Below are 128,408 nucleotides of genomic sequence, written 5' to 3'. Positions count from 1 at the left end.
CTGTTAAGTAAATCAGTATTATCCTGTTAGAACTGCTGCACATCTACGCACTGTTTTTTATTGTCACCCCATTCATATCCACATTTAAAGCAGGGTGTAATTTTGCTGTTGTTATAACACAGCGGTGCAAGAGTGTACGACAAGAACAAGTGCAGCGTGATACAATAAGTATATGAGACAGCATGTGTAATTACAAACATTAACTACAAGCACAGCAGGAGAAGCATCAAGTTAACTAGACAGTATAATTGAGTAGATTGGCTATGCAGATTGCATATTATGTCGCCTTAAGTGTCAGTACAGGACCGTAGTAGGTTATAAATAATATAATATACACTCACCGTCCTCTTTAATAGGGACGCCATTACACTTGGTCTTTCACACAATCATCAAATCATTGGCAGCAGCACAATGCATAAAATCATGCAGATACATGTCAAGAACTTCAGTTAATGTCCACATTAAACATCATAGGTTTGGGGTGGGGGAGGGGGGATCTCGGTGACTTGTGATGTTTGTTGGTGCCGGATTTGCTAGGGTTTGAGTATTTCAGAAATTGCTTAATTCCTGGGATTTACACAACATTTTCTAGAGCAGTGATCACCAACCCTGTTCCTGGAGATCTACCTTCCTGAAGACTTTAGCTCCAACCATAATCGTGTCCACCTGACCATCTAATCAGTGACTTAAGACAGTGGTCACCAACCCTCTTCCTTGAGATAATGAAATAATGAGTCTTTATTGGTCACATATACATTACAGCACAGTGAAATTCTTTTCTTCGCATACCCCAGCATGTTAGGAAGTTGGGGTCAGAGCGCAGGGTCAGCCATGATACAGCGCCCCCTGGAGCGGAGAGGGTTAAGGGCCTTGCTCAAGGGCCCAACAGTGGCAGCTTGGCAGTTCTGGGGCCTCAACCCCCGACCTTCCGATCAGTAACCCAGAGCCTTAACAGATCTACCTTCCTGCATGTTTCATCTTGATCAAGAAGTTCTTAAGGCAATAATTAGATGGTCAGGTGGACACGATTATGGTTGGAGATAAAGTCTTCAGGAAGGTAGATCTCCAGGAACAGGGTTGGTGACCACTACTCTAGAGTTTACACAGGATGGTGACAGGAAGGCTATGGTTATTCAAATAATCACTCTATATATCCATGGGCGAACAGAAAAGCATCTCAGAATGCAAACCCATCAAACTCTCAGGCTTTGTGTTACAACAGCAGAAGACCGCATCTGGTTTCAGTCTTGTCAGTCTCAGAAACAGGAATTTGAGGCTCCAGTGGGCACTTTGACAGTTGAAGGTTGAAAAAAGAATAAGCAATATATATTTTTTTAATCTTCCACATGCTGGCTGATTAGATAATTCCAGCGGTAAAGGTATTCATATTACAGTGTATGTTCATACAATAAGTAGATCATCATAAGTAGCTGTGTTTGTATTTGTGTATCTATACTGTACTATACTGCATGCATGATTTAGATTCTGATTTGGCAAAAGCTATGACGTTTCATGATGTCCAACACGTGTTTAACACATTGCACCTCATCCACGGCGCTCCATCTTTACCACACCTAAGCACAGCTTCCATTTCCCCCAGCTAATTCATCTCCTGTCTGTCTGTACCTCCAGGGTCACACGAAATCATCTTTCAGCAGAGAGATTCCTCTGTGCGGCGTGGCTTCAGGCTCCAATCACAGCTGGGAACAGGTAACCCCCTCCAGGCCCGTCTTTGGCGCGTTCCAGTGCTCACAGCCCACCCAGGTGGAAGAGCCCACTGCGTATCAGGTTAGGGTCCCGCAGCCGTCTCTCGTACTCAGGGTCAGATCTTATCGTTATGGAGCAATGATGGACAGCACACCTGGGCTGCAGGCCTGGGAATGAAACACTGCAGTAACTGGTACACATGCAAAAAAAAAAAGATTTTATATCAGTATTTGTCAATGAATACACACAGTATGTATTGCAGTTATGCATAGTGCAAGTTATGCAATGTTATGTATTTTTATTGTACCACAGCACTGTTTATTTTCTTGTTTCTGACTGCCCTGGCTCTGACTCAAAACTCAGTCATAATGCAAGACTAAGACATAAAATGTCAGAATTTTAGAGACTTTAGAAGCAAGCAATCTGAATTACTTTTTACCAAATTAAGACTTTTTTTATTATGTCGGTCTCATGGCGCCCTTACTACTACTACTACAAAAAAAAAAGGGTTTTGTTTTGAATTTATGTTTTGTAGTTAAGTATCGTAGACGTTTATTGATGGAATTCGACAACTGCCCTTAGACTTGTATTTGCAGTGATTCTTGTGTGATTTGGATGACTTTCATATAAATAAATAAAAATTGTACATGGTAATTGCAACAGTGCTACAGACACTGTGGATAGGGACTAGGCTGAGAGATCATTAACAGTGTATGTGAGGAGCATAAATGTGTTACCATTCAAATAAAATATATTGTGTGTGAACTATTCACATAAAGGCTTGTCTTCGTTTTTTTAAATGTATTTGTCAGTGATAAAATTAAATGAGTATGACTTTATATCAACTCTACTTTCACAAGCGATTATGTAAAAACCTGTGTTTGGCGGTGTAGTCAGACTTTTGCACCCTGCTGTACATTATGTAAGGTTTTATATCAAGATGTGTACTGATTGACCTTCCCCTCTCTCTCTCTCTCTCTCTTTCTCTCTCTCTCTCTCTCTCTCTCTTTCTCTCTCTCTCTCTCTCTCTCTCTCTCTCTGTCTTGGTCTTGTTCTGAGGTTGTTTCTAAGTACACATCAGGAGAGAAATGGCAATTTGTCAGACATGAGGAAACGCCTCAAGGCCAAACAGTGTCATAGTGAGGAGCACGACTGTGGGCCTTCTCTGCTTTCACAAGCTCTTTTCACTAACTCACTGTCACTGTTTGCTTATCTACAGTCCCGTCTGAAACTACCGGAGTGGCAACGCCAATTCATTTGTTTGTGCTATACACCAAAGACATTTGGGTTTGAGAGAGAGAGCAAAAGATGAATATGAGATGAGAGTTTAGGATTTCGGCATTTATTTCCTGGTATTTTTATATAGAAGTGTTAAACAACATATAACATAGAACCTTTTGTATCACACCATGCAATTTTTAGGCGAGCAAAAGTATAGGAATGGATAAGTCGAAGTAAATGAAAGTAAATAACACTTAATATTTGGTTGCATATCTCTGGCTTACAATCACTGCATCAAGCCTGCGACTCATCGACACCACCAAACTGTTGGTTTCTTCTTTTGTGATGCTTTTCCAGGATTTTACAGCAGCCTCTTTCAGTTGATTTTTGTTTTGGCGGGTTTCCCCTTTCAATCTCCTCTTCAGGAGGGGAAATACTGCTCAATGGAGTTAAGCTCTGGTGATTGACTTGGCCGGTCTAAAACCTTCCACTTTTTCCTCCTGATGAAGTCCTTTGTTGAGTTGGAAGTGTCTTTTGGATCACTGTCTTGTTGCATGATGAAGTTCCTCCAGATTAATTTAAATGTATTTCTCTGTCAATTAACAAAATGTTTCTGTAGACTTCTGAATGCATTCTGCTGCTACCATCATGAGTTACACCATCAATAAAGATTAGTGAGCCTGTTCCAGAAGCAGCCATGCAAGCCCAAGCCATGACACTACCTCCACCATGTTTCACAGATGAGCTTGTATGTTTTGGATCATGATCAGATCCTTTCTTTCTTCACATGTTGGCCATTCCATCACTTTGGTAGAGGATAATCTTGGTTCCGGAACTTTTGTAGCTCATCTTGGGGTTCTTCTTCACAGCTCTCACAATGTTTCTGTCATCGGCTATTGTTGTTTTCCTTGGTCTACCCATTCAGTGTCTGTTGCTCAGTATACCTGTCATGGATATGCCGGAATGAACCTGGGACTACAGTTCCCAGCAGCCACTGCATCACTGTCACATGACCACCTGCACCTGATTCACATTCATGTTAACCAGCACCTGTGTCTGTATATATAGTCACAGTTTGCACTGCACTCCTGGTCTTGCTTTGATTGCCTTTCTTTGCCATTGTTTCTGTTGCTATGATTATGGTCTTTGTTTTATGTTTATTCTTAGGCTTAGTGTTTTTGCCACAAGTTCTATAGATCCTGTTTTGTTTGAATTTATATTAAACCTAATCTGCACTTGCATCTGTCTCCGCCTCCAAACCCTGATAACAACAGTGGTTTCTTTCTTTTTCCACACATTCCAAATTCCCAGTTTGTCGTGTTGGCTATGCCCAAGGTTTGTTGAATGCATCTGATTGATTTTCCCACTTTTCTCAGGCTCAGAATGGCTTGCTTGTCTCTCATAGACAGCTCTCTGAATTTCATGTTTTCTTATTCTTTTTAACAATAAATGCAGTCTTCACAGGTGAAACTGAAGGCTCAAACCAAGAGTATCTATTGTTTAAACAATTAGGACACACCTAGACACACTAACCACTAACAGGACAGACCTGGGTAGCACGAAACTGTCAGTCACATGTTCCAGTATTTGGGTGGTCTGATACAAAATGTGCTGTGTTTATGTTGTTTAACACATCTACATATAAATACCAGGAAATAAAAGCTGAAATTCCAAACTTCTCATTCACCTTTTGATCTCAAACCCAAATGTATTCAGTCTACAGCAAAAATAAATAAATTAATAAATAAATGAATGAATTAGCCTTGCCATTCCAATAGTTATGGAGGGGATTGTACTGTATGCCACAACATAGTGCTACTACGGCACACGTTTTTTTGCTCAAACAACTAAAACAAAAATCCAAATTTGGATTTTTCTTGACTTTTTCCAAATACAACCTTTCACAGAGAAGACCGTTCAAAAAGAGAAATCTTTATTTACCATCTTAATGTTCATTTTAAACCGATAGCTAGCTAACTTAAGGAACATCAGCCATCAGAAACTGATCAACAGCTCTGGAGAGAGAGTTTTGTTGGGCTCATAGTGCCATTAGTTAGAAGCATGACAAGAAATGTTGGTTAGTAATTCTGCTTCTTCCCAATTTCAACTTTAGCTCCTCTTGAAGTGAGTGAAGTGCTGGTTATCCACGAATGTAGGGAAGGAGGGTAAATATCTCTAAGTTGGCTACAGAAGCACTTGCTATGCTGTGGTATTTTCCCTGTAAAAACTGCATTTATTCATTGTGTTGATGAACATTTAATAACTAACCATCTTGGGCCATTTTAAGTTTAGGTGTTTTAATGAAAATCCACAACACCCCTCCCCCCCCCCCCCCCCCCCCCCGCCCACCCACAATAAAACTCATCCGTCTGAATTCTGTACTTCCTTTGACGTCTGCAGTCTAATAGGAATGATTAATCTGTCATGACAGCCTGGTGTTATTTACATGCTGTCTTTCAAATTCAGGCTCTTTCACTGCAGACAACTGTGACATTGCCTCAGGTATTTCCTTCTGCGGTCTCTAGCTGTCTCAAAACCCTAGGGTGAATCAGTTCTAAAGCCACTGCATAACATATGCACAGTGACATATATAGAGTAGCACCAATTTTCAGATGTAAACAGTGGCAGACGGAATATAGACATATATATATATATATATCTTTTCCTCAATTCCAAAAGACAAAACTGAATTTATTTTTTGGCAGCTGTTACCATTTATTTCAATCTAGCTTTCTATTATGGCATTACTAGACACGGTTCTGTTGAAAGTCCATTTTGTCCCTTCAAATTAAATTGTCCCTGTAATGTTTCTCCAGAATTGGAGGCATCTCATTGGAGAATCGGTATATTTGATGGACTGAAGCGTTAGTCATTCAAGATGAAAAAAAAAACCCACTGCTGGTCTTTGACACGTTCTCTTTCCTCTTTACATGTGGAGAAACAACAGGCACTGTATAAAAAAGAGAGTAATTTGGTAGCTACATTGTAGACATGAGGGATTTGTGAGCTTCAAAAATTGTCTGCTACCCTCAGGTGATGCTGAGAACACAACAAAGGGCTGAGACCTTGTCGAGGTTTATACACAGTTTGAATAGGGAGGCATGTAATAGTCTGTTATGCAAAGATTCAAAGGAAGGACAGGATAAAGCTGATAAATGTGATTTTATGTCAACATACAAGAGTTCGCTGGACATGGGATAGTTTATTCTGTAAAGAGGCCACCTTAGCTAATGCTAAAACATTATAACTAGTCAACTTTGTTGTTTCAATGACTTCATCGTACAATATATTTGATATTCAAGTGGTTAAAGCTGTGAGAATCATGTTGCTAGGCAACTGGGACATACGGACAGTGAGCAAGGAAACTGAAACTAATGCTTTCACTAGCTAGCATATTATAAGCTAGCATAAGCGTAAACAAAACAAAACTGTCCGATATGTTTACATTCACCTCAGATGTGTTCGTAAATAACTAAGAAAGGACTGTGTGAATAACATCAGACTGCACTTAGCAAACCATGATTGAACAGCCGTGGGTTTCCATGAAAGCCAGACTCTCTATCCTGAAGACTTTCCTGCCTTTGAAAACTTAGAGGGAAAGCTGTAACTTTTACAAAATGCTGGAGGCTCCATCCAGACACTGGAGGCTCCATCCATGAATTGTACTGTATATAAATGTCTCCTTACAGAACGCTTCAGGGACACAACTTTATAAAAATCTGTTTGTGGAGCGTCTGCTATACAAATTCCTGTGCACGTTGTAGAGACCATAACATATTAGAATGAGCACATTAATATAAACCCGTGATTTGCCTCACAGCCAGAACTACTTTCAGAGCTGCTGTTATAAGAAAATTATACCTCAGTGTGGTTGAATTTTCGAATCACAAGGTGCGCATTCATTTTACAGTAACAGCAGTTCTGATAATAATTACAGCTATAACATAAATCACAGGTTTATATTAATGTGCTCATTTCATTGTGTTAATACAGTACGTTTCTATAGTAACAGCTTACAAAAAGGGCTGTATGGCAGACGCTTATCATAATAATAATAAATGGATTTTAAAGAATGCTGTGGTTTAACAGAGAAAAACGTATTATTGTTGACATGCTGATGTTTTCGGTAACGAGATATTTATGTAATGTTTATAGAAGGAGTCTCCAGTGTCAGTGCCTTGTACATAGGATGTGGGACAGTATTCACGTCAGAGGGCTTTCTGGTGTCTCGGTAACATGACAAGCTACTTTTTTTTTGTCTTATTAACCGTGAGAGAGAAGGGAAAAAAAAGAGAGGAACTAGCTAGTCTGGCAGACGTATCATAACATTAAATGTAACTGTAAACAGTTAAAAGAAAAAAAAAAGCCAATATGTCATTCATTAATAAATTTTAAAAAATTAATAGTTGGCAAATCACTGGTTGTATAAGCAGATTAACTCTCACACATACAGTAATAATAATCGGCCTTCTGACCAATCAGAGTATCGCGTTCAAGCTCTGCAGCTGTCAGTTTGATGATACAGGATGTTACACTGGATTAGGTTAACATAAATACTTACATTCCTGAATGACCATGACACATCAGTCTACTCTTGATGATACTGGATGACATGAAGGGAAAATACGCCAGCGACTGTGCTTGGCCGTAGGTTTTGATTGCTGTTGGTTGTTAAACATGGTGAAAATCACATTTTAAATAAAAACGATATCTTTTTTAAAACTCTAAGCCTTAAATTCACAATCAACCATAGTAGTTCTCATGGTTTTGTTTTTGGTTTTGTTTTTTAATTCTTGCATACAGAAGACAAGTGGGAAATAACCTACAACTGGCCACATCTTTAGTGTGTCAGAATGTGCAGCTTCATTTTTCTAGTGGTTGTTCGTGACTGACAAGGCTAAACCACAGTAAGCTGAGTGCATGTGGGAATGTAGGACACGTTTAGTCTGAGAGCTACTGCAAACTCTAGGCTTATTTTTATTTTTTTTTTTCTTTTAAAAAGGAAACATTAATGCTGAAGATTGATAGGCTGTTTAGCTATATCAAGTGTAACTAGCAAAGCTTAGTCTGCAGGATCATAAATGTTTAGCATTGACTAATAGCATTAGCCTGGACTATTTTTTTTATTCATCTACAATTGAAGACTTGTGCAATGATATTTTTTTTTACTTTGTGTCACCAAACTGCAATGCTGGAGGAGGTTTAGAGCATCATTTGGGACATGACACTATCCTATAATGCCTACAACCATATAGTGACAACTATGGAAAAAGTCTACATCATGATACGTCCTTTGTGCCATATGAACCAGGAATTCTCTTCTCACAGATACCTGCATTTATTATTGTTTACAAACTCTGACCAAGGAAAGGAGTCTCCAGTGTCAGCGCTTTTGAATCAGTCCATACAGGAGTTTGGGGTGATTGTTTTTGTTTTGGTGACTGTTGCTGCATTTTTTATTATTATTATTATTATTATTATTATTATTATTATTATTATTTTGCGATGCAATTTCCAGAGTTTTTGTGCTTTTTTTAATGCGGAAAACTACTTGAATTGGCAAAACTGCTATTTCACGGAATAGTTTTTCGCAGTGATGTTTGTCACGTGATGAACGATGATGTCACTTGATGCGTCTCGGCCCAACTTTGCTTGATTTTGCACGAATTTCCGTGATTGCAAAATCTCTAAATCCTGGACGGCCTGTGTAATGGTCAGAGGTAAGGCATTAACTTCAGTCTTCAGGCTAGAGAGCGTTCCAGTTTCTCAGCAACATAACAAGCTGCACTTTATTTTGTCTCATTAACTTAAAGAAAAAAAAAGAGAGGCTTGTGAGTGAATCATTTTTATATATATATATATATATATATATATATATATATATATATATATATATATATATATCATAAGTGTTAAGATGAGCTAACTTGATTTGTGAACATTTCACAAAATGAAGCCTAGCTATAAATGAATAAAGCATTCTTTAATTGTTCTTTTATTGGTAGAAATTTGGAATTGTTAGCAAAGTACGCCAACTCCAAAACAATAGGTGATTTGTATTAAGTTACCGATGATCAAGACCTGGCCTGATTTGAGATTGGTTATATATTTCTCATTGTGGCATGCATTTCACTCAAACACAGCTCTGATTCATGTGTTTTAATTAGCCTTGGGCTGGACATATGTGAATCACACACGTGCCTTTCACAAGCTGGAAGGCCAAACGGACGGCCTGGCCTCGGCAGCACGTGTCTAGAGATCAAACGTGAGTCTGTCATGAGCCAAAATAAACAATTTAACATGGGGAGCCATTTCCAAAACTTCCACTGGAAAACAAGCAGTCTGATTCCTTGCGAGTCGGGCTGTGGTCCCGGCATTGTAATGCAGAACAAATGGAGGCCATTAGCACAGCAGGCGGTGACATTTTTTATTATCCGCCAGAGAAGATGTGGCAAGATGAAGGCATGCTGTGGTGACTGTGGTATTCCGATCAGTGTGTCGTGCAAGAAGGACTTCACATTTGAGACTTTAGATTTAATCCACCGCTACGGGTTTTTGAGTGAGACTGTCAAGACTCGCAATGTGTTTTTGCTTTTCAGGGTTCATTTGTAAATCCTTATGGGGTGATGAACGAGCTGTTGTGAGTGATGTCACGTTCTTAAGAAAACCCGAACGATGTTTGAGATGTTTCACTCGAAGGAACGGATGAAAGTGAGTTATCAGAAGGTTTATACAGCTTCTTTATTTGGTCAACCAGCTATCATTCCCTGTCAGTCATTGATTTGTTTGTTTGCTGGCTTGTTCATTAATTTCTTCATTCATGCCAAAGTAACTAAAGGGGTAATCAGAGCAGATTATCATGACAACTTAATTATTTCTTTAATAAGGGTGTGAATTGATGAAAAGCAAACTGCCAGTGGGTTGTTTGAGCTTCAATGCATGCACTGTTAGTTTTATGTAAGCACAATAATTGGGTTTTCCTTGAGGTGTGAAATTTGTCAAATTCTCATTTCCATTTTTTTTTTTTTTTTCAGGAAAAAACAAAGCTCGGTATTTCAGAAAGGTGATGACATACCACCTCGAAGGATTACTGGCGCTGAAACGATTCCACCCAAAAGTATTGCGATGTCAACACTTTAAAGTTTACGTTAATGGATAATTACCCGTTCTGCTTCATCCTGTGCCAAGATGTTGACACTACATGGTCCATTAAGTCATCCAGCTCCCTACTATGTGTGAACAGCTGAAAGCCACATTGTGATAGATTCCCTGGAGGAACTTCATGTAATCTTCTGTGATGTGCTGTCTTTATCCTTGCTGTCTTTATTTCGAGACGGCTTGCAGAGGATGCCAGTTTCCGAAGGGCGTCTGACGCAGGTGTTGACAGTCTGTCATGATGTTTCAACATGTCCGTCCACCTCGAACCGCGCTGCTTCTGGGATTGTATAAACAAACCTACAGGTGTTTGGGTGGAACATGTCTCTTTCGACTCCTGCAGATGCCAAGACATCATCCACCACACTTCAGCCGCCGTGCCATTATTTTCTGGCGTATTTCAGTGAATTGCACTCGTAGTCAAAATGATCTGTCATCTATTTTTTTTTTTCTTTGGCACTACCAACAACACTAGCACAAATTCGTAATTTTATTTTCATATGTCCTAGACCAGGTTTCACTGATCGTTTCAGCCAGTATTGACCAATCTAAACATAACAAACTTTCTATCAAAAGGCCTTCTGGGTAAGTTCTGTTCCAGACATTTATGCTAATGCTGACCCAATCCTTCTAACAAATGTCAATCAAGATAATAAACTATTGAAATTATTATTTTTTTAATGTTAATGAGCATTCCCGCAAGGTGAAATGACCTGAAGTCAACGAGGGCATGTTAAATATATATATATATATATTAGAACACAGTACCTGTTTACAGTAATTTTACAAGCTAATGCAAGAACAAGTTGATACACTCTATCAAATGACACACATAAAATTGACATTTTGTAGTAATTTTCACAATTTAAATGAACAACAACAACAAAAAAAAAAAAACAGAGCAGTCACGTGGAAAAAGTAAGTACACCCCTACATTTATCACACCTTCAAATCCATACTATTGTGTTCATGATTGGATGCCAGTGAGTAGAACCTGCTTAGGGAGTGCATGTCTTATTTGTACCCCTCTCATGTCTAGTGTCTTGTGTTCCCTTTGCTATTAAAGTGTGTGGTGTCATCATGCCAAGATCTGTAAGGGTTCTGTAAAGAGCTCTGGAAGGTCTTCAGAAAAAAAGCTTGTGTATGCCTATGAGTCTGGCAAGGCATTTAAAAACATCTCCAAAAGATTTGAAATACATTATTCCACTGTAAGGAAAATCATCTACAAGTGACACAGATTTCAAACGACTGCCAATTTGTCCAGGACAGGCCGTCCCGGCAAATTCAGCCCAAGAGCAGACCGTCTGTGGTGCTGTTAATATGATGCATAGCGTTTCTACAGTACATCTGGCTGAGTGGAAACTTCAGGAATTAAAAAGCTCCAATGGTTCGAATAAATTAATATGATGGTACATATTTGCTCTATTTTCCTGAAATGACATTTGGGCTGTAATCATAATGGAGCCTTTGGTGTAAGGTCCCGATTTATACAATAATTTGGGCTAGATTTGGAACAATGCTGCGAGTGGAAAAAGCAAATCTTTGGTTGGTGTTTTTAGGCTAGTTGAAAAATCGTCTGAGCAAGAGCAAACAAGAAAACCAGAAAGACGATCAATTAATCAACGGCTTAGTATTGCCCGGTACAAATAACACAGCATTTATACTTCACACTGAATGCATGAAGTGAGAGTCCTTTTATACTGTGAGTGTGGCTGTGATGGTAATTGAGTCCAGGCATGTGTGATCAGTAATCAGATGAGTGTGAACATGAGAGATTCTTTGGTAACTGGGGCTGAGTCTGAAATCACGCACTAAGCTACTACGCAGTGGGTGAAAAGCAGTACGCCAGAGGGGTACAGTAGTATGTCCAAATTCTCAGTAGGCGAGTAACAGTAGGAGAGAAATACCCGGATGCTTCCCATAATGCAACAGGACTGGTGCGGACGAGCTCAGAAAAAAAAAAATCACGGAAAACAGAGCGTCAGCTCTTTTTAAGTATTAAACCTTGGTTAAACAGGAGTTGTTTAACAATACCTGAATAAATAGTTAACTTGTTGAAGGTTTAAACAAGAAAACAGTTGTCACAGCGTTTGAAAGCTTTTTTGTGATCTCCATCATGTCAGCCAGCCAAGCTAACGATAACGAATTTACCTCAGCCTGTTAACCCCGCCCACATTTCATTACTAATTCCTGATGTGCATTTTGCCGTTAGTGCGGTTGCTTTAATCTGGTGGTTCCTTTAAGATTTTAGTGTTTATAAACATTTTATACTGTTTTTTTAAGATGCAGTTGGTTTGTCCAGACCTGGCAACCCGGATTCTGGAAGGAGTCCCTGGCTGCGAAAGTTTGAGAACCCCTGTTTTAGGCCATAGTTAGCTGAACAGGCTTAATGAACAGGCGCAGCCAAGGCAAACAAAAAATTACTCCATTATTCATGACTGGTCAACTTCTTAATAACTGTGTCTCGCATTTTTTTTTTGTTGTTTTTTTTTGTTTTTATTCCTTAGAGGAATCTTTCCAATGTTTATCTTCTTTAGTGTCAAACTAAAAGGTCATCTCCAGTCTGTTTATGCTTCTTCATGCTGCCATCACCAATACATGATCCATTGGAGTTGTCTGGTTGTCAACAGACTTGTATAAAAAAAAAAAAGCCGTTTCCTTTACCTTAAGGTGGAACCCAAAGTAAAAATAATAGCTAGAATGAAAAATAGAAACCTCACAGTCGCTTTGCATGTCTAACACTGTTGAACCCGGTAGTTCTATGACATGATGGAATAAGCCAGATCAAACTGGCTGACTATCAAACAAAACCGTTGCATGAATTGTGGAACAGTAAACCTCATCGTTAGCATACAGGAAAGAGAAATATAAAACACAATCATTCTGGCATTAATCACAGATGACAGAGGCAGCAGTTGGGCCTGAAAGATGAGGTGCCAAGATAATCTGGTCTCTTGTTCTCATTATCATGTGGATATGTCATACTTGTGAACCGAGTATTGTTTAGCTATCAATATTATGACAAGCGTTCATTTGTCTCGGTGAAAGAACCGCGCCAGAATAATCACTTCGAGCCAAAGGACGCTGAACTCAAATTAGAGGCAATTTCCACCAAATGGCAAATGTCTTTTGCTATTACTTTAATACTTGTCATCTTTTTTTTGTGTGATTATTTAAGTGTGACACAGAATGGAAAGAATCCATTATGATTGACTTTCCTGGTTCATTTGTTTTGGTTAATCATATCTTCTGGTATCATCAGAGGATATGATGAGTATACAGCCAAATGTCATCAGACTCTGCCAATTGCACTGTCATATTTGAGACACTGAAGGTAATTGAGACCAGTTAGTCCTTCAACTGACTTGAACAGCATTAAAAACGATCGGCCATAATGAGAAGAATCCTGGCTTGATTTGTTTTTGTTGGTTTGTTTGTTGGTTGTTAACCAACGACATGCCAGATGCTAATTCATGTCGTGGAAATCGGTCAAGAACGTTACTGGAAGGATAAACTTTCAGTGAAGTTACACTTAAACTTAGATGGAGACATTTGAGGAAGATTTTTTTTTTACACAGAATGGCGTTTATGTGTGTGAGTGAGTGTGTGTGTGTGTTTGTGTGTGTGTGTGGTTTCACACTTGCTCTTATTCACAGCCCATCTGCTAGTGAGTTCTTGATAAAATCATGGGAATGATGGATGGCATGTCAGATGGCTCATCTAGTGTGTGTGTGTGTGTGTATGTGTGTGTGTGTGTGTGTGTGTGAAAGGCTCTCATAGTTTGTCATGCTTTACAACAAATGAGCCAAGATTGTAATTCTGATATCGGATTAGGAGAAATCCTTCCAACATTTCTTTCATAAACACATGTTTACATGCTGTTTGCCTTACACCTGCTCCAGCTCTGTCCTAACCACACCCTGTGATTTTTGTTCACACCTGCTTCATGTTGTAAGCTTTGTGTGTCTCATTTGTTTAGCGTGTCTTATTCTATTAGCATTTTACAAGCACGGACTAGCCATTTGGGAAGGTCAGGAATTTATTAATTCTGATAATAAAAGCAGGCTATTAAGTCAAATTAGGTGTCAGGTGATCATTACATTCATTCAACTTAGAATTTTTGCTTTCGGTACACACAAACATGGGAAGGAAACCCTTTTTTACATATTAATTTAACACAAACAATACAAATGAACAGATTGTGTGTGGGGTTTTTTGTTTGTTTGTTTGTTTGTTTAATTAATGGTTCGTCGATCGAGAAACATGTCGTGTCAGTTTGAATTTGGTGTATCAAATCTGGGCCGCTTGACAGCAAATTCCCAGGGCTGCTTTTTGTTGCCAGTCCTTGACTCGAGCACTCTTCAAAGAATGTTGGACTTAAGCCTATTTATCTTGTGATATCAGCTTGAGTGAAGAGCAGTTTTAAGCCCAGCACCACTGTCACCACAATATGTCTCACTGAAATGTATGTTTTGGGCTGTAAATAAACTCAAAACAACTATAGAATCAAATTCGGTCCCAATATTAAATGCATACATATGACACCAGTAATTAATTGATAGTTTTGTCTCTTTATTGGAATATTAACTTAAGAAATTGATTATCTGAGATATTTTATAAACTTAAAAATTGAACGTAAGTCTATCAGATGAGTGCTTGGTCAGCTTGTCCTTCCAAATATCAGCACATTTCCTTACAGGAGAGCGCATTGAAGGAACAAAAACTTTGGCATAGTTTTATCAATTCGAAAACTTATATGTATATATTGTGAATTAAAAGACCTCAAGTTAGTATTTCATGGCTACATAAGTTATCCACGGTTAACTGTAAGCACAGGATATTAGAAAAAGACGTTCTCATGCAGCAATATATTGGAAATGTGGTAGACTCATATTAGATGTTTATTTCGATGCTTGGCATATTCTCATTCATATATAATCCTGTTTGTCTTTTTTTTATTTTTCATTTCTAAACTGTCTCTTGATTTTATGTTATGTTCTGTTAGATTTGACACCATGCCGTCTCCTTCTTCAGTCTGCATGTTCTATCCCTGATTTTGTTTTTTTGTTTTTTCTTTTTTTTCCTGGCTTAAAAGCAAGTGTTTGTGGTTTAGTCTAGACGCTATTGATATACCCCATCTTGGACTTTTCTACTCATTGTGCTTTGCATAAGCTGAATGGCGAGCCCAGAAAGTTGACATAAGCACATGTGTAACCCGACTCTGAATAAGCATAACTTTCTCTGCGTAAACACTGACGTAACATTTGGACTTAAGTCGCTGAATACAGCGTTCTGTTTGTAGTGTGTGGTTTTGAAGTCTAGCAATTTATTGATGACACATTCGGTGTCTGATGACATATCTTCATGCTAGTTCACTAGGTCAGGGACTAAGAATACCAGCAGACTAAAAACGCTTGCCTGTATTACTGCTTAGCTCCAGTGTTGGAATATGAACTCATTTACAAACATATTCATTTACAAAGCCCTCACATTGTTTCTAATTTCTCTGGATCAGTGTCTGTATTAAACAAGTTCTTCAGCATTTTATCAACCTAATGTGTTTCTGCCCCGTCTGTAGTATGTGTGATTGCCATTTACAAGAACTCCTAAACGTTTTCATGTACTGTTTACTCAAAATCCATGTAACGGGTCTTAGGGCAGTTGTTTAAGCATCAATAACATCATGCCTTTTTTTTTTTTTTTTTTTAAATAAACTTTTCAGTCAAATGTATTTGTGATCTAAGCTGTAAATCTGTATAATTGATCTTTTAAGAGCTAATTTTTCAAGCATTAGAAATTAGTTTGCACACGCTAACATACAACACAAACATTTTAAAAATAGTGATCACATGCAAACATTTTATACAACAAATACACAAATAATCATCATATACAAACATCTTATACATCAAATAAACAAATAACCCTCACATACAAACATCTTATACATCAAATAAACAAATAATCCTCACATGCAAACATCTTATACATCAAATAAACAAATAATCCTCACATACAAACATCTTATACATCAAATAAACAAATAATCCTCACATACAAACATCTTATACATCAAATAAACAAATAATCCCCACATACAAACATCTTATACATCAAATAAACAAATAATCCTCACATACAAACATCTTATACATCAAATAAACAAATAATCCTCACATACAAACATCTTATACATCAAATAAACAAATAATCCTCACATACAAACATCTTATACATCAAATAAACAAATAACCCTCACATACAAACATCTTATACACCAAATAAACAAATAACCCTCACATACAAACATCTTATACATCAAATAAACAAATAATCCCCACATACAAACATCTTATACATCAAATAAACAAATAATCCTCACATACAAACATCTTATACATCAAATAAACAAATAATCCCCACATACAAACATCTTATACATCAAATAAACAAATAACCCTCACATACAAACATCTTATACATCAAATAAACAAATAATCCTCACATACAAACATCTTATACATCAAATAAATAAATAATCCTCACATGCAAACATCTTATACATCAAATAAACAAATAATCCTCACATACAAACATCTTATACATCAAATAAACAAATAATCATCAAATAAAAAAAATTATGAAACAAATAAATAAATAACCATCACATACAAGCATCTTATACAACAAATAAACAAACAATTTTAACATACATACCTGATGTATGACAAATTCACAAATAAATCTCACATTAGACATGTTGTATGACAAGAAACAGCTTAGTTACTAATGAGAAACTGATAGCACCGAGAACAGATAGAAAAATATCAGAGCGATGAAGCTACGAATTATTAATTACATTTTTATTATTAAATACAAGCTCAGGTTTGATATCTTAGCTAATGCACATAGAGGGTAAAGGGCTGCTTTCATGAACAATGCAGAAACAGGCTAAGGGTCATGATCCAAATGATTGATTGATCGAGGTTTTGTGTCAGATGCATCTGAAATGAGAATGCCTGGCAGCACAAAGTGGCTGTGATTAAATATTGATCCGTTGCAGCTTTTCAAACAGCTTCCTATTGAGAGCTCATCTACATGTCAATCACTGCTGCCCAGCATCAGAATGACCTACTTGTCGATTGTTATCAGGATGATTTTAAATATCCAGCAATGTCTTGTTACTAAAGATTAAAACTGGGTCATTTTTAAATAAAAGCATTCATGAGATAGACATTCTTTTATTAAAATACTCAACATGTTTCTCTTCACAGGAGGACAATTCTGTCAACTCTCATCAGACAGAATTATTCATATCACATTTATATTCCCATCTTTGTCCTTGCATTTTATTTTTCTTAAAAAATGCAGTCCCATGAGATGTCAATCAAACCATTCTGGCTGTTAGACAGTGCCGCTTTATTGTGGATGTATTTTTCATGGGTGAATGTGCACTTGAAGTGCGGACCATAAACGTGCACTAAAAGAGCTCTGAGGTTCTTTAGAGTGTAGTAAAATGAAGGAGAGCAGGCACACTTCGGGAACAGTGCACCCCTCTGGGTCCTCCGTGGCTAATTTATGAGTGAAATCTCATCTCGGGAGTGTGATTCCAAAACCTCTGCATTTGATTAAGTGCCCATCTGTACCCTCATCATTACTATCAGAGCAATGATCTCTCTAACTGTATCTCTGCACACACACATTCTTATATATCCACCTACCTATACACACATACACATCTCTCTTTCTCCGTCTCTCTGACTCTCGCTCTCTCTGACACAAAGGTAATAGATCTCCCTCTTGGCTGTGAACTGGGCCATTATTCAAGACGTCAGCATTAAAAGCCTACACTGATCACTCTCGACATGGCATTTCAAAACACCGGCACCGACCGCCTGGCACATGCCCACTCTGACAAGGTCTAAGGCTATCCGAGCCTGAAGACACAAACAGCACTGTCAGCTCAGGTCTATTCATGCAAAAACTGCAATTCCAGTCATTACAACGTGACTGGGCTGCCTCCTCAGCTTCCTGGCTTTTTAACTGATTTAGGATCATATTCAGTTACAATTCTACGCTAACTGAAAATTGCAGCCCTGTTTGACAAATAAGGTTAAACCAAGCTGGAAATGCTACCATATGGAACTATTGGGGGAAGGGGGGGGGGGGGGGTATAGGATTCATACTGTGGTATTGTAAAAGCCTGGCAGTCTATATGTAATCTTAGTATTATATAGCTCTATTATGAGCTCTAGTACTGCAGTACTGGAAATGTAAAATCACAGCATGGCATAATGGTGATGATAATGATGATGTAATGCATGTTCACACATTTAAAATTTTACAAAATGCATTCTATTGTCAGTTCTATTCTACTGTCAAGGTTGTATATAATCATTTGATCATTAAACGAAAATGTGTCCATGTAAAGGTTTTACTGCATCATGAAATTTTGCCATGAAAGAATCAGATGATACTATACCAATAACACTTTGATGGCAAAACTGACAAACATGTTATACTACTAAGGCAAAAACCCAAATATAGTTACAGTGTATATAAAGTCTACACACCCATATTAAAACTGCAGGCATTTCTGATGTGAAAAATGAAACCAAGATAAATCATCAGATCTTTTTCTACATTTAATGGAAGCAACCAACAGAATTCAAGTGAGAAGTGTATGGAGAGAAACGTTTTAGGGAGGGGGGAAAAAAAACCCTTCCTGGTTGCAAACTGTAAGTGTGCATAGATTTGGAGCTATCCAAAATATCCACCTCAATTATGATGAGAGCCCAAGTTCCAGATGAAGAGAAGCAGCAGCATAGTATGATGCTGCCACCACCATGCTTCACAGTGAGTATGGTGTTGTTTGGGTGATAAGGTGTCTTGTGCCGAACATTTTTTATTTTAGTTCTATTTTGCTCTCATAAGGCCATAACATATTTTGGCATGTGGGTTGGGGTGTTTTAGGTGGGTTTTGTTTTTTTTGTTTTGTTTTCTACCCTATAGCCTAGACATGTGAAGAATACAAGAGATTGTTGTCACATGCATAGAGTGACCTGTATTTACCAGATATTTATTCCTGCAGCTCCTTTAATGTTGCTGTACGTCTCTTGGCAGCCACGCTGATACGCTTTCTTCTTGTCCTTTTTAAACAATTTTGGAGGGATGTCATGTTCTTGGTCACTGTGGCGGCCCATTTTTTCCAGTTGCTGTTGATGGCCTTCACTCTGTTCCATGGTACATCTAATTGCTAACAAGGTAACATCTATCAACAGTTTGACAGTGAAACTACTAGCATTGAGCAGTGCATTATATGGCAAGGTTGCATTGATGGTATAATACTGTAATGTGATAATTATGTGAGGCAACTACATTGCACACACATATAAAGGCAGATAGCTAGCTGAATTATTTCTATTATTATTATTATTATTATTATTATTATTGCTGTTGTTGTTTGTTTCTTGTCCATAATGCTGTACATGATTTATGTTGTGTCATAGAATGACACTCCCACCTCTTAAATCTAAATATAACTCCTGTTGAGATTTAATTTCACACATAATATGCTCTCACATTCACTAGTTTCATGCGCAATTTTGTAACACTTTATTTGAAAATCCCTTGAATTGACATAAAGAAGTATATTGCCGAAAAAGAGGAGAGCAGAACCCTCAATTACCGTTATGGGTCGACTGCATGAGATTTATTTTCTTTTCTTTTTCCTTTTATTTAAAGAATTTGTCTTATATATTATTATTATTTTGTCTTTACATTCATGAAGCCCTGAGAATGATTATGAAGCACCAATAGACTACAATCTGACTTACGTGGGATGAAGAGATTCTGTGAGGAGAGATTATTTAGCCTGTAATCAAGGAGTCTCCAGTGTCAGCTCTTTGTAAAAGCTGTACGTTTTCCACCACTTGAAAGTCTTCATGATAGAGGTCTTTGCAGCTTCTCAGTAACATGACAATCTGTATTTATTTGTCTTATTAACATCAAGAGAGAAAAATGAAAGGCTAGTGATAAAGCAGCTGTTTCAAAAGTAATTCGTTTCATGGACGTTCCACAATATTAAGCATAAACATGAAGCAAAAACATGTCGTGTGTCATTCTTTAATTGGTAAAAAATTTTAATAGTTGGCAAATTGCAATAAAACACTTCAGAACATTTACATTTATTCGTTTAGCGGACACTTTTATCCAAAGCGACTTACAGATGAGGAAATACAAGCAAAGCGATATATCAAGCAGAGAACAATACAAGTAGTGCTACCATACAAGATTTATAATTGAGTCGAGGTGTAAGAGTAGAGAGGATGTTTTTATTTATTTTTTTAAATAATGTTGGGTTGGCGTTACAGGGGTTAGTTACGTGCTCACGGAAGAGGTGGGTCTTTAGCTGTTTTTGGGAAATCGTGACAGATTCAGCGGTCCGGGTTGAGGTTGGAAGTTCATTTCACCACTGAGGGACGGTTAGTTTGATGGTTCTGGAAAGAGACCTTGAGCCACATGATGCTATAGGAAAATAATCAGCGTCGGGGTGGTAACAGTAACTCATCACACCATTTACACCATTGTTTATTGTTTTCCTACAAGTGAACAACAATAAATGTTTTATTCTTTATATAAAATCCATATGTAGCTACAAATTGTTACATAAAATGCTCACACTTTACTTCTTGAATGTAAGACAGGGTGACTTAGTGATTAGCACGTTTGCCTCGTACTTCCGGGATTGGGGGTTCGAATCCTGTGTGTGCCCTGTGTGCGCAGAGTTTGCATGTTCTCCCTGTGCTTTGGTGGTTTCCTCCTTGTCCAAAGCCATGTGCTGTAGGCTCGCTGGCATTTCCAAACTGTTCGTGATTCTGCCCTGCAATTTTTTACCTCAGACCATTTTATGTAAGATGTAAGAATGTAAGATGCTTCATTATCAACTAGTTCCATATGTACAAGCCGTTTTTTTCTTATATTGTCAGATGCAGTCAGTGTAGCTAGCACAGTTATTAAACTCTGCGTCAAATACTGCTTTATATATCTGAGGCACAGCTTCACAACAAAAACTCATATATATAAAAAAAAAAAACATCTTCTTTTTGGAGCGGGCATTATCCTGGAGTCTGTAGGGCTCCGAAAATCCCAGCACGCTCATGCTACATAATCCATATTAAACAGGATTTGGAGAAATAATGAATATGAATATGAGATATGAAATAAATAAATAAACATAAATAAAAACAGCTCAAAGATGCCTCGTAAACAAGACATCAGTGGTGCAGTGTGAAGTACCACAACAAAAGCGGTAAAGCATCGCAATCCATTAATCCTCATGCAAAGAGAAGCAGCCATAATCCATGCGGAGAGAGAAATCGAGGCCTCCAGATGTTTGTATGAGATTAAAATGTTCACAGTCTCATATGGTTTCAGCTCACTGTAGGATCAACATGTCTGCAGCTCTGGAGTGCTCGTGGTGGTTGTTTTTGTAGGGTTCTCTCTCTCTCTCTCTCTCTCTCTCTCTCTCTCTCTCTTTTAGGATTTCTATTATTTCACACTGGTCAATTCTTTCTTAATAACCAATGTTTATTGAATTATCTCTATATTTTTTCCGGGGAAAGGAAATATATACATTTGGCAACATGTGAAAGAGCAATGAACTGATTAGTGCTTAAGCTTTTCACTACACTTCTGTATCGTTCATTACCGAGGGAGAAATACAAAGCCAAAATGTCTGAGAAATGTCAGTGCCTGGAAAAGTCTAATATATTTATGCATTGTTATTTTAAAGCAGAACAAAAACACACAATAATTTATTCTGTGAAACTGTTACACCTGCCAACTAAGGTTCAGCCAAAGAGCTTCCACATAGGACCACTGTTCATGAACATGCATAAATAAACAGTAAGTAAAGAGTCCTGTGTTGATTAGTGCTGTGCAGTAAGGATAAGGTTAAAGCAAGGGATTTATAGCTCTAGAGATATCAATAGATGCCAAGGATGAGCTTGGCCCAAGGTGATAAAGTGTCTCAAATACAATTCAGGCTAGTTGATCATGTCATCAGCTGTGATTTGTGTTTGAGGCCAAAGCGTTTTCAGTTCTTGCTTAGCTAAAGAGAACACGGATTAGTAAGTAATCTCCAGTCAAAAAGAAACTAATGGAGGATCCGTACGGTTATTATATTTTATACTTCGGTTCATCCTGTAACATGAACAATGTGATATGACATGACATGATACCATATGATATTTGTTAGTTAGTCTATAAAGGCTCTAAAATTGTTTTCTCCTTTCACTCATTCATTCACTTCCATGAAAGTGGGGTGTATATTTTGTTTCTTGTTTTCATTTTTCTCTATCTTTTTAATAAAAGTAGGGATTAAACACGCGCACACACACACACACACACACACACACACACACACACACACATCGGATTTCTATCAAACTGTTTACAGTAAAAGCTTTTTTTCACTTCAGCTTCGGGTACTAGCTACTCACAGTACGAAGCATAAAAGTACTGATGTCTGACTCATGAGCTGATTCTTTTTAATGAATCAGTCGAACCGGTTCAGAAAAGCATCAGAGCTGAACCTTGTGTGGTGTCTATCAGAGTTTCTGATAACGCAGTAATGTAACGCATTACATTTTAAATGTATGTAATTTGATTACAGTTACTGATGTCAATAAAATGACGTTACTTGCGTTACAAATTTATTGTTAAGAAAACAATATTAAGTAAAATGCATTTTGAAAAGAAATCACGTTTTGCCCCGAAGATTTTTTCTTTAGCCTCAAATGATTCTCCACTTGTAGCGGTACGTAGCGCTACGTAGCTGAACGCCAGTGAAAGAAGACGGCGGTGTTGTAATTTTATATCTTCAGTGAACCGATCAGACAGGGTTTACAGGGACATACATGGAAACACTCGTGTCTTATTGGCTGACAGTCTCTCAGTTCTGCCAAACGCTAGCTCACAGTCAGTGTGAGGAAAAATGGATATACGCCGATTTTATTTTTTTAAACAAGTAAAGGGGTTGAAACTGAAACGGTAACATCCTCTGATGCTGAGCAGGAAAACAAGGCGTTTAAATGTCTATACGAGTTCCAGTTTACGTTAACATGATGTGAGCAGAGCAGAAGGAAAGATAATGTACTTTGCATGGCACTGTAGCAGCTAAACCCATACAGTGATAGCTTAGCTGTGCCTCCCCTTGACTAGCGACCCCAAACTAGCCTAGTTAGAAAAGTTTTATATTTTATCAGTCTGGTATTCCTACAAACAGTAACAACACACGAGGCATGTTTTATAATAAATCTGACTTTTTCTGATCACGTCATACATTGACACATGCTAAAATCACTGAAAGAGGTTCACTTTGCAGTGTATTTTTGCAGGTTTGATAGGTTTTGAAAGTAACGTGAACGTAAAGTAATTAGTGATCTGATTACATTTTACATGCAGTAATCAGTAATGTAATCAGATTACACTTTTAAAGGAGTAATTAGTAATCTGTAGTGGATTACTTTTTTTTTTGAGTAATTTACCCAACACTGGTGTCTATGCAGCCTTAGTGTTACTGGTGTAAGAATTTGAATACAGTTTTTAAAATATATAATTTTTTTTTTATCTAACAGCGTAAACTAATACAAATGTTCAGCTTTGTGGGATGAACCTTGATTCACAAAATCGAAATGAGACGCGACCGACTCACTCGGCAAACCGAGCTTCAATTTATCAGCAAATGTGCCGAATCCAAGAATCATTTCAGCGGTTTGGGGGGAAACTCGCTGAATCAACTGTCATCACTTAACACTCTCAATCGGTTTCTTTCATCTCATCTTAGATTTGAAATCTACTGCACTGGAAAACAAACTCGAGACTCATTAAACAAATGTCATGTTTAGCAGTTTGGAGGTTTCAAATTGCGTCGAGTAAAACCGAATCAATCATTTCGGACATTCGATTCACTGAATCAGACAGTTTGAATGAACTGACTCGGTAAAAGTGAATCGGAAGTCTCATCACTAGCATAAAATAAGAGTATTATTCACTAATTAACCAGCTAACTAGTTCGATTAGTTAATATAACCGTTATAGCAGTAGCTATTCGACTTTGAGCTAGCCAAACTAAAAATAAAATGATAACCTAAAGGTATGATTAAAAACAATAAGCTTTATGCTAACTAGTTTAGCTACTGTTATTGTGTAACAGCCACACAGGGATGCTGCTTTAGTTGTCCAGTCATGTTGCATGAATTGCAGCTCATAGGGGCAGTGGTGGCTTGGCGGTTAAGGCTCTGGGTTACTGATCGGAAGGTCGGGGTAACTGCCAAGCTGCCACTGTTGGGCCCTTGAGCAAGGCCCTTAACCCTCTCTGCTCCAGGGGTGCTGTATCATGGCTGACCCTGCGCTCTGACCCCAACTTCCTAACAAACTGGGGTATGCGAAGAAAAGAATTTCACTGTGCTGTAATGTATATGTGATCAATAAAGACTCATCATCATCATAAACATACAAAGCTGCTTTCACCATTTTAAAATGTCTGTAAACGACTGAAGAAAACATATATTTAACATGTGCGGTTATATGGAATATGACAAGATATGACTTGATGATTAGCCTGATACAGAGTCAAGTTTCTTTGTGTTGATTCATATAGACAGTGATGTGTTGCGCGTGTGTCTATGTGTGTATATGTGTGTGTGCATTGTTTATTGAAGCCTGTATTTCTTCATAAAAAAAAAAAAATGATGTAAGTTAAATAGGATGTCAAATGTAAAGCGACATAACCGGCCTCTGTCTATAGAATAATAGGAGAGAGAGAGTGAGGGAGAGAAAGAGAACTGGAGCCATAACCCTGAACATAATACGATCGTAACTGCACATCTGCTGCTTTTACACACACATATACACACAGAGGCACACGCCTGTCGTTCTCCCTTACTCCCTCCCTCACCCACACACACACATATACACACACATCGGCTGTGTTTTCCTTGGGCGCCCTCTCTCTCCCTCGGTCTCTCCTGTCTCCTTAGTGACAGTGTTGAGGCCTCTAAATAAGACGCTGCTTACTATTCAGAAACAGCTCTGTTGAGATAGTGCAGGCTTTGCAGTAATGGCCTCCCCCTCCTTTTCTTCTCCCCACACTAACTCAAGGCCTATTCTGCCATCCTGTCCTATTAGATTACACTGGAAAAATTACATTCCATCAAAGGGACTTTGCATTCATTGTGGTCTGGGCTTCCCTATTATTAAATCTCGGTCTATCCTATTCAGGTTCCTTCATCGGTTGGAAGAATGAACTGACAGACACAAAAAAAAAAGGACAGCATTATCCTTTCAGCTCATACACAAAATGCAGCGCAGACGGAGACAACTCATGCGAGCATGCAGCACTCAAAGTAGCGGAGATGTGTTGGAAAACATTTACGCTATTATACACACATGACCCGCTATCACAGTTTAGTAACGACACATTTCCAAAGAGAAATAAGACAGAGCTTCAGATTATTTGACAATCCTGTCATTAATTCCATAATATTTTGATCCTCAGGGTTCAGCGGTTTTACCTTATGGATAATTATGGTGTAAAACCTACATCACATCAACAAATTATACTATAAGTAAGGTATAAAACACTTGGGACATGATGTAAATGGAAAGTAATCAACAACAGAGTGTGGTATGGGTAGACACAAAGTAGAGTTACTGTTACCACCCCAAAGTGGATTATTTTCCTATAACTACATATCCCAAAATGTTTTATTCTTCTTATACCACAGCAAATTGACCACAAATATATATTTTTAATTAATTAAAGTAACTGTACTACTTTTACCCATGTGTATACAGTATACACTAGAGTATGTAATGTGAAACGTCTGTGAAAGTTAATTCCTGTCATAATTTACGTAATAGAAGATATAAGCAGCCTTTCCCTCAAAAGCCTCTACCTTGAAGTTAAAGACAAAAAAAAAAAAAAGTAATGCAGCTTGTCATGTTACTGAGAAAATGTCAGCTTCTCTGTCCCATGTTGGAAAACTTCTGGGAACTGGAGACTCATTCCATAATTGGTAAATTGTTTGTTTGTTTGTTTGTTTGTTTGTTAAGCAGTGGTAGCTCAGTGGTTAAGATGTTGGACTACTGATTGGAAGGCTGTGAGTTCACATCCCAGCATCTGCCAAGCTAATACTGCTGGGCCTTGAGCAAGGCCCTTAACCCTCATCTGCTCAGCTGTATGAATGAGATAAATGTAAGTCGCTCTGGATAAGGGCGTCTGCCAAATGCCATAAATTTAATGTATTTACTCATACAAAATTTCTTTGCTGAGAATGGCTGCATTTTGCTCATAAGTTAATGACAGTTTTGAAAGTAACAGGGTTAAGGTTTTAAAAACAAATAGAATTAGCATACTCGGTAATGGCATGAGGACATCAAGAACATTCTAATGATTTGCCTGTGTTTAAAATGTATTTGTACTTCACTTTATGTCCATATTTGTATATATAATATCAGTGGAACACAAATGAAGCACTATATGTGGAATCACGCAGAAAGGTACATACAGTAGACACAAGAGCAAGAAAAGGACTAGCCTATGGATCTTAGTTGGTGAGTCATCTTTACTCTGAATCATCACCAATTCATCACCTCAAATGACTCAAGTGACTACAGTTTATTTATTACGCATCTGGAAATATCGAGTGACGAGAAACGAGCAGAATAGCCGGACGCAAATCAAACGACCCGTTTGAATCATTTGAGTAAGCTCGTTTTAATTTTTTTTTTTTTTGTCTGTCAATAGGGTTATGTTAAGGTGACTCAAGAGGTGCGCTTGCCAAATCCAATTCTTGTGAAATTGCACCCTGGAAACGTTGCTGTTAAGCCGTCATATTTGAATGCTGTATAAATGATATGACGTGCAGCAGATCAGGCACGTTCTCTGAACAATTGTGCAGTGTTCAAAATCATGTCAGCCCTAATATTTCCAAATGGTTTGTGTTTGTGTGTCTGTGTGTTTAAATGCCGAACGCCATGGAGAAAAAGTACGTTCCCACATGTTTAAACATGGCAGGTCCAGACTATTCGAAACCAGGTCAATACACTGCTTCCTACTTACAGAGTTGCCAAAATCTGTGGTTTATCAGCACTTATGATTTTTAAGGCCCTTGCTAATTAAAACTATTCGGTGTTTTCAAATAAAGCAGCGGTCAGACCAAAGGCAAATAACAAAAATTCGCCTGGCGGAAAAGCTAATGGGCTACTTGCACAAACATTTCCACATTATAACAAAACAGCACTTCTGCTTCCGGATCATCCAGTATAATGCCAATGGAGCTATTTTACACCCAGTGTCTATAGGAGCTTGTGAAAATAAATGTCAGTGACAGTCAACATATATTGAAGTTCCTTGTAGTAAGCTGGAGAAAGGTGTCAGATTGTAGGGAAGAAAATACCTATTAACAGAAACAAACACCCAAATGTTAGCCCAATACTATGACACTATTATAAGACAAACGTTATATGTTGCTATCCTACTGTACTGTCAAATGTAAACAATGCTACCGAAGATGCAAGAATCGAGCTATTTCAAAACATAAATCCATAATAGCCCTGAGCGCAAGTAGCCCGTTCACTGAAGGGGAAAGGACGCATGATATGAAAAAGGCATGCATTTGCATTTGGGAGCAGTGATAGAAAAAAGCCAGCCACTAGAGGAAAAGTAGGTGTAGCCGTGTTTCCTTTGCTGAGTGAAAAAAACAACTGGTTATTTCTTAAGGCCTCAGCATAATTCATGGTACAAAGACGCCGTTCAGCTGGCTTCCATGAACAATATGATCTCTTTCTGCACAAACTCAGAGGATGAACATGCAACACTTCCAAGCCTGTGATTTTTAACAATTTCCAAATGAGCCGTTTGATTCCAAAATCGATTACATAGGAATGGAAAAGTACTTCCTATAGAGTGCTAACACTTGCTAACAAGCGGTTAAATGGGACTACAGAGGTTGTCGGGGACGTTAAACGTCATCACGACGAACAGGAAACTCATACTACTGCCTCGTTGTGTTTATACTCGCGCTCTTGCAAACGATTCCAACTCAAACTTTCCAACTTGTAGATTTATCAATTTATGGTATTTTCCAATTGTAGTGTTTTTTTTAAATAAAGAGTTGTCGGAAGCGTAGCGGTGGTGATGTTGAAGTCATGCGACCGTGGTGTAGTTCGTTAGTAGCCTAACTTTAGATTTTTACTTCTGGCGATCGTATTTAAGCTTCAAAGTCCATAAAAGTTGTGCTCATTTGTGAAGATTATCGTGACGAACAAAACACGTAAGAATCATAAACTTTTGTTGGCCACAGAGCTAATTTTCTACAATGATCTAAAAGCCGAACTAAAAATCCCGTTGGGTTTTTGTCGAGGGAACCAGGGTGATGCTAATTTCCGGGTAGGCCTACAAAAATACGGTCATCCCTTCAGCACTCTATATTGTGATACCATTGGAGCACTTGTACTGTATGTGTTGAGTATGTGCACTTGTAAGCTCAATTGATTTTGTCTCAGCGCAACTCTCGTTAAATATGCTTTACTGTTGCTTCCACATCTGACATATGCTGAGGGGGGTTTGTGGTAGAATCCTGTTTATTCTCGCTGCCTGCTAAACATTTTTGTGAACAATGTAGGCACCTCTGTATTTATGGAAGACAAAATGCTGAACAAATGGCGCCAAAGCTGTCGAGCATGCCAGTTTTCGAGCGCCTGGAGGAAAATGATCTATCGTGTGCGTGAGTCAGTGTTTTGGGCCCAAAGTACTTATCAATAATGTCAAGAACCATGTAAGCAGCATGTGACATGATTTCAAACATCTGCGCCAATTTTATCAAGTCACAAACATACTGTCCCCTGTTCAGCACAGATGTTAGTCCTATAATGTGAGAACTATTGAGTAATCACAGCACTGCTCTCCTCTCCAGAGAGAGTACTATAAACCATTTCCACTCCATGGCCTCAACGCAGCGTCAATGTGTGTTGATTCATTCGAACATGCATTCCCCATGGGTGGCTTTTGAAGTGTTCGTATAGAAGCTGGCTTTAATGAAAACTCCAAAACCACACCAGTTTTTGAGCTTTTGGGACATTTTCAGCGAGACGAGAACCATGTGGTACCGCGGCGATTAACACCGACGCAACTGATTTCGTCGTTACTTTGAGCGAATAGCTAGACTGCTACATACGATAAATATGTGATAAATGGGGATTTGCGCTATAAAGATGTTAAGCAGAGGGATATTAATTCTTGAAAATGTCTCTGACGGGATTGGCCCGTCGTGAAGCGCCTTGTCGGGGAGGCTCATGAGAAGGTGCGGGGAGGAGGGGGAGGAAATATCGCTTCCTTTTCAGGCCCAAAGAGCGCAAACTATTTTGATGTATATTTCATCTGCTCCCAATTTTTCATCCAGAGAACATCTATTCTCACTCTGTCTCTCTCTTTCTTTGCAAATCTCTTTCTCTCACTTCCCCCCGCCCTGCTTTCTCTAGAGCATCATAAACATGTTTGAACCAGTCAGGCCCTCTCTCTCTCTTTCTCTTTCTCTCTCTCTCTCTCTCTCTCTGGATGCTAATAAATCCAGGCATATGGTTTGACACCTCACCGAGAAGAGAGGAGAGCTGCACACTCCCAGCTGTACCATTCCTCTCTCTAATGCACTCTCGGCTCACTCCGGAGCGCCGTGAAGTGCATCTGTTTAAAATCATTCTCCATTTTAGCCCAATTAATCATATACACACTTAGGCCTTACATTCGAATAACATGTTAGAAGCTGTGCTGTCAGATTGAAGCTCAATGTGCCAAGATGGTGATTTGTATCGAGATTAGTAATGCACTTCTCTATCAGTTTTCCTATAATACTATAATAAGATGAGACCCTTGGATTTTAAATTGCATTCCTACGGGAATTACGGAAAATTCTGAGGTAGCGGTCTTCGGGTTAGACTCACGCCCTTTCTGTGCAAATCTAAAGTTGTTTTCGTTCAGCACTTTTCGAGACACTCCCTCGGAGATCCGAGTCAGATAAGTTTCCCTCAGCCATAAAACATCGCTTATAGCAGAAACATGGGCAATAAATTAATCAGAATATCAGTCCATGCTCAAAACACACACACACACAAACTCCATGCGCTCCATATGGAAGCCATACGATCTGCTCAAACCATGTGTAATATCCATCATAAGACCGTATCCATCATGTGGGGAAGGCATTTGATTGCGTCTGTGCTGTTATTGCTTTATATCAAAGAATCACGTTGAGGATTTTCGGATCGCGTGTAAACCGGCCACTCTTGCGATCGGGTGGAAACAATAGACCGATTTTAGCCAGTGTGCTGTATAGAGTGACACATGCACACACTTGCAGCACACACACACCTCCAGAGAAATCCTAATTACACTGTTAAAGCTCAGGGCTTGAAGAAAGAAATGCATACTGGTGTAAACACACATGTACACATGAACCGTAATGAAAAGAAGCCACAGGCATGACTAGTGAAGCCCCAGGTGTCTATACATGTGTAGTCTCTCTCTCTCACACACACACACACACACACACACACACACACACACACACACACACACACACACACGTGTCCCAGGAGATTTGCCACTGCTGTGTTTGCACACACACACACACACACACACACACACATACTCTGCAAATAGAAACCAGGAGAATGAGCAGGCTCTAACAGAGCACTTCTCCCTTGTGTGTGTGTGTAACCCAAGTGAGATCATTATATAGAGAACAGATAGCGCAATGTGTTAGCCATGATGGGATTTTAGCTTGGCTTGGAACGACGGCTTGCCTTTATCGTAGAAGAATGCAGTATCTCCGTGTGCCAATTCCGAACACTGTTCTGATGGGTTATGGATTCCAGGTGTAAGGAACTTTTTTTTTTTTTTTTTTAATAGACGCTAGTCAAGTGAAAGCATTTCAGTTCATCGCTTGTATCACTTTCAATAAAAAGCAATAATATCTGCCGAGGGACAATACGGATAGGGTGTGGGGATTTTTTTTTTTTTTAATAATAAAAAATATGTACAGTACACTTTTTAAATCCATGGGAATTTACAAATCTATTTTATACAAAACTCCTCATGAGGATGTTTATGATGGGAGGAATACACGATACATTCTCACTCTCTCTTTCTCTTTCTCTCTCTCACATGCACAAGAGACACACACACACATACATACATATACACACACCAATATTACACAGTTGTAGCAAATACACGTACAAATAAATAAGGACATGAAGTATATACAAGAATTACACAACAGATAAAATCCCACAGCATGAGAAGCACACGGAAAACACACTTTTTTTTTTTTTTTTTTTTTTTTGCGCTTTAGGGGTGTTACGGTTTGAAATTTGCATGGTATGATAACGTAGGCAAAAAATATATATATATCATGGTATCACGGTACTAGGGCTGGGCGATATTATCGATGTAATATCGATATCATGCTAAATGATTTCGTGAAACAATTTTCTGAGATATCGTCAGTATGTTTTTTTTTTTTTACGTTTTTAATAATTAGAAATTAAATAGAACTGAATGGATCGGAGAAATGTCCTTAAGTATCGTGATATGATATTTTTGTCATATCGCCCAGCCCTACACGGCACTAATCGAGTATTTTAACACTAAACGCAAGCCGGTGATGAGAATGGAAAGGAACTATTTGTACAAGTGTCTCAAATATCCGTATTTATCACGTTGTCATAAAATGAAAGGCTGCAAGGAGAAGTGGTGCACTGAGCCCGCCCCCCCCCAAAAAAAAATATTCTTATTTTAAACAATATTTTGAAAAATATACATTGTGAACAATGAAACCGTAACAACCCTATTGCACTTACAAGGAACTCACACAGAATTGATAATCAGCACAGTGAATATGAATCGCAATTTGTATAACTGTAATTTGACACATAGTAAAAGGTGCATGCCCACAAATCAGGGAGTCATGATGGGGGGGTAAATATAACATGCAGTCGCACACCACTTTACGAGTTAACTTTATTTATGGGTCAAAGCAAAACTTCTCACCACATGCAACACGGGACTTGCAGACACTTTTTTTTTTTTTTTTTTTAAACACAGGTTATGCAGGGCTGAAGGTTAACAGTCAGTCTGCTTTGTCGGTTAAGTGCCATTGAAAGAAAGGGAACATAACAAGGGATAATTTTTCAAACAAACAAACAAACAAAAACAATGCAAAACTCACTCAGGTTGTAGTTGCATATCCATTTATGATCATTACGTTACAATTTTTTTTCCCCCCCAGTTGCTGTGTTTTGTTTTCATCACCATCCTTCCTTTTTCTTCTTTCTGGCTCTCTGGTGGATGGAAATCCTTCGTCGAGAACGTCTGGGATCGAGTAATCGCTTTCACAATTTCCTTCTCCTGACTCTCCCAGAGCCAGATGTTTTCTGATCCTCTCAGTGAATGATCTGCTCAATGTTCTTTGGTTCTTTCTGTTCTTTGTGTTCCTGAGGAGCTGGGTTCAGGGGGGGTTTAAGATGGTACGTTCCAGTGTGAGCTTCAGTGCTGTTCAATGACTGACCTCAAATGGTGCTTTTTCACCTTGGGTTCTACAGATATGGACGAGACAGAGCGGGTGTTCGGTTAATTGATTAGGAAGAAGAACAAGAAGAAAAAAAAAGAAAAAAAAACATCTGTGCACAGTTGTTTCTCTTGATATCTGAAGGCTGAGCTGTTTAATGATTCAATCAATGAACTTCGTCATCTCTGTCCCAGTGGCATGATATGAAGACTTTATTAAAGAACCGTTTCAGACACTGTTATTAAAACGACTTGTCAAAGAAGAAGTCATTCATTTCACACACCCACAGACCATCACGGTGTAGAAACAACGAGCTGACATAGAAACGAGGTCCTTACTGTAGTGTAGGACAGGCCTGGCATGGCCTGGAGTCTGGAAAGTTCTGAATGTTGTCGGGCCCTGACCTCCAGCGGTGATCACTCCCACCTCCAGCCTGTACAGAGATGCCATCTGCAAGCCGGAGACAACCAGAACTTTTCTTTCCTAGAGAAAAAACACAGCGAGAGGGTGGACAGAGTGTGAATACAGAAACATCTGAACTATCCAAGGCTGACCGGAGCCAATATTTTCTCTTGCTGCAGCTTAACTGGCACAGGTAGGACACTTGCTTGCAAACATTTCATTGTGTGTCTTTTGAAACATGGCAACAAGCATTACTTCCTGGACGCGATTGGCATGTGTGAACCAGCAAAGAGTGGCAACACAAATAGTACACAGTACAACAATCTGGCACTGTGAGATACATACTGTATGTATGCTCTAATCAAAGAAACGAATGCTGCTTTCCCACTAGCCTAGCTTTTTACCTAGATCTATTATTATCACTAATAATGATTAAATAAACATTGACTTCGTTTTAGGCAGAAAATCAAGACAATGTGAGCTGCTTGTGTGACTTATGCAGCCAGAGTAAATAAGGGGCATCACACTGTGTACACTGCAATTTTTAAAACATTGGTAGTGAAATATTTTCAACATGCTGTATCTCCTTATATTTGCTCACTCACAAAACATGTTTTTTTCTGCACCAGAAAAAAATAAATCATCCATGCTGGTTTCACTTGCTTGTCCCCGGAGATATGGCCTCCTTGTTCGAGAGATAAAAAGTATTTGACCTCACTTTTCAAAAAAGTTGAATTTTTGCAGCTTTGGATGCTCCACTGTGCCCAAATAAATGCATACGGCAGCACTTATTTATTTATTTATTTATTTATTTATTTATTACACCAGCTGCATTCTGTTTGCCTTGCGGTTGCTTCCCATAGGATTACACGTAAAATGTGCGCTGGTGGTTGAGAAAGCAGCCTAAAGCAGTGTCAGACCTCCTGAATCAATAGAAACAAAGTGTTTCGTGCTGCAACCAACTTGCGAACCAAACAAATAATCTGGACTTTTTCGAATGTAAAAATACATCACTCTGCAGTTCTGGTTGTTTAACAAGCAGCCCGGGTTTTTGTAGACGCCTCTGGATATGACAAAGACAGTGGGGCAAAACTCATTTGGTGGCAAAGTGAGGAAGCTGTCAAGTATCGCTGGATTACGGACTCACTGGAGGGAGGATCTGAGACTGAGAGATGAGGCTGTTGGCCTGGTTGGTTTTGGGTCTCTCAGCTGTGACGTCCGCCCAGGTGACTTGGTAACCCGTGACCTGCTGAGGGGGTCGCGTTACGGCTACCACCCATGAGAACAAAGCCGTCACGTTGCTGTCATGCACCGAGAAGGCTGCAGTGAGGTTCTCTGCCCTTGCCTGGACTTTTGCAGGAGCAACTAAAAGGCGAAAAACAAATTACAGTTCAAAGAAAAGATAAAGCACCTGAATGTGTGCTGAATCATTATTAACTTAAAATTTTGGACAATTTATCTTCTTCATGTCGTGAATGTATCTAGTAATGGAGACCTACCAGGATCTCCAGGGCATGTAATGGGTTTGGAGCTCTTCCCTTGAATGGCTGCACATGGTGGGGTGAAGAAAGTGGTGCTCTCTGCCTGTGCTCGGCTCTTGGACCCAACAGCCTGGATGATCACTTTATACTTGCAGGAAAACTGTAGACTAGGTAAGCTGGCGTAATTCTCCTACACAACACAACAAATAAAATATTCACCAAACCCAAAACATGCAGCAAATCACAGTACAGTTTAGATCCATCTTAACATGCTTAAATCTGAAGAAAAAAAAAAAGATTGTTTCTAATATTCAAAAAAGCCTTGCTAATACATGAAGACATGTATTCTAATTTTGTAATTCGAGACTACTGCTTTAGGTTATAAATGTTTTTTATTCAGTTTGCTAAATGGAGCTCTTGGTGATTGATGCAGGTGAGATTTTCCCCTTCAGTGTTTTTCACTAGCAGTGATCAAGTGTTGTTTCCTGGAGTAATTTGTCTTGGAGTTGAATACCTGTCAGGTTACACCCCCCCCATACCTGTGAGGTAAGACAAATTGAGACGCTACCTGTGTAATGAGCTTCTCTTGGACTCGGGTTCCATTATGAGAACAAATCTCTGGGAACCACTGCACGCGGTAACGACTCGCGTTCGGGTCTGATGAAGAAAAGACACAGTGGCTTTAGCCTTGACGAGAAGTAAACTTGTACTCGACAGAACCAAATTCCGAACATATGTATCATATATACTGAATGTACTATGTGTCTCATTCTTTATACTATCACTGCAGCCATCTTGATAATGTACCAGAGTGATAAGACTTCACAAATCTGTTTCTCATCCATTAGAAAGCTCATGCCTGGATTTAAATTGTGGACAAGTGTGCAGTTGTTTATAAAAAAAAAAAAATGATTTATGAACTCTGTCCTTGGATCAGTATACAATGCAGGCTCTTTTTTCACTACATAAAAGGATGAGATTAAAAAGACACCACACTCTCCAGGGTCAGTTTTACATCATTCACAAACCTGCGCTTTTTCTTTCTAAGTAGAGACGGTCATGTTAGCACATGATAAAGAGGACACTGATTTGAATAGACTTCTGTACCGAGTGCAGAGGCAGCCATTGTTCTTCCTTTAATCCTGATCCTTAACTTTATGATAAGCAGTTTGTTTACACAAAGGCAGAACTGTGCTTTGAGGTAGCGGCCTTTTCAAAAAACGCTGCAGGGTTTTTCCCCCTGTAGTCCCGGACTGATGAAAATGCCTTTCATCACTTTTTTTTTTCTTACCTCGTTTCTTCCAGTAGACTCGAACCTGGAGCTGTCCGTCCTGGTAGAACGGCGTGCCCACATCCAGAAGGTCCGACTGACCTTTCTGAAGCACAGGGCTGGCTGTGGTTTCTGATATTAAAAGTAGAAAATGACAACTTTGAATATAATGCATATGATCCACATTAAAGGTAATGAGAGATTAAAACACATTGACAAAAAAAAAAGTAGTATTTCTTCTATTCATGTTATTCACCTTGTTACAGAGAGTATCATTTATGAAAGACTTGTGCATCAGCAAAGAAAACCACATCCGCAAGAACTACATAAAAGGCGCCAACATTGCTAACAAGAAAATCCTAGGAGCCAGAAAGCAGAAAAAGCTGAATTTTACCGCAAAAACCATAGTGTACGCTGGCGAACGAGAAGGCTATGTTTTTTCAGATGTGCACCAAGCAACAGAAGGAATAAACAGCTTCTCCATTTTATTGTACCAACCAAAAAAAGCCACTTGATTTCTACTGGCTCGCAAGACCGAGGCTTGGGACTTCGCAGGTCAAATTTCTCAGAAACATTCTCTGCACGAAGAAAAAGTAAATGCTACCAGAAGCAAACGTCATCTTTTATACCAGGCAAATTTGACTTGCGTTCGGTCTGTATAAAAAGCAGAAAATGCATGAGTTTCAGATGTGTCCCATATCCACAAGGGGTCGAAAAACAGTAAATGCCACGAATGTTGGCACCTCTTCTGATGTCTACACTTAGCAAGCCATAATGCCATTTATAATTCTTGAGATATGTGTCTACGTGAGTCACGCACCGGTTTTTGTTTGCTGTGTTGAGAAGCGCAGGATAGCCTTGGAACTCTTGAGAGGAAGCTGCTCCCAATATGACACGGACTGGAGCTCCACTGTGTAACTCCTGTCCTCCCTCAAACCCTCCAGCTCCACCGAGTCAGAATCCTGCACGCACACACACACATACACACACACACACACACACACACACACACTGTGAGCTGCTGGGATGGGATCACTGCTATAAGACAGAACAATCAGACTTCTTAGGGTGAACCATTATTATACACACTGGCTAAATACACAACGTATTGAATTCATATATATATATATTATATATATATATATATATATATACACACACACACACACACACACACACACACATATATATATATATATATATACAAATATATTTTTTCCAGAAGTGTAAAAGTAAATAAAGTTACTTTTATCATCGATGAGTATTTTATGTGGCAGTATGATGTAATTCGTATTTGTATGTGGTATTCCGGTATGGCCTTGGTAAACCTAATTGCATCATTTTCCTTTTGTAATAGAATCTTCAAATGCAGCACGGGAGGTTTTCCTATTAAACCACGGTTTTGATGTGTCCCAGTTCATCCAGTGGTTATTAAGAAAAATTTCGTTTAACAAGAAAATGTCAACAATCCCCCCTCAAACCTTCTTTTAAAAAATGCAGCATGTACATAAAACACAAACATCGCTGCTGCCATCGCCAACGTTGCTGGGAGAGGGGTGGGGAGGGGGAGAGAAAAAAAAACAAACTCCTTGAAAATGATCTCACTCAAAGGAAAACAATTTGGTTGTTATTAAGAGATTTCCCACTCTCAAACGCAATGAGAATTAATATGATGTTTTTGGCTGTGCGCCGGACAGACTCGTGAAGTGCGGCCTTTAGTCAGTGGGTTTGATGCAATGTGATACCGTCCTGGCATCCAATTTAAGGCTTTGCATGATCAAAGGCAAACCCACGAGTTGTTTATCTTACGCCTCTTTGCACTGTTATACTTCATTTGTTGTGGCTCGCTGAATGAGAAAGAAAAAAAAAAAAGGGGGGGAGCGGGGGGTGGAGCTGTGGTCGCCGGGGATGGATTTACGCCAGGCTTGCGGAATAGAGAGGGAGACGATGAATCGAAAATAAGAATGGAAGAAAGGTGAGTACAAATTACCCCACTGATAGTCTTTCTCTTCTTGAGTTTGGATGCCATCGTGTACCCTCCTTCACTGAGCATCATGCTCCAGGACAGTTTGTAGTGGTGCACCGGGACATCTGGGTCTGCTGGAGACACCCAGCTCACACGCACCGATACTGACCTGTCCGATCCAAAGGTCACGTGACTGACCTGTAGGTCAGAGGGCTCTGGGGGTGGGGACGGATCTGTAAGGGTCAAATGACAAGACGGTTAGTTATGAGAGCGAGAGTAATGTTCGCTCTGACACTCTTCCTCCTTGAGAGTGTTCTTCACAAGACCTGGATGCATTACATACTGTAAGTTGTCTAAATATACACCATGTTATTCAACCTAATCTATATCAACTGCATCTCTTTACTCCGAACTCTCATGGAACTATCATGGAAGTCTAAGCACACCTTTAAGCATATTTACATGCAGTGATCACCCTTTCAACATACTGTCTTTACTCTTCTGCACCTTTATGCTGTAAAGACTCATAATCCCACAATCTAGTATCACTAGAAGAGAAGGAGTTTCTTTTTTAAGTCGGGTTGCTCTGCTTCCTCATATTGTCTCAGGGAGGTTTTTTCCCCGTATTTTTTGACTTGCTCATTAGGGATCTGAATCTACACCCGGATTTCTCAAAGGCTGCGTTGTGACAATGCCTATTGTTAAACGCGCTTATACAAATAAACACGTCCATGTGATCGCTCGCATAGCGTAAGGAACGGAAATGACTTTCCACTGAATTGCTCCAGTAGGCTGTGAAGCTGGAAAAAACTTTCTTTCTTTCATGTCTACAGTATCTCACCCTAAGAGCGTTACTCTTATTGTTAACAGTTATAGGTTTGAGTTTGTGTAACACAACCATGGTTTTTTTTTTTTTTTCCCCCCAACACCTACCCTTAGACTTCATTTATAATTCATAGTTTTGAGTGCACTGGTTTTCAGTTATTTTCTCAGTCCAGGAAAACATTTTTGTCAGTGGTAACTGCACATGGTGTGGATGGAGATTAGGTTGAAAAAGCATATAGCTGTTCCTTTAACATGATTGGACTTAACTCGCTTTACCTTTAGAGGCTCTGAAGTGTCTGCTGGGGGTGGTGTATCCTCTTGTTCCGTGTACGTTGACTGCTGCTACTCTGAACTGGTACCAACGACCTGGGCGTATATCAGCCAGCCAGACACGCTCCTCTGAGGTCTACATCAAAAACACAGGATTCAGTACAAAAATAAAACAGAAAGTACAGCATGATGGTGGATTTGTGAGGAAAAAAAAAAAAAAACCCAAAACAAAACAAGAATGACTTATTTCAAGAAAGAAAGCATAGATCAATCAGTGAATAGACGGGTGGATGAAAGGATAGTGGATCTACATGAAAACAGCTACCAAAACATACCTTTCCAGGTGCAGAGTTCTACAAAACGTTTTCATGTGGGAATGTAAATGTCGTGGCTTTAAAACTCATTTAAAAAGTACACAATTGAGTCTTAAGGACCACCGTTGTGTACCTTTGAGGCTACGTTTACACCGGATTCAAAGAACTTGCTAGAATAGACAGAACACACACAATACATAATAGTAGGTGAGTGTTTGGCTCAAAGGATGGAACTGTATTTGCTCCTTCGAATGTAAGCACAGTGAGCATGTTCATATCCGTCCTTGGCTCATATGGACGTACAAATACACACACACACACACACACACACACACACACACACACACACACACACCTGCGCTACCACTTCCCAATCAGTCGCGCCGTCCTCGCTTGGGTGGATGCCATAGTTCCAGCGCCTCTGCAGCACGTTCAGCACTGGCTCAGCCGACACGTTGAACTTGGAGGACCAGCGCACCTCTAACACACCAGACGGCATCTCCTCAAACACTAGCTCCTTCCTGGGCTTCAGTGGAGCACCTGGTCAGCAAGGAACATCAATATCAGGTCATTATCAAGTTAATAAATAATAATTTATAAGGTCCACTTATGTGAAAACCCTCCTCTGGGCAGTTCCGTGGGATTATTCGACTGGACGATTAGTTAGATTAAGTAGTTGGTGGTGTGACAGTCTGCCTGACATTAGGCAGAATTGCTGTTACCCCACCAAAGTTGATTATTGTCCAATAACAGCATGCCCTGAAGTGCTTTATTTCTCTATGCCATTTTTTATATACAAAAAACACACACTGAACTTTTTAAATCGGTTTATTGTTGACATAACATTTATTCTACCAAATTTATTCTACCTTATACGTCCATGACTATAAACAGTCCTTCGCTTTCTACTCTGTCTTTTGTGCTGTCTTGAAGTTAATAAGTGGGGGGGGAGCAGTTTGTCATGTTACTGAGAAACCACAAAGCCCTCCATGGTGCACATTTCCCTGTGTCAGTAAACTTTAGTTACAGCTTTATCTCTGACTGTTGCAAAGCCCTGACACTGGAGACTTTTTAAATCAGTTAATGAAGCATCCACCCTACTGGGTTCCCTGGGTTAGTTGTTACAATAGTAATGATAATGTATTATAATAAGCGCATTAATATAGACCTGTGAACTGCCTTGCAGCCGGACCTGTTCGTGTTTCTGAATAAAGGATAAAGAGTCGTTACTTTGTGTCGGTGCTTTTACTTTCTCTTGTGTTGTTGGGGTTTTTTTCCCCCAACTAGTGCCAAGCAGAAATCCAGCTTTTTAAACCATGGGTTGGCAAACGCAGGAGTGAGCGGAGGTGTCTGGGGACCTCCTGGAGTGGCACCACCTAATTATTTATTTACAGGACGAATTTGCGTTTGAGGAATATGTGATGAATGACGTTACTGGATTGGCTTTGTCGTGTTATACCTCTGTAGAGGTTTCTGGGTGGTTGGCACGTGTGCCCACAGCCATTGGCGCAGCACTTTTTGTGTCCCGGGCACTCGTTGTCCTCCTCACAGCTCTCCACACAGGCGGCTGCGAATCCGCTGGCTCGTTCTGGAGCCGGACATTCGCCCTGTTTCAGCACCATTACAGAACGCAGGAACTCACAGCTTGTCACGCACTCGCCATGACGCTTGGCAAACGCGTGCTGGGACAAAGAGGACACAGGAAACTATGTCAGCACAATCACATATATTTGCTTTTAACACGCAGCACTGGTGACCTTTTATTCGGCATTTTAACGCAGGAATTAATATTACAGAGCTCATGTCCGGGAACGTCTCTATTTAGCCATTTAGGCAAAATCGTGGCCAGTAAAAACAGTTTCATTTATGATTTAGGAGAATTGGTGTAAAAGAAATGGGCAAACCCTTATAGCCAGGAAAGGATGATTACTAAATTTGACACATCATTACATCATTCTAGAAAAAAAATAATAAAAATACTGACCTTTGTATTTGTTTCTGGCTATTTGTAGGTTTGGCGTGCCATGCATTTATAAGTAGCCTGAGCGTTGAATTATTAAGCAAGCACAAGGTCTATGGTACTAATAGTATTCTATCTTTTTGGCAGTAAATCTATGACCAGAGTCGAACTGGTACCGCATGTGTTATTAATATATAAAAACAGTCAAGCTGGATGAAGTCGTTGGCACGGATGCAGATCTCAAGATGTTTGAAAATCCCATTGTTCTTGTGATTTTATGAATCATGTAACAGGAAAGGAGAAACACTGCTTCGCCAAAATCATTACATATTATACAGGAAAGTCACACACACACACATTTAGAACAATTACAGGATACACAATGTCAATTGAACTCTGTATGAAAGGGAGAAAAAATAAATCGGAGTTTAATAAAAGGAAGTTAATTTAGGGTCTATCAGAAAGAACAATTGACAATCAGCAGTATTTAGATAACCACAGCACCAGTGTCAGCCGTGCTGAATCAGACCGCGGTTGTATTCTGCTTACTAAGTGTAGACTAAGAGCAACCTGTGAAAACGTGAGGAATTCTGTAGCCAGTACCTCGCATGGCGCTCGACAGGGTCCGTCCCTCTGTTCCCAAGATTCTTTGCACGGCTCCAGGCACTGCGTACAGACATGACAGCGTTAGATTAGTTTACCACCAGCAGTTTTTATAGAAAAGCCACCCATTTAACTGGCAAAACATTGTGGCGCAGTTGTGTGCCTGTAAACTGTTTAGCCCCGATTTGCTTTCTGTTCCTCTCCGAGGTGACACGAAAGAAAGAAAACCCTGCGCTTGAGCCCTTAGCAACATTTGACATTTACATTTAGCAATGCAAATGTACTCTTTATTCTTGTCCCAGTAATACGCCTTGACATTCTGCTTTCTCTCTCTCTCTCTCTCTCTCTCGCTCGCCTCTCTTGGCCTCGTCTCCGGTGTCCTCTATCCAGTCACCCCAAGAGGAACACACTTCTCCTCCTGCATGAGCGAGCAGGGGTCTGCGCGCCTCGGGGGAATTCGCATTTCCAATTTCATGCTGTAGTAATGAGACACGCCGGTCACTTTGACATAACACTGTGCTTAAAGGGAGAACGAAAATAGCAGGGATGCACAACTAATTAGGTTTTAATTGTTATCAAAAAGTTCCCTTAGTTAATTACGCAATATGGTTTATGCTGACTAGAGCTTCACATTCATGCTTTAGCAGTCTGTTTGCACACTGTGGGAACATATTTAATTGCACTTATATTCATGATTCAAAACATTAACAATTCTCCACCTAACCTTAAAACCTAACATATTTATCATTATGAAATATTATATTTATCATCATAACATTAACCATTAGTCATTTAACTTTAAAACAATATATATTATAATTTAAAATATTCACCATTAGTCATGTAGTCTTGCATATTTATCATTTAAAATGTTAACCATTGGCTGTTTAACTGCTTTATCCAATTTACTATCTGTATTTATTTTATTATTCATTCAGTCTTATGGGGCGGACGGTGGTTTAGTGGTTAGCACGTTCTCCTTACACCTTCAGGGTCGAGGGTTCAGTTCCTGCCTCGGCCCTGTGTGTGCGGAGTTTGCATGTTCTCCCGGTGCTGCAGGGGTTTCCTCCGGGTACTCCGTTTCCGTAGTGTATGAATGGGTGTGTGAATGTGTATGTGATTGTGCCCTGTGATGTATTGGCACCCCGTCCAGGGTGTACCCCCCCTTGTGCCCAATGCTCCCTGGGATAGACTCCAGGTTCCCTGTGACCCAGTAGGATAAGCAGCATAGAAGACGGATGGATGAAATTAATCTTATATTTGAGAATGATTGATTCTAAGAATGTCTATTACATTTTTATTTTCTCTATTTTCTCTTACACACTCGTTTTTTAAAGCACGCTGAGCTGCATTTTAATGTGTGAAAGGTGATACAGTATATAAATTTAGTTCCTTATTAAATACAACAGCGGCTGTTTTGAGTATCATCTGCGATCACTTTAGTACGTGTGGCTGCTCAGAGGACTATCTGGGGCCAAACTTTTTCCGAACGAGAATGGGAAAAGCCGTTTATCTCAGAAGGAAGACGTTTAAAAGGGCGCGTGAGCAGGTTGTCGGAAACTATGAATAATGGCAGCGAGGCTAAGGGGTACTGAAAGCGAGCAGGACTAGCCTGTTTTATGGAGCACATTGTGGCTAGGAACCTGCTGAAAAAGGCCCGAGGCGAGCGCACACTAATCACCCCAAACACCCTCAGCACGCTGGTGGAAGATCCTGCACCCTGCCTATGATTCCCATGCACACTCCCCTCATAAACATAGGTAGTTCTCTGGTAGCTATTTAAATGGGTTTCAATCATTATATCCATCACTGCCCGTAAAAGGCAGGTAAGTATTCAATGTTTTTTGCCCATTCAGTAACTGCTCATCTGGAGTGGACTATAAATGATGGTGGATGATGAATACATGAATACTTGGATGATGAATACATAAAAGAGTGCATAATCTACACTTACAAATCAGCATAAGAGATCAATACTCATTGGTGGAAAAACCAGTAGCCTGGGACATGCAGATTTTGGGAACTGCTTTTAATCTGTAGCTGTTTAGAGGACAAGAACCTTCCATTAACCAGAGAAGGAAAATCTGCTCCTTATTGACTGACAAAAATAAATAAATAAAAGCTTTAATTTGTTACGCATGTTTAAACTTAACACACTTTATAGTGACATGACGCACCTTGAAAGTATAACTCTCCAATCACCTCACGGGTTAAACATTAGGAAAAAATAACGACACGAGCCAGACTCATACAATCTTTTAACGAGCGATGTGAAGCCAAAACACCACAGCTCACTCGATGACTTTTTGACCAGGGCGCAGACACGATCTGCTCTATGATCATTTCCTTTACTCTGTATTAATGCGCTTAACCTGGGAAACTACGTGGCTGTATGTGATTACATTCTGCTACCACTCTTTAGCCTAGTCCGTTTGATTTCCAGGCAAAACATGAGACTGGGCTGCACGCTGGGGCATTCACACTGGGGTGGACTTGCTAATGAATTTATCATTTGTCCACTCCAACAAGCATTACAAATCCTTACCCATCTAGCCACCATGGCAGACACGCTCGGTTTTATTGCTCTGTTCCTTGTTTGATCTGTCTTCTCAGAGTGAACTTGTTTACAGCCAAGCTGCAGACACTTAATCTTCAGGCTTTGCACTATTCATAAACCTTTCGCACTGCAAACCACTGCCTCGATGGACTCCGTGTATTCAGGAGTACATTCTAATCTGTCAGACTCTGAGCAGCGCAGCGCTCGGCTAACTCAACAGCTCTCTCAACTTGAATATATCACCCTTATATGATGCATTCCACATTCGGTGGGGAAAAACCACAGGACCTGGCTATTAATCACACGCACCCGAGCCAAGTCTGTGGCCCTGGAGGATTAAAACCACTGGCCCTGAAAAACACAGGAGTGCAGTGATCACCTTTCTAAAACCACCCTTTAGCTCGTGCCAAGCTTTCACGCGAGGCCCTGCTAATCCCCTCGAACGATCCCGAATGTGCCGTACTGGTATTATACCCCAGCGCCGGTTAGTTTTCCGCCCCATTTCAGGCACAAATCGAGCATTCCTTTCCACGCTGCAAAATAAAGGTTATTTAAGAGCAGCAGACAGACATAAAAGCGGTCACTCCAACAGCATGCTAACGATCTGGACCCTTAAATAACTCTGCACCTGCAGTGTTCAGATACAACTCATCATGTAATAATCAATCCCTTGATGAGATTAAATAGATGCCTTCGTGCATCAACACACCTCTCCCTCTTAGACTGTAATGCTTCTTCTTTTGACTGCTTCATCCCTGACTGCCAAGTTGAGACACTTGCTCTTATCCCTACGACTTGCTTCTGGTCAAATGGGGCAAATTAGGTTTTTTAACTCTATGTCAGCTCCTGTGACATCAAGTCGCTCGTGTTGTCTTCTGCTTCACTTGCGAGTCGCTTTTGATTAAAATGAACGTCAAACGAATACACGTAACTGTAAATTCAGGGTATTGGACAAACTGTGGGTGAAATGTATGCAACGCAGGCGTCTAGGACACGTACATGTCTGGGTTATTATAATTTTTTATCTAGTAGGTTTAAAAACCGGGAAAAGAACGGGGGGGAAAAACAACACTACTACAACCATCAAACAGAGCTGGGCCGTACACTGAAGCTTTTACTTGCCTGGTGGGTTAGCTAATGAATTTATGATTTGTCCACCTCTGATATATAATTAGCACTTTAGCCAAGCGTGACTCTACAAGGCAAATCAGTTCAGAGACAGTTCTGGCTTGGGTGGTTGTTAGAACCGCGAGTTGCTGCAGGAACCAAACCACATCAGCACTGTCCATGCATAATGCTAGCTCTAGGTAAAGAGCAGGACTTTCACTCCAGGGTTTGAGAACATGCCCAGCTAATGCCAGAGGACAAAGTGTATGTGTGCACGTGTGTGTGTGTGAGAGAGAGAGAGAAACAGAACGCCAAAGTTTGTCTGTGGTATTCATTTGAACAAACTGCATTTGCTTTACAAAGTTTCTAGGCCCTAACATTAGCGGGCCCTTTGCCATGTTTAGCTTTCCTGAGATTCTCATTCACTGAGTGGCCACAAATGAATGTGTGGACATAATCACAGCAGCTTAGAGTGTTCTCATGGTATACTAATTATTCTGCTGACATTTAAATATGGCGTACTTAAAAGGTTGCAGAAATGTAATGACATTCAGTGAAGTGCAGATTGACGACGGGATTTTCTTGTACCGTTAATGACTCTACAGGCCGTTTAAATGGGCAACTCTCTGGGCGCACAGGCTGCAGGCTAATCCCTTTGGAGTGCTGCTCAAGTGTTGCTATTGTGTCCCTGTGCTTTGGAGCAGCCAGCTCAGTGATGAAAAGTGACATTTAGCGTTGAAGTTGTAGCGTTTGAGATATTACACAAATCTACATTTTGACATGGTGTGACTAGTCTGTGTTCTTTGGGTAGAAATAAAAAGAGGCAATGGCTCCAGTGAATTAATATGAGAGTACATGACCGCATAATGTGCATAATATACTGTAAGTGATCCTCAGAATATGTTTATAGTATAAAAAATAATTATTATTATTGTTGTAGTTATTATTATTATTATTAATAATAATAATAATAATAATAATAATAATTGTTTTATTTATACATTTGTTAATTTGTTTATTATTAATTTATTTTCTGGCTGCTAAATTATTGATTTTAAACAACTGCATTTATTTATTTATTTCCATTATTATGGTTGTCATTTATTATTATTATTATTATTATTATTATTATTATTATTATTAACATTGTTTTACTTATTCATTTTTTTGTTTGTTTGTTTCTTATTTATTTATTTTCTGGCTGTTAAATGATTGATTTTTTTTAAACAACTGTGTTTATTTATTTATTTACATTATTATTGTTGTCATTTATTATTATTAGTAGTAGTAGTAGTAGTTGTAGATTATGCCTGATTATTTTCTTTCTGTATTAGTTTAGTGAAGTTCTGGCTGTTAAATTATTGATTTTGTACAGATATCTATTTATGTATTTATCTATTTATTTATTTACTATTGTGAACATCCTTGATTATTTATTTATTTATTTACTTACTTACTTACTTACTTGTTTACTTTTTTTTCCCCTTTCTTTATTTTGTTTCCTGGTTGTGAAGTGACTGACAGCTCCCGGATGTAAACGACTTTGTGTTTGGATCTACATACTGCTCGCTTGTAAACACCTCGATGATTATTTGTGTTCTGGACACAAAATACAAAGAGCCTTCAGGATGACAACACAGTAAACAGTGTAACAAGAACAAAGGCCGACTTTTTGCTTTGCGGAGCGCCCGCAGCGTGTCGTGACGATGTTGCCAAGTCAAAAATTCTTTAATCAAGCCGTCTTGAGTGTCTGTTGTGGGATTCTGCTCTAAACAGAGTGATTGACATTCAGAGGCTGGGTACACCTGAACACAAAGAAGGGGGGGGGGGGGGGAGGGGGGATTATGAAGATGTGATGTGCCTCTAGCATATCGTTATAACCTACTTGTGTTATACTGGGAAGCTAATCTTAAGCATAAAGCTTCCAGACAGAGACACATAAATAAGTCTGGTTCAATTTTTGGAATCAATTCTGCTGTATTCGCTTACTAATTACTCTCTAACTTGCACTTCTTAAGAGCAAAACGCTTCCTAATTAGCAAAAGAGACCTTTTAATTATCTAACTGAAGGAGCTGCGTGAGGTAATAGTGCAATTAAGCCTAGGTGCAGCATGGCCTACTGGCAAACGCTAACTCCGTTACTACTGACACACAGGCTTTTAATAGTCTATTTATCTGCGCTTGATGGATCTCTAAACCAATAAGCGTCTGCTAGAATGAATAGAGAGGAATCGGTTGGGTTTAAAGTGAATTCGAGAAGGGACTCTCTGGAGAAGGCTCTGAAAATGTGTGGAACAGTCAGCCAAATGTTTTCATGGATGGAAGGAGAGAGGTCAAACCTCTGGCTGTTCTGTGAGACTACCCGGGGAGTGATGTGGGAAAACATGTGCGTCAACAAAGGGAAAAACCTCCCAAAAAACTCAAATGTCTCATCAGTGACAGTTTGTTTAGGCAGCATGCTATAGTCGAGAGGAGGATGTGACTCCGGTGACACATTCCTCCCCTCTTTATAGTGATCTTGACCCTAGATCAGCTGGTGAGACATGTGAGGGTTGTTTGTTGTTTAAGAACTGTATGTATGTGCACTAGATTCTGCTTTAATGTATGCAAATGTATGTGTGAAATGGAGAAAAATGAAGAAAAAAACCTGACTTTGTGCCATACATCAAAGAGAGAGAGAGAGAGAGAGAGAGAGAGAGAGAGAGAGAGATTGAGATGGCGCACCATATTTTAAAATGAGCAGCATAATAATGAGAATCGGGGGAAAATCTGCAGGAGCAGCTTGTCAGCTTTATACCTCTCTGCTATAGTATAAAGCTGACAGATAACATACAGCCAGCTGGCATAAACCACTCCAGGACATGCTGTTATTGGAAAATAATCAACGACGGAGCGGTGTGATGTGGCTATCGACCAAAGTTGACTATCTTCCAATAACAGAACGTCCTGAACTGTTTTATTCCTCTTATACCACTGTCATTTTCCGACTGTTCAAATGTCCATCCATCCATCCATCCATCCATCCAACCATCCATCTTCTATACCACTTATCCTTCCTTCAGGGTCACAGGGAACCTGCAGCCTATCCCAGGGAGCATTGGGCACAAGGCGGGGTACACCCTGGACAGGGTGCCAATCCATCGCAGGGTGACTATTCGAATGTTTTATTTATTAAACAATGGCATGTTGTACTTTTGATCCATTTTCAGCCATAACATCCATAACAGCTATGTTATAACAGCCTCTCTTTTGTTCTCTCTATTAAAATTAATAAGACAATAAAAGTAAAACAGTTTGTCTTGATACCAAGAAACTGTGAAGCCCTCAAGACTACTGAGTGTAGGAAAACTTTACAGCTTTAGTTCTGCCTGTTACTATGCATTGACACTGGAGACTCCTTCCAAAAACACAGTGCAATTAACCATATAAACAATCACATAGTGTTCCATGAGTAAGCGTTTACTATAGAAACAATATAATGTCATATTAGAATGAGCACATTAGTATGAACCTGTGATTTACCTTATAGCTGGAACTAACGGACCAATCAGAATGGAGAATTCCACAGAGCAACACTACTGTACTGCTGGCAGTTTGTTAGCAAACCTATATATTATGATGCATCTTATACATCATGGAAATGTCTTCCAGAATTGTAATATGATAGGTTTGTGACATCGCCCACCCTGAATTCCTGGAAACCGTGTAATAAAAGCTGTTGAATTACAGGCCGGCAGCAGCACTAAAGATTTTTAGCAGGTGTACGACTTGTGCATCGCAGTTTAAGAAAATGGACCCGAAGGATTCGCAACAGAGCTCTCGTTTATGTTATCATTATAAATGTGATTTGATCCCAAAAGGAAGTTGACCTTATGTTAAGATAGAGGAAGCCTGAAACTGATTTGAACTTTTAGGCAGCGGCAGAGGAACAGCTGGAGTAAGATGCAAAAAGTTTGTACTAAATATTAAATTCTCAATGATTAAATAGCTAAACAAACAAGGCATGAATTTAATTGATTCTGCTTAAGGCCCGACGTTGTGTTATAATTTCAAAATGTGGAATCTTTATGTATAAGGTGATGTAATTATAGTTAAACTAACATCGTAAACAACAAATTATTAATAACCGGAAATATTGTGTTAGTAAAAAAACACAGTTTAAACATTTTTGCAGTCTGTATGTAGGATGCGTAGTATGTAGGATGCTTAGTTTGTGACATTTTATAGATCTTTTGTTGTTGGAATATATTTTTTATATATATATATATATATATATATATATATATAAAAATGTGAGTACATATTTTTGAGTGCATATTTTTAGGCATGTCTTTCAATCTCACATTCATTTTACACTGATTAATTTTCCAGGAGCATAGCCAATATATCACACATTCGTGTTAAGGTTTAAAGCACCTAAGAATAATGGTCCGCACTAAGAACCGGCACAACGCTCTCAGCATGATGTATGATGTCATTACGGGAGGCGGGTGAGCACACCGATATTTTAAAATGACCGATCTGCGCTGGATTTGTGTCAAGCAGCAACGTAATGCTGTGTAATTTTGACAAAAATTACCTTTGCGCATTGCTTATGGCCTTGACACCAGCCCAGGGATCCATTACTCTGTGGAGAGAAAGAGAGAGGGATACAACTTGTTATAAGTAAACAATTTAGAAGGGAAGAGAAAGGAAAAAAAAAAAACATATTTAGATTTATGTGAAACATGGAACTACAGCTGGGATTAGAGCTACTGTTAAACTGGGCAGGGGAAACAAAGAGGCTTTGTTAAATAAATAAATAATACAGCAGGTCATTTATATGCTAAGCATTTCTAATTGAAGTTATTGTCCATGTCAAAGTGTACGCTATAATAAAAAGTTGTTCGTTGTGATGCACAACAACATGTCACCGGAGTAACCCTGACCTCCAATCGAACCTGACCCACATCCACCTACAAAGACAAACATTCACCTAGGAAACGTTTTGAATTGCTCCGTCACCTAGGTGCGTATGCTGTAAACCTCTCACAACCTCTTCTTATCACACAGTCTGTTTGCATATTAAATCCCATAATAGTCCGTAGCATGTCAGGAACTGTCACAAATACATGCTTCTTTAAGGAGCTTTTATATTATATATATATATATATATATATATATATATATATATATATATATATATATATATACACACACAGCTCTTCTGACATTTCCAACAGAAGGATTTCTTCAGCATACACTGAATAAGCGATTAATGTAAAATACACTACGTGAATGATTTCATTCCTCATGAATCTTTAATCGGACCTGCCATGGGCAGAGCCAGACAAAGCCTTTGTGACCAGTGAAGCAGGATCAATAGCCAAAGCCTCGGGCAGGAGCATGGTGTAGTTCACGTGTGTTTGTGCCATGAGCGTCATACAAATCTTTTCCACCGAATGCATGCTATATATGAAGTTTAACAGAAATTTGCTTCGAGATTTCATAAGCTTACACGGTAACATCATTTGAACGTTGGTTTCTTTTCTATTTATGTAAATAAAGTGCTCAAACATGACAGGGGGTTAAGCATCCTTAAATGTTTCATTCTTCGTGTACCACAGCAATACAATTCTGTTTTATTTATTAATGAACAACACACATTTATATGTATATTTAATGGTGTGGAATGTGAAACGTGCTCGTTCCTGTTATAGCAAACATTTTAGTAGCTATAGTAGCTATAGACGTTCGCTTTTTTCCCCACTTAAAGTTAAAAATACTATAAATAAATAAATAAATAAATTTAAAAACAGCTTGTAAGATCACAGAGAAAGCACAAAATGTAGGATGTTCCGTCCTGAAGTGTAGAAAAACTTCAAGGAGCAGCTTTACCTCTGACATAAGGGTATGGATACTTGAGACTCCTTCCATAAACGTGAAATAAACATCTCCTTGCAGAAAACGTCACCATGTCATTCAGCGGAGTTTATTTGTGATTGTTGTGGCCAAAACGGCTTGATTTTCCTGCGTCTTTTTTCGAACTTTGTGATGCGATTTACAGAGGGGTTTTTTTTTTTGTGGGAAAACTACTTGAATTAGCGAAATTTTGCAGTGATGTTTGTTGGTAAATGAGACCGTTTAGCTGTACTCATGTACGACGCACGTGAATCGAAGAAGGCTTTGGCTGAATGCGCGCTGTGATGATGTCACACGATACGTCTTGGCCCAAATCTGCGGTAATTCAGAAAAATTGCCAGCGCCTCAGAATATTGTGGAGTTTGCTCGTTCATTTCTGCGATCGCAAAATCTTGGAGGGATTGATCGATCCTCATACGTTTCCTTTGTTAAATAACAGCACGGTTTTTTTAACGTTGATTATTACACGTGATTTATGTGAAGTGTCTACTGTCAGTTAGCTGCTACTTTAGAAACGCTCATGTGTTTGAACAAGCACACTCATATAAACCTGTGATTTGTACTGTCTGAGCGGCTGTTCTCACAAATCAACCCCTTCTTGCCAATCAGATTAGGGAGTTGAACAGCGCTGTGGTGTAAAGTCAAATCAGACGACTCATTTTCGGATCAGATCTCTAGCTAGAGATTAAACTGGCTCAGCATGTGCGGTAAACAGGCCACCTTAAAAGCTTGCCTCATTTCCTTAATCTCTGATCAGCGTGACCCTGGAAACCTTTGTGACCTTGACAGCGGCTCATCGCATCAATTCAAATAAAATTTCATGGTCACACTTTCTATCGTCTGTCTAAAAAGGGAAATAATTGACAAAATAGCTCTCATCATCCTGAGGGAGCTTTTCAGAAGTGGGTGCTGTAGATTGCGGTCACTGGCAAATCAAAGGCATTCACTGAGGGATCTACAACGCAGATGGCCGCTCTAAGAACACTGGCTGTTGTTTGAAGAACAGTGGCCTTTCTTTTCCCTTCCCCAATGAGCATCATGTCCGTTTTTGATAACGTTTCCTAGGTCACTGAACCAAACAGATAAGCTTGTGTGGTAAGCGGCACCGATGTGATGGGCCTCCGCTGAGCGTGTTCTCAGACAGGATGGCTCAGACAGGATGACATCACGGGTGCTCGCTTCTGGAGAAACGTCTTTTGGCTTCGAGAACTTGTTTTTTTCTTCTTCTTCTTTCGGTATACGGGAACACAACGCAGGATTGCCTTCTTTGGCTCTGGGCCAAGTTCCCAACACAAAGATTAAAGGATAGAGCTACTACACATTATAGTATGTATTTGTAGAATGAATGGAAAAGATTGCATACACAGTTATTCTCCCCGTGTTGAATCACGCCAGCCTGTACAGACTCAAAAGGGCATGCTAAATGAGTCTGGCTGCTCTTTAGTGGGGCAGCTGCTGTTCATTGAAAACGACATCATTCACGATTATGCTACAGAAGAAGGGATGAGTACAGGCATAATCGCAATAACAAAGCAAGCGTACAAACGCACACATCGTTAGTCTACATGGATGCTCAGACACCCTTGCACGAGTACAAGTATTCTTCTGGTGATGAAGAGTACAGCTCTGTGCACTACATTTTGCAAAATCCAGACAAGATCCCCAGTTTGAGCCTGTGCTCGGTTCACTGTTTGTGTACATTTTCGCATGTTCTCCCCCAGTCCATGTGGGTTTCATCCGGGTTCTCTGGTTTCCTCCCACCTCCCAAAAACATGCCATTACACAGATACTCTAAATTAAGCGTGTCAATATCAGTGTGTATACGGTGCCCTGTAATGGACTGGCGTCCCATCCAAAATGTATTCCTGCCCCGATCCCGGTATTCCCGGGATAGGCTCCGGATCCACCGTGACCCTGCCTGGTATAAAAACGCTCTCTGTGGATGAGTGAATGAAAGACAAAAACTACACAGAGAAACAAGTAACCATGCATCCTAGCTATACTGCAAAAAAACAAAAAAAACAAAAGAAGAAACACATTTCAGACCTGAAAACAACAATTTTGTGATATAAATAATGAAATTATCTATATTTAAATAAATCATAAGTTTGGCATCATGCCAACTTTACAGCCAAGTTATTCAGTTATTTGGCTGTTTGACAGAAAACTACCTTTCCTCGAACCCTTAATATGTAAACTGTGTACCTTTTATTATTATTATTGTGCATCTTTAAAAATATATATTCTTATTATTTTTTTTAGCAAAAGCTTTAAAAGGTACAGTAGCATGTATGCACCTTTCTAGATATACGCTTGAGCAAAGTGGAAATAAAACGGTATAATATTTTAGTTTAAATATTCCATTTATTCCTTTTAGGAAACTTTTGATATAGGAATTCATGTTTACTTGTAAACTCTCAATGACACTCTGAAAAACAACAACAACAACAACAAACACTGACAGCGGCTACTTTACACACTTTAAAACAGGTTTCACTTTATTTTAACCTACACAGACCTATAAGAGTTTTATTTCTTCTTCTTTTAAAAATATATGTATCTTTGTCGAAGAACAGAGAAGCTTTCACCACAGGCTTTTACCTGAAAGTGGGTCGGCGCGTGAGCGATGCGCGCGCTGTGAAGGCTGAGGCACCTGGCGGCGCACCTTGCGCGAAAAATGCCGCTGAGATCCGAGGACGAGTCCTGTTTCCTCCCCAGCGCAACTCCGCAAATCAGCGCCAAAATAATCCGAACCGGGACGGCGGCGCCCATCATGTGCATTTCTCTGTGGGAAAAGAAAAAAAAAACCCAAGCTGCTCTTTCGCTCAAAATATCTGTTCGCACACCACGAGCGTGAAAGTGGATTTGCGCGAGGCAGACGGACGAAGAAAACTTCAATCAGAGAGCAAGGGGCGGAGTCAAAACGAGGAACACTGACAGGCGATTGGCGGAGACGCGCACTGGGGAGACGCGCGCGCTCTCAGGTGCCGCTTGTGTTTGCCTGGCAAATCTCGCGGAAAACAAGCTAGTGCGCGCGCAGGAACTGATCAGGCGCTTTCCACACAAAAGTTAGAATACAAACTACAGGAAATGAAGCAAGAGTATTGAGTATTGACTTTTGTAGGTTGCATCATTATTTAATGTCTATTTGCTTGTCTTTTCTCATTTGTAAGTCGCTTTGGATAAAAGCGTCTGCTAAATGAATAAATGTAAATGTCTATTAGAATGCACTTATATAGGATAGTAGTTCTAGGATTTTAGTTTTATTTATGTCATATTGTAATAGCCTATGTCAATGCACAGGTCGCCTATCCTAGTCCTGGAGTACCCCCTGCACATTTGAGCGTTTTAACCTGCTTTAACACATCAATTTCATCTCAGGAAGGGCTTTTTCAATTAGTCGATTAACTGGATCAGATGAATTGGGAGCTAATCTGTGTAGCATATTGGGTATAGCCTAATCCAGGACCAGGTTTGGGAATTTGTGTGCTAATGTCTGCAGAGATTTCTCTCACTATAGCCTACAACTTGTAGGGGGGAAGCAATATGATTGCTGCCCTCTTTTGGTGACACAAATGATAGCACCCACCTCTGATAACAGTGTGAGAAAATGATATTACACATATACACCCTGCCATTAGGTAAGAACTGACTTTAGAAAGTTAGAGCAGAAACCCAAAAACCTGCAAGTTCAAGACTGCTCACCCAAATACAATGTGTGCGTGCCTGCGTGTGTGTGTGTGTGTGTGTTAAATGTGTGGTATGGGGTATGGGGAATTGTTTATTTGAGCTGTTAAAAGCTTAAGTGCCTGTGGTAAGCACCAGTGCCAACCAATGCACGCATTTTCCATTGAGCCTCAGCTGTGGTGCTGAAATACAGCCCTGTACTGTATGTGTGTGTGTCAGACAGAAACTCCAACAGCTTCCCTGGCCACATCCCAAACTCTGAGCCTCGACTCGAAGAAAGCAGTCAGGAAGCATCCAGGGAACCCCACAACTATTAATGTCCTTTCGCCGGTAGCTCAAAAACAACAACTGGTTTTATGTGCAGAGTAATTAAAACAACCACTACCATACGGCACGGGGTCTCTCTTGACGGCCTGGCACTGTGCCCTTGCCCAAGGAATGGAGCGAAACATGACGTGTAGGAAACACTGAACGAAATACTACACGTTTTTCACTCCGGCATGCAAGCTGGCGTAATGGATTTGTGCCCGACAAAGGGAGAGACCCCAGGGTGTTAACGAGATGTGACGTTTTACGAACTAGCCGAGCATCCTGGTGGCTGCAGCAGCTGTTCCATCATCAGTTTACCATGTTATTTATACAGGTGGTGGATTTCCAATGTCCTCCTTCCATCAGGCCAAGGTGACATCACACAGCCGTAATCACCAGCAGCTGATTTTCAGCACAACCTCAGCATTAAAGGAAAAATCCACCCTTGCTTGGTAATATTTATAATTAACATGTGATCTTCAGTGGCATCCAAGCTAGATTTTGTAATGAAATTCTGAGTTGATATCTTTAGTTTAAACATCTTTCATTGGCAGTTTCCAATAATACCCACAATGCCCTGTGACTACCTGCTGATAGTGATGCGAGTACCAGTACCACAGTGGCAGATCTGGTACTAGATCTATACCTGAAGAGAGCGATGCAGCATCACTTTAGTCCTTTAATCTGTCCAGCTCTCTCACTGCTTATCTGTACATTCTGCTCAAACAGATTGGAAGCGTCCAGTTCTTCAACTTTAATGCTGATATGGCCATTAACCTCATCTCACTGGTGATGGTGAGTGAGACAACTCTTTTCTGAGCTAACAGCAAAACCTGACCCTTATCTCTTGTGTTTGAGATGGTTAAAACAATTTAATGCAATTATAACTGTACTATCCAGTGAGTGGCATGCCGTGTTGATGAGAGAGGTCAACATAGAATGGCCAGACTGTTTCAAGCTGCTCAGATAACCACTCTGTACAATTGTGGTGAGCAGAAAAGCATCTCAGAATGCACAACATGTGTAACCTTGAGGCGGATTGGCTACAACAGCAGAAGACCACTTCTGGTTCCACTCCTGTCAGCCAAGAAAAGAAAGCTGAGGCTGCAGTGGACACAGATTGTTGGGGCAAAATTTGGTACCAACTACATGAATCCATGGACCCAACCTGCCTCTTCCAGATGGTGGAGGTAGTGTAATGGTGTGGGGATTGGTTTTGGGCCCGTTATCAATATCAATCATTGTGGTGGCTCAACGGTTTAGTTCTGGATTACTGATCAGAAGGTTAGGGGTTCAAGTCCTGGTACTGCCATGTTGCCACTGTTGGGTCCTTAAGCAAGGCTCTTAACCCTCTCTGCTCCAGGGGCACTGCATCATGGCTGACCCTGCGCTCTGACCCCAACTTTGCAAGCTGGGATATGCAAAAAAAGAAGAAGAATTTCACTGTGCTGTAATATATATGTGATTAAATAAGGCTCCTTCCTTCCTTCATCTCTTGAATGCAACAGCTTATTTGAATATTGTTGCTGACCATGTACATCCCTTCATGGCTACAATTTACCCATCTTCTAATGTCTAGTTCCAGCATGATAATGTACCATGACACAAAGCAAAAGTCTTCTCAAACTGGTATCAAGAACATGACAATGAGTTTAGTGTTCTTCAGTGGCCTTCCCAGTCACCAGATCTGAATCCAATAGAGCACTTTTCGTATGTGGTAGAATGGGAGAGTCGCAGCATGAAACTGCGCCTGAAAAATCTGCAGGGATTTTGCGATGGACCAGAATCTCAAAGGAATGTTTCCAACATTTTGTGGAATCCATGCTATGAAGAACTTTTGAGAGCAAAGGGAGGCTTGTACCCAGTGTTAAATGAGTGTATTTCAATATAAACATATTTAATGTGTTTCAGTGTGCACATAGGATTCAGAAGATTACATTTTTAAAAATAATTTCCATGCAAATGGGAGTTGTAATGAACAAGGGCTTGTAGTGAACAGCTGTACTGAGCAAGGGCTTTTGGTGGTCTAGCTTCATGAGGTGAAATGCCATTCTTTAAAATGTCATATGTGTGTCTGTTTTCTGCTACATAAAAATAACTGACTGTGACTGACTAATGGTCTGTACAGCTGTGAATGTGTTTGTGAGTGTGTGGAGGAAACACAGAGGTAGTGTGGGGTCTCATTGTTTCCTGTGGATCACCAATCGGCTTTCCCCGAGTGCCCCTCCTGCTTCTTGGGGAAATGCCTGTGCTTGTAAAGAAGAAAAATCTAGGGGATCCTCACAGTTTATTTGAGCCACGGGGGAAAATACCAGGTGGTCACCTACGTCAGCCTTTACTATGAGAGTTTCCACTAGCAACTAAGGTTTACCTGTGTAAACAGCTATAACCCGTGTTATTTTTGGAAAAGCGAGAGATCACTTGTGGTATGCGGATCAGCCAAAAGTATGAAATTGTGTTTTAGGAAAATATGGCATCATGGCTGCCCAACAACCCCTGCAGTGATTACTTCCAGCCCTAATCTAACACACCTAATCCACTTAATCTAAGTCTTCAGTAGCTTCTGAACAGTACATCAAGGTGTGTTGTGATAGAAATATGACTAACATGGAACTAAGAAATGGAACAAATATGATCAGTCTAATATGATTTCTTTAAATTAGGTGTATGGTTATTTATTTAATATTTATTAATTGTTTATTAATTTGTTTATATTTCTAAGAAAGAAGTTTAAAAGGTTCCACTTCAGAATTCCACAAGATTTGCCATTCAAATTAGAGACATTGGTGCCATCTGGTGGAATTAAACGATATTACAATCAAGATTACATTTAATCTGTTTTAGAGAATAAAAACATATTTACAACAATAATATATAACTGGTAAAGGTCAAGAAAGAATTAGTGCGGTGTAGGAGTGTAAACAGTTATAGCATAATTTGATTTGAAGATACCGCAATCTTGATTGTGGCTAGTACAGGGGTTCCCAAACTGTTTGATGACTCAAATGACTCCAAAAGGACATTGTGAATTTTCTGCAACCCCAATCCCTGACCACCCTATTTTTTTTTTTTTTTTTTTAAATTCCAGTTTTATAAAATAGGACTATTGTAACATTTGAATATTTTATTGTATGTCAGTAACATTCATGATCATGCAAGTGAATTTCTGTCATCTCAAACTGAGGTACTCAAACTTTTTGCAGCCAGAATTTCCAAAGATCTCCTTATGATCATACCATAAATTTAAATTGAAGCCCTTTTTTAATGTAATATCATGAAAACATAAAGGTCAAAACACACTGCAGAAGCCCTTCAAGCAGAATTGTGTAGTGCTTAGTGCTTTTACTGACATCAAGTGGCCAGAATAAGGCATAACCAATGCTTGCATCTCTTCTCTGCTGCGGAACTGACAGGTCTTAAGTTTTGTCTTAGTTGTTCATTTCATGGATTCATTATTCATTAACCAAAAAAAAAAAAACCATGCAGGTAGGCATGTTGGTTAAGTGTATTGTGTTTTGCATCTTTTCCGTGTATCTGCAAGGGTTTTCTCTGGGTTCTCCTGCTTCCTTCCACCTCCAAAACCATGCTTGTAGGAGGATTCCCTAGGCGTGAATGGTGCCTTGCAATGGACTGACATCCTATCCAGGGTGTATTCCTGCCTTATGCCTAGTGTACCCAGGGTAGGCTCTGGATTCATCAAAACCCTGAACAACTGAGGATTTTTGAATGAATGAATTCTAGACTAAAAGTTCATCACATACACATGCTTGACCCAAAGCATACAACCAAGACAATGCTGGAGTGGCTTAGGGACAACGTCCTTGAGTTGCCAGACATGAACATCTGTGGATAGACCTGAAGATGGTATCCAATCTGATTGAAATTGAAAGAATCTGCCAAAAAGAATGGAAGAAATTGCACAAAATTCAGGTGTGTACAGGAAAGCTTTGCAGGTCATGCATTCTGCTTCGCACAGATCTTGGGGAAGTAAGACAGAAACACAGAATTGTTTTCTGTAATTTATCTGTGAATTTACATTTTCTGTTGGGCATGTTCAGGCAGTGTTCACTCTACTGTTGTCATACAAGCTTTTGCTCTGTCATACAAGTGGCTGAAGTAACCAGTGAAAACTCTCCTGCACAATGTGTAGCCGTATAGCATGCCAGACACTACAATGTGCCTTTCCCACCTGCCTCTCATACACTGTAATCAGATTATGTAACAACATGTAATGTATTTCAGTTTCTGTTAATAGTGGAACGCTCTCTGAGAGTTGAGACCGGCCTCCTCTGAAAGTTGAAGAACAGAGCTGAACTTTGTTGAGGGGCAGTAGTGGCTTAGCAGTTAAGGCTCTGGGTCACTGATCGGAAGGTCGGGGGTTGAGGCCCCAGCACTGCCAAGCTGCCACTGTTGGGCCCTTGAGCAAGGCCCTTAACTCTCTCTGCTCCAGTGGTGCTGTATCATGGCTGACCCTGCACTCTGAACCCAGCTTCCTGACAGGCTGGGGTATGCAAAGAAAACAATTTCACTGTGCTCTACTGTATATGTGACCAATAAAGAGTCTTTATATGTATAGAAGTCATAACAGGGGGTTAAATGAAGCAAATGACACAGACCCAGGGACCCAAGGAGTCATGGGCCCAAGAGTCACTGTATAAAGTTTCTCTTATTATATACCCAGAGACAACAGTCCAAAGGTCTCCATGAAAAACTGAACAAATAGCATACACAATAACTTTGAAGTTGTCACTAGAATGAAAGCACCATTACACCTTTAAATGTGAGTGTTTATCACAGTTTTTTGTATGACTTTGAGGGCCAAATCCTTTGTTATCGATGCTGTCCAATGTGGACCCTGAAACTCTGCAAGGAGAATCCAAAAAGATAGTACAAAACAATGGCTCAATTAGATGCTCTAAGGGGCCTCTCAGAGGTGCCCAGAGAGAAATACACAAGAACCTTCCTTCAAAAACAATAAAGGAAAATAAACTAATATCAAAGAGGAACTTCATCTTCAAATTATTCTTAATAGGAATCAAATCACGTCAAGAGAAAAGTTATTTCTGAAGAATTTGAACAGCATTACCAGCAGCGGCTCATGATGATAGATTTTGGTGGGGCAGGATGACATTAATAATGACAGTGTAATTACGAGTTATTAATATCACACTTAGCTTATGCTATAAGCTACAAGCTTGTGAATTTTTAGAGTAGTAAGCAGTTGAAAATCGCTAAAAATCATTAAAAATTACTTGAATGAATTTGAACAGACCATGTACAGGCAATGAGAAAACCAAAAGATGTAGCCTGGTCTAAAAGCTAGCACCCCAGACAGAACAGCCTAACAAGAAGTCGAACAGTTCCCTAGTTGATCAAACTGAACATCTCCGACCTTTCAGATGTGCACATTTTTTGATCATAGCTTTACTAAAATCAGGAATATCATGTGTCAGTAGCTCTTCAATTGCAAATACATTTAATCTATGACGTAGTATTCAAAAACTGCTTTTATACATTTGAGAGTGGAAAAACATCAGTCTGACTTTACGGTCAGAGTGGGTGTAGTGATTAGATTCTGAAGCAATTTCGGTGTCTCAGCAAACACTTCTTCCGTGTTGTTGTTGATGAGAAAATTGATCAATCTCATTCCTGCGTTGCATGACCTCAAAGGCAAACAGGGTAAAACCCTAGGCATCTACTGCCTTTCATAATTCTTCTGTGGGGAATTTTAAAAATTACCAACTGTTAATGTTGCGGCTGCCAGATGTCCATTAAGGGCAAACCTTTCATTGCATTAGCAATTAAGGATTCACACATCATGTTAGCAATTCTCAGCCAGCTCTGGCTACTTCAGTATCTGGTCTACATTTGCATCAAAGTGATGAGCACAAAGTGAGCGTAAAAAGTCACAGTGTTGAAATCAGTTATCTGTGCTTCTAGTTTAATACTGTCCTCCTCCCTCTCCAGAAAACAAAACGTCTGGGTTACGCATGTAACCCTGTTCCCTGTGAAGGGAACAAGACGTTGTGTTTAGCATAACAGTATGAGCGCCCTTGCACGCGCGACCGGTATCTGAAGCTTGTGTAAAATCATGCCTCTTTTTATAGGCCTGCCATGATCAGGTGACGTGGCAATTAAGCGCGTCGCGTGATATAAATATGGCACCTGTGAACCGTGCCGTCAGCCTCTATTATCTGAAGTGAAGACGAAATTCACAGGCCTGCCCTGGTCTGACAAAGCTACGCAATGTCTCATTCCCTTCTCAGGGAACAGGGTTACATACGTAACCCAGACGTTCCCTTTCAAAGGGAACTCGACATTGCATTTAGCATAACAGTATGGGAACGATAATACCCACTCCGTCATACCGAGGGTACGGCCTGTTCAAAAAGACCCAAGCCCGAGGGTCACTGCAAGACACTCGAGTCCGGGGTGGAATGAATACCCAGGCTGTAATAATGAATGAATGTGTGTGGCATAGACCACCCTGCAGCAGCACACACATCCTGTAAGGATACCCCTTTGGACAAAGCCTTTGAGGAGGCGACCGCCCTAGTGGAATGAGCTCTTATGCCCAGAGGCGTAGCGAGACCACGTGCCTCATAAGCAATATAGATTGCTTCCACTATCCAATTAGAGATGCACTGCTTTGACACAGAATCACCTCCACTGTCACCACCAAAGCAGACCAGTAGCTGCTCTGACTTACGCCACTGGCCGGAGTGACGGACGTAAGTACAGAGAGCCCTTATTGGACACAGCAGGTTCATCCTCTCTTGTTCCGGTGTGAGGAATGGAGGAGGACAGAAAGCCTGCAAAACCACGGGGTGGGCAGCCGATGTAGGCACCTTAGGAATATAATCCGGCCTAGGATAAAGGAAGGCCTTGGCTAATCCAGGGGCAAAGTCAAGGCAGGAAGGGGCAACAGAGAGAGCTTGTAGAGCTACCTTTAGAGTCAGAAGCTTCTCAGAGGCTGACTCTAAGGGCTCAAATGGGGCCCCTGACAGACCTTCCAGGACCACAGAAAGGTCCCACGAAGGTATGTGTGGCCTGCAGATGGGCCTCAGCCGCCTGACACCACGCATGAACCTCGAAGTTAGAGGATGTTGCCCCCCAAAGGCTCCATCAACAGGGGCGTGGCTGGCCAAAATGGCGGCCATGTAAACCCTGATTGTAGAAGAAGCCCACCCCGCTGAGAAACGTTCTTGTAAGAACTCCAGGACTGTAGCTATTGCGCAGTTCACTGGGTCTACAGTGGATCCCTGCCAAAGGGAATCTCCCAAGGAATGCCATCTAGCAGGGATATTATCTCTGAGAACCATATTCAAGCTGGCCAATAAGGTGCTACTCGCAGCAGACATAGACTATCTTGGCGAACTCTCGCTAGAACTTGTGGGAGCAGAGCAATCGGGGGAAAAGCGTACAGATGTGACCTAGGCTACATGTGCACCATGGCGTCCAGCCCTAATTGTGCGGGAGGAGTGAGGGCGAACCACAGTGTGTTGTCTCCTCGGAGGCAAACACATGCAGTCCCGCTTGGCAAAACCTCCGCCGTATGGACTCCACCATTTGTGGATGGAGCCACCAATCCCTGGGCCTCAGCCCCTGCCTCAACAGGATGTCTGCCCCCCATTCCAGTTGCCCAGAATGTACATTGCACTCACTGACAAAACTTTCCCTCTGCCCAGAGAAGAATTAGTTGCGCTTGCCTGAACAGGGGGCACGGACATAATCCTCCCTTGTGGTCAATATATGAGACCACCGCTGTGTTGTCTGTAAACACATGGTGACCTCTCAATTGAGGAGGAAGGTATTTAGTAGTTTAGTACACGGATGCCATGGAGTCACAATGAAGCCAGAATGACATCCATGCACTTTGTGAAGGTGCGAGGGGATAAAGCTAGCGATATTTCTTTGTGGAAATATGCACCTTTTAGATCTATCGTCACAAATCAGTCCTCAAACTGAATCTGTAGAACGATAAGTTTGGGCGTCAGCATCTTGAACCTGTATGTCTGAAGAGTACAGTTCAGATGACGCAAATCTAAAATTGGCCGCATGCTCCTATTTTTTGCGTACCAGGAAATAACGGCTGTAAAAACCTCCCTCCCTCAGGGAACGGGGTACATGTTCTGTAGCCCCTTTGTCCAAGAGGGATCTTCCTTCCTGCACTAACGTCAGGCTCTGGTTTGTGCTGACTACTGTGATGAGCACACCTCTGAATCGGGGGGTCGAGCTCTAAACTGGACCAGGTAACCCTTTTCTACGGTAGACAGAACCCATGGAGACACATTTGATAGTAGTTTCCATGCTGCCAGACGGTCTTTTAGTGATGTTAACTATTCCACATTCTATTGGAGGGAAAGCATCAGATTTTTGTTGCCCTGTGACAGCTCGCTGACCAGAGAACACTGAAAACTTGGGACAGCCTTGGCTAGGGGAGGCCCTACAGTAGCACTGGGGGCTAACTGACCTAATAACCTCATGTCCCCTGATACGTCCCTTCAGGACCGCTCTTCTTTGCCTGCTTGGCCTTCATAACCATTCTCAGATCAGGCCTAGTAGCAGGCCGCGACTGTGGCCGCCCGGTTCCCCTGGCTGCCTGCGGGGGTTGGCAGGCTGCCATACTCGCCTTCTGTGTCTCCCTTGCACTAGTGCTGGTGAACTTGACACAACAGGGAAGGAACTGGCTGAATGCCGCCATGAATGAGCTCACTCAGCAGTTCTGCTTGGTAGGCCTGCAACACTGTCATTGTCTACAGTGACCCACAAGCAAGACTACTACTGCATAGGCCTTGCCTACCAATGCCTTACACGGTGGCTTAGATGGCAAAGCCGGCCCCCTAAATTACCTGTTGTCAATGGAGATTTAGCATAGCTAAACAGCCATGCCATTCATTCCCCACAATGGCTGAATAATCCAACATCGCGGGGTTATAAATACAGCTTATGGTTTCCCCCAGAAGCCTGACATTTCGTCATGCACTTCTGGGAGAAAGGGGACTTTTCTGCAGTGTGAGGGATTTACTTTCACTGGACAGAAAAAAGCTCATCCAGCCTTAGTAATCACTTCAAGCAGCTCTTTATATGCTGCTCTCAGTTTTTAGTACACCATTCTGGCTCCTCGGAGTGAGAGAGGAATTATTACTATTATTTTTGTGTGTGTGTGTTTTTTCTCTTTTTTTCCCTTTTGGCTTTCCATAGCGGAATGAGGAGTCGCAACACGAGCTCCAAAATCCAGCGGAGAGCAGGACCCAGAAGACGGAGCAAGAGATAGAGCAGCACTCGTCTCCGGCTCCTCTTCCTGATCCATAAGAGATCCCCCGGACCTGAGACGGCTAGTTGCCTCAGCAGCTACAACAACCGATATGCAGTCTCACTGAAGATAATAAGGCTGACGGCATGGTTCACAAGTGGCATATTTATATCATGCGACGCGCTTAATCGCCACATCACCTGATCATGGCAGGCCTATAAATAGAGGCATGATTTTACACAAGCTTCAGATACTGGTCACGTGCGCAAGGGCGCTCATACTGTTAGGCTAAATGAAACGTTGAGTTCCCTTTGAAAGGGGAACATATTCAGCTGTTCCAAAAGAACACTAGAGATACAGTCTAGCCGCTCATTTTAGAAAGTTTTTTTTTAAAAACAGGTGCCTTTTTCCAAGTGCTCCACCATTGCCTTGTCCAATAAGTACATGAAATCTACAAGGCCTCAGAATATCCCCAGATTATCCAATGATTTGTGTTGTCATGCCCTCTTAATGCCAATTCAAATGCACCAAATTCTTTTTATAAAATCTATGACCCTTGACAATGTATCTATTTTTGTCCACCTCCTTACTGTGGTTCCAGACACTCGCAAGGTAACCTTTATCATGATGAGCTTCTGTGTTAGAATGACTGAGCATAGCTGACTTCATAGCACAATTTAAGTGTGTGTTGCTTGATTTGTGATTCTTAACATGTTCTGCAAAATTCGTCCAGATATCTCCTTGCCCAGCTTCTGCAACTGATTTTCTTTTCGTGTCGAGGTTCCACTTCATAGTGGAACCATCGTGGTGGAAGGATTAGCCGCTCAGCAGTATGATACTGAACGTTGCCCAGGGTGCGCCAGGGGAGGTTCCTTCAGTGCACACACATTCACACACCCATTCATACACTACGGACACTTTGGACATGCCTATCCACCTACCATGCATGTCTTTGGACTGGGGGAGGAAACCGGAGTACTCGGAGGAAACCCCTGCAGCACAGGGAGAATATGTAAACTGTGCACACACAGGGCCACGGTGGGAATCAAACCCCCAACCATGAAGGTGTGAGGCGAACGTGCTATCTGAAACTGATGACTCACAGGGAAAGCAGAGTTGTTGTAAGTTTTGCCTTTGTTCTTAGTTGTATTCTACTGATGTCTGGCCTGTCAGGTCCAAACTGCTTGACCGCTAACCTGTCCTGCAATTAAAGATATTCAAATGGATTTGTATAAGAAATTCAACTGTGTTCAACAGACCAGAAGTATATCTAATCACTATTGTGCCACAATGTACCAAACAAGCACACAAGAGGTAAACATCATGTACTATCTGTTCACTGTCCCTTCTTAATTTATAAACTAAATATTCAGAACGACCATGGGGCAATGAAAAATACAAAGAGGTAGTACAGCTCAAATGGGTGGTACATCTCAGTTCTATTGGCTTTAGAAATTCAAATTTAATTATTATTATATTGAATTTGCAAATATGTATCATGTCATTTGAAAGTGAATTTTGTGGTTTTCAAAAGAGCAGTCTAAAATCTGAAACTTTGTAGTTTAAAAGTGTACATTTTAAAATTTGACATTTAAAATGAAAAGAAACATTCTGTCTCTCTATTCTTTTAGTCCTTTTCTTTAGTCCTATTCTTTTATTCTTTTCAGTTCACAGAATCCATCCACCCATCAAAAAAACCCCAACCACCCCATTTCCCCCAACATAACCCTAACACATACACACACACACACACACACACACACACACATGCGCGCATACACATACTGCAGAATTGTGATGCATGCTAATCTGTGGTTATCACAAGATACTAGCACAGTGTGATGAGGCGTGATGAAAACAAATGATGGCAAGTCTGCAATAGCACTTTTGTGCAAAGGTGTTTTATTACAGTTGTGCACAATTTGGGTATAGATCTTCAGTACCATCCGACCAGTCCAAGGAATGCACGTACCTCTTTCTCTGTCCAAGGTCTTGAACAGTTTCATACAGCCTCCACCTTGTCTATGTGTGGTCAAACCTCGCAATTGCCCAGCAGGACTCCCAGGTATTGTGTATCCTGTTTTGCCCATTCACATTTTGTCACATTTAAGGTCAAGCCTGCCTCCCCGATTTGCTCTAAGACTCTGCTCAGGTGCTGTAGATGCTCTTCGCAGCTGTCACTGTAGATGACAACGTCATCAAGATATGCCACACAGCAGTCCTCTCCCCCTCATAGACCCTGATCCATCAGCCATTGGAATGTGGCTGGAGCTCCATGTAACCCAAATGGCATGGTCATAAAATGGAATAGTCCTAAGGGTGTTCTGAAGGCGGTGTACTCTCTGGATTGTTGGGCTAAGGGCACCTGCAAGTATCCTTTGCTAAGGTGTCTAAGGTGGTGATGTATTTGGCTTGGCCGATCTGTTCCACCAGCTCATCAATCTGAGGCATTGGGTATGCATCGAACCTTGAGACAGCATTGAGCTTCCAAAAGTTCAGACAGATCCTCAGCGATTCATCCTTTTTTGGTACCAGGACAATCGGGCTGCTCCATGGGCTGTTTGACTGCTTGAGCACCCCCCATATTCCACATCAGCTAAATCTCCCTCCTAAGTGGTTCGATTAGTCGTTCAGGCACCTGATAGAGCAGCTGAATTGCCATTGAGTCAGTGAGCTGGATGGTGTGTTCGATTAGGTTGGTTCTTCCTGGCTGTGTCCTGAAGAGATTCGGGTGCTTGTCTACGATCTGTAGCAGCTGCTCCCTCTGTTCCTTTTCCAGGTTTTCCAGGGTTATCTTTGCTGAAGGTCTCTGTACTGCCACATCTTCCATCTCGTCCTCACCCTCCTCTCTTTCTGGGGCTCCTTTGCAAGCAAACAGTACTGTCTCTTTGTCTGCTGCCTTCTCCCACCACTCTTTCAGGAGGTTGACGTAGTACACTTGGCTGGATTTTCCCTTCTCTGGGTGCAATATCTCATAAGTGACCAGTCCAACTCATCTCTGGATCTCGTAGGGTCCTCGTCACTTTGCTAATAGCTTGTTTGTTGATGATGGCAGTAACAACAATACTTTCTGCCCGAACTGGTATTCTCTGTGTTGTGCATACTGGTCGTCCCATATTTTCTGTGCTTGCTGGGCCGCAAGTTCTCGATAGCTTGGAAGGTCTGTCAGGGGCCACATTTGAGCCCTTAGAGTCAGCTTCTGAGAAGCTTCTGACTCTAAAGGTAGCTCTTCTACTGGCCCTGACATCTCTCAAGCGAGTGGGAGATGTACAAGCTCTCTCTGTTGCCCATTCCTGCCTTGACTTTGCCCCTGGAGTAACCAAGGCCTTCCTGTACCCTAGGCCGGATTATATTCCTAAAGTGCCTACATTGGCTGCCCAGCCAGTAGTGTTGCAGGCTTTCTGCTCTCCTCCGTTCCTCACACCGGAACAAGAGTGGAGGCACCTGCTGTGTCCAGTAAGGGCTCTCTGTACTTACGTTCACTGCTCCAGCCAGTGGCGTAAGTCGGAGCAGCTGCTGGTCTGCTTTGTAGTAAAGCAGTAGTTTCGACAGTAAAGTTGATGCTTCGTCAAAGCAGCGCATCTCTAATTGGATAGTGGAAGTACTCTCTATGGCTTACGAGGTGTGCGGTCTCGCCACGCCTCTGGGCATAAGAGCTCATTCCACTAGGGCGGTCGCCTCCTCGAAGGCTTTGTCCAAAGTGGTATCTTTCAGGATGTGTGTGCTGCTGCAGGATGGTCTACGCCACACACATTCATTCGTTATTACAGCCTGGATATTCATTCCACCCCAGGCTCGAGTGTCTTGCAGTGACCCTCGGGCTTGGGTCTTTTTGAACAGGCTGTACCCACGGTATGACGGAGTGGGTATTCCCGTTCCCATACTGTTATGCTAAATGCAACGTCGAAGTTCCCTTTGAAAGGGAACGTCGGGGTTATGCATGTAACCCTGTTCCCTGAGAAGGGAACGAGACGTTGTATAGCTTTGTCATACCAGGGCAGGCCTGTGAATTGCGTCTTCGCTTCAGATAATAGAGGCTGGCAGCGTGGTTCACAGGTGCCATATATATATACATATATATCATGCGACGTGCTTAATTGCCACGTCACCTGATCATGGCAGGCCTATAAGTAGAGACATAATTTTACACAAGCTTCAGATACCGGTCACACGCGCAAGGGCACTTCCCATACTGTTATGCTAAATGCAACGTCTCGTTCCTTTCTCAGGGAACAGGGTTACATGCGTAACCCCGATGTTTTTCTTTATAGAAAATTCAATGTAAAAGTATACAACCTGTTAGAGAGATTTCAATATATATAAATTTTTTCCCAAAAATTAAGCCAACTTTCAGGAACCAAGTGGAGCATACATTTGTTTTAAGCATCAGTAATCATAGTCAAGTGTTAAATTTGAGGTCTCAGGTATCAGTTATTAGGTGTCAGTTGACAGTTATCAGATTTTCTGGTGTACAGTACAGAGAGGTCCTTGTATAAAACTTGTTGCAGAGTACACATGACCTCAAACTGGGCTGAAGGTTCACCTTTCACCATGACAATAACCCAGTGCATACAGCCAAGACAATGCTGGAGTGGCTTAGAGTCGATGTCCTTGAGTGACCCAGCCAAAGTCCAGACTTGAGTGCCCTAGAACATCCATGGATAGACCTGAAGATGGCATCCAATCTGATTGAAATTGAGAGAATCTGCCAAAAAGAATGGAAGAAATTGCCTAAATTCAGGTGTGGAAACCTTGTAAATGCTTACCCAAGAAGATTTACAAATAAATACTTTACAAATGCCACCAAAACCAAACTATGTTAATGAACTTTTATACATAAAGTTTTATGTTCGTGGAGCTTATGTGGGCTTCTACTGTAGATAACTAGCACTTTTTTTGACACCAATGTGTACAGGAGAACTTTGCAGGTCATGCATTCTGCTGCCCACAGATCTGAGGGAAGTGAGACAAAAACACAGGATGGTCTTCTGTAATGCATCTGTGAATTTACATTTTCTGTTGGGCAGCTTCAGGCAGTGTTCACTCTACTATTGTCATACAAGCTTTTGCTCTGTCATACAAGTGGCTGAAGTAACCAGTGAAAACTTTCCTGCACAATGTGTAGCCGTATAGCATGCCAGATGCCACAATGTGCCTTTCCCACCTGCCTCTTATACACTGTAATCAGATTATATAACAACATGTAATGTATTTCAGTTTCGGTTAATAGTGGAACACTCTGTGACAGTGGAGACCGGCCTCCTCTGAAAGTTGAAGAACAGAGCTGCATTTTGTTGAGGAATTCACAAGGACTATACAAATGTATGGAAGTCATAACAGGGGGTTAAATGAAGCAAATGACACAGTCCCAGGGGCATTATCACTAAACTAAGAAGCTTTTGCACTTAACTCCGTGTGTCTGTGTAAACGTCTTCCTGAATTCAGATGAGGGGAAAGATGCCAGAGCAGGGTTCAAATTCTGGTTCTGTGAACGGTATAAGACAAGAACTTAACAAACAATATCCTCTGGACTTACGAGACCAAGATAGAGATGTTTGTTCATCATGCACAGCACCATGTTTGGTAAAAACCAAATGCAGAGCATCACCACAAGCACCTCAAAGAAAGTGTGAAGCATGGTGGTGGAGGGGTGATTATTCAGGTTTGTTTTGCAGCCACAGGACCTAGGAAACGTGCAGTCATTGACATAACGATAAACTCAACTTTATACAAGAATATTCTTAAGACAAATGTCAGGTCATCTGCCCAGCAGCTTAAGCTAGGTCAAAATCGGGTCATGCAACAGGATAATGATCCCAAGCACAACAGCAAATACACATCTGAATGGCTATAGAAGAAAAGAAATGTCTACATAATAGATGTTCTGAGTTTATCTGTGACCTGTTCCAACTGATATTTATCATTCTTCATCAATATTTCTTGTGCATATACACTATGCTTTCTGTATCATTAAACTAAGTAGCTTTTGCACTGAACTCTGTGTGTCTGTGTAAACTTCTTCCTGAATTCAGACAAGGGGAAATCAGCCAGAGCAGGGTTCAAATTCTGGTTCTGTGACTGGTATAAGACAAAAACTTAACAAACAATAACCTCAGGACTGATGAGACCAAGGTGGAGATGTTTGTTCATCATGAACAGCAGGACGTTTGGCAAAAACTAAATGCAGAGCATCACCACAAGCACCTCATACAAAGTATGAAGCATGATGGTGGAGGGGTGATGATTCAGGTTTGTTTTGCAGCCACAGGACCTAGGAAACTAGCAGTCATTGACACAATGATGAACTCCACTTTATATAAGAATATTCTTGAGACAAGATGGCCTCACATTTGTCTCAAGAATATTCTCATATTGGTGTTGGAGAGTGTACGTCAGCATATTTCTCCACCCATCTCAACATCTGTTCTTAAATATGGTCTCCTTCCTGCTACATCTCTACTGGTCCCATTAACTCAGGACTGATCAGAAGCTTGAGAAAGCATTTCAGGTAAGGTTGACTGTAGATAATATTTGTTCAGTGTGTATTCTTATATATATATATATATATATATATATATATATATATATATATATATATATATATATATATATATATATATATATATATATATATACTTTTTTAACTTAATATCATGACTAATATAAACATTAAATCACAAATGCAAATAATTACAATGCCTTTAAATATTTTCTTTGTAATTTTAAGGCTAGTCAAAGCCAAAGTCTGCACTTTGAATGACTGAGAAAATGAGACTTGCATGTATGAAGTAAGATAGTTATGGAGTTAGTATCATGCTTTTAGAAATTTGAAGTTATTGTAAGTGAAAAATTCTGGATTTAAATATTATTTTGAATTTGTGAATTTGTAATTACAAAAATTTGTCATCTTTCATTTGCCGTCTGAAATTGAATATTGTGGTATATAAAAAATCTGCAATAAGAAGCATTCAGTCTCTCTATTCTTAATAAAAACAAAAAACAAAAATCCACAGAACCCCTGCCACCACACACACACACACACACACACACACACACACACACTGCAGAACTGTGATGCAGTTTTTCTTTCTATTTCCATTTTGGGACCTGGTGTATACTGAATGCTTGGCTTTCTGTGCATGCAGTAGCAGCTGCAATTCAAGCAGCATTCATTAAATATGATGTCTACCAGATGGCATATTAGAGTCAAAACATCACTGTTCATCTGATTTCCAACTCTATCAGTAAAATTAAACACACTGACAAGTTCAGTCTAAAATTTTCTGCTGTCCGAGTTATTGTTGTCATGAGTTGCTTCTCAAATAAAAAAACTTTACCCTTATATTCAAATATATTTAATCTAGAAGATCCAGACGACAGGTAAACATTGGTCTGTATGATTCATTTTAAGGCAGAAGAAGCAGAAGAAGAAGAATCAAGTTTGTCAATTTGTGTCCATCATCCTCCTCAAAATGTAAGTTTGATGCCCAACTAACCTAATTTAGTAAGCTGGGTAAGAAGTGTTAAGGGTTTGAAGCACGTGTCAGAAAAAAGGTGTTGAAGATTTGGAAGGAGGTGTCAGAAAGACGTGTTAAAAGCTTGAAGCAAATGTGAGAAAGAACTGTAAGAGAGAGGTGTTGGAGGTTAGATTTTCTGTCACATGGTCAAATCTATCACATTCACTTTACACTTTATTTTAAGTCTTACAATAATAAAGGGAGCATACTGATTGAAATAAGATTGAAATTTCTTTGCCACTGCTAAAGTTCCTGTAGTCTAAGCCTATATAAATAGCTTTTGCAGACACACACATTCACACACAAGACATACAATCAAGGGTGCTGGCTGGTAGTGGTGGTTCATTAAATGGGAGTCTTTGTCATGGAAATTACACCACTGGTGTACAAGCCCCATGATGGCCTACACATCCTAATGACTGCTGCACATCCTCCTGATATAACCCCTTCTCCTAAAAACCCTCTTGACAAAACATAAGATACAATTGAGACTAATTATGTCTTTGCTAAAATTATGTAAAACATCACCTGTAAAATAGCCTAATTAAATTAATAATGAGACCATAAAGTGTCTGAACTGATACAGTATATGCTGGTTTTCATGGTCTACCAGTTTGAAATGTCTGTTTTATTGTACCTTAAATTTGACCTCAATTTGATTGACTAATCTTTTGATTGACTGATTCTGAGTTCTATAGTGTCTTAAAATGATTTCTAGTTTAATTTCACTGATAAGCCAATAACAATTTCCTCAAAAATTTAACAGATTTATAAGAGATCACACTTTAATAACATCTTGTGATTATATTTGATTGATCTTTATTTAAAAATGCACCAATCCAGCATATTACATAAGAAACCTCTTCACAAATTGTCCTACAAAAGACAAGAAATACACTCCAAAGCTATAGACATTTTGATAATTCTCCCCTCAATACGTCTAATTTTGTAGAACTTCCAAAAGATTTTTGAAACTCAAAGAATATTTTCCACATTATGTTATCTTAAGACTACATCCCTGATTGTGCCACACTGTTACATTTACAACTGCACATTTTTATGTTTTTTCCAATAATCCTTTGTCCTTTTTTTTATTTTCTCTTGCAATAGTCATGGATTCCAGATACATGGAAATAGCTGCCCTGGGAAGACCTCTGTATCCCGGCATGCTGTACGATTGCCGCAGGGACACCTTTATTCCAGGTGCAATTTACATCCCATTTAGTTCGCTATTTGCAGTCTAAAAATGGTTGTCATTAATAATATTAATGTCAATAATTAGCCATGCTATGTCCATACTCTATGCAATAATGAAATACTAGAAGTTGTTCAACCTACCTCTGAAGTGTTTGGGAAAAAAATCATAATAAATGACAAATTTTTATGACAACATGAAAACAGTCAACATTGATTGTTTGATGAATTATTACATTAATTGAGGAAAAAGAGGTTACAAATATATAATTTGGAAAATTATTTGATTCCAAAAAGCACAAAGTCTGCAAAGTACTGACATTGGAGACTCCTTCCATGAATGTTAAATAAATGTCTCCTAACAGAAAACATCACATCAGTAATTAATCTGTAGTCAAGACTGTAGTCAAGTTCAAGACAAAGTCCAAGACCAGGACTAGCCAAGACTGAGTAAAGACTGAGATTTAAGGGGATTGAGAGTGAGTCAAGATAAAGTTAGACTGAAAGTGAGGGTGAGTCAATATCAAAACTAAAAACCAAGAATGGACTTGCGATGATGGGAGTCCTTGGGCTTGAACCAATGTTGGGGCTCTATACCTACACCATGACATGAATCTACAACTGCTCCAACAAGCAAAAATCAAGGCTGATATAACAAAACAGTTAACTATTATAACTACAGTATAACTACTAAAACTATAGGTCTGAGCAATGTTTGACGGGCAGTGGCAAAGTTAACCATCATGGACAGTCACTTAAGCACAGAATCTGAATGACAAACAAAAACATGACAAGACAGAGGGAGATGTGCAATGGAAAATCTTATAAAAATGCATAATTTTTATCAGAATAAGGGTGTGTGTGCGTGTGTCTGTGTGTGTGGGTGTGTGTGTCTTTTCATAATCTAGACAAAGTACATAATATTGAAGAACTTGTTTTAGAGCAATATTGACCATCTTGCAGAAAATCTTATACTATAGGACAATTTATCATATAATAGCAACTACTCAGCCACTCTCATATACATTAACTGTATCTGATAAAATTTCTTTATCAGTATCAATTACTACTAATTATGCTAAAATCATCACAATTCGTTACAAATATTAATTTAAATATGACCAACAAGTAGGTGTTGTTGAATGTGCTATCTAACATTGCACCAGCTACTTTCTGTTAAGCTGCTCCCTGATGTATAATATGTATGGCCAATAATGCATTTTGACATATGAGAAAAATAATTTTTGATCGAGAAAGCAAATTATGTTAAAAAAAAAATTGAGAGAAAAAAAAAATTCAGGGCCTTTCTGGACTTCCATAGAATCAAGAGTGTCCTGACATAACCAGGTGTAGATGGTTCCTTTAGAGATCAAATTTATATGTTGTCTTACAATAGTCTGGCTGGTATGCTGTTCATGTGCTATTGACCCAATTATCTTAATATTAAACTAATTTTACCACAGTACAAGAGACGCAATGCAAAAAGCGTATCCAAATCAAACCTCTACACAGCTCGTACAACACTGCTATGGATTGTAAACAGCAATGTGTCAAGCCATGCTAAAGCTAGAACAAATTAAATATCTAAAATAAAATAGGCCTACTTAGGTAGTTCCTTACCTTTTACAAGTCACGTCATCAGGATATATTTGCAGCACAGTCATTTAAAATCCAACTCTGTTTTTGTGCTCTACTGTCATATCTTCTGTTGTCTGACATTATGACAACTAGCTAGATTTTATCAAAAGCCCATATGACTGTACCTGCTCTCCCTCCTATGTTTAAAAATTAAACCAGTAAACAAAGGTCAAGCACCCACTTTTGCAAAGTATTTAAACTGGACGAGTTAGTGGCAATATTTCATTAACAATATTCTGATTGCTGAATTTGAAACATTAAAGACAACAGATAAAGTTTTTAAATGTTTAAATAGTCTAATGAAACTCCATTAATAAAATAAATCTAGCCAACAGAACTGTGTGAATAATTATTATTTCACAAATGTTAGCACGGACAGGAATCAGCTGTGTGAAGAAATGACTATGAGTGACTTTTAAAAGAGTCCTCTTTCTGCTTTTTCTCCTCCTCTTGATTTCTCTTGCACTTCTGGTTGCCAGATAGGTTCATTTTTCAGTTTAATTTAAAACAATGAGATAGCCCTGCAAAAGGGCTCCTTTAAGGGGGTTGCTGAGATGTTGCTGCAAATTATTTTAAGCTGAAAATTTCTGATTATTTAAATGACCAGCATTCAGGGACCCTCTCTATATGTGGGGCCCCAAGCAATTGCCTTCCCTGTAGATACATCTCTGCTTTTACCTCAGATGACGAGATGAAGAGTGATGTGAGTGATGCTGATAATCAAAGTGATAATACACATGTCCTATTGTAAACTTATAACTGTTTACAATTTGGCAGTAAATGTTTTTCCATAAGTAAATAGTGTTATATGTGTAGAAGTAGGTGTGTATTTGAACAGACCTGGAAACAAAATCTTTAGTATTATTTTCTCCTTTTTCATTTTGGCAACATTTAAAATGCTAGAATATTTTCAGAACAATAAAGTGGAACAACATATAAAGATTTGAAGAGTATTTGCAGGCCATCACACATATTTAAATGTATTTTTATTTAGCCCTCTTTTGTTCTCTGTCTCGTGAAGTTATTAAAAATGAAAAATGCAGCTTGTCATATTACCAAAAGCTAAAAAGCACTCCATCCTGAAGACTCTCCCATTGTCTCTGACTGTTACAAATCTCTGACACTAGACACCTTCCATAAAAATAAAACATATAAACATCTGCTCATAGAAAACTTCACCATATAAACAATTTTTGTATTTTGTTTATGTGGAGCATTTGCCATACAAATCTGTGTGAGTTGTTTCTATAGAAATATACTGTACTAAAACAAGCATGTTAATATAAATGTGTGATTTGCAGCTATACTACTGTTAGAGCTTTTGTTATTGGAAAATTAATCAAGACATTCTGACCAATCAGAATTGAGCATTTGTCTGCACTGTGGTGTAAAAAGTAAATCATATATCATCAGAAAAAGTTGATAAATCAAAAATATTTGTGATGCAGCTATCATTTCTTATCACTTTCTTGTTTCAGGTGTTACTTTATGGGATAAGAAAGCATTGCGCGATGACCTTGATGTACATCAGCAGCCTAAAACACATCTGAAGTTTGCTGCCTCCGACACCCTCAGTGATAAGGCCAACCTCCTAGATATAAGTGCTTCCCTTAAAGCCAGTTTCCTCAGTGGTTTGGTGGAAGTTGGAGGATCGGCCAAGTACCTGCGTGATAGCAAATCCTCAGCACGTCAGTGCAGAGTTACTATGCACTACAGCCAGACCACAAAATTTGAACAACTCACTATGAAGGAGCTTGGCAATATCACCTATCCACAAGTATTTGACCAGAAAACAGCCACCCATGTAGTTACAGCTGTACTGTATGGAGCTCAGGCTTTCATGGTGTTTGATTATACAACTGATGTAAATGAGAACAAACAGGCTGTTGAAGGAAACCTTCATGCAGTGGTCAAGAAGATCCCTACCATTTCCATTGAGGGGGAAGCATCCCTAAAGATGAATGAAGAGGAAAAACAACTGTCTGAGAATATCAGTGTCACATTTTATGGTGACTTTGAGCTTGAAGAAAACCCCACCACATACAAGGAATCCCTGGAAGTGTACAAGAAGTTGCCCATGCTGATGAAGCAACGACAAAATAAAGGTGTGCCACTGAATGTGTGGCTGTATCCTCTCACACTTTTGGATGATAAGGCTGCAAAGTTGGTGAGAGAAATCAACGTGAGGCTGGTGGATAAAACAGAACATTTGCTGGAGGAGCTCAGTGAAGAGGAGAGGAGATGCAATGATTTGATCAAAAACCAAATGGCAAATGATTTCCCTGATCTAAAAGACAGATTGTTAAGGTTTCAGACATTACAAAAGAACTATACGAGATCATTCCAGAAAGCACTCTCCAGACTTTTGCCAGCTATTCGAGGTGGGACACAAGAGGACAAGGCATTGGGGGACATCCTGAAAATCCATTACACATCACCCTTCACTGCTAGCAACATGAACAAATGGTTAGATGATGTTACAACTGAAGTAAATATTCTGAGTTCCTATACCAGTCGGCTGAAGGACCTCACAGTTGTGAAATCATCTTGCTCACTCAGTTCCACCCTCTTGGATCATGATGTTGATGTGGCGATATGTTTGTCTTTTACATCTCTCAAGTTTGAAGACTCCTACCTTGTGGCTATACAAGACTTTGAGAACCTTGAAAGATTTACAACGTTGGATCAAACAAGTAAGAGTGATTTCTCTCTCCAAGCCACACAGCCTTGGTTCACTTCTCCTGACGTTTCTGCGAGCATGAGGCAGAATATTTCCCTCTTTACAAGTTTTTCAAAGGCCAATAAATATGAGAAGAGAATCAAGTTCATCATTGCCTCCATATGTGACCCCAGCAATCCAGGAACCTCCATCCGACTTTACCAGAAAGGCGCTCTGACAGATCCTAGGTTCCAGCCTGTATCCAAACCGGCTCCACCTGTGGTGCAGGCCAGTGATGAGAAAGTCCTCCTAAAGCTTTCAAAATCCCCAACTGGAGAGACGGTACGGTTCAGAGTTGAATACAGGAGGATGCCGCCAACTGATTCAGAAGATGACATTGATGAATGGACAGTCACAGACACTTCAGATGCACAGACCAGCTTCACACTGACTGGACTAAAGCCAGCAGACCGATACTTGGTCCGATACAAAGCAGTTAGTGATGTGGGAGTGAGTGAAGCCAGCGACTCTGTCCCTTTCACCTTTTCTGAGAAGCCTAATGTAGGAGTGAGTGAAGTGACCGACTCTGTCCCCTTCTCCATTGATCCGAAACTCAGTATTAAAGTGGGCCAGTCATGGGTCAGTTAAAGATATATCAGATTCTTACTCATTTCTGTTCATGCATGTATATGGGTGTTTTTTCATTTGTAATAACTAAATTACATTTTTAAAACATAGCCTGTGGTAATGGAACAGATTCTCTTATGTTTTCATATTTTGAAATATGCATCAACAGTGCATTAAAATCAACTTTAAATTTCTTGTATTGAAAAAATCAGTCCATTGAGAAAACTGGTCTATGTTCTTCTACACTTGTGTCATATTGTGGGTATAGAGATAAAAATAGAACTAAGTGAAATCAAATAATCAATATTTCTGCATGTCAGTAAAAGGTAAACATAGACTTTACTAATTTATTTATGTAGCATATCATTTTGTTTCCCACAGAACCTCTTCACATCTTCCCTCCTTAATGAACTAAGGACTAAAATAATGACCAGTCTGGGCATGTCACGATGGTCTCTCTCTACTATCAAGTCCGAGGTTACAAATGTTGTTAACAGTCCTGTGAGTAGCACCTGACACAGTTTCTAATACAAATATTTTTAATCAAAAATCGCTGCTTACAAGTGGAAATAAATCTCATTTGTATTTGCATTAAAAGATGTTGCTTCAGACAAACTGGTATTGTTTGGGTTCTATAAACAACATTACAATATATCACCATTTGATGTATGTTATGTGCTTATACTCACCACAGAGCACTCCTTATGCTGCTGCAATTCCTGGAGGGCTGAGAGAAGGAAAGGCTTTGTACTTTCAAGGGGTTGTTAGTGCAACTGGTCAATCGTATGTATTCATATTCTTAATCACATGACATACCAAATAATCCACCAATGTGTTTTTCAGTAATGGATCGATTAAAAAAAAAATATGGGATTACATCGACTTTAATCTTGTTATGAATTAGTCCAATGTGACATTTTTACTTTTTACACACAGGATTATATTGGATTTTGTAACCCCGCTGGTGGTGGCTGGTGACATCGCTTTTCACTTCAGGCCTTGTATCAGTGACTGGATTTGCTGCGACAGTCGCAGGAATGGGATGTGGGAGAAACAAGAAAAGACATCTTGGTGTCAAATTTCCAAAGGATCATCCTTTGACATCTTTATTGTGACCAAAACAGAAGGCTATGAGGTATGGGAATGAAAAGAATAAGAGAATGTACATAATCTAAATGAGTTTAAAAGAATTACCTACAATATCTGTTCTTTCCAGGTATATATAAATGGGCAGAGGTCTTGCCTGTTCAAGCACCGCATGCCAGTGGAGAATGTGACTGCACTTAACTTTCATGGAGATGTCATAATAAACACTGTCGGTGTTGTTCCAGTAAGTGAAATACACAGCGATGTGGGTCATTTTTCCTTTTTAGATAATTTGTTAAGTCATGGTTGTAAGACAAGAAAAGGTGTTACTGATTTATTTCTTAAATGAATGCACAATAATTTACATGTAACACGATATGTAACAGTACTTACCAGTACACACACAGGCCTACTACATGTGGCTTAACAGAGACAGTTTAATAAATGGACACAACCACCCAAGCACATTTACATTACTTTAGCACATAGCTTAACCAGAAACATGACTTGCAGCTTCAGAAAACAATTTGACGTGAAACTGAAATTTGCAGTGACCTACAGCTCAGACGCTAGTGCTCATGCACAAGGTATATCGCTTTTAAGTAATAGTTGTGTATGTAATTTGCATATGCTCTGTGTATATACTGTGGTGATGTGCATTAGAGGCTGCATACCGCACATTAATATGGAAGTGCATTGTAAAATAAGTAACTAAAATAAGCATTAAATTTAAGAGTGATCCTAGTGTATAATTCAATCAGAAAATATAATTTTCTGTTTTAAAAAACTGTTCAGATGTCTCCAGAACTAATCACTACGTTAGTATGCATTTTTAATTTTTGTTGTCCTGCTCTACGCACAGTTTTGAGTTGAGAATGACCTTTTGTTCAAGTCTAGCAATTTTTGCAGTCCTCTGGCCTCTTCTTCTCCTTCAGTTCTCCTTGTATTTTTTGCTATTTTCCCTTTGTAAGCCAATGTGAACTTTACAGCATTTTGGTTTGTCAAAATGAATAACAAACAGCTTTCATAAGTATTCTTCATACTTCTGCTCTCTCCAGAACTGGAACACATCTACATTTGGTAAGGAACTAAACTCTGGCACCTCACGCACAAAGCTTTCTGACATCCAGTCTGATGTGCCACATCCAGTCTGCAACCCTGTGAGTAACATTTTCATGTCATGACTAATATATAATAATCACATGATTAGACATTTATCATTAAAAAATGAATGATGCTTAACCACAACAGAGCAAATCATATTTGGAATCAATCCCTGGAGGCTTGAGACCTGGTGTGGCCTTGTTCTTCCAAGGGGTTGTTACTTCAGATTGTGAACGGTATGTGAAATGTATTTTATGACTTCAAGACAATTTGAATGAAAACCAGTTAGGTAAAAATTTAATTCAATTTATTTTTAAGTCAAATAAATGTTAAAATAATTTCTTCCAGCTTTGATATAAATTTGCAGACCGGGCCAAATCAACTTGATGACATCGCTCTCCACTTCAACCCCCGTTTGGACTCTAACTCTGTGGTCCGTAACAGCCGCAGGGATGGGATATGGGAGATTGAAGAAGTGACACCAGGAGGCCCATTTGTCAAAGGAGGAGCCTTTGATATCATCATGGTTGTTAAACCAGAAGGATATGAGGTGTGATATTATGGAGCAATTACATAAGTTTGTCAAAGCTTTAAGCAAATTGATTAAATAAGGTTATGTTTTATTTGTTCAGGTGATGGTGAATGGCCTGGAATACTGCACGTTCAATCACCGTATACCAGTGGACAAAGTGACTACACTTGGCGTTAGGGGAGACGTCTTCATGAACACCGTCAGCATTATTGAAGTAAGTCACTTTTACCATTTTATCATGGTTACCATGAAGTACGTTATTAAAACGGTGGTAGTGACATGGACACTAGCATTGTTTTACTATTGTACATTATGGTAACTGTGTTTTCAAATATTTACCCTGTGTTTTCATGACATTTACCCATGAACAGGAATGTTAAGAGATGCTTCCTTTTTTTTCAATAGGTGGATGATCTTAATCTGAAAGTCACTATTCCTGCCAATATTTGAGGATTTGAATCTTCCCCAAAAGCACTGGAAATTTAAGAGGGTTTTGTTGTTGTTTTTATATTCTGCTCAAGTATATCAGAATTCAAAAGTCAGCAGTTCGAGGACATGATTTGTGCTTTTATTATTCAGTCATTTTTTTTTCTTGTGTATTAATGAAATTTGTGTTGCTTATTATTGTTAGAAATGAATGCTATATATTCTTTACTGCAGTTGTATTGTACCTTAATACAGTAAATGAAACGGGTTTTGCATTATTCTATATATAGACACAGATGAAGCAGAAATTAGAGCAGGTCATGATTAAAATAAGTAAATGTAGGTATTCTGTTTCAGAGGATGAGCTGTGTACTCCATCAAAAGACATATCCTTTTTACTTGATAAACCCATTTTCCAATAACAGAGGTTTTAAGTAAAAATTCAGTGCAATAGAGGTCTGGTAATTAGCTATTGTAACAAAACAAGTGTTCACTAGTTAACATTTTCCTATGATTATTTTTTTTCAATCTGATTAACACCAAAAACAAGGTTGAAGTTGACACAGTCTCTTATTGAAGTTGTCAGTTCCACATTAAATACTGATGCGAATACAATATTGCACAGGTAAAGAGTACTCTTTGCTCATTTTTAAAAACATGATCCATGTGCAGTATTGTAAAACATAAATGAATTGGCTAATTATACCTCTTGCCCAAATGTGTTTGATGTTATTACGAATCGGGAAACTATTTACTTCCTGATAAAATTTTATGAACAATGTACTGATTATAACCATTGAATAAATAATAATAAAACTAAGGTTTGACACATTGCCTGAACTTTATTCTCTATAAATGCATAATCTGTCATTTTAAACCCAATGTGTCTTCTCTCTTAAAGGTATCACAATATATTGCATAAAAATGCTTAGAGAGAGCAAATTAACTAAAAGCTGATCATAATCACATGCTTATACATCAGCCAAAACACAGAGGAATATTATATCCTAGAGCTCATTCATAGTCACTAATACATCCTTTTCTAAGTGCACCCTTTTGCTAATGAGGAGCTCTGGTGTGCTTAAGCAATTTATAAAAGAATAATATGGTTTATGGAACAGGGACAAAGTCTAAAGAAGATGAATAAAAACCAGACATTTTTCTGAAGGAATGATTCCTAGAAGAGTCTTCAATACAAATATCATTCATGGTTCTCTCTCTCTCTCTCTCTCTCTCTCTCTCTGTGTGTGTGTGTGTGTGCATGCATGGTACATGGCATGCATTCACATAGGTACAGAATGACAAACAAGCCACTGTCAGTTACTTCTGGGGAGCCCAAAATAAATGTATCGTGTCATATTAAAACTGATTTATGTTTTCTCCCTTAAAGGAATCATAATTTATCATAGAAAATAATTAGAAAGAGAGCAAATGAGTCACACACATTCACAAGTCACACACATTCACATCTAGAGTGATCAATTCACCTACCAGCATTTTTTTTTTTTTGAGATAGAGGAAATCTCAGAACCCAGAAGCACCCATATGGACACTGGAGTTCTATAGCGGAATCTTCAGATAAACAGAATAAAACATAGACAATAGTTCCTATGGTGATGTTTTCTGTGAGGATATGTTTATTTAGCATTTATGGAAGGAGTCTCCAGTATCATCGCTATGACGTTGTCAGAGGTAAAGCAGTATCTTTAGATTTTCTTCACAGGAAAATCTTCAGGACAGGGGATTTTGCACTTTCTCAAGAACATGACAAGCTGTTTTTTTTGTTTGTTTTTTTTTTGTCTTATTAACTTTAAGAGAGAAAGGTGGTGATGGTGTTTATAGATGCTATAACAAATGTTAACAGGAACTAAGTTGTTTTAAGGATGTTCTAAAATATCAAACTATAAACAGGTAAAAGTACAAAATATCAATCTTCAGTAAATAAGAAAATAACTTGGCAAATTGGTATAAGACAAATAAAATACTTTGGGGCATGCTTTTATTGGCAAATAATCCACTTTAGGGTGGTATCGAACTAGATACCAGTCACTAGACTCAAGTTCATATGTGGCAAGCTGATCGGTCTTGAGGAGATGATCCATGAGTTGGTCGTGAGAGGTGAAGGAGGAGGTGCTGCCCACAGGCTGGTCTTCTCCTTCTTTGAGCCTGAATTCTGTGGAGACAATTACAATAAGCAACCTTTCTCTTCGTCTCTCTTTGGAAATTTGCACATGCATTGCTAAATGGCGGAGGAAAACTTAGAGGAGTAATTCACTCATAATATGAATGACTGTGTTTTGTTTATTGGTCTGTCAGTCTATCTATTATTGATTATATTATAATTTATATATTTATATCTATAACTATTTTTGATCTAATGTGACATTGTGTATTCCTATTGATTCTCTTTATATGTGCTTAGAACTCCTACAAAACTTTATATGGCATTGATAAAAAATTATATGGTACATGATAAGTTTGACAGGCAGTAAACACTTTTCAACATTCTGTTCAATGTTCCAGTGTATCAGTGTACAACTGGACGTGAAAACAATGCATGATGTGCCAAAACACATGTAATGTGATTACAACATACTTAAAATCCCATAATGCAACAGGACTGGTGCAAACAAGCTAAAAAAACAACAACAACAACAACAAAAAACGTGGAAGACATTGTCGGTTCTTTTTAAGTATAAAGTCTTTTTAAACAGAACTTGTTTAACAATACACAAATAAATTGTTAACTTGTTTAAGATTTTTGTGTTTGTGATGACGTCGAAGGTCACATGACAATCAGTACGTTTACATGGTCAACAATAATCCAATATTAACCCGATTAAGACGATACTCTGATTAAGAAACTACCATATAAACAGCAATTTTTAATTACCTTAATCCGATTAAGGTCATCTTTATGCCAGTAACCACATGTAGTTTGAGGATAATTGTTAAATTAGTGTGTTTTCCAGCCTGAAACCTGTTCTTTCAGGTTTGTTTTCCCACACCATCACGTTACTATTGATGGGGTGTATGTTGCTATGTCCTATTGTCTCCATACTATAGTGGCTATACTTTATTTTATTTATTGTTAACAATAATTCTGGTTCTGATTAGGCGCTGTTTAACGGCCTCCATTGCATGTGGTGGTGTCAGTGGGTCTGAGTGTTATAGCCACCACACCACTGTGTCTGTAATATTTTAGTTTTTCTTGTTTCGCTTATTGTTTAGTGTCTTTGTGTAATTTTGGGTTAATTGTTTTCTTTCCCTCTCGGAGCCAGTGAGTCTTGGTGTGGGACAGGGGAGGCTACCTGCCTTCATTCAGCGTGCTCAGTGTGCCGACACAACAAGTTCCTTACGGTGTAGGTCGTGTATGATGATTTGATGTGAATTAAGGTGGGTTTGGATGACCTCCTGACCTGCAGCTGGCCTGCCTTGTTCCCGTCATGCCTGGGCCTGGAGAAATGCTAGTTTTAAAATTCTTCTTGTGCTTCATGGGAGTATTTCCCATGAATTTATATTTATATGAAGTTTTAATGATGCTTAAGTGTTAAGCCAAACCAAAGCAGACCAGCAAAAAAGCAGAAAAAAGCACCAAAAAAGCAACAAAGCAGACCAGCAGCTGCTCCAACTTACGCCACTGGTCGGAGCGGTGGACGTAAGTACAGAGAGCCCTTACTGGACACAGCAGGTGCATCCTCTCTTGTTCCGGTGTGAGGAATGGAGGAGGGCAGAAAGCCTGCAAAACCACAGAGTGGGCAGCCGATGTAGGCACCTTAGGAATATAATCCAGCCTAAGATACAGGAAGGCCTTGGCTAAACCAGGGTCAAGGGGAAGAACAGGCAGGGGCAACAGAGAGAGCTTGTAGAGCTCCTACTCGTTTGAGAGTTGTCAGGGCCAGCAGAAGAGCTACCGTTAGAGTCAGAAACTTCTCAGAGGCTGACTCTAAGGGCTCAAATGGGGCCCCTGACAGACCTTCCAGGACCACTGAAAGATCCCACGAAAGTATGTGCGGCCTGGAGATGGGCCTCAGCCGCCTGACACCATGCATAAACATCGAAGTTAGAGGATGTTGCCCCACAGCGGCTCCATCAACAGGGGCATGGCTGGCTGAAATGTTGGCCACGTAAACCCTATTGTAGAAGGAGCCCACCCTGCTGAGAAACATTCTTGTAAGAACTCCAGGACTGTAGTTATTGCGCAGTTCACTGGGTCTACAGTGGATCCCTGTGGATGGGAATCTCCCAAGGAGGGCCATCTAGCAGGGATTTTATCTCTGAGTACCATATTCGAGCTGGCCAATAAAGTGATATTCGCAGCAGACATAGACTGTCTTGGCGAACTCTAGCTAGAATTTGTGGGAGCAGAGCAATCGGGGGAAAAGCGTACAGATTTGACCTAGGCTACATGTGCACCATGGCGTCCAGCCCTAATTGTGCGGGAGGAGTGAGGGCGAACCACAGTGTGTTGTCTCCTCAGAGGCAAACACATGCAGTCCCGCTTGGCCAAACCTCCGCCATATGGACTCCACCATTTGTGGATGGAGCCACCAATCCCTGGGCCTCAGCCCCTGCCTCAACAGGATGTCTGCCCCCACATTCCAGTTGCCCAGAATGTACATTGCACTCACTGACAAAACTTTCCCCCTGCCCAGAGAAGAATTAGTTGCGCTTGCCTGAACAGGGGGCACGGACATAATCCTCCCTTGTGGTCAATATATGAGACCACCGCTGTGTTGTCTGTAAACACATGGTGACCTCTCAATTGAGGAGGAAGGAATTTAGTAGTTTAGTACACGGATGCCATGGAGTCACAATGAAGCCAGAATGACATCCATGCACTTTGTGAAGGTGCGAAGGGATAAAGCTAGCAATATTTCTTTGTGGAAATATGCACCTTTTAGATCTATCGTCACAAATCAGTCCTCAAACTGAATCTGTAGAACGATAAGTTTGGGCGTCAGCATCTTGAACCTGTATGTCTGAAGAGTTCAGTTCAGATGACACAAATCTAAAATTGGCCGCATGCTCCTATTTTTTGCGTACCAGGAAATAACGGCTGTAAAAACCTCCCTCCCTCAGGGAACGGGGTACATGTTCTGTAGCCCCTTTGTCCAAGAGGGATCTTCCTTCCTGCACTAACGTCAGGCTCTGGTTTGTGCTGACTACTGTGATGAGCACACCTCTGAATCGGGGGGTCGAGCTCTAAACTGGACCAGGTAACCCTTTTCTACGGTAGACAGAACCCATGGAGACACATTTGACAGTAGTTTCCATGCTGCCTAGTCCACAGGACCTAGGAAACTAGCAATCATTGACACAATGATGAACTCCACTTTATTTAAGAATATTCTTGAGACAAGATGGCCTCACATTTGTCTCAAGAATATTCTCATATTGGTGTTGGAGAGTGTACGTCAGCATATTTCTCCACCCATCTCAACATCTGTTCTTAAATATGGTCTCCTTCCTGCTACATCTCTATGTCACGATTCCCCCTTGAAGCAGTGTGCTCTAAGCGCAAATGCGCGAGCACCTGCTTTTCCGTTGTTGACAGTAGTGACATTGGGACACGTGTGTTTTGTTTATGTTTGTCATGTCTCCTCCCTGTTCCGTCACTGGCTGGGAATTCACGTGGGTCTGTATTGCTCCTAGCTGATAGCAGTTTACACGCTGATCATGTCGGCATATATTATAGATTAATATGAATAGATAAATAAGAAATAAATGTTTAGAGTTAGTTTAGTTCGTAGCATATTCATAGTCACGGTTAATGTTTAGCGTTAGTGTAGATCGCATCGCATCGCATCGCATCGCCTCGCCCTGCCTCGCCCTTAGTCATAGTCATAGTCATAATTGAGTTCGCGCTGGATTATCCGCTTCCAGCCCCTCGCCTTAGTTCGTGTCTTGTGTAACGACCTAGATTCCTGCCTTGCCCCGTGTATGCCTGTTTGCCAATCGCCTGACCTCTTGCATGTTTATGGATTACGTTATGGATCACGTTTAGGATTTGTCTGCCTGTGTCTCTTTAAATAAACAACTGTTATCCTGCACTTGCATCCGCCTTATCTCTGCTCCGTCACGATTTGTGACACTCTACTGGTTCCATTAACTCAGGACTGATCAGAAGCTTGAGAAAGCATTTCCGGTAAGGTTGACTGTAGATAATATTTGTTCAGTGTGTATTCTTTTATATATATATATATATATATATATATATATATATATATATATATATATATATATATATACTTTTTTAACTTAATATCATGACTAATATAAACATTAAATCACAAATGCAAATAATTACAATGCCTTTAAATATTTTCTTTGTAATTTTAAGGCTAGTCAAAGCCAAAGTCTGCACTTTGAATGACTGAGAAAATGAGACTTGCATGTATGAAGTAAGATAGTTATGGAGTTAGTATCATGCTTTTAGAAATTTGAAGTTATTGTAAGTGAAAAATTCTGAATTTAAATATTATTTTGAATTTGTGAATTTGTAATTACAAAAATTTGTCATCTTTCATTTGCCATCTGAAATTGAATATTGTGGTATACAAAAAAATCAGCAATAAGAAGCATTCAGTCTCTCTATTCTTAATAAAAACAAAACAAAAGTCCACAGAACCTCTGCCACCACACACACACACACACACACACACACACACACACACACACACACACTGCAGAACTGTGATGCAGTTTTTCTTTCTATTTCCATTTTGGGACCTGGTGTATACTGAATGCTTGGCTTTCTGTGCATGCAGTATCAGCTGCAATTCAAGCAGCATTCATTAAATATTACGTCTACCAGATGGCATATTAGAGTCAAAACATCACTGTTCATCTGATTTCCAACTCTATCAGTAAAATTAAACACAGTGACAAGTTCAGTCTAAAATTTTCTGCTGTCTGAGTGATTGTTGTCATGAGTTGCTTCTCAAATAAAAAAACTTTACTCTTACATTCAAATATATTTAATCTAGAAGATCCAGACGATAAATAAGAAACAAGAAATACACTCCAAAGCTATAGACATTTTGATAATTCTCCCCTCAATACGTCTAATTTTGTAGAACTTCCAAAAGATTTTTGAAACTCAAAGAATATTTTCCACATTATGTTATCTTAAGACTACATCCCTGATTGTGCCACACTGTTACATTTACAACTGCACATTTTTATGTTTTTTCCAATAATCCTTTGTCCTTTTTTTATTTTCTCTTGCAACAGTCATGTATCCCAAATGCATGGAAATAGCTGCCCTGGGAAGACCTCTGTATCCCGGCATGCTGTACGATTGCCGCAGGGACACCTTTATTCCAGGTGCAATTTACACCCCATTTAGTTCGCTATTTGCAGTCTAAAAATGGTTGTCATTAATAATATTAATGTTAATAAAGAGCCATGCTATGTCCTTACTGTATGCAATAATGAAATACTAGAAGTTGTTCAACCTACCTCTGAAGTGTTTGGGGAAAAAAATCATAATAAATGACGAATTTTTATGACAACATGAAAACAGTCAACATTGATTGTTTGATGAATTATTACATTAATTGAGGAAAAAGAGGTTACAAATATATAATTTGGAAAATTATTTGATTCCAAAAAGCACAAAGTCTGCAAAGTACTGACATTGGAGACTCCTTCCATGAATGTTAAATAAATGTCTCCTAACAGAAAACATCACATCAGTAATTAATCTGTAGTCAAGACTGTAGTCAAGTTCAAGACAAAGTCCAAGACCAGGACTAGCCAAGACTGAGTAAAGACTGAGATTTAAGGGGATTGAGAGTGAGTCAAGATAAAGTTAGACTGAAAGTGAGGGTGAGTCAATATCAAAACTAAAAACCAAGAATGGACTTGCGATGATGGGAGTCCTTGGGCTTGAACCAATGTTGGGGCTCTATACCTACACCATGACATGAATCTACAACTGCTCCAACAAGCAAAAATCAAGGCTGATATAACAAAACAGTTAACTATTATAACTACAGTATAACTACTAAAACTATAGGTCTGAGCAATGTGAGACGGGCAGTGGCAAAGTTAACCATCATGGACAGTCACTTAAGCACAGAATCTGAATGACAAACAAAAACATGACAAGACAAAAACAGAGGGAGATGTGCAATGGAAAATCTTATAAAAATGCATAATTTTTTATCAGAATAAGGGTGTGTGTGTCTTTTCATAATCTAGACAAAGTACATAATATTGAAGAACTTGTTTTAGAGCAATATTGACCATCTTGCAGAAAATCTTATACTATAGGACAATTTATCATATAATAGCAACTACTCAGCCACTCTCATATACATTAACTGTATCTGATAAAATTTCTTTATCAGTATCAATTACTACTAATTATGCTAAAATCATCACAATTCGTTACAAATATTAATTTAAATATGACCAACAAGTAGGTGTTGTTGAATGTGCTATCTAACATTGCACCAGCTACTTTCTGTTAAGCTGCTCCCTGATGTATAATATGTATGGCCAATAATGCATTTCGACATATGAGAAAATAATTTTTGATCGAGAAAGCAAATTATGTTTAAAAAAAAATTGAGAGAAAAAAAAAATCATGGCCTTTCTGGACTTCCATAGAATCAAGAGTGTCCTGACATAACCAGGTGTAGATGGTTCCTTTAGAGATCAAATTTATATGTTGTCTTACAATAGTCCGGCTGGTATGCTGTTCATGTGCTATTGACCCAATTATCTTAATATTAAACTAATTTTACCACAGTACAAGAGACGCAATGCAAACAGCGTATCCAAATCAAACCTCTACACAGCTCGTACAACACTGCTATGGATTGTAAACAGCAATGTGTCAAGCCATGCTAAAGCTAGAACAAATTAAATATCTCAAATAAAATAGGCCTACTTAGGTAGTTCCTTACCTTTTACAAGTCACGTCATCAGGATATATTTGCAGCACAGTCATTTAAAATCCAACTCTGTTTTTGTGCTCTACTGTCATATCTTCTGTTGTCTGACATTATGACAACTAGCTAGATTTTATCAAAAGCCCATATGACTGTACCTGCTCTCCCTCCTATGTTTAAAAATTAAACCAGTAAACAAAGGTCAAGCACCCACTTTTGCAAAGTATTTAAACTGGACGAGTTAGTGGCAGTATTTCATTAACAATATTCTGATTGCTGAATTTAAAACATTAAAGACAACAGAAAGTTTTTAAATGTTTAAATGGCCTAATGAAAATCCATTAATAAAAGAAATCTAGCCAACAGAACTGTGAATAATTATTATTTCACAAATGTTAGCACGGACAGGAATCAGCTGTGTGAAGAAATAACTATGAGTGACTTTTAAAAGAGTCCTCTTTCTGCTTTTTCTCCTCCTCTTGAGTTCTCTTGCACTTCTGGTTGCCAGATAGGTTCATTTTTCAGTTTAATTTAAAACAATGAGATAGCCCTGCAAAAGGGCTCCTTTAAGGGGGTTGCTGAGATGTTGCTGCAAATTATTTTAAGCTGAAAATTTCTGATTATTTAAATGACCAGCATTCAGGGACCCTTTCTATATGTGGGGCCCCAAGCAATTGCCTTCCCTGTAGATACATCTCTGCTTTTACCTCAGATGACGAGATGAAGAGTGATGTGAGTGATGCTGATAATCAAAGTGATAATACACATGTCCTATTGTAAACTTATAACTGTTTACAATTTGCAGTAAATGTTTTTCCATAAGTAAATAGTGTTATACGTGTAGAAGTAGGTGTGTATTTGAACAGACCTGGAAAGAAATCTTTAGTATTATTTTCTCCTTTTTCATTTTGGCAACATTTAAAATGCTAGAATATTTTCAGAACAATAAAGTGGAACAACATATAAAGATTTGAAGAGTATTTGCAGGCCATCACACATATTTAAATGTATTTTTATTTAGCCTTCTTTTGTTCTGTCTCGTGAAGTTATTAAAAATGAAAAATGCAGCTTATCATATTACCAAAAGCTAAAAAGCACTCCATCCTGAAGACTTTCCCATTGTCTCTGACTGTTACAAATCTCTGACACTAGACACCTTCCATAAAAATAAAACATATAAACATCTGCTCATAGAAAACTTCACCATATAAACAAGTTTTGTATTTTGTTTATGTGGAGCATTTGCCATACAAATCTGTGTGATTCTGACCAATCAGAATTGAGCATTTGTCTGCACTGTGGTGTAAAAAGTAAATCATATATCATCAGAAAAAGTTGATAAATCAAAAATATTTGTGATGCAGCTATCATTTCTTATCACTTTATTGTTTCAGGTGTTACTTTATGGGATAAGAAAGCATTGCGCGATGACCTTGACGTACATCAGCAGCCTAAAACACATCTGAATTTTGCTGCCTCAGACACCCTCAATGATAAGGCCGACCTCCTAGATATAAGTGCTTCCCTTAAAGCCAGTTTCCTCAGTGGTTTGGTGGAAGTTAGAGGATCGGCCAAGTACCTGCGTGATAGCAAATCCTCAGCACATCAGTGCAGAGTTACTATGCACTACAGCCAGACCACAAAATTTGAACAACTCACTATGAAGGAGCTTGGCAATATCACCTATCCACAAGTATTTGACCAGAAAACAGCCACCCATGTAGTTACAGCTGTACTGTATGGAGCTCAGGCTTTCATGGTGTTTGATCATATAACTGATGAAAATGAGAACAAACAGGCTGTTGAAGGAAACCTTTATGCAGTGGTCAAGAAGATCCCTACCATTTCCATTGAGGGGGAAGCATCCCTAAAGATGAATGAAGAGGAAAAACAACTGTCTGAGAATATCAGTGTCACATTTTATGGTGACTTTGAGCTTGAAGAAAACCCCATCACATACAAGGAATCCCTGGAAGTGTACAAGAAGTTGCCCATGCTGATGAAGGACGAACGACAAAATAAAGGTGTGCCACTGAATGTGTGGCTGTATCCTCTCACACTTTTGGATGATAGGGCTGCAAAGTTGGTGACAGAAATCAACGTGAGGCTGGTGGATAAAACAGAACATTTGCTGGAGGAGCTCAGTGAAGAGGAGAGGAGATGCAATGATTTGATCAAAAACCAAATGGCAAATGATTTCCCTGATCTAAAAGACAGATTGTTAAGGTTTCAGACATTACAAAAGAACTATACGAGATCATTCCAGGAAGCACTCTCCAGACTTTTGCCAGCTATTCGAGGTGGGACACAAGAGGACAAGGCATTGGGGGACATCCTGAAAATCCATTACACATCACCCTTCACTGCTAGCAACATGAACAAATGGTTAGATGATGTTACAACTGAAGTAAATATTCTGAGTTCCTATACCAGTCGGCTGAAGGACCTCACAGTTGTGAAATCATCTTGCTCACTCAGTTCCACCCTCTTGGATCATGATGTTGATGTGATCATATGTTTGTCTTTTACATCTCTCAAGTTTGAAGACTCCTACCTTGTGGCTATACAAGACTTTGAGAACCTTGAAAGATTTACAACGTTGGATCAAACAAGTAAGAGTGATTTCTCTCTCCAAGCCACACAGCCTTGGTTCACTTCTCCTGACGTTTCTGCGAGCATGAGGCAGAATATTTCCCTCTTTACAAGTTTTTCAAAGGCCAATAAATATGAGAAGAGAATCAAGTTCATCATTGCCTCCATATGTGACCCCAGCAATCCAGGAACCTCCATCCGACTTTACCAGAAAGGCGCTCTGACAGATCCTAGGTTCCAGCCTGTATCCAAACCGGCTCCACCTGTGGTGCAGGCCAGTGATGAGAAAGTCCTCCTAAAGCTTTCAAAATCCCCAACTGGAGAGACGGTACGGTTCAGAGTTGAATACAGGAGGATGCCGCCAACTGATTCAGAAGATGACATTGATGAATGGACAGTCACAGACACTTCAGATGCACAGACCAGCTTCACACTGACTGGACTAAAGCCAGCAGATCAATACTTGGTCCGATACAGAGCAGTTAGTGATGTGGGAGTGAGTGAAGCCAGCGACTCTGTCCCTTTCACCTTTTCTGAGAAGCCTGATGTAGGAGTGATTGAAGCCAGCCACTCTGTCCCTTTCACGTTTTCTGAGAAGTTTAATGTAGGAATAAGTGAAGTGACCGACTCTGTCCCCTTCTCCATTGATCTGAAGCTCAGTATTAAAGTGGGCCAGTCGTGGGTCAGTTAAAGATGTATCAGATTCTTACTCATTTCTGTTCATGCATGTATATGGGTGTTTTTTCATTTGTAATAACTAAATTACATTTTTAAAACATAGCCTGTGGTAATGGAACAGATTCTCTTATGTTTTCATATTTTGAAATATGCATCAACGGTGCATTAAAATCAACTTTAAATTTCTTGTATTGAAAAAATCAGTCCATTGAGAAAACTGGTCTATGTTCTTCTACACTTGTGTCATATTGTGGGTATAGAGATAAAAATAGAACTAAGTGAAATCAAATAATATTTCTGCATGTCAGTAAAAGGTAAACATAGACTTTACTATTTTATTTATGTAGCATATCATTTTGTTCCCCACAGGACCTCTTCACATCTTCCCTCCTTAATGAACTAAGGACTAAAATAATGACCAGCATGGGCATGTCACGATGGTCTCTCTCTACTATCAAGTCAGAGGTTACAAATGTTGTCAACAGTCCTGTGAGTAGGAGCTCACAATGAATCCCAAAATAACAATAAAAATTTTCAGTTAAACGAACAAGCAAAAATCTCTACTTATTAGTGAAAATAAATCTCATTTCCACTTTGTTGACAAATTCAGACCAGGTGGGCCATGACATCTACAGGTGAATTTTAGATTTAAGTAAATATATATGCACACAAATTAAGTAGCTATATGACTGCTACTTGTCTTGCAAAAAATAAAAAATAAATTAAGTGCAAAGAGGCCCAGTTCAGCCAAGTGTGCTGAAAAAAATTACTATAAAAATTGTAAGGGTTAATGACAAATACTGCCTTGTGGCCTAAACTTGTTTATAAACTGTTTTTGACTTGGAATGTGGAAAGAAGAATAAAAAAATTATATTGCATCAGCCAAACCAGTGTTGTTTGGTATCTATGAACAACATTATAGTATATCACCACTGGATGTGTTATGTGCTTATACTCACCACAGAGCATTCCCCACATTGACAAAATTCCTGGAGGGATGACAGCAGGAATGGCTTTGTACTTCCAAGGGGTTGTAACAGGAAAAACGTTTGTATTCATATCTTTCACCACATGATACACAAAATAATCCAGCAATGTGTTGTTCAGTAATGGGAACAAAGATCTAATATGGGATATAATATATCTAGTATGGGACTACATTGACTTAAACTAGAATCTTCTTGTGTATTCTGTTTTTACTTCAAACAAAGGTTTGCATTTAATATTGTAAACGGGCTGAGGGTTGATGACAACATCGCTTTTCACTTCAACCCTCGCATCAGTAAAATGGTGGTCCAAAACAGCCGCAGGAATGGCAGGTGGGAGAATGAAGAACACACTTCAGGGTGCCCCATTCCTACAGGATCAGCCTTTGATGTCTTTATTGTGACCAAATCGGAAGGGTATGAGGTATGGAGAATAAAAATAGTAGGCACACATTAGCAGAATAGATAAGTTCATAAGAATGAAATCTCTGTTCTTTCCAGGTATATGTAAATGGTCAGAGGTATTGCCTGTTCAAACGTCGCATGGATTTGGGGAACGTGGTTTCACTTTACATTGCTGGCGACGTCATGATGAACATTGTTGGTATTGTTGGAGTAAGTTACATACTCTGGCACTTCATTTATGGTTGTTTTTTTTATATGCATTGTGAAGCCATTATTCTGAGACAAGGAGCTTAAATTTGTATATCAGAAATTAATGCACAAGGATTTACATGTTGGTCTCATTAATGTAAAACCTAGTGAATATACTGTATATACTGTACACAGAAATGCTGTTTAATAACTGGACAACACCAACTGAGCACATTCCCATTACCTTACCAGATATCTGAAACAGAAATATGACACGGCTTCAGGGAAAATTCAATATTTTTGAGCCGTTGCTAAGGTGGTCTGGGAGACACATAAAACTTTTCTGCTTTTTCAGATAAAGCAGCAGTCAGACCAAACAGAGAAACATTTTCCCCACAGGAAAGGCAATTAACTAAAGGGGAAAGGCCACAGGACATGAAAGATGCACATATGCTTCTGGTAGCAATTAATTTCACTTTGTGCTGACTTTGGGCCATATTCAGAGTTGAGTTACTTGCAAACAGTGAGGATTTAATGCACATTTTACTTGTGAATGTGAATGGTTGCCCTCACCTCTTGCTTAGTCTAGCAGTTTTTGCAAACCACTTATCTCTTGTTCACCTTTAGTTCTTCTTATATGTTCGTTTTCCCTATCGTGGCTGGCATCAATTATGCAGCACTTTGGTTTCTCATAAATGAGAGGAAAACAGGTTGAGAACTTCAGAGACATTGTGGATAAGCTTCATAAGCATTATGTACTGTATGTCAATGCTCTCTTCAGAATTGGAACACATCTACATTTGGTAAGGAACTAAACTCTGGCACCTCACGCACAAAGCTTTCTGACATCCAGTCTGATGTGCCACATCCAGTCTGCAACCCTGTGAGTAACAGTTTCATGCCATGACTGAATGATTGAACAAGCCAAAAGAGTGCATTGTTTATGATAATAATCACATGATCAGAGATTTATCATTAAAAAATGAATGATGCTTAACCACAACAGAGCAAACCATATTTGGGATCAATCCCTGGAGGCTTGAGACCTGGTGTGGCTTTGTTCTTCCAAGGGGTTGTTACTTCAGATAGTGAACGGTATGTGAAATGTGTTTTATGATTTCATGACAGTTATGAAAAGCAGTTATGGAGCAGATTAGGTAAAAATTAAATTCAATTTACCTTTAAAAGTCAATTAAAAGTTAAAACAACTTCTTTCAGCTTTGAAATAAATTTGCAGACCGAGGAGAAGTACATCGCTCTCAACTTCAACCCCCGTTTGGACTCTAACTCTGTGGTCCGTAACAGCCACAGGAATGGGAGTTGGGAGAGGGAAGAAGTGACACCAGGAGGCCCTTTTGTCAAAGGGGGAGCCTTTGATATCATCATGGTTGTTAAACCAGAAGGATATGAGGTGTGATATTATGGAGCAATTACATAAGTTTGTCAAAGCTTTAAGCAAATTGATTAAATAAGGTTGTATTTTATTTGTTCAGGTGATGGTGAATGGCCTGGAATACTGCACGTTCAATCACCGCATACCAGTGGACAAAGTGACTACACTTGGCGTTAGGGGAGACGTCTTCATGAACACCGTCAGCATTATTGAAGTAAGTCACTTTTACCATTTTATCATGGTTACCATGAAGTACTTTATTAAAACGGTGGTAGTGACATGGACACTAGCATTGTTTTACTATTGTACTTTATGCTAATTATGTTTTCAAATATTTAACCATGATATTGCTAAGGATTTACAACAGTGCTTTATGATAAATATACTATAAAGAGTTTAAGGAAACCTCGATACATAGAACAAAACAAACAGGGTCAAGCCCAGAATAGTGTGGACTCAATAGTAAAGAACATTTTAGGAAAACCCAGCTGTAGGATATACCACTGTAAATGCAACAATTATAAAATCAAGCAAGTTACAATTTACAAAATATATAATTGAAATTTAATATTGTATATTTGCATTATAACAAACAGGAATGTTAAGAGATGCTTTCTTTTTTTTCAATAGGTGGATGATCTTAATCTGAAAGTCACTATTCCTGCCAATATTTGAGGATTTGCATCTTCCCCAAAGGCACAGAAAATTTAAGAGGGTTTTGTTGTTGTTATTGTTGTTGTTGTTTTATATATTCTGCTCAAGTGTATCAGAATTCAGCAGTTCGTGGACATGATTTGTTTTTTTTATTAATCAGTCATTTTTTTTGCTTGTGCATTCTTATGAGATTTGTGTTGCTTATTATTGTTAGAAATGAATGCTATATATTTTTTACTGCAGTTGTATTGTACCTTAATACAGTAAATGATATTGTTAATTTGCATTATTCTATATATAGACACAGATGAAGCAGAAATTAGAGAAGGTCATGATTGAAATAAATAAATGTAGGTATTCTATATCAGTGGATGAGCTGTGTACTCCATCAAAAGACATATCCTTTTTACTTGATAAACCCATTTTCCAATAACAGAGGTTTTAAGTAAAAATTCAGTGCAATAGAGGTCTGGTAATTAGCTATTGTAACAAAACAAGTGTTCACTTGTTAACATTTTCCTATGATTATTTTTTTTCAATCTGATTAACACCAAAAACAAGGTTGTAGTTGACACAGTCTCTTATTGAAGTTGTCAGTTCCACATTAAATACTGATGCGAATACAATATTGCACAGGTAAAGAGTACTCTTTGCTCATTTTTAAAAACATGATCCATGTGCAGTATTGTAAAACATAAATGAATTGGCTAATTATACCTCTTGCCCAAATGTGTTTGTTGTTATTACGAATCGGGAAACTATTTACTTCCTGATTAAATTATTTTAACAATGTACTGATTATAACCATTGAATAAATAATAATAACTAAGGTTTGACACATTGCCTGAACTTTATTTTCTACAAATGCATAATGTGTCTTTTGTAAACCCAATGTGTCTTCTCTCTTAAAGGTATCACAATATATTGCATAAAAATGAGACAAAAAAGAGACAGCAAGTGAAGAGTCTTTGGTACAAATATCCTTCATGGCTAGAGATTTCTCGGTCCTCTCAAGCTAACCCTGCTTGTGGTCTCTCTCTCTCTCTCTCTCTCTCTCTGTGTGTGTGTGTGTGTGTGTTCTACAGGTGTGCATTCATATAGGTACAGAATCACAAACAAGCCAGTGTCAAAATAAATGCAATGCATCATGTGTCATATTAAAACTGATTTATGGTTTCTCCCTTAAAGGCATCATAATATATCATATAAAATGACTAGAGAGAGAGCAAATGAACTCGAAGCTGATCGCAGAGCAATTTAGGCAATTTAGAGTGATCAGTTCACCTACCAGCATTTATTTGGAGGTAGGGGAAATAGGAGAACCCAGAAGCACCTATATGGACACTGAGAGAACATGCGACACAGAAGAGACTCAGGACAGAACCAGAGACCCTGGAACTGACAGGTGGCAGTGTTGAGACTCGCTTTATTGTATGTAAATAAATCAATCATTGTTCATATACTCACATCAAATAAATAGAAAAAAACAACTTATTTAAAGGTTTAAAGTAAATGACAGAAAACGTGACATTGGTGTGATGTAGAGCTGGCAAGGAATAAGGGGAAGCTAGAGAAACCATGAATAGCGCCTTGTGTGAAAGTCATAACTCCTCTCAAAGACTGTCTGATTCTAAACACATTTAACTGAAAGTCATATGACCCAAAGGATTTGAAGTGTGATCTTCATGTGAAAGGCCAGTGTAACGTATTTTAGGAACTCTCTGAGCAACATATTTAAAGCAGAAACACATGTTTGTTGCATATTGTGTCCAAATGCCACTGTTGCTTTTAAGTAAGCTCAGCCACAAACTAATCACTGAAACAGCTGTAACTATTAATTCGTCAAGTTTGAATAACAGTCACAATACGGGTATAAATTAAACCCTACCCATGTTATGTTTCAATGCTACGATTTAAAAAAAAAAAAAAAAGTCACAAGATTGAGACAGAGGGAGAAAGAGTGGAACATGTGAGGTTCTTGTGCCAAGACTTTGCATTCTTCTGAGTTCATGCAGGAGTTCATGCCAACAAGCTGCAAAAAAAAAATGATACGTTTTTGTTTGATGTACTGATTAGACATGCCTTCATCTTGATTAGACATGGTATTGTACAAATAATCATAATGTACTGTAGATCATGGAATAATTTATACAAAATATTTCCATTGTTCCCTACAATTATTTTAGTAACTGAATTTTATTCTTATACCACAGCGCTGTTGAATTGTTTAATCTGATTGGTCAGAAGGTGTTGCTTCTTTCTGCTATAACAGCAGTTCTCACAATTGTTCCAGTTGGAAGGCAAATCACAGGTTTATATTGATTCACTCATTCTAATACATCCAGATAAACATAAAACAAATACACTGCAGGCAGCCATCGGTATAGCTTACTGTATGTGGGAATAATGTTTCAGGCCACTGACCTTAATTCTTAAGCCGAACAAAAATGGTTTACACAACAAGCCCAAAGAGAAGTATCAAAAATAATATATATTTTTAAAGTATGTATTTAATACGTTGCAGGCTTTCTGCCTTTGCAGTTTTATCTCATGAAAACTGTGTAGGAATTCTAACCATCAAGTTTGATCTTCTACAAACTTAACAATAGTGTGAATTCTCAGGAATTTACGGTCACTAGACTTGAGTTCATATGTGGCAAGCTGATCGGTCTTGAGGAGATGATGCACGAGTTGGTCATGAGAGGTGAAGGAGGAGGAGAAGGAGGAGGAGGTGCTGCACACAGGCTGGTCGTCTCCCTCTGTGAGCCTGAATTCTGTGGAGACAATTACAATAAGCAACCTTTCTCTTGGTCTCTCTTTGGAAATTTGCACATGCATCGCTAAATGGCGGAGGAAGTTTTAAACGAGCCAGATGGAAAACTTAGAGGGGTAAATCACTCATAATATTGAATGAATGTTTGTGTTGGTTTGTTTATTGTGCTATCAGTCTGTTGATCTATTATTAATTATAACTTATATGTTTATTTTTATCTAATGTAACATTGTGTATTCCTACTGATTCTCTTTATGTGTGCTTTGAATTCCTACAAAAAAAAAAAAGTATATGGTATTGCACAAAAATTATCTGGTACATGGTAAGTTTGAGCAGGCAGTAAACACTTTTCAACTTTCTGTTCAACGTTCCAGTGTATCAGAGTACATACAACCAATAAACTCTTAATGCTCATTGGATTTGAATGATATTTCTTTTGACTCTGTAATCATGTCCCTTTTTTCACACTCATGCTGAAATTTCTTTTTCCACTGGTGATACACCTCCCAGCCATTTCCACTTGCGTGTTACAGTACTTCTTTATTTATTTTTTTAACAACCACGACAAATTGTTGGTGTTCCTTACCAAATAAAAGCTAATGCTCCTGATGCTGGCAGGCTTTAAAAGCGATTTAAAATTGAATCAAAGACTGACTCTGTTCCAAGACTTCTAGCTGCACACTCTCAGAAGGCTTGGCTATATCTCATACTTTTGCAAATGCAGTCATGTGCACAGCTAAATGGATTATTGTCAGAAAGTAATCCATCACTTGCAGCATGCAATGTGCAAACCATGTGACATACAGTACACTCAGTGGCCACTTTATTAGATCCTTTTACTCTACTATATAATCTATGACATTTGCTCATATTGCTGATGTTTTTATCCAAGTCGACTTACATTTAAGGTAGGATTCAAGTGAGCAGTCTTTCTCAAAGCCTCAACCATGCCACTTGGTGATGCTGGTATTTCAACTCATGACCTTCTGATGTGTAGCTCAAAGGCATTATTGTTATAGATAATAGGCTGTCATACCATTTACAGTGCCATAACAGTGTTGTATTAGGAGCATTGGTAACTTGTTTTGAACTTTTAATAGAGCTTTTTGAAAAAAGAATTATTGATGCAGTTAAATTGATAAGTGGGACATGCTCATGCATTTTGGTTGGATGCCAGTGGTATTCACTAACTTCTGTTTCTGTGACGTTGTTCCAGGTATTTCATTCTGTTTGTGTCATTTTTACAGCATTTAACCTCAACCCTGCTAGCAGCAGCATTGCTCTCATCTTTTGGCAGCTCTATGCTCTATGGCTATAACCTAGCTGTAGTCAATTCTCCCGCTCAGGTAAGTATCATTAAAATCATGATATTCATAGGGTACTGGATGAATGTGACTGTTCATTACTTGTAGGAGAATACAAAATGTTGGTGTTTTGTTCTTTCCACCACTACATTAAAGCAGGAATTTTAAATTACTCCAATTTAAGGAGTAGGAATCATTCACATAGGAATGATTTCACAAACTGTCATAAAATAATTAAAAAAAGGTTTTAATTCACTAATCCTACTGGTGTACTAGTGGCTAGCATGCGACGCGAAAAATGGGGAGGATTGCATCAGGAAGGGCATCCGGGGTAAAAATTGTGCCAGAATCAAAATATGTGGACGGGTGGTCCGCGGTGGCGACCCCGAACAGGAGCAGTGAAGGAGGAAAAAAGAACAAGAAAAACACTAATACCACTCTTGAACCTAACCTTATCCATTCTAAATTTTTCAATTGAATTGAGTGGTGGTGCAAATTCTTTACAATATTGATATGAAATGGTTTACCAATTCATGTAAAATCCTGCTTTTAAAAGGTGGACTAATAGCATGTTCTGTAGCACTACATACTAAGTCCATTATTAAAGCAGAGGAACCTAAACTGTTGAACTAATCAAATTTGTGTCCTTAAAATATTAGTGAATGAGAGGATACTGGATGTTGGTGTGGGGAGAGGAGAGAGAGAGATACAAGTGTGTTTGAGATATTTCTTATATCATTTAAAGTGTATTATTTTCACAGGAAACTTAAAATTTTGTACCATAAGGATGAAAGAGGCAGGTAATCAACAACTGTCCAAATATTACATCCCATTCAGTTGTCATTATATTATTCATTATTGGAGAGTTTTGGCACCATATCATGTACAGCCTTTTTCATAATTTTCTCAAATATAATAATTCTTGATCGATCTTTATAATGTTCTTTTTATACATTTAACTCCAGTTTCTCCCAATTTGCCAGACCCTGCCCACAAGCTTGGCCTCCCCTATATCACATGTCTGACACAAATCTGGGAGGGTGAAGGGTAGCACGTGTTTCCTCTGCATTTCCTCTGTGTTGTCACCAGGACTCACTTTTCTGCTGTACTACTTTGAAACCCCTTAATAACTTTAATCTCCATGATGACCTTTGAACAGATAACAGAGTAATAATTACAGTCTCTGGAGCATAAACTGAATAATTAGATTTTGTCTTGCCAAGTCCTGAAGCAGTTCAAGCAGAGTGTCCTAAATGTGTGTGTTTTTTTTAAAATCACTATAAAATAAAAACTCGTACACTACATGTGAAAATATATACGGTTAAGGCTCTGGGTTACTGATCGGAAGGTTGGGGGTTCAAGCCTCAGCACTGCCAAGCAGCCACTGTTGGGCCCTTGAGCAAGGCCCTTAAGCCTCTCTGCTCCAGGGGCGCCATATCATGGCTGACCCTGTGCTCTGACCCCAGCTTCCTGACAGGCTGGGGTATGCAAAAAAAAAACAATTTCACTGCTCTATTGTATATGTGACCAATAAATACTCATTATATAGTGAAGAAAATCACATGAAAGTTAATCACATTGGGAAAAAAGTCATGAAAAAAACATGCACAAAATTTATAATTAAATAAAAACCCATGCATTACAAGTGTTAAAAAAAATCATGTGGAAAAATAAATTGCCTTAACTTTATCTTAGATTAATTTACTTTTAAAATGTATCTTCTACATTACAATTCTATCACCTTTTGATTATTTTGTATTCTTAATTCTTGTATTGTAAATGCTCACATTCAGCTAGTCAAATTACATGTCAAAATCACATGAAAATAAAAATGTTCATGTTCTGTTTGCACATCCTCCCAGTACATAAAGGACTTTTATAACCGCACTGCAGTGAGGCGTAATGGGCGTGGTCTGAGCAATGACAGCATCACAGCGCTTTACTCCATTACCGTGTCCATTTTCGCCATTGGTGGACTGGTAGGCTCCCTCACTGTGGGAATGCTAGTCACCAAATTCGGAAGGTACTGCACCAAGCCGCAATGTCCTATAAATTTGACACTTGTATCTTATGATGTTTGAAATTATATTTCACCTAGATATGAGTTCCAAAAAGATTTGTTCAACCTTTTAATATTTTCTATGCAAAATGTAGACATGATTTTTTTTTTTGTTGCTCTGTGTTTTTATGTAGAAGAGGGACACTGGTGAAGAGCACATTTCTGGTGTTTGTATCTGGTGGACTGATGGGCTTTAGCAGGCATATTGGTGTTCCTGAGATGATCATCATCGGTCGCTTCATCACAGGAATACATTCAGGTACACTGATGTAGTGTGCTAGTACTGTAGTGGGCAAAGGTTTGCAGCAAGAGTCTGCAGCAGTTTGGATGCATTCTTTTAAAGAAATGAGGAGCTGCAAACCAAACGGTAGAACTGAACATGTGACAGGTAAATGTGAAGTTATGCAGTTATACTAGTATGGTAGTGTTTAAGTATAACGTGCAAGTATGCTAGTATGCAAGTGTCCTTGTGTTTAGGTATCCTACTGTGAAAGTACTACAGTATAATAGTACTAGCATGCAGGTATGCTTATGTTCAATATTCTAGTTATATTCTAGTTGTGTGCAATATTCTAGCAAGTAGGCTTGCTAGTACACTACCGTGCTGTGAAAAATATTTTATGGTTTCTTCTGTTTTGTGGTATATATCACATACTAAATAGTTTAAGAATTTAAAACAAAATTTAAGCTAAAACAAAGGCAACATGTGTCATATCACAGCAAACCATTGACTACATTTCCCATCCTGCATTGCGGCCTACAAACATGGCCGCCATGGACTTGTTATTTTATTAAACTGGATTCAATCCAGTTTCCTCAGTGGCTGTTGTAGATCTCCCAGGTCCATATGATGAGTTATCAGGCTACCCTGAATATTTTCTTGTTGACTATTTTGTAAGCCTAGAGGACCCCAAGCCAGGCGAGAAGCAATGGCTAAGGTTCCTGTTGTCCCGGTTTTTTGGCCCATCCCGCCAATGGGTACAGCGTCTACTGGCCATGGGATCCAGGGGACTTGAGAATGTAACTCAGTTCGTGGGACTATTCGTGATGGTGATCGGCAGTTCAGAATCCAGGGCCATCCTGGAGGATCTTTTGCGGGAGGCCTGCCTCACAGATAAACCTGACTTGCTGTTCACCACCTATTATAAGAAGGCAAACTGGGTGACCTCCTCCCCAAAGCTTCTGCCTAAGAACCACGATGTGGTCTCCTCTGCAGAGCTCCAGCCAGAGGTCAACGTGGCGACCACACCTCCAGAGCTCCAACCTTAGACCCATGAGGTGGTCTCACCTGCGGAGCTCCAGTCGGAGGTCAACATGGTGATCTCCTTCTCAGAGTTCCAGCATGAGACCTATGAGGTGGTCTCACCGGCTGAACACTTGTCTGAGGTCAATGTGGCGACCTCATCTGCAGAGCTCCAACCTTAGACCCATGAGGTGGTCTCACCTGCCAAGCTCCAGTCGGAGGTCAACATAACGACCTCCTCCCCAGAGCTCTAGCAGGACACCCCCGAGGTGGTCTTATCCCCAGAGTGCCAGCATAAAGTCAAATTCCTGGTAGAGGTCAACGAGGCGACCTCTCAAGCCATGTTCCTGTCTGAAGTCGAAGAGACGACCTCTCAAGCCCAGTTCTTGTCCGAGGTCGAATAGACGACCTCTCAAGCCAAGTTCCTGTCTGAAGTCGAAGAGACTTAAATGATAGTTATTTATTGAAGCAAAAAGTTATCCAATACCAGCTGGGTGTGAGTGAAAATCTATGTAAATGCCCCCTTAGTTACTAATTCCCCAAATCTATGAAACTGTATTCATAATGGGGTTCAGCTGGACTAGATACAACCAGGTCTGATTACTGCAAACCCAGTCCAATCAAATCAACATTTAATAGAACTTTTTCAACAGCATGAAGTTGGTGAAAAGGTCTTACCCAGTGACACTCTATGCACAAATTTAAAGAAATTCCAGAAATGATGAGGAACAATGTGATTGAAATACATCAGTCTGGGAAGGCTTACAAAGCTATTTCAAAGGCTTTGACACCCCACAATGAGAGTCATTATCACCAAATAGAAAACATTGGCACAGTTATGAAACTTCCCAGAAGTGTCCAACCTTCGAAAATTCCTCCAAGAGCACAGCAACTACTCTTCCAGGATGTCCCAAAAGACCCAAGGGCAACATCAAAAGACCTACAGGTCTCTCTTGCATCAATAAAGGTCACTGTTCATGACTCCACTGTCAGAAAGACTCTGGGCAAAAATGGCATCCATGGAATAGTGAAGAACATTAACCCTCGTCTGAATTGCCAAACACACCTTGATGATCCTCAAACCTTTTGGGAACATGTTCTATGGACTGTTGAGTCAAAAGTGGAGTTTGGATGACAGGGGTCCCATTACATCTGGCGTAAACCAAACACGGAATTCCACAAAAACAACATAATACCTACGGTCAAGAATGTTGGTGGAAGTATGATGGTGTGGGGATGCTTTGCTGCTTCAGGGCCTGGGCAACTTGCAATAATTGAGGGTAACATGAATTCTGCTCTCTACCAGAAAATCCTAAAGAAGAATGTCCAGTCTTCTTTCTGTAAGTTGACTCTCAAGCGCAACTGGATTATGCAGCAAGACAATGATCCAAAGTAGAGTAGATTCTAGTCCTAGAAGTAAGTGAAAGTCTGATCTTGGAAGTGTTTGGTTGCAGTTATTGCTGCTAAAGGTGGCACAACCAGACTAAGTTTAAGGGGCAATTAGTTTTTCACATTGGTGATAAGTGTTGGATAACTTTTTTGCTTCAATAAAAAAAATAATATAAACTGTATTGTGTGCCTACTCAGGTTGCCTTTGTTTTATGCTGTATTTTGTTTAAAGATCTAAAACTATTTAGTATGAGATATACACAAAAACAGAATAAATCAAATACTCAAATAAACAAATACTTTTTACAACATTGTTTATGCCAAAGGTTTGTGGACACCTGACCATCAAACGTACATGTGCTTGTTGAACATCCAATTCCGGATTTAGTCCTCCTTTGCTGTTATAATAACCTCCACTCTTCCGGAAAGGCTTTCAATTAGATTTTGGAGTGTGGTTATGGGGAATTGTGGTCATTCAGCCACAAGAGCATTCCTGCGATCACTGAAGTTTGGTGAGGAGGCCTGGAATGCAGTCAGTGTTCCAGTTCATCCCAAAGGTGTTCAGTGGGGTTGAGGTCAGAGCTCTGTGTAGGCCACTCAAGTTTTTCCACTCCAACCTTGGCAAACCATGTCTTCATAGAGCTTGGATTGTGTACATGGGCATTGCTGTTCTGGAACCTGTTTGAGCTCCTTGGTTCCCATATATGGGTAGTCAGGTGTCCACATACCTTTGGCCACATAGTGTATGTTAGTCTACACTTATTGTAGTATGATAGTATATATGTTAGTGTAAAAGTATGCCAGTATGCATGTTTGTAAGTATTCAAGCATGCAGGCATGATAGCATGCTACAGTGTATGTTAGTAGACTAGTGCAGGGGTTCACAAACTTTTCCAGGGCAAGGCCCCCCAAATGGCATTAACATTTGACCGAGGCCCCCCTTTTGCAAGATGTCTTTAAAACACATTAAAAATACAGACTTCTGAATATATCCCCCTTTGTTTAATTAATAATTACATCTTACATCACATTACATTAGGAATTGATTGTGTGTGTGTGTGTGTGTGTGTGTGTGTGTGCGTGTGGTTGTCTGAGAGTGAGTATTTATTTTTCACATCAAATTGTTGAGTCCCACGGGCGCCCCCTGGCGGCCCCAACTTGTAAAACCACTGTACTGGTGTACTGTATATGTTAGTGTGCAAGTCTGCAAATTTGTAACTATGCAAGTGTGCAGGCATGTTAGTATGCTAGTGTGCTAATATTATAATGTGCAAATATGCAAGTAAGCTAGCATAGATAATCTAGCACACACATTTACTATGCTGTGTAGATCTATAAGTAGATAGTACTAGTGAGTAGGAGTACAGTATATATTTCTTGGGATGCTAGTATGACATTATTCAAGTATTTAAATATGCAGTTGTGCAAATAAGTTAGTGATCAGGTATGCTTGTTTTTCTTTTAGACCACTAATGTTGATATTTTGCCTAAAGGAAACGTAAGGCAAGTGATATATTCATTTATGCTTGAAAATAATTTCCTCTCTTTTTTACTTGAGCAGGGATTTCTCTTAGTGTAGTGCCCATGTTCCTGGGAGAAATCGCTCCAAAGAACCTCCGTGGTTTCCTGGTCCTTGTGCCTAGCATCTTCATCTGTATTGGAGTTTTCATTGCTCAAATTCTGGGACTTCATGAAGTCCTGGGAAAGGTGAAGTAAAATTACTGATAATCACAGTTAAATCTGATTACACAAAATACACTCTTAGAAAAGGGGCTCTTCTCAATGATTGGTTGATGGTTATAGCTTTCTACTGTGGTTCTAGATGGAACTTCAACTGAAAAGGCAAGCATACTAGTGTGCAGGTTTGTTAGTATGGAACTTCGCAGTAGTCTGATATAGTATGCTAGTTTGTTAGTGATATGCAATATTAAAGTATGTTAGCATGCGTGTATGCTAGCATACCAGCAAGCTCTTAAGTATGTTTCCCATGATTGCTATGTGCTAGTGTGGTAAAAGGGAAGTATGCATATGTGTGCACAAGTATTCTCTGGTAAACTAGCATGACTGTAGCTTTTTATAGTGGTTCTAGTTGAAGCTTTAAGTGAAAAGAAAAATCCCTGTTGGAAAGTTCTACACAGAAAACCTTTATGGGTTCCCACAGACACACCAAAATGGTTTCCTTGGTTGCCTCATAAGTGTAGATGGGTAGAGATAAATCTGACTTTTGTGTTCAGTAATTTTAATCTTTTGCTTGTCAAGCATTTTTCTTTGTCATTTGTGCAGAAATCCTCTACATACAGAGTTCCCTGAAATACAGATTATTAATAACACAAAACTGTTTTCTGCTACAGAGTAAAATGTCATGTCTTTTCTCCACAGGAAGAGCACTGGCCTCTTTTCCTCTCTCTGGTCGTGGTTCCAACCATTATTCAACTAATGTTATTGCCATGGCTTCCTGAGAGTCCTCGTTACTTGTTGATTGAGAAACACAACATTCACGCTACTCTCAAGGGTAATTTTACTATTTATTTACAATGCAAAATTTGATATGAGCTTTAACAATGCCCCAAACCCCTTTTTTAAAAGAATAGTCCTAGCAACATGGAGGAATAACAAGTTTTCCTTTTAACCCAAATGCAGTTGGGGGCAAGTGGCCTAGTATGCATGTTTGTAAATATATAAATACATAGGCATGCTAGTGCAAAAGTATCCAAGCATTGTAGTATGCTATGGTGCAAATAATGAAAAGGTCATCCAGTGCAGGGGTTTGAACCAGGGTCTCCAGGAGCAATGGCAAGAACACAACCCAGTGAGCCACCCACTTACTAGATAGCTCAGAGGAAAAGACCAAGATGTACTCAGGAGAATTGCCAACGCATAGCAAGGTTGACTCAAGGCTTATTGGAAAACTCTCCTTAAATAGACCCAGGCACAGGTGGAGCTGATTGCCAGTGATGGCACAAGGACGAGGTGACTGTCACCTTGCAGTACAAGTATGCAAGCATTCTAGTACGTAGTATACTAGCATAGAAGACTTCCCTTGGTTTTATGCTAATATGCTAACATGTATATAAGTGTGGAAGTATTTAAGGTCTGCACACTAGTGTGCAAGTATACTAGTATGTAAGTGAGCAGTAGTCTGATGTATTATTCTAATGTGCAAGTATTTAAGAATGCTAGTCCATTATTATGTGAATTTATTAGTGTATTAATGTGCAAGTGTGCTAGTATGCTATTGTTGCTATCCATGTATGGAATTGTGCAGTGCGCAAGTAGGCAAGTGTGTGTACAAATACAGTGTTGCAATGCAACAATGAAAGCATGCTAATGTGCAGGAAGGGTAGTATGCCAGTATTAAATTATGCTAGCATGCCAGTAAACTAGAATACATGCTTCCCAGTATTCTAGTGTCCCACTGTGGAAAACATTTAAGTATCCTATTCCGCAAGTTTTTAGTGTGCACATGTGCAAGCAGAAAGCCAGTAATGCAGCATGTTTCCTGTTCTAGTGTGATATTGTTTAAACAGGTAAATATGTTGTAGTCAGGCCAAAACTATACATTTGAAGCATGACGTACATGCAGCATGATATTCTTTCTACTGTTTTTTTTTTTTTTTTAGAGCCATCACTGTATTTTATTGTATAGTATAGTATAGCATAGTATAGTTTGGTTCAGCTACATAATTTTGGCTTTGTTAATTGTGTGCTGGTATTATTGTTAGCTCTGAGGTGGTATAGAGCAAAAGCTAATATCCAGGCGGAGGTGGAGGAGATGCAGAAGGAGCAGCGCTCACTCTCTTCAGTGAGGACCGTCTCAGTGTATGAACTGCTAAAAGACAGAGCCGTCCGCTGGCAGGTCATATCAGTCATGGTCATCAACATAGGCATGCAGCTGTCTGGCATTGATGCAGTGAGTCAGACTTTGAGTTTTAGTTATCTATCATATGCATAATGGATAATTATATTACTACATACTACATTAGATTACTACTTACTACAATGTGTATATTATATGTAGTATAAAGTATAATAAGCCTAATTACACTAGTATGCTTGTATCACTCTGATCTTTCCTAATCTATTTTAATTTCTTGCTTAATACTTTTTGTAACCTTGCTGCCTCTTATATAACTTTTCCATCTCTACACCATCAGATGTCACTTATGTCTTCTGAGTGGTCCCCTTGTTTAGATGGTTCAGGAGGAGAGTCACTCTATGGATCTCCTCTTAAAACTTTAGTCACAATTTTCATAGTTAAATTTTTATGTACTTCTGTACTCTAAAGCTGCAGTTGGTGGAGAATGGTACTTTATGTACATGTGTTTAACTTAGTACTTGTTTTTCAGATTTGGTTCTATACAAATTCCATCTTCGAGAATGCGGGAATCTCTGTCTCACAGGTTCAGTACACAACAGTGGGCACAGGTGCCATTGAGGTCATTGCTGGACTCATTGGAGTAAGAAAACGCTCTCACTCTCGCGTTCCTTTACCCGGGCTTAAAAGCGGGGTTTAGAACCACAATAACCCGGGGTTAAGGACAGTGTGAAAAGTCTTAATGCGAGATTTCAGTTTTTGACTTTCAATAAATTTGCAACAGTTTCTAAAGTCTTGTTTTTACTCTGTCATTATGGCTTACTGTTGTAGACTAATAACCAAAAGACTTAATTATGTGGTCTGAATAATTTCCAAAAACACTGTATTTTACACAATGATAACAGTGAATTAAGAAACCATAAACTAATCTAATTCTAATATTTTTTTAAACTATGCTACCGACAACCTTTTACTTTGCTGTTGGTTTTGGTCTTGTCTTTGTGAATTATTGATCATTTCTTTTGAACATGAGATTGAATGTGATTGGTTCGTTCTGAACACATCCACATCCCCAATTATAAAAAAAAGGAGTGCACACTTATGCAACCAGCTATTGTAACATTTTTTCCCCTATTTTTCCCTAAAATGTTTCTGATTGTTTTTCATTTAATTTGTATACATTGTAGTTTCACGTTAAGGGTGGAAAAAGTTCTGATATGATTTATCTTGGTTTCATTTTTTTTACATCACAAAAATCTGCCATTTTAACAAGGGTGTGTAGACTTTTATATCCATTGTATATACTAATGCATTATATCTGTCCTTTTTAAAAGAGTGGACTAGTGATCAAGCTTGTAGCTCCTCCTCTTCCTTTTCCTTCTCTTCCCTAGACAGAAACCTTTTGACTACTTCTTCTCTTGGTTCGTGTTTGATAACAGATCCATATGCTTTAAAGAAGTAATATTAGCAGGAACCTAGTTGTTTATTTTGATCTGCTTTCTCTGCAGTGTTTTACTATTGAGCGAGTAGGTCGCAGGCCTCTGATGATTGGTGGATTCAGCTTTATGGGTATTTGTTGTGCAGGCATCACCCTTTCTCTTGTTCTACAGGTAGGTGCTTTACGTCTATCTTTTAGAAACCTGTCTAAAGTTGAGTTGTTGTTGTTTTTTTGTTTTTGTTTTTTTACAGCTGCAACATCCATTATATAGTATGTGCACTTATTCTGTTTTGAATAATAAGGTTTGTTCAATTGACCAATTTCCTTTGTACCAGCAATGTAAGTGTTAGACAAAATGACCATTGTGTATTTAGAAGAAGCCTTTTGTCTATGTCTCCACTTGACCAGTCAGATTTACTAGGACCTTAGATTGGACTGCAGGGCCATGTGTTTGAATGGAAGGTAGGTACTGGTTGTTCATTTTGCTCTGCTTTTTTCTGATGTCAGGCTCATGTGCCCTTCATGCACTATGTCAGCGTGACCTGCGTGGTGGGCATCATTGCAGGATTCTGCATTGGGCCTGGTGAGACAATCAACAAGGCTTTATTTCTTTTGAGATTTCCTGTTTTTGGCATTTCTCCTATAGATAGCTATAGACAGTGGTCTTGGCCATGAATAACATTGCTGTAGTTTTCCCTTTGCTTACATCAATTGGAACCACAATATGTGTGTGTGTGTTTGTTTGTTTGTTTGCATGTTTGCATGTTATGAAGCTGTTGTTATGTTTTAGTAAGTCATGGCCAAAAATTAATATGCTGTGGCCACAAGATACCTGTCACATCAACCCTAGGTTCGGCCGCCTTAAACTTCAACTCCCATCAGCCTCACAGACTACAACAGACCTTATGACAATGTCAAATGCCTCCTTAATAACTCTCACCTGTCTTGTGTTTCCCTTCATTTAAAGTCCCTATTTAAGCCCTTAGAGTTCTTTATTTAACTGTGGAGTTTCTGTTGTCTGTAGCCTAGCGTGTACCCTAGCTCTTGGTTTGTTAAATTTATGACTTCTTTTGATTCTTTTTTGTTTGTCTTTTATTTAATAAAAGCCTGCACTTGTATCCATCTCCACTACCTGACAATATCAAAGAAGTGGCAATGAGTTGTGAAACTTAGGCCCATGAATTATGTTGTGGGAATATCATAATTAATACATGATCTCCAAGTAATTATTACATGGGAATGGCCAAACAAGTCTATTCGTATTAGTAAATCATGTCACAATCCCAGTGACTCCAGTATGTCTTAAAGTGGCATTCCAAGATTGAAGTAAAGTGTAATTCTGAGTCATCTCCATGCCTAGGTGTTATGACCACAATAATGTGCTTCGATGTCTCACTCATTTTTATATACTATAGTAACTATATAAGTTACATATGTGGCCACAAAATAGATCTCTAGAAATATAACTTTTAATTAGTTCATGGCCACAGCTTATTAAAATATCAACACCATGTCACCTGTGCAACTAAGTAGTATGGTTCTTACAAGTGATGCTAAGAAATCCTGTCCCATCACTTTAAATGTTTGGTCCCATGAATTGAATAGGGTCAATAAAGGGGTCCCTGGCTACAAAATGTTTGAGAACACCTGCTGCAGATGATAGGCATATCAGAACAGTTCACCTCTTTTAAGACCAAGAGCACCATACACCATCAATTACTTAATGCCGCCCTCTGATGTTGAATGAAGGAATTGATTCTGTTTGTAGTACAGTGTAGTAACAGATATCGGTCTCTGCACAGCTGGAGTGCCCTTCCTTATGACAGGTGAGCTGTTTAAGCAGTCTCACCGACCCTCGGCATACATCGTTGGGGGCGCACTCAACTGGTTATCTAACTTCACTGTCGGATTTGTCTTCCCATTCTTACAGGTACAGCTCTCCATCTAATGCATAATGTATTTCTATTTGATTTAGTGCATGTTTTAGAGAAATGTAGGCTGTGATTTCAGACCAAGAAGTTTAATAGAAGTCAGATATCACTAACTGAGAGTTGACGACATTGATATCTTAAGTTCTGTTTGACAATTCTGTGAGAGAAATCCTCATGATGTAGTATTACTTACAAATCTGCCCAATACATCAAATCTTCTTCCCAGATGTCAGCAGGGGCTTTCTCTTACCTGGTATTCTTTGGCATTTGTATGGGCGTGGCAGCCTACATCTACTTCATCATCCCTGAGACAAAGAACAAGACATTTGTGGAGATCAGCCAGATGTTCGCTTCTAGGAACAACTGTGAGCTTGAGGGTGAACAGCTGATCATCACTGAGCATCTTGGCCTCAGGATGCAGAACAGATATGGAGCAGTGGAGAAAAAAGGAAAAGAGGAGATGTACATGTGGAGTGATGACGAGTGAGTGGGCTGATATGAAAAACAGGGTTTTGTTATATTTTCCTAATGTGAATTATTTGGTGCTGAACAATCCACACATTCTCTTGTTCTATGTGAAAATACTGTGAACTGAACAGATCCGATGAGACCCCTCATACTACACTATACCATAACAACAACTAGGACCTGGCATATTCCTCAAGAACTTTGATTGGATTGTGAATCTGAGAAGATACAGGTCAACCCAAAAGCCTCAAGACATCTGAGATAGATTTACCTGGATATATGTAATTATTCAATGCTTATCTGCCATTCTTAATATTAGTTCACTAAAATATAAGGTTGTCTGACCAACAAAATAAATAAGAAAAATTCTGTTTAAAACCAGGCATATCGATTAATATTAGAGGTCGACCGATTGATCAGTTTTGCTGATTAATCGGCACCAATAATAATAATAATAATAATAATAATAATAATAATAATAATAATAATAATAATAATAATAATCCACACTGATAGTTTTTCCCAGTTGCGTCTGTTGCACTGACAAGTGTTTTTTTTTTGGTTTTTTTTCCATTCATTTTGGATGTCTCTATTTTTTATTTGGTATTTGGAGTGTTACCTTTTGGTGCAGTTTGGATGTACATCTTTTACTTTAATATTTATTCATAGTTTATATATTAATATTTATATATGTATTTTGTTTGTTTGTTTTTTAAATACAGTACATTTTAAATACTGGTACAGTTAGTACTGTTTATTTTTGTAATAACGTTCAGCAATATTTTACTTTGTTATGTTACTGTTGATTACTGATACTATCAGATGATTAATCGGTTATCGGCAGGTACTGCCCAACTTAGTTATCGGTATCGGTAAAATCCACTATCGGTCGACCTCTAATTAATACTTAATTAGATATAGTTCCACGACCATTTTCACAATTATGGTGCTCTGGCAAGCTTACGGTGGTTTAGTGGTTACCACGTCGCCTCACACCTCCAGGGTTGGGGGTTCGATTCCCGCTGCGGATCTGTGTGTGCGGAGTTTGAATGTTCTCCCCGTGCTGTGGGGGTTTCCTATGGGTACTATGGTTTCCTCCCCCAGTCCAAAGACGCAAAGATGCATGGTAGGCTGACTGGCATGACCAAATTGTCCATAGTGTATGAATGGGTGTGTGAATATGCATGTGATTGTGTGCCCTGCGATGGGTTTGCACCCCGTCCAGGGTGTATCTTATCTTGTGCCCGATGCTCCCTGGGATAGACTCCAGGTTCCCTCGCGGCCCTGTAGGATAAGCGGTATAGAAGATGGATGGATGGTGCTCTGGCTTAGCTGTGCATTAACCTGAAACAGTCTCATATAGTGGTTAATATTCAGTAGCTTCCTCACAGTACTGCAATTTGTAGCATTCAGACTGTATGTATTATGAACAGGTGTTAATATTAGGTTGTTTTTAGAAAAAAAACTTAACTATGATACACAGTAAATAGGCTATATGTCTGTATTGAAATATTTATGATGTGTTTAGTGATTCTTGTGCTTGTTGGTTGGTACTGTATTTTATTATTTCATTTGTGAGAAGTTCGTGGGACATTACTAGTGAAGTTAAAGTGTTGTGAAATAGGAGTAAAAAATTCAATGGTCAGGTTTCACTGTTTGCTCCTAAAAAGAAAAGAGAAAGCGCTTATTTTCTCACTCACTCTTTTCCAATGACTAAAGCGCTGTTGTATCGCTCTCTTTATTTATGGACTAAATCCCACTGGCACCACTTTTAGGAAGTCTACACATCTAGCACAACAAACTTTTTATAGACTTGAAACAATGTATATTCAGGATATATAAAGTATGTCCACCAATACGTTTGCTTTTTTTTAAGGGCAATGCTTTACATTAAGATACCCTAAACTAACATTATTTACAGCATTACTTAATGTGAACAAACCATGAATGTCAACATTATTAAACCATAAGTAATATAATACATGTATTAATTGACATTAGTTTAAATGTTAACTAAATACACCTGATTTACTAATGTTTATTCACTCCATGACCACAAGTCCACATAGATAAGCAAAAATGTCACTTAATTTTGATAACTTACTGAATTCTGGCCTCCAGGTACAAATATTACAACTTGCTTTTCAGCCTCAGTACTGAAATCAATTAATAATGTTAGTCACTTTTAATTGTTAGTTACCTTGATAATTTTACTGATGATATACTAATACTGATGTAATTATTACGTATCACGTTAACAAATATGTTAAATAATCAGTTTTAAAGGGAACCTTATTGTACAGTGTTACCTTTTTAACTATATAAAATATTTCTCTTATTTACTGAAAGCATTAGGGATGTTAATGAGTCAATGAAAAAAGTTGCTTTTGTTGCTGAACTAACACATAATAACTTTTTACAGTCCTCTCCCAAACTATGGCAATGGCAAGGCCGATTCAATTGTTTTTGCTGTAGACTGAAGCTATTTGAGTTTGAGATCAAAAGATTGTAAAACTTGTAAAACGTAACTTTTTAAGTTGAAACCAATGTAGAGTATTCTTAGACACTAACCTATTTGTACTAGCATGAGGATTTGTTTTTGACGGAGACTACAAAGCATGTTTGTTGCTTTGGAAAGGAGCCTCTGCTAAATGCTATAAATGTAAAATGTAAATGTGTGTTAGGAGTGTACTCGGGTTATCATCTGAATGAAATACACAATGCTGCAATAAGACAAATGCTGTGAGAACTGAATATTCAGAATGTTTAAAAAAAAAAAAAAAAATTATAGAAACCCATCTTGTTTTAAATGATTCTTGAAGTGAAATGTGTGTAAAACTGTTTATAAAATGCATGCAATACTGTACATGTGTAGACTGGTACTGTAAAGCCTGAAATGTATTGTATTTTAAATACATTTATAAATGTATTATTGGTTGCCATTTGTTTAAAAATGGTTACTTGTCATATATGACATAACTTCAGGTTTATGTGGGAGCTTGCATGTGATTGAGAACCGGGTTGGTAGGCAGGGTTGGGACGGTTACTTTAAAAATGTATTTCGTTACAGTTACAAATTACTTTATAAAAAATGTAATCAGTAACGTAATGTGAAAAGAATGTAATCTGATTAATTTTGGATTACTTCAAGGTCACATATGTAAATAAAGTCAAGAGAAAAGCAATATGATCTAAAATACATTTATTTAGAGCTTATTTTAGAGCTTAAAAACATGTTCAATGTTTGGATTTGTTTTAAGAATAAATAAATAAGTGGATAATTAAATAAAAGATCACTGACCCTGATGCAGGTAACATTACATCTCAAAAGTTTGGGTGACCATATTCTGGTTTCCCAAATAGTGTTCACTTAATAGTGTTCAAAACAGTGCTACTATGAATGCAGATTTTAATATTTTAATACACTGTCAAAGACACACTATTAGCATCATATATATATATATAAATTCCTACATTGTCCATGAAATAAAATAAAATATTATATGCCACGACTGTACCTTCTGCCATCATTCACACATTTGACTCCGTACACGACAGCGCTTCACCTTCGCATGTTTGCTGAGAGTAGGCTAATGGTTGAGAGGCAGGAATTTGGCCAATAGTTGCTGCAAGGTGGGAATTAAGGGGGGTTAAAGCAATGCAAAAATGTGCACACATTTTCTCAAATAAAAATCCCGGCCAGCGCTTTTTTTAAGGTCTGAAAAAGAGGACATGTGGTCACCCTAACAAAAGCATTTCAGAGAACAATTTGTGTTCATTTCTACCAAATTTCTACCGAAAAAATTATTTGCTCATGCACCAGAAGGTTGCTCATGTGAATCACGACTGGCAAAGAGAGAACCAGAACTATAATCAAGCAGCTGTCTATATTGTGTTATGTCAATAGATTAATTTCTTTGGTTTTAAATGAAAAAAAAATAAATAAATGTAATCCTGATATTATTCCTATTTTTTACAAAAATGTACCTGTAATCTGATTACTTAGTTTTTTGACATAACTGTAATGGATTACAGCTACCAGTTTTTTGTATCCTCATTACGTAACGCCGTTACATGTATTCCATTACTCCCCAAGCAAGTAGGTGATGTTGAGTATAAAATTTCTACTTAAATTTTCTTAATTATCAAAAGCAAAAGTTATATATAAAGTTAGATTTGTGCCTGTTTTGGCAGAATTCCATAGATTATTTGCATCATCTAAGAACTGCTGCTGTAATCATAAAGACTGTCCTGTGTTCATCCCTCAACATAGTACTTTTTGTTTCAAGCATTTGCCTGCCTTGCAAAAGTTAATCATAAGGTTCCCTTTATGTTTGTATTTAATAAAACAGGACCAGCACAGTTGCATCAAACTACATTAATGCATATATCGATATACTTATTGTCTACATTAATACAAACTGTATACTAATACTTATAAAAACTAACTGTGTATACATTTTGTGAGTTAGTCACAGATCACTATACATAGGAGCTATGGAGAGCTATGACTGAATATCAAGAACTTAATAAGCATGAATGGCAGAATAAGCATGGACATACTGATTTAACCAGAAAATTCTTCAATAGGCTGCCTCAGATATTGAGTAGACAAGAATGTATATGTATATGCATAATGTTTTTTTTAGATTCAGGTGATGAGCATAAATTTATGGATTACACCACTAGATGGCAGAATAGCTGCATCTATAAGAATGTTTAAACTAAATGCTACTGTTTAACTACTGCTACTAACTTTCTTGCTAATTATATAGAACTGTCTGGAACATTGATAATTAACTAAATGCTAAAAGGCTTTTTATACCTGCCATGTTACTTTATATACAAAAAATGTGGGGTAAAATATATGGTTATATGTCATACTTTCGTCACAGTACTTGAATACATGGTATATACTGTAACGGTAATTTTTCTGAATATAATTAAATCAGTACTTTTGTTTTCAATATTTGTTACATTTATTATTATTTTTTTAAAATCACAATTGCAAAGTACAAAATAATAATGCACTTAACCCTAGAAGACAAGGTAAAGTGCATTATTAAAAGACAGAATATACAGGATTTTAAATAGATCAATTTTAAGACCCAATAAAAATAAAGCAGATTCCTACTGAAATTCTACACTTCACACACCAAATGCGTAGTCAGTAGCAGCAATGTCTGAGACAGTGAAGACAGATGGGCATTCCTGACCCATTTTATCAGATATCATCAATCTGAAAAGCTTCATGGGAAACCGTGTGAGAATGAGCTGCAAACTGCAGTATGCATCAATGGAAGTCAATAGAAATGTGCCAATAGAAATGATTTATTATAAAACGTGTCATATTTGCTATTTTGTTTTTGTGTGGGTTTTTTTTTTTTTTTTTTTTGTCTAGAAATTCTACTGTGAGATTAGGGTTGGAACTGAATACTGTACACTTAAAATATAACACTTCAAGGATTCTTCAAGTTCTTTTGGATAATTCTTTTGCATTCTTAGCTTCCTAAAAGAGTTCTCCCTGGAACCATTTCTCAATTGTGAACACTCCGTAGTAAGATAATACATAACACATTTAAAGGTTCCCCTAAATGGACAATCCAAGGATGGTTAATTTAACATTTAATTCTAAGAGTGTAGAAATGTGGATCGCTGGAAACAGGGCTGGTGATGTGAAATATTTGGGTTCTGGACCAATATAGTCTCTATACTATCGGGTATTAGTTCAATTATACTGAGCTAGAACCTATCCAACAGATCTGATCCAAGAAGGTAGATTGAAACCAGTGTTTTGTTTTGTTTTTCAACAACATAATCTTTTCAGATTTACGTTATCATGGTATGCAGGCATACAAGTATACTGCTGGACCAGAAGTCCTACTCAGTACACATAACATGCATATATACACACAGCACAACTGACAGATCCTGTCAAGCATCCACTGAGCCCCATATCAAATGCATCAGCTCCTTACCCTGAAAGGCACACATGCACAGTCTCTCTCTCTCACACACACACACAGTCCTTGTCAAAATCACAATCTGAACATGTGAGAGAGCACTGGCATATAACACGGAGGTGCTTTTCAGCACCCAAACAGCATGCCACAGAAACCTGGCCTGCCGCTATCGCCACTGTTTAGATGAACATGTTTGGAATATTTTACAGAGCTTCCATGGCTCCAGAAAAGTCTACATCAAATCTCAACTACAGCTACAGTGGGTCCAACAGTCTGAGTGCACTACCAAGACCTGTTTTTATTTCACTATGTATAAGTGTTTTATTGTGGTCGACCCAAACCTTATTTTGCTCCAACAATAACAAACCAAAGCCACCGATCATTCATTCATCTTCAGTAGGTCAGTGGCGTGAGGTAGGAATACACCCTGGATGGGATCCTAGTCCATCACAGGGCACACGCAGCACAACCGCACACTCATTCAGACCGAAGTGCAGATCTAGGTCCCTGTCTCTGCTGTTAAAAAGCCACCACAGCATGGTGCCATCACCACCATGCTTCAGAAAGGATGGAATTGGCCAGGCGATGAGCAGTCTAAGGGAGTTGTCATTTTCCTTTCACTGATGGCTTCCATTTTGCCAAAATCTATCATATCTACCACATCTATCAAAATCTTACAATATCAATCTACCTGATTGGTGGAGTGGTGCACAAATGGTTGTCTTTCTGGCATGTTCCATCCAAGTGACCATTATGTTCTTGTTCACCTCCCTGACTAAAGCCTTTCTTTCCTGTATGTTGTTTAATTTGGCTAAGTGGCCAGCTCTATGAATAGTCTTGGAGGGTGAAAGCTTTTTTTTTTATTTTAAAATTATGCGAGCCTCTTTGTTCATCAGGGCCTTCAAAACTGCACAAGCTTTTCTGTGCACTTCCTCAGATCTGTGCCTCGAGACACTTGGAGCTCTACGGACAATTCTTTTGACTGAATGGCTGTTTTTTGTTTGTTTGTTTGTTTATTTGTTTGTTTGGGGGGGTTTTTTAGCGCTGACATGCACTGTCACTCTTAGCTCTGGTGATGTCTTCCATGATCTCCCAACAAATGGGTGATATATACACAGGTTGGTGGAAGAACAATAAGGTTCATGATTTCCTTTATGAATCCTTGTGAGGGCATCTGTTTTATGTTCTTGTACATGTGGTTAAACCTGAGTTCACAACACAGGGAGAAAATCACTGCAATATACCTCCCACACTCCAGAGGTCTCCCACACCCAAATTCTAGCCAGCCTCCCACTAATCACAGACACCTACAGCTCATCTCAAGTAATCTCTTTAGGACTTTCTCTTGACTCTTAATTTTAGATTTCCCTTGACCATGTGTTCTTCATGTGTTTGTGTCTTGACCTCTGCCTATATCCCGTTTATTGTTTTGTTATACGTTATGTTTTAGAGACCATTTACATCATGTTTTAATAAAATATCTGAACATGAATCTACAACTTCCTGTCATGTCAGCTATGTTAAAATTACAATGGAACACTATCTCTGTGTGCACATTCTTCTGTGATTAACACATCGACAGTCCCAAACTGTTCTTGCTGAATGACACTGTGTGTGCATGTATGTGTCTGTGCGTGTGTGTGTGTATGTGTGTGTGTGTGTACAGATAACGGAGATGACGGACATCTGAAGAGGGACAGAAATGCTCCTGGAATGCACTGATCTTCTGAGTCTCACATTCTAATGTCCAACAGTGCCTCCCTAAAAGCATTCAAGGCATCTCTCTGAACCAGACAGACGAATGTATTCAGCATACCTATTAATGGAATCACAATCATATACTCTATAATGATTTACTACACAATTTAGTGAAATAAAAGCTTTCAGAAACTTTTACAGGGAGTAACTGCAATATAATTCATAATACGGTAGCTGTAGTAATAATGCAGATGCAGTATATTTTCAGGACAGTTTCCAGAGAAAGAGGACATTTCAGGCAAAAATCCTTCTTGTGAAAGCAAAGTGTTTCTGACGTGGTAGGACGTGAACCCAGGTGAAATTGGAAATCAGCTGGTTTCAGTTTGTGTACTATGGTGAAATGTATATTGAAGGACAAGTGAACAAAGTATTAGTAATGCCACCACAAGCCACCAAGAACAGCTTCAATGCACCTTGGTATAGATTCTATAAGTCTCTGGAAGTGTACTGGAGCAATGAACACCATTCTTAAAAATAATAATAATAATAATAATAATAATTCCTTCAGTTCATGCTTTGATGATGGTGGTGGAGAGTGCTGTCTAACACATCACTCCAAAATCAACCAATAGGTGATACATTGGGTTAAGATCTGTTGACTGCAAGAATAATAGCATATTCCATACTCAGCAAACCATTCAGTGAGCCCTCATGCCTTCGGATGGGGATGGGGTAACCCTTGAAGAGACCATTCCCATCATGACTGAACTGTTTCATGATAGGATAAAGGTGATCAGTCAGACAAACTTTATATTGATTTTGCAGTGACCCTTCCCTATAAGAGAACAAGTCGATCCAAACCTTACCAGCGCAATGCCTTTCACAGCATAGAGCTGCCAGTATTTCCTTTAATATGTCATGTATAATACCTGTATAAGGTCATGGATAGGAGAAATAGGATGGAGATCCTGGGTAGAGTATTTCAGGGTGTCTACACTTGGTGGTCTTAAGTGTCTCACGGTGGACTTCCTCCCAGACAAGGGTCACAGCAAAAGTCAGGATCCCATTTAACCTCTCACCCACACACACACGCACATGTGTACATATTGGAGGAGTAATTGGTTCCCCAGGTCACCTATGCACGAGCACACTCCTGTTTCCATGATGCAATGGCTGATTTTTTTTACAGCGTCTTTTACAGCTGCAGCAAAACTGACCCAACGTAGGATACTGGGAGGTGCAGGGAGGTTTGCTGATCAAGGTGTCAGAGTGTCAGAATGTGGGTGTAGGTCCATAGTGCATGTGTGTGTTCTTTACTACAAAACAGCTATAATATATTTGACTACTTTGTGGCTGTTTGGATCAAGCTAGTAACCAACATGGATGCATATTACACACACAAAACCCACACTGAGAAGAAGTTTTTCAAAGTCATTTTTGTAGGTCTCATCCAGCATGTATTCGTAATCTCAGCATCCACCACAGCCCTGATTTAGAAGTGATTACTGAAAATTTTTGTGTGTTTGTATGTGTGTGTTGTCCTTCTTGCCAGATAGTGATTTGCTTTTTTAAAAAAAATCTAATGTAATTTGATAGATCATTCAACTTGCTTCTCTATATTGGAAATAACAGAACCATCACTACTACCGATTGTAGGTAGGACACTTCTGAGCAATCACTGGGGAAGAGCCATGAGACCAGTGTGGGGTTAAAGTTGTAAAAGCAGAAGCCCCAGCACTCAGCACTAGCTGAACCTGCGCATGGTAAAATAATTAGACCTGGCTTTGATGGGGACTAAGCAAACAGTACCACTCTCAACACCACATTCTCCGCTCCCTCTCTCTTCCTCTGAAGACATGACTTTCCTCTGAAACTCTGCCCAGCCAACTCCTTCTCTGCTTTCTCGCTTTGTTTTGCGTGCCGGCATGCAAGCACACATGCACACACACACACACACACGCCCACCATCCTCTCTCCACTTAATCTCTTGATATGTGTCGTAACTTTTCAGGAAAGCTCTGTGAAACAGAAAACATTCCCTATTCCAGGGCTCCTCTGATCTGTGCTGTGTATTTGAGATTATGAGATTTTAACCTAATTATGATTTTACATAAAAAATCTAAATTAAAACAGTGTAGTACAAGTTCTATAAAACAAGCGTTCTTAGATGTATAGCAGCCAAGGACCCCTTTAACTGTACAAAGAGTTCAATGAACATGCTCAGCACAGATGAGTGTACAATCATATTTTGCTAATTTATTTGCCATTCATAAGTCATAGAGCTTCTTATTCCTGAAAAATCCACTCACAGAGCACATATTTATTAACGTTGTCATTAGATTCAAGTTGACATTATTTATAAGGCTTACTTGCTTTTGAGTTGTTGAACTTTGGATTAAATTCAAATTAAGTGACGAATCAAACTGGCAAATAACTATTAACATTTCTAAATATAATAACTCATATTAGCTTATATTACTTATATAATAACTGATAATTATGTGTTATGAATTCCAGTACTGTAATAAAAAAATTAATCATAAATGCACGCAGGACTCCACTTCGAAATTTTATGCTTGTGTACAGCACCTTTAAAACGTTTACATGAATATCAAACCGAGAAGTATTTTAGTGCACTTACAGAGCATGTACTTCACCAGTAACACTAGCAATTGGAAAAAAAAAATCTGGTGTAGTCAGTCTGTTCAAAATTTGTGATGTAATTTGCAGTGTTTTTTGTGCGTTTGTACTACAATTGGCGAGATTGTAAATGTACAGGATTGTTTTGCACGCTGTTTAGCAGTGATATTTGTTGGTAAAAGAGACCTTTTTAGCTCTAGTCATGTTCAAGGAACATGAATTGAGATGTCGTCACGTGATGCGTCTTGGCCCAAATCTGCAGAAAATCTGCGGTAATTTTGAAAAATTGCAAGCTCTTCAGAATATTACAATTTGCTTGATTTTGCATTAATTTCTGCAATCACAAAATCTCTAAATACTGGAGGGACTGTGTAGTACACAAAATCCTGAGGGACTGTGTAGTACGCACTGTGTAGTTTGTTGAGATACAAGAAGTAATATATCAGCTGGATCAAGGGCTTCTGGAACTATAGGAAGTATTAATATTAAGCTGTATTATTAAATAACTACTCTGAATTATTAAGTTCATAATTATTATTAATAACTAGGTCCTTCAGTGATAAAGCAGAATAACGGTTGATTTAAAAAATGATGACATAACAATGACCTGAAAGGTAAAGATGCATGTACTGTATCTTCCAACTGTAACTGCCAACAAAAGAACCACAATAAGACATTACACATTTAATTTGCACATTTTTTAAAAATACATTTCATACAGCAGAGATAAAATGTCTTGGTTTGGTTTCAAAGGAGATTCCAGGTTACATGTCAATCGATATCTGTCTCTCAGCGCTAAAGCTACTGACAAAAAAATGTTGGCATTTGAACCACCAAAATATGAGAGCCGAGAGCTGCCTTTTTCATCTCCAGCCCTCTTTGAGCTTCTTTCCTCAGAGGAGGAAAGATGATATAGCAGGCAGTGACAAGGTAGCAGTGACCTGCTCCAGAGCAAATTCCATCCCACCCCCATGTATGCCTTATGAAGATTTTAACCTTGCCGCCCGCTCCCCCTTGCAGCAGGACGGATGGACAACAGTTTAGCTCACCCTGCACCAAGGTCCATCTGTGTATGGACCACAACGGCCGCCCACAACTTCAAGCAAATGGCAAGCCCACTGCTTTCTTATTCGAATTGCAGGCTCTTGCTGGAATCCGTAGATAGAATTTGAAAAGGACCAGAAATGCGATCATATGCAAGGGCCCCCAATCGATTAAGCACCTGGAATAAAAACAGTTCATATTTAAAATGATTATTTCTCTCCAGACTTTCAGATGTGAGAGACAGAAGAGAGAGAGAGAGAGAGAGAGAGAGAGAGAGAGGTGGTGGTGGGAGGCTTTGGCTTTGGTAACAGCCCTGTAAAAGCAGTGAAGGCAATATTCAGTGGTGATGTGATCGAGAGAAACAGAGAACGGGGAAAGATATGAAAGGAGAAATAAACAAACACACAAAAGACAGGATTTAAGTCTGAGTTAAAGTGGACAAGAGAGAGAAAGAGAGAGAGAGAGAGAAGGAGAACGAGAGAAAAGTCCCTATGGCCCATTGAATTTCCAATCTTTCTTTTCGGCCCTCTTTTTGTGCTTTTTCCCCCCAGCTAGGTCTACACAGCTGTTTAGACACCAGGGGCCACTTTTCTGCACCCAGATGAAAAAGAAAAGACTCAAAGCAAACTTGCAGGTAGACCTGCTAAAGTAATCACCCAAATCTGCCCTAAACCCAAAACTATAAGAAAGGGGGAGCAGAGGAGAGTAAGAAAGTGAGGGTGGCTTACAAGTGTGTGTGTGTGTGTGTGTGTGTGTGTGTGTGTGCGTGTGCGCACTCACTTGCAGAGTGGTAGTGGATGGGAGGAGTCACATCTAACTCCAAAACCGGGAATGGTATCTGCTTTTATTGACTTTGTTAAAGCGTTTTCAATGCTACTTCCTATGTGTTTACAAGACAGTAAATCAGAGTGTGTTCAGAGGAACAGTGCATAGGAGTCAAGGGAAACATTTGGAGTGAACGGGATGAGCTACCGCTAGCAGCTGTCTTAAGTAAACGTTTTTTACCTCAGCATCACGAAGTTCTGATTCATTACCTAAATCAGAAGCACTAAACTGTCATGCACATTCAATTCATAAATACCCATGATCATCACTAGGTTTAGGTTTTTTTTTTTTTTCTTCATTCAGGGGTGGGCAGAAAAATAAATCCATTAGCTAGCCCAATGAGCAAGTGGAAGCTCTAGTATGCTTGAGCAGTCTTAATGATTTTAAACCTAAGTGATCATACTAAAGGCTGGTAGCTAACAATGTAATAACATATGGCCCTGTAGTTAAAGTTTGACTGTGTAGCCATTTCATGATCCTCTTCTGATGAAGTTTTTAGTGTAGTACATCGCATTTGCAACACCGACAAAAAGTCCCCAAGTTGTTGGCAAACATTACAGATTTGTTTCATCTTGGTTTTGTCAGTATTTCCACATAGTTCTATGTTTCTGATTTTTCTGTATATGGCAATTAAAGTGCCGAATAATAATCGTTCTACCATCAGCCAGATCTCTCATCAACTGTTGTGTGTAGTGCAGCAGGTGGTGAGTTTCAGAAGCATGCACTATAGGTACAGCATCATTTAAACAAATGTATATACCAAACAAAATGTTTGTATTTATCTATATAAAGTATGTTTTATTTTCTTTCCCTGGATGTTGAACCTGCTTGTCCTAAACCTAATCTGCTTGTCTGGGGCTGATTTGTCTGGGAAATGATTTTTCTACCCCTATTCATTATGAGCAAGTTATCTGCCATTTGTGTGTGTGTGTGTGTGTGTGTGTGTGTGTGTGTGTGTGTGTGTGTGTGTGTGTGTGTGTTCAAGTCTTTTTTTGTCTGCATACTGATGTGTGTGATGTCTGCTACCTTGTCTTAATGTATGAAAATTGAATGACTCCTTACTCCCATGAGCCAAGTTGGAACAATGGCTTTACAATGCAAAGCTCTGTGACAATTTCAGTGATCTCAGACTGAGCTTGGATGCAATTCTTGAAATGGCTAAATCATTACCTAGTGATGGGAAAGGATAGTGCTAACCAAAATCGTTGTGTGCTAATTCATTGCAGGATGCAGTTATAGCTTATTTGTCACATTTTTATTAGGCTGGAGTCGATTTACATATCTCATCATAGTATTAAGTTTATACATAGCTAACACTTGATCTTAAGGAGCCACACTATAATAATAAGGTGTTATTTAGTTGTCAGCTCTTTTTTTTTGCTCCGAATAATCTACACAATTTCTAAGTATTTCTAAGCAGGTCTGTAGTACTGCTGATGACTAAATAACTGCATTATCTTCATGAATTTCAAATGATTTTGAGCTTTAAAACTTTATGTCATAAATCATGCCTTGCTAAAGACAAGGCATGAACTAAAAGTTCTCATGGCTACTCTTATCTGGGGAAAATTCTTCTAATCTTTGTTCAGTCTTCGCAGCCTCTAAAGGAAGAAAAGGAGTCTATCTTAGCTGTTTCAGACATTCAGTCACTCTGAATTTCCTCTAAGAATCATAAAGCCAACACCTCTGTCTCTCTTTCATGCTCTACTGTCAGTGGTGATGGTGTATTCAAACTGCGTTGATACTAACCCTTGTACTGAAAGGAGAGAAAATGGGAATACCAGCGCAGTCTATGGGGATCCCGAGAGAAACATAGTGATGGAGAACAAGGGCAGTGTTTGGCTTGGTGTCAAAACCTCAATGAGCAGACTTCAGACAGCACAGCCGCTCAGAGCCAGCCAGATCCACTAATATGAGAGTTCGTTAGTGGAAAGAACATGTGAAAAGACACAACCAAGCCACTTGACAAGACATGATTTTTGGTTAACCACTATTGAATTATCGTTGCCACTTAACCACAAATGACTGGGAACAAGAGGGATGGTGAGAGAGGAAGCGAGAGAAAGAGCTATAAACTTTTGTATCTGAAATTTTTATTATCTTGAGACGGCGGTAAGGGCTCAAAGGAAAAAATATATGTTGTCCAAGGGGGAACTGTGGATATATCAGTGCTGGTAGCTAAGTCATTCTGACTATTTTCAAGCATTTAATCATTATTAGAAAAAATTGTTTTCATTATTTGTATGAAGTAGGCACTAAACCAAAAAAACAACAACAACAACAACAACAAAAAAAACATCCTAATGCCAAATGAGGGTGAAAATCTCTATAACCGCACCTTGAATGTAGGCTAATGCATGGTCTGAGGTGAGATTTTTCTAACTAGTGCACTGAGCTGTTCCAGGTGGCAGAAAATTATTTTCCCTCTGGAACTAATCACGCAGGATCATTCTCACTCTCTAAAGACTGATTTATAGGGGTAATGTGAATGAACACCAATAATTACATTTTCTATACCAGAGAACAGCTGCTCTGCCATTCCTATATGAGCGCAAAGGTGTGAAAAGTTCCCTATTGCATCTCGAGTGGGACGTGGGAGCCAAGGTTTTAG

At 39.1% G+C, this 128,408-nt stretch overlaps 5 protein-coding genes across 6 annotated transcripts; 4 read left to right on the top strand and 1 right to left on the bottom strand.

Annotated features, from left to right (window-relative positions):
- Window positions 1-30,849: 30,849 nt before the first annotated feature.
- Window positions 30,850-54,816, bottom strand: anos1a (anosmin 1a). Of its 2 annotated transcripts, XM_053615773.1 has the most exons (14): window positions 53,975-54,816; window positions 50,052-50,099; window positions 41,809-41,871; window positions 40,705-40,927; window positions 39,601-39,785; window positions 38,938-39,067; window positions 37,861-38,069; window positions 36,691-36,832; window positions 35,892-36,002; window positions 35,169-35,257; window positions 34,619-34,790; window positions 34,267-34,484; window positions 33,056-33,200; window positions 30,850-32,745 (listed from the first exon to the last, which is right to left on the bottom strand). In XM_053615773.1, the coding sequence occupies exons 1-14, from the start codon at window positions 54,152-54,154 to the stop codon at window positions 32,696-32,698; spliced, it is 1,965 nt and encodes a 654-aa protein (XP_053471748.1). In that variant the 5' UTR covers window positions 54,155-54,816; the 3' UTR covers window positions 30,850-32,695. The 2 variants fall into 2 exon arrangements, with proteins under 2 accessions (XP_053471748.1, XP_053471747.1); XM_053615772.1 differs by lacking the exon at window positions 30,850-32,745 and having other exon boundaries at window positions 32,784-33,200.
- A 16,287-nt stretch (window positions 54,817-71,103) lies between these two features.
- On the top strand, window positions 71,104-83,509 carry LOC128602299 (cytolytic toxin-alpha-like). The gene is made up of 13 exons (XM_053616014.1): window positions 71,104-71,133; window positions 72,037-72,099; window positions 73,253-73,345; window positions 76,453-78,272; window positions 78,642-78,761; window positions 78,955-79,043; window positions 79,197-79,395; window positions 79,477-79,590; window positions 80,405-80,506; window positions 80,598-80,686; window positions 80,799-81,000; window positions 81,083-81,196; window positions 81,388-83,509. Exons 3-13 carry the CDS (start codon window positions 73,255-73,257, stop codon window positions 81,430-81,432), a joined length of 2,985 nt encoding a protein of 994 aa, XP_053471989.1. The 5' UTR covers window positions 71,104-71,133; window positions 72,037-72,099; window positions 73,253-73,254; the 3' UTR covers window positions 81,433-83,509.
- A 4,272-nt stretch (window positions 83,510-87,781) lies between these two features.
- Window positions 87,782-93,637, top strand: LOC128602347 (cytolytic toxin-alpha-like). Its single transcript, XM_053616100.1, has 3 exons — window positions 87,782-87,862; window positions 88,645-88,737; window positions 91,706-93,637. The coding sequence occupies exons 2-3, from the start codon at window positions 88,647-88,649 to the stop codon at window positions 93,592-93,594; spliced, it is 1,980 nt and encodes a 659-aa protein (XP_053472075.1). The 5' UTR covers window positions 87,782-87,862; window positions 88,645-88,646; the 3' UTR covers window positions 93,595-93,637.
- Window positions 93,638-93,986: 349 nt separating this feature from the next.
- Window positions 93,987-97,994, top strand: LOC128602349 (galectin-4-like). Its single transcript, XM_053616101.1, has 9 exons — window positions 93,987-94,070; window positions 94,546-94,628; window positions 94,793-94,991; window positions 95,069-95,182; window positions 95,943-96,044; window positions 96,168-96,256; window positions 96,380-96,572; window positions 96,655-96,768; window positions 97,185-97,994. The coding sequence occupies exons 1-9, from the start codon at window positions 93,996-93,998 to the stop codon at window positions 97,227-97,229; spliced, it is 1,014 nt and encodes a 337-aa protein (XP_053472076.1). The 5' UTR covers window positions 93,987-93,995; the 3' UTR covers window positions 97,230-97,994.
- Window positions 97,995-99,849: 1,855 nt separating this feature from the next.
- Window positions 99,850-114,522, top strand: slc2a15b (solute carrier family 2 member 15b). The gene is made up of 13 exons (XM_053615879.1): window positions 99,850-100,097; window positions 101,229-101,327; window positions 103,148-103,308; window positions 103,479-103,603; window positions 107,538-107,683; window positions 108,356-108,488; window positions 109,699-109,886; window positions 110,323-110,433; window positions 111,299-111,400; window positions 111,736-111,811; window positions 113,031-113,158; window positions 113,386-113,642; window positions 113,759-114,522. Exons 1-13 carry the CDS (start codon window positions 100,053-100,055, stop codon window positions 113,802-113,804), a joined length of 1,617 nt encoding a protein of 538 aa, XP_053471854.1. The 5' UTR covers window positions 99,850-100,052; the 3' UTR covers window positions 113,805-114,522.
- Window positions 114,523-128,408: the final 13,886 nt, after the last annotated feature.

This window comes from Ictalurus furcatus, chromosome 26 (assembly GCF_023375685.1).
Source record: "Ictalurus furcatus strain D&B chromosome 26, Billie_1.0, whole genome shotgun sequence".
Taxonomy (NCBI): domain Eukaryota; kingdom Metazoa; phylum Chordata; class Actinopteri; order Siluriformes; family Ictaluridae; genus Ictalurus; species Ictalurus furcatus.
The sequence above is the reverse complement of the archived record's forward strand: the minus strand, read 5'-3'. Positions and strand labels throughout refer to the sequence as shown.

What these genes read in the sequence shown, in the direction of transcription:
- LOC128602347 (XM_053616100.1), top strand. Translation starts at nt 88,647, where the DNA reads ATGTATCCCAAATGCATGGAAATAGCTGCCCTGGGAAGACCTCTGTAT. An exon ending in CAGGGACACCTTTATTCCAG is followed by an intron (nt 88,738 to 91,705) that starts GTGCAATTTACA and finishes TTATTGTTTCAG; the next exon opens with GTGTTACTTTATGGGATAAG.
- anos1a (XM_053615772.1), bottom strand. Translation starts at nt 54,154, where the DNA reads ATGCACATGATGGGCGCCGCCGTCCCGGTTCGGATTATTTTGGCGCTG. An exon ending in ACGCGCCGACCCACTTTCAG is followed by an intron (nt 50,100 to 53,974) that starts GTAAAAGCCTGT and finishes TTCTCTCCACAG; the next exon opens with AGTAATGGATCCCTGGGCTG. An exon ending in AGTCTCAGATCCTCCCTCCA is followed by an intron (nt 33,201 to 34,266) that starts GTGAGTCCGTAA and finishes TTTTTTCTCTAG; the next exon opens with GAAAGAAAAGTTCTGGTTGT.
- LOC128602299 (XM_053616014.1), top strand. Translation starts at nt 73,255, where the DNA reads ATGGATTCCAGATACATGGAAATAGCTGCCCTGGGAAGACCTCTGTAT. An exon ending in TTAAAGTGGGCCAGTCATGG is followed by an intron (nt 78,273 to 78,641) that starts GTCAGTTAAAGA and finishes TGTTTCCCACAG; the next exon opens with AACCTCTTCACATCTTCCCT. An exon ending in ACACTGTCGGTGTTGTTCCA is followed by an intron (nt 79,591 to 80,404) that starts GTAAGTGAAATA and finishes TGCTCTCTCCAG; the next exon opens with AACTGGAACACATCTACATT.
- slc2a15b (XM_053615879.1), top strand. Translation starts at nt 100,053, where the DNA reads ATGGCGGAGGAAGTTTTAAACGAGCCAGATGGAAAACTTAGAGGG. An exon ending in CTAGTCACCAAATTCGGAAG is followed by an intron (nt 103,309 to 103,478) that starts GTACTGCACCAA and finishes GTTTTTATGTAG; the next exon opens with AAGAGGGACACTGGTGAAGA. An exon ending in AGCTGTCTGGCATTGATGCA is followed by an intron (nt 109,887 to 110,322) that starts GTGAGTCAGACT and finishes CTTGTTTTTCAG; the next exon opens with ATTTGGTTCTATACAAATTC.
- LOC128602349 (XM_053616101.1), top strand. Translation starts at nt 93,996, where the DNA reads ATGACCAGCATGGGCATGTCACGATGGTCTCTCTCTACTATCAAGTCA. An exon ending in ACATTGTTGGTATTGTTGGA is followed by an intron (nt 95,183 to 95,942) that starts GTAAGTTACATA and finishes TGCTCTCTTCAG; the next exon opens with AATTGGAACACATCTACATT. An exon ending in TTAAACCAGAAGGATATGAG is followed by an intron (nt 96,573 to 96,654) that starts GTGTGATATTAT and finishes TTATTTGTTCAG; the next exon opens with GTGATGGTGAATGGCCTGGA.